The following is a 144,179-nucleotide window of genomic DNA, read 5'->3' on the forward strand; positions in this document are numbered from 1 at the left end:
GAAGACCCAGTAGGGTCGAAACACATTTGGTCTTATGTGCTGTTACTTCTGTATAGTTTTTATGAAGTTTTTATTCTGTTTTTAATTGTGCAGTATAATAAATAATCAACAAGTTTTACATTATTTTATTGTACAGCTCATTGGCAGAGGGCGACATGTTTTGGCAGATTTAACTGCCTTTTAAATGTTGTGCCTTGTTTTTAAGATTCTGTTAATGGAATCGTATGTTTTGTTTCTTTGTGACCTGTTGTTGGGGAATGATGCAGTCTCAAGAGCAATGATGATGTTAAATTGTAAAATACAGTGTACTAATGTCATTGTCAACTGCCTTACACATCTCCTCCTCTTTCGACAGGCTTTTGGTTGAGGCCAGACCGAATACCAGGTTAGTAAGAGCGGGTCCACCCCCATTCTTGTGAAATCTGGACACACACACACACTCCCCGGGCCACTCATCACCCCTTGATTTCCATCTGCTTAGATACACAACTAGAAATAGATGAGCTGAGAAGTAAAGTCCTATAAAAGTTAGTTACTGTAGCCATCTATGTTAATTTTTATTTTTCTGTTGTATTCTGCATTTGTGATTGTCAGTAAACAGGTATAGTTCACCATCTTACGGGCTTTTAGTATTTTTATTATCATGCTTGTAAACCGCCACGAGCCAGCTGGCCTGGGAGTGGCGGTATAAAAATCTAATAAATCAATAACAATGTTTATTACAACTTGGCATCATAGTCAGCTTTCGGTAAACATTCCAAAGAGACAGTTTAGCATCATGATTAGAGTGTTTGCGTTATGTCCAGCAAGGCCCAGGTTCGAATCCTCATTGTTCCATGAAGCTCCCTTCTTGGTCTGCTTATTCGCTTTCAGCATTAGCGGTTGTGGGGAGCCACCTATACTGCCCTCTGCTTTGTGGAGAAAAAGCAGGATAGAAATAAAATGCATTCCAGTCATCTGCATTGCAGAAACGCCCCCCTCCCCACTGCTCAAAGTGACCATCCCATAAAACTGGTCACTGAGCAGGGCTCTAGTATTACATCGATGGGTTCAGAGGTGGAGATGGACACTGGTAGTGATTTGAGCTCTTTATTAAGACCCCAACATAGTACAAGCAGAACTGAGAACTGAATCGAATAACCATCCCAAACACCCCAAAATATATAAATAAGCCACACAATAGATCTTCTCACCAGTGCACGCTATTGGTCAGTTTCACTGTGAACTGACTGGATGCAGCAGATGGGATCTAGCTGAGCATTGGTCATGCTGCCAAGGATCTTGCCTTGGACCCCAAGCTCGGTCCTCGGTGGGGCTACAAACACAACATCTAGCATGAACAAATCCCCAGCAATGGACACATTAGCTTTAATCATTAAAAAGGGTTTGTTTGTTTTAGCATAACAGAAAATGAACTTTGATGCGATTTCTCCCATTTGCTCTGACCTTGCTGCAAAGTCACCCATGTGTTTAGATGGGATGTTGCTTACAACCAGAAAAGAAGATGAGGACATATCTTATTTAAGCAGCATAAATGACACTGCCACCTGCTATTTCAGGGATTTCGGGAGTTTTTACGTAGCCAGTGAATGTATGGAGTAGTATCATGCCAGTATCTTGCCTTTCACACATTCAGCCGAAGGGTGAGCATGGAGCCTTACATGTCTCGAGTTTCATGCACAATATTAGTTGAACACACGGAGCTTGGAGATGAATGTTGCTCACACAACCCTCTGCCCCTCCTCCTTGTGCACAATTTTTGACTGGGTGAGACCAGAATCACAACCAGTCTACAGACTGTGAAGACCAAGTCCCCTGGAGGAAATGACAGCTTCAGAGGGTTGCAGTGCTCCCCAACCCCTGGTCCGGGGAACGGTGCCAGTCCATAGATCAGTTGGTACCCGGCTGCGGCTCGTTCTCCTCCCTGGCTGCTGCCTCAGGGGCTGCCCTGCCGCTCTGCTGCCGGCTCATCTTTGATGCTTTTCAGTGGCCTCTATGGCTGGGGCTCCCCCTCAGCATGGCACTGCGCAGCTGCTGCTGGCAAGAGCCCCCCAGTGGACGGCGGGAAGTCAGGGGTGCTGGCAAGAAAGCAAGTGGAGCAGGGACTCAGGCAGCGATAATGTCCTTTGGCAAAATACTACCTCCCCCCCAGGCCTCAGTAAAATTGTCAAGCATTGACCGGTCCCCGGTGATAAAAAGGTTGGGGACCACTGCTGTATAGAACTAAAGTTCTGCTGAGTCCCCCTCCTTCTTATCCCTGAATGTCAAGCTTCAGCTGGTAGCCCTAAAACACACAGTGTTCCTGGACTCACTTTCTCACCTGACTAAAGCTGCCACACTCCCTACAGTCGAGGCTCACTTCTTTTCCTCCTTGGCTACAGAGACATTACAAGGTGTGACACTCCTTTTCACGCCACAGATGCTGGCAGGATGACAAGGAACAATGAAGATATACTGCATCTTTGCAGAGGTGTTGAGCTTGCCCAGGCTGTCTGGGTGGAGTGCCCAGCAGTTAAGCATGTTTCTCTTGCTCACTGTTTTTCCAACTGGCCTCCAAGCGCTTGGAAGATTTACCCAACATGTCCAAATGGAGGGAGGGAACTCTCTCTCCTCCAGCTTGTGCATCTTACCAGTTGTTCAACTATCCCAACACTCGACACTTGCCCTGAAGAGTTGCATAACTGGGTATGTTTCCAGTCACAGCCTTCTGTGATTTCATTCCACAGATAATGTTTTGAAGGCTGGCCAGCTTTACAGTATAATAAAGAGCCAACTGTATGTCCTTAATCATTTGGATGTAATTATGTGTTGCAAAAACGATGGCGCTTAATAGCTTTAAACTGCCTTACATATATTGCTTCTGTGGCGTCAAGAACTTTATGCATGTACTACCTTTCCTTTGTGTTATGCAGTAATACAGACATACAGCCAAATTACTATTTGCGTGCGTACAGAATTGCGGCAATTCAAAACTAAAGTTAGAAACAAAAACACCGCTAAACTATTATTGTAGCCTGCTCTTCCCGACAGGCACAGGATAGGTAACAACAATAATTCATGCAATTAATATTACATCGATAAATAGTTGGGAATGCTTAAATTACATTAAATTATATTAATTATATTGTCTGTTCCTCTTAATATTTCTGGTAAGGCCTTGGAGGAGAAGCGTGTCTCATGTCTTAAGTACCACTGAGGGCTTAACACCCATTCAGGGCAGCTGGCCCGCCCCTGAGTGCCTTCTCCTCCAACCGGCTTGCCTATCTGTCCAGCGGCCAGCCTATCGCCTTCCGTCCCCCACCCCTGACCACTCCCTCCTCCTCCCACTCCCCTTCAAGGCTCAGACGCTGCAGATCCCTGCTACGTGAGATCTGCCCCTGCCGGTTAGTTCCAAAACAGCTGCCTCTGCAGAGTTCTTCCACCCAATCAAGTGCCCGCTGTATTCCTATTATACTAGCAACAAAGCCCATTGTGTATGATAAAACGAGCGCTAGACCCCCCCTGCCCTGGGACAGGCCTCGGCGATGTTTTGCGGGGGGGGACATTGGTGGGGACCTGTCCCCTCCTGCCGCCACCCACAAAATGCCTGTCAAAGCCTGCAGAGGCCTCGGCAGGCGTTTGGCAGGGCAGGGCGGGAAGCAGCAGCAGGGAAACATCCCCTCCCTCTGTAATGGTAGTGATATGTTATGGAATGTTGAGTTCAACTCCCTGATCTTGGGATGAGATAGTTGGCAGCACAGCAATTCACTGGCAGGAATGTTCCACACTTGTATGGAGACAGATGGGGCCGGCAGCAAATGGTGGGGTGGGAACCTTTGATCGCTGACATAGTTTTATTTCTCTTATGTTTTTGTGAACTACAACTGAATTTGAGGGGACTGGTTGGCTGTTTTGGCAAAGAATTATCATATGGCTGTATTTGGCTGTATGACACAGTTTAATGTTTGCTTTATATTCCCACTGTCATGATAGTCTGAGGGAGAGCGCTTGCACTCGAAAGCTCACGCCTTGAATAAATCATTGTTGTTCTTAAAGGTGCTCCTGGACGCTGATTTTATTGTCCTTTAAAACTCAGCCATTGATTGGATTCAGATTGGATTCCACCTTTCTCTCTCTGGCCATCTCAGATATGGTGTGCGTCAGGGTCACTGTCTCCAGAAAGCTTGATTGTGTCACAGCTTCCCACAATCTGCAAACATGGACAGAGTGCAGAGGCTCTCAAGAGATAGGATTCTGGATCCTATAAACAGAGAGCAACATTTCCATAGAGTTAATATATGGCCATTTCAATCCTGCCTGGGCCAACCTTTCAGTTCTTGTATTTGGTGGAGATATAACTGAAAACTCCACCACTCCATCATTCACTTCCTGGTCTCTTTCAGCCTGCTTTCTCTTGGGACAAGTCCGTTTTCCTACCCTGTCCCTTGCCTCCCCAACCAGAACCTCTCCTTTTAATTTTCTCATTCATTTCGCTTCATTCCTCTGCACATTTACCAAGTCACCCATTTATTTTATGATAGAACAACCCATGCAAGAGTTGTGGACATTAAGCTCAGAGTGTGGGAAAGGGGGGGGGATGAAAAAAGAAGGTGATTTTTACAACATTCTAATTATTTTCAGACCGTCTCTGTCTCTCTGACACTCACATAATTCTCACACGGGATTTTCAAGAAAAAAAATGAATTCTCTAATTTATAGCTTTCTTACCCTTTAAGATAAACGCTTTTTGCGCACAGAAAGAAAGACATCTTCTCAGATACCTTCAGCAATACTGCAGTAATTTCAAAAGGAAAACTCCAATCAAAAACCTGGCCAGTTCATAAAGACAATAATTGATCAATTAATTTCTTAATTTTATAAATAGCTGAACATTCACTCATCAGCTTTTCCCAGTTGTTGGCAGTATACCCTTATTTGCCATTTTGCAAATGTTACCAGTTCCAAGCTTGATCACACAAGAATTTCAGTCTCCTTTTAGAAACCCCATTCCAAAGGGATTTCTCTTTGATGTCATTACTTTACCCTGTTACCCATTACTTGACTCTGGTATTGCTTTCGTCTACGCAGCGAGGATGCCCGGGTAACTCATGTACTCAACAAGACTCACGAGCACTCTTACTTTATTGTGAAGCAATCCAGACCACAGCAAAGAAAAGACAATTTTTCTTGGATGCTTTAGGATGCTTTGGGTGATCCTGCGTTGAGCAGGGGGTTGGACTAGATGGCCTGTATGGCCCCTTCCAACTCTGTGATTCTATGATTCTATGAAATGTGAAGTCTTAGGGGCTGCAGCTCATGAATATGGATCAGAGACAGGGAGGGCAAAATCACGCACATGAATCCACAGCCTGAGCACTCATTCTTGACAGCGCTGTCCTTAACAGTCCCCTGAACAGAGCAAATACTTGCTTTATACTTACTCTGAATGCCTCAGAAAGTTTGACTATACCATTTAGTCTAGCGCCCCACTTGGCTCTCTAGAACCCCAACTTGGCTCTCTCTATAAGCCCCACTTAGCTCTGCCTCCCCCTGAATGCAAATGGACTCACCACTGGAGAGAGGAATTCACTGCTCCTTGAAAGTTTTCCCAGTGGCAACATTGCCTTTGGATCAGGAAGGAGTCGGTCCAGAACCTCAAAACCACAGCTGCAGACAAAAAGGATGTCTGGGCACCTTCAGCAGTGCACGGGAGTCAAGACCAATTCCTCCCTGAAGAGGCAAGCCCCGTTGGGCGCCAAATCTGATAGCCAAATGGCAAAATCAGGGTTCTTTGCCCATCCCAATGAATCACACTAATTTTTTACTGCAGAAGAAATATAGACACAGAGGGGTTCCGAAATCTGTGCGAAGCACAATGCAATTACATGAAATTAAATAATTTCCCATTGGAAGCAGGGAGAGGTGATCCCTTACAGAAGGGGTAGTCAACCTGTGGTCCTCCAGATGTTCATGAACTACAATTCCCATGAGCCCCTGCCAGATGGGAATTGTGGTCCATGAACATCTGGAGGACCACAGGTTGACTACCCCTGCTCTAAGGCATGTGCATGATGTGATGTGAACTGCTCAGGATGCTGACCGCTCCACTCGGTAGGGGGGAGGGAATTACCCCCGCCAATAAGCCAATAACCTGGGGTTTCCACCCCCCTCAGACATCCCACGGGACCACCCTGCAGCTCCCAAGCCAGCCCCCTGAATAGTTGCTAACAGGTTCTGAAAAACTGCTTCCATTATCTCCCCCTCACGCCCAGCTGTTTACATAAACGGTAGTGACGCACTCTTCTTCCATTTCCCTAACCTTGAGGAAGACTCTCAGCTATAAAATAAACTTTGGTCTTATGAGACAGCTTATCAAAAACTGCATTCCAGAGAGGAACAGGCTGTTATCTCTGCCTGGTCAGAACCAAAGGACAGGATGTAGAGTTATATAATCTCGAATAACTATAGGATGAATCACAAGGTTGCAACCATTTTCTTTGCCACCAGTCCACCAGTCATCTAGTCCAATGCCCTGCACCAATGCACTATATATCAATATTCACTGTGCCAAGATATGCCCAAATGTTTACGCTGGCTAGATATAATATGCAACCATCTGCATTTATAACATGGATTTTTTATATTAAAAAAAATAATTGGTTCAACATAGGCTGAGATAATATCCTGCGTATAATTGACTCAGATTCTAAGCCTTACACTGCTTGAGATCAAAGGTGTAATGAAGATCGTGAATTGTTTGTGTAAATAATTGTTTTTTGTGTAGATAATTACCTCAATTACAGTGTACGCTTTCCGCTTCTGTATGGCTTGCAAGTCGTAATAAAGACTGACTCACACCTTTCTGTTCTCTCAGGCCAGGCTGCTTGCCTTCTGGCAGCTATCTATGTGCTGAAACTGCAGAGGATTCTAAGAAGGGTGGGGAGTGGAGCCCTGGCAATGATGGTTCCTTTATTTCTATCCCACACCTCAAGACAGTTTACAGCTTACCCAAAGTCTAGTCCGTCTTACGCTGATTCCGCACAGCAGCCACCAAACCAGGCTACCGCCAGTGCACAGCTGCGGAGCTTTATGCTCCACAGCTTTCTGCGTCTCCACAGGGGACGCATTTCAGTAGGACACCTGGAGCCTCGCTGAAATGTGTCCCTCCAGGAAACACAGCAGCAGATAGGTTCTGCCACACAGGGCGGGGCAAAGGAGGGGTTATTATATAACCTGCAAAATAAAACAAAATGCCCTAGTCCACCCTGCAGTGCAGTGAAGTGCCATGAAGACAACCAAGGCATCTTTTGCCCCCTCTGGGCCACCAAAGATGGGGAGGAGCCAGACATGGAAGGCCCAGCTCTTCCCTGTCCAGGCCTACCACTGGAGAGGCTCTGTTGGCCCTTACAGCAGGTTAAGGGAACGCAGATGGGCACAAATCACATTTTTAAAGATCAGTTTATGGCTGAGCCACAAACCAATACAAACCAGGAGGTTGGTTCACAAACTGAATTGGTTTATATCGGTTAACAACCTCAACTCATCACAGGGTGGCTAGGGACTGCTGTCTGCCTTTGTTGTAGAGCAGTGGTCCCCAACTTTTTTATCACTGGGGACCACTCAACACTTGACAATTTTACTGAGGCCCACTGCCCTAACGCTCTCTGACTCTGGTCGCTATGGTAATGTTTAAACATCCCTTCAAAATAAGATACAGACACGCCACAACAATGAACATAAGGAATATTTTATTTTCATGGAAATTTTAACTCATGACAATGACAAATCAATGGGAACCCTGAGCTTGTTTCTCTGCAACAAGATAGTCCCATGTGTGCTTGCCGGATTGTGGATGAAGTAAAGGGCGGGGGGGGGGGAGAAGGCATCCTTCGTGGCCCACCTCCAGTTAGTCGACAGACCACATGTGGTCTGCGGTCCACAGGTTGGGGATTGCTATTGTAGAGCATCAACATGAGCTTTTGTGTGTATCTGAAGAAGTTTGCATGCACACAAAAGCTTAAATACTTTCCAGGTTTGACTTAAGGACAAAAGAAAATGGCCTTCAAACTCATACATACTGAGGGAACCAACCTGTTGACCTGAACAACTGCTCATACAGCTGAATGACTGCACAAGCCCTATATATGTAGTAGTGAAGATTTGGACTCTACTTGCACCATTGGAGAATGAGCCTGCAAAGCTTGTACTTATACTCGTACAAATGCAGGACTCACTGCAGATATTTGGCAGATGTCCAGGGCAAGGCCAATGGGTATCATACCTCTTTTCTCAGCACTCATATGGTATATGCAAGTACGGATGCCTGTGGAGGGTTACTGGTTGCAACGCGCACATTTATTCTTTGTTTACATTTATTTTTATTTTTATACTTTCTTACCTCCAAGGAGTGCCTGAAGCTCTTCTAGAATTATGATGGATTCCAGGATGCAGAGATCAATTTCCCTGGAGAATATGGCAGTTTCAGAGCTTAGAATCATAGAGTTGGAAGGTAACTCCTGGGTCATCTAGTCCAACTCCCTGCATTATGTAGGACACTCACAGCCCTATCGCTTATCCACCGTAACCTGATTCTATGGCAACAAATCCCTGCTGAGCTCCTTCCCTTCCCCAAATTCCACCCTTCCCAGACTCCACCTCCAAATTTCCATAAATTCCATGTCCAAAGTGGGCAACCCTATGATTTTCTCCCTAACTGTACTTATAGAGAGAGCCAGCTTGGTTTAGTGGTTAGGAGTGCGGACTTCTAATCTGGCGGGCCAGGTTGATTCCATGCTCCCCACAGCACTGATAAAGGTGTTCTAACTGAGCAGTAATATCAGGGCTCTCTCAGCCCCACTCACCTCACACGGAATCTGTTGTGGGGAGAGGAAAGGGAATGTGAATGTAAGTCACTTTGAGACTCCTTCGGGTAGAGAAAAGCAGCATTGTTCTCCCCTTAACTCCCACAACAATATCCCCACAAGGTAAGTTAGGCTGAGGCAATGTAATGGGTTTAGTGGTTAAGAGCTACGGCTTCTAATCTGGGGGGTTGATTCCCCACTCCTCCACATACACCCAGCTAGGTGACTTTGGGCTTGTCACAGTCCTACTATAAGCCATTCTTTCACAGAGCAGTTTCTCTCAGAACTCTCTCAGATCTACCTGCCTTATAGGGTATCTCTTGTGGGGAGAGGAAGGGAAGGTGATTGTAAACTGTTTGCGACTATTTCAGGCAGTGAAAAGTGGGATATAAAACCCAACTTTTCTTCAAAGTCACCTGCCAAGCTCCCATGGGGATTCAAAGCCAGTTATTCTGGTCTTAGCCCAACACACCTCAGCAGCTGCAGATTTAAGCTTTAGCAGCCTTTGATGACATACCCAGGGCTATACTTTCATATGAAACAACAGAAGCGCTAGAATTCCTTCTAAAATGAACTAAGAGATTATGAAGAATCCCAACGATGTCATAATTGAAATCCCTCTAGGGATTTCCTCAACAGCATATTAAGATAACAAACTATATTTTTGCATTAATGTGCTGAGTTGTCACTGAAGAAAGATGATGTGGCTGGTTTTTCATATGCCCACCTAAAGGATGTGCTGTATTTTAAACCCTTGGAAGATACGGGAACATCCAGCTCACCATATGGGTATTCTCCACTGGAGGTGTGATTTGGAGACTGTTCCGTCATTCTTTTTTCCTGACCTTAAACTATTCCACAGATCCACAATTTGTCCGTAGGACTACTTAGAAACATGGAGTTGGAAGGGGACACACAGGGCATCTAGTCCAACCCCGTGCTCAACGCAGGATCAGCCCAAAGCAACCTAAAGCATCCAAGAAAAGTGTGTATCCAAAAGTGTGTATCCTTTGCTTGAAGACTGCCAATGAGGGGGAGCTCACCACCTCCTTAGGCAGCCTATTCCACTGCTGAACTACTCTGTGGAATTTTTTTTCCTGATATCTAGCCTATATCGTTGTACTTGTAGTTTAAACCCATTACTGCATGTCCTTTCCTCTGCAGCCAACAGGAACAGCATCCTGCCCTCCTCCAAGTGACAACCTTTCAATTACTTAAAGAGGGCTATCATGTCCCCTCTCAACCTCCTTTTCTCCAGGCTGAACATTCCAAAGTCCCTCAACCTATCTTCATAGGGCTTGGTCCCTTGTAAGTTTCCTGCTGTAAGTTTCCTGCTGGAAAATGGTGCAGAGAATCTTAAACCTGTTCTCTCTACATCCCAGTCTGAATTAGGCCACCACACATGTAAGAATAGACTTCTCAGCATTAAACTCTAGGTGCTTGTTTGGTCAAAAATCAGGCACAGCTACTGTTGTAAGGGTCAGTACATGTGTCATGTGACTCAGTAGCATGTGTCATGAGTGGTCAGAGTAAAGAAAACAGCCTGAAAGATTTTGGGTTTATGATTTTATTTTGGCTTAATTGGAAATGTTGTAAACAATTATAGTAAGTCACCCTGAACCATGACAATACGGGGGATATAAATGTTTTAATTAATAAATAAATACAAATCCTAGGCATGTTTATAAAAACAACTCCAATCACATTTCATGGAACTATTTCATAAGTAAGTATGCACAGGGTTGCATCCCAGGAACCAATATACACATGGGGATGGGAGATCCATAAATGAATCCCCCATTACACCTCTCAACAAAGTGGTCGTCCCCTTACACCAGTTACTGGATTTAAAATCCACACCCCATTCGCTCACCATGCCTCTTGTGGGGTATCTAACTGAAGAGATATCCATTATGTTTCATAACCTTTGAAATTCAGAAGTCACTCAGTTAGTGTCTTGTACGATCAAATCTTTAACATACATTGGTAGCTCCTGTGAAGATTTAAAAAACATAAAGGAGTGGTAGTAGGAGACGAAGGAAGGAATGAAGGGAGGGAGGAAGGAAGGAAGGAAGGAAGGAAGGAAGGAAGGAAGGAAGGAAGGAAGGAAGGAAGGAAGGAAGGAAGGAAGGAAGGAAGGAAGGAAGGAAGGAAGGAAGGAAGGAAGGAAGGAAGGAAGGAGTTGCTCAGAATTTTGGGGGGTCCGGTGTGATGTTAGGAGCCCTGCCACTGTTAAGAAGGGGGTCCCTGTGCCAAAGGGCCCCACTCCAGCCAGAGTATCTAAACTCCACTTATCAAACTGGAAACAAAGGTTTGCACACCAAGTTCTCCTATATCATATTAAAGGCATTTAATATGGGAGCATGTCAAGAAAGCCAGCTCAAAGTCTGTACAAGCAATTTCCTCTTTTATACATCTTCTCCCATGACTGCACCTCTCACCCCTCCTCCGATTGTCTGAGAGACAGGAGTTTATAGACTGTGCATCCGCCTAAAGGGTTAATGCTTTCATGAAGAAAATAACACAAAGGTTTAGTACAATCAAGTAAATGTGGCTGTAGTAAGCATTTAGCTTCCCTGTCCAGTCTTGCTGACATTAGAACTGTCTCAGAGACAAGGGCCCATTCCGCACACATAGGATAATGCACTTTCAATGTGCTTTGGCAGCTGGATTTTCCTGTGTGGAACAGGAAAATCTACTTCTAACATGCATTGAAAGTGCATTATCTATTGTGTGAAGAATAGGCCAAGGTTAAATTGAACTGTTGACCCACCTTCCGAAAATACATACGAACTCTTAAAACTCCTGCTTTTAAGAAACATCTCTATGTGTTTCCCTGCTTGCAGTTTTGAGTCATTTCTAGCATATTTAACTACAGAAAAAAATCTAGCATCTAACTTTTTTTCTTATGCTCTAATAGCCATTAAGCAATGTTGCATGATGGGTGCAGCAAAATAATAATAATAATAATTTTAAAAGCTTCTATTGCTTACTTGTAAAAGAGACCCTGAGAAGTCACCTTATTATTACCACATGCAAAGTTAATTTTTTATAATTTTCATCATCACTACTCCCTGCAATGAACCATGTCTATGTATGCACAGCTGGGGGGGGGGGGGCAGGACCTGTGAGAATTCTTGTATACATGTTATACATGTACCACCCAGGCAAGTTCAATCCCATCAGATCGCAGAAGCTAAACACGGTTGGCCCTGGTTAGCACTTGGAAGGGCCACCTCCCAGGAATACCTGAGTTGTGACACTTCAGTCGTCTCTCAGGACTTCCTAGCAATATTACACATGTGCCATACAACAGTAATAACGACACCTAGAAGACACATGTGGCTCCTCCTTGTTCTAGGAGCAGAAGTTTCTTCCACTCAATCCTTCAGCAAGTATGGACTGGTTTGACGCCTTTCCATTATTGCTGTTGTAAAGAAGTAGGCTCTCCCAGTCTCCCAAGGATATATTTTTCAATCAGCAATTTAACGTGTTCCAATCAGCACACATATCAATGCCTTAAAGCAGTGGTCCCCAACCTTTTTATTACGGACCGGTACTGGTCCTCAAACCGGGGGTTGGGGACCACTGCCTTAAAGTTTTAAGCAGTCACTTATGACCAAACAAACTCGTTTCTATCATCTTGCCCACAACAGTTGTGATTGGGGTGGGGTGAGGGGAGCAGAGGCCAGAGTATCCTTCTGAAGTCCCTGAGAAGTTGAGAATTATTTATTTATTTTTCTCATTTTTGTGTCTCATTCTCCCAATGGCTCAGGGCAGCCAACAACATATCCATACAATAAAATAGATATTAAAAAATTAAAATGTTAAAATCCAGATTTCCATTTTAAAAACAAGGTGCTTGCCATCTTCTCTCCAATGGGAGAAGGGGGATCAAAATGTTTGACAAATGGGGTGCAGATGTGTTGCCTACCTCCTAAGTCCAGTCTATTGATGTTATTCTGTGGGCCTCAGCCACAGGCCTGGTGGGATCCTGATCCCAACCAGAAAAAAGTCAAAGTCAGTCCCATAGAGATTTTCATAAATCCTACACTTTTTAAAAGTCCATGGAATGCCCATGGAATGACCCACAAAAAGTTATCTGAATTAGTTCTACATTAGCATGAATTCTGTATCAAAAAGCGAAATTACATTAATGTCCATAGCTTCCACTGTAACTAATTCCATCTGGAGCTTCCTGATGCCACCAAGCTGCAAAAATACCCAAGGCAGAGATTGGCATGGTCTTATCTATGAACACTGAATATCAAACCCACTACATTTATTGTTGTTGTTAGGTGCGAAGTCGTGTCTGACCAATCGCAACCCCATGGACAATGATCCTCCAGGCCTTCCTGTCCTCCACCATCCCCCATTTAAGTTTGCACCTACTGCTTCAATGACTCCATCCAGACGCCTCATTCTCTGTCGTCCCCTTCTTCTTTTGCCCTCAATCGCTCCCAGCATTAGGCTCTTCTCCAGGGAGTCCTTCCTTCTCATGAGGTGGCCAAAGTATTTGAGTTTCATCTTCAGGATCTGGCCTTCTAAGGAGCAGACAGGGCTGATCTGCTCGACCCACTACATGGAGACCAACAAAGTAACTATGAAAGCTATAAACTGTCTTGCACTGATTCAGATACAGATGGTTTTGGAAAACCATTTGTTTGATGTGGGGGGTGAGGTTGTGTGTGCCATTAGAAAGTGGCAGGGTCAGGGTAGTCTCTTTTTACTGGAATCATTTCCAAAAGATAATTCTAGAGGGACGCAAAGACGAGCAGCCCATGTTGTCCAGAATTTAGTTACAGACAGTGACCACCCAACTGCTCTCGCTGGCCAACAAACACTACAGCAGTGTGAGCCTTCCTCTGGGGCTGCCTCTGAGCCCTCTCAGGACTCTCTGAGTTATGCAGGGCTTGCAAAACGGAGCTCTTCTGCCAGGCATTTGGTTGAGGCCGGGTAGGAACCGAGGGTATGTGATGAGCCCCCCCTCAACCTCCAGCTCCTGGGTGTGGTGTTAGACTGTGTCGGGAGCCTTATGCCATTCTTATCTGCCAGACATAACTCCATCAGCACCAAGACTAATGCTCCGGAATGTGGGGAGTGTTTTCTCTTAGATCATATGAGATACTGCCATTTGATGTGTTATTAAGGACTGGTTTAAGGGGTTATTAATTATATGTTTTTATTGGGTGTTACAGTGTCTATCTTTTGTGAACAGCTGTGAGCCAGCTTGCCGGGAACAGTGGTATAAAAATGTAAATATAAAATGGGTGGGTGGGTGGATGGACGGATGAATGGGCAGACGGACAACAGATAGATCGATCCTCAGGCAGTATATTTCACAGGTTAATTACTCACGGGGAAAAGAGGTACTTTATTTCGCTGGGTCCCCTTCAGCTCAGTATCATAGAAGAGGGAGAATTTCTCTCGATCCATTGTTTCCACTCCCTACATAATTTTGAAACTCCTATTCCCCTCCCCAAGTCACTCTTTAATACAGTGGACCGGCGGCAGCAGGGAGGGCGATTGCCCGGCTGCGCATGTGCCACGCATGTGCATTTTTGGCCACACATGGCGCATACACATTTTCGGCCGTGCATGCGCATTGCGCACACGCGACCCTGCTTCCCTCTCCCCCCCCCCTCCCACAGTAAGAAACTTGCCAGGCTGCAAGCTTAAGGCCTGGGAAGTTTCTTACTGTGGGGGGGGGAGCCGCGGCCCGGTGCCAGGGCCTTTGCGGCCTGACACCGGGCCGCAGCCCAGTGGTTGGAGACCACCACTATAATACACTGAGATTTCCCAGACTCTTCATCTTTTTCTCTAAAGAAAACTGTTTTAACTCTTTCGTCATTTTGGTTGCCGACTTCCACCTGCTGGTTGTGACATCTGTCACCACATTGATCACCAGGGTTGATCTGGCTGACAAGGAATGTGTCCACTTTATCACCATGCATCCCTCCCTAAACTACACTCCACGAAAGAAAACCATCCCAAGGAAAGGACTGTCCCCTGCACTTTTCCTAGCTCTGCCATGTGGATCAATATTCTTTTATAAATATGGCACCCAAAACTGTACACAGTATTCCAAGTGGGACCACACTATAGAACTGGACAAGGCCCCCTTTTTGAAACCAAAAGAGCCACAGCGAACACAAATCACCCATCTGAAAGGGCCGTGCAAGTCCTGATAGGCTACATGTGGATCCATGATTTCACTGAAGTATTTGTAGAATGGCAGTGCCACAGAACGGTGTTTTTGTGCTCGGGTATGTAGGCCTGGCTGCGATATGTGATTTGAGGTTGAGTTTTGGAGGGACCGCACATAAATAACATGAGGATCTTTGACAGATCCATACTTTAGATTCATGTTTTTGTGCCATGAGTCAATCCAGACATAACTTATGTGGTGCGATTTGTGGCCACAGATGTGATGAGTGATTGATTACATGAGGAGGGGAGGGAAGCCACCTCAGAGACATATAATGTCATAGAATCCACCCTCCAAAGCAAACGTTAACTCCAGGAGAACTGATCTCGGTCTTTTGGCCACCAGCAGGCGGGAACTGGGGGGGGGGGGACTGGGGGGGACAGGACATAGGGTTGCCAGTCTCAGGTTGGGAGACTCCTGGAGATTTGGGGTGGAGCCTGGGAACCCCGGTAGGGAACAACGTCACTGAGTCCACTCTCCAAAACATCCATTTTCTCCAGGGGAGCCGATCTCAGTAGTCTGGAGATGAGCTCAAATGAGTAGCCGTGTTGGTCTGAAGTAGCACAATAAAATCAGAGTCCAGGATCACCTTTAAGACCAACAAAGATTGATTCAAGGCGTGAGCTTTTGAATGGTCTGAGGAAGAGTGCTTGCACTAGAAGGCTCACGCCTCGAGTAAATCTTTGTTGGTCTTAAAGGTGCTACTGGACTCTGATTTTATTGGTGACTAGATATTAAGCCCGCTGTACCCGAAATTCAGCGGGCACTAGCGGGGTGGGTGAGTGGATGGGCAGAAGAAAGAAAGAAAGAAAGAAAGAAAGAAAGAAAGAAAGAAAGAAAGAAAGAAAGAAAGAAAGAAAGAAAGAAAGAAAGAAAGAAAGAATCATAGAGTTGGAAGGGGCCATACTGGCCATCTAGTCCAACCCCCTGCTCAACGCAGGATCAGCCCTAAGCATCCTAAAGCATCCAAGAAAAGTGTGTATCCAACCTTTTCTTGAAGACTGCCAGTGAGGGGGAGCTCACCACCTCCTTAGGCAGCCTATTCCACTGCTGATCTACTCTGACTGTGAAAATCTTTTTCCTGATATCTAGCCTATATCGTTGTACTTGAAGTTTAAACCCATTAATGCGTGTCGGGGGAGAAGGGGAGATGGCAAAGCGGTGGTGGTGAGGTGCTGGCCACGGGGGAAGGCGAGGGGGAGGCGAAGGGCCCCTTGTGCAGGCCAAGCCCCCCCCCCCCCCACATCCTCCAAGGGTCGCATGGCAGGGTAGGGCGGACCGAGCCCTCCTACACAGCGTTTTATTTATACCGCTCCCGTGGGGCGGTGTAAAGATGAACTGTAATTCGCGGGGGGGGGGTCCCCACCATGGGTCCCACCTGGAGGTTAGCATCTCTCTGGCGATCAGTCGTAATTCCCGGAGAGTCCCAGGTCCCACCTGATGGCTGGCACGCCCGCGCACCCAGAAGCGCTGCGGAGCCTTGGGCTCGCCCAGCCAGTTCTCCGCCCGAACCCCCGCGACGGTATCCCAAAGCGACGCGGGCCTCGGAGAGGGGCCGCGCTCCCAGCCGAGCCCCGCGAACCCCAGGCTCGGCACGACGGGGTCTCCAGCTAGCAGCCGCGCAGAAGCAGCCGTGCGCCCTCACCCACACACACCCCACACCCTCCGGTCGGCATTCCGCGGCGGAGCACGCCTCGTAGACTCCCTGGGCGCCGGCGGGCCTTTCACTGCCCGGGAAGCAGCCGGGGCCGGTCCGGATCGGAAGCATGGCGCCAGCGCCGTAGAGGTGGGCGAAGGGCTGGCGAGGGGCTTCCTGCGGGAGGGAGGCGGCTTTATGCACCGCCTTCTCCGCCTGGCGTTTCGGCCCCCTCCCGGGTGGAGATTTCCGGTGCTGCCCAAACGGCTGCGCGGCTGCTGTTTCCTCTGCCTGCAAAGATGCTGCAGTGGGACGATGTGTCCCGTTCCCCCCGGCCAGGCGTGCTGGCAGCTTAGCAGAGAGAGATGCGCGCTTCCAGAGCCGGAGGCCAATGCATGTCGCTGGGGATCTTTCGCGTTGCTATCCTAAGCAGAGTTACGCCCTTCCGGACGCACTGCAAGGAGGAACTGTTGAGGGTTGCATTTTTCCTTTACCGTGCATGCGCCTTGTGTGCTTTTTAAGACAGGGGGTTTTGTTTGGGGGCTTTTTTTCTTCTTTGTTTGGGGGCTTTTTTTCTTCTTCTTCTTCTTTTAATCCAGAAGCTTATTCTTTGAAACCTAACTTCCTCGGACTTGTCATCTTTTCCCGGGTTCCTTCCCCCGTGGAAGAGATGGGCACCAGCCCTTAACCTAACAGGGTACTCTTCTTCCATGGCCAGCAGCGGAGGAAGGAATAATCTCTTGTCTCCATTTGTTATCCTTCTTTTTTTCCCCCTCCCCTCCCAAAATTGCTGCACCAGGCTACAGTGGTTCCATGCGCCCAGGCAACCACCCCTAACAAAGCAGGCAGCCCGTTTTGCGGAGGATGCAGCGGCAGCTCCGTTTGTAGCCGGTCGCCTAGCTCAGAGGAGAAGCAGGAGGAGAGGAAGAAGAAAAAGAGGGCAGAAGCAGCAGCAGCAGAATTCTCTTTCCGAAAACAGTGGCCCAAGACAGGGAGCACAACTGATGTTAATCTCCAGACTGCTTGCCTACCAGGCTACTTGCCTACCTGTCAGTGACTAGGATCAGGTTGGTGGTGGCAGATTAGAGATTACAGAGACAAGGAGAGTGGGTGGGGCCTGCTGGCTATGACTCTACTCAGTACTGGCACTCCACTCAGTTCTCACAGGCCTGTCTGCAGGGAGGAGGTGAGCTAGCGAAGAAAGCTCAAGCATCATTTCCCTTCTATGTGTAATACTCTGAAGGAGCTTTGAGGTGAGGGTCCATCTCCTTTCTTGAGCAGCTGTAAAAACAAAATTATATGTCTACTTTACTTTTAAAAAATGTAAACTAATAAGGGGAGCTTCCAGAATACAGGAAATGGGGCTAGGGGTTCAGAGCATTCTTCCTTTTTTTGCCTTTTGCCTTCCTTTTTTTGCAAAAACTCAAGATGATGTTTTGCCTCTTGAACAGGCATTGATCTGGCATGCATCTCTGAAACCAGGGCACAGCAAAGGCATGTGTAAAAGACACAAGGAAGAACTGGAAGTCGGGAAATTAAATATAGAGGAAAGGATTGTTCCATTTCTGACCACCGGCAGAGTATGTTAAAACAATGGGAATTATTTCCTGGGGGATATGAGATTAGCTGTGTATGATGGACCCGCAGTAATGGGTTTAAAACTATGTGTAGAATTATATCGGCTAGATATTAGGGAAAAACTTTCGGTCAGAATAGTTCAGCAGTGGAATTGGTTGCCTGAGGAGGTGGTGATTTCCCCCTCACTGGCAGTCTTCAAGCAGCAGCTGGACAGATACTTACCCTGGATGCTTGAGGCTGATCCTGCATTGAGCAGCGGGTTCAACTAGATGGCCTGAATGGCCCCTTCCATCTCTATGATTCTATGATCTCATTTGGAAAATAATTATGAGCTCTGTTTTTTGTTTGTAACATGGTTTTCTTTTCTATTTTATAATTCCGAACATGTTTCCTTGGCTTCAGTCTTGTAGGAATTTTGCCCTTAGGTTTCTTTTGACTGACAAGTTAGAATGTGTATTTAATTTTTGTCCTCGGGGTGCACAAAAACTGAGTTATCATAACTGTAGAAAGCAATGGTCCAAAATATTCCGGGTTTTTTTTGTAAAGTGTTCTGAAAGGGAGGAACATCATCCATCCATCTGAAGCTCTGAAAACACATATTCCTTCAAGATAATGATGAGTATTGCAACATTGGGAAGGCAGACTTATTTTGGGATGTTCATTCTGTAGCTCTTTAAGGCCCTCTGTGGTTCAGGATCGGGCCTTGTTTGCATTGTGTGTAGTGCACACAGATCAAGGCTGATTGTGGTGGGCAAACAACAGGGGTTTTTCCTATGAAAAGTATAGAATAATTCAGATGTTAGCTGTGCTGAATAAATGATGACTAGGCAGAATGTTACAGGACAGGTTCTACAGTATAATGTATAACTAGGTAGTAAAGCTTTGGCTGTGTTTTAAGATGCTTGTATAGGCTACAGAAAGTCAACCTCAATGTAGCTGTTTTATTGCAAAGGAATTTCAGAAACGGATGGGAAATTGCTGAATGACGAACTGAAGTTTCCTTTTAAAAATAAATCTCAGTTTGGCTGCCTGAAAACAAGCTAGTAGCCCTGAATTAGAAAGAGCAATCGATTTACCTTATAAATGGAGCTTATATATTTTTTAAAAATTAAACTGCCTGGTTTTCAGGAAAGTACTCCTTTTTAAATCACCCTGCACTTTGCCATTGTTACCTGAATAGAAAATATTCTGAGTTATTGGTATGCTAACACCCAAATAACCTTTCAGATTTATGTGTGCATGCAATAATAAAGGCTTGTTTGTTTGTTTGTTTGTTTAGCTAGCTGAACTGGACAAGGAAGAGCATCTTACAAGAATAAGGACTGGTTGATTGATTTAAATTGTACTTTCCTCTCAGGGCTAGAGCTGTAAAAATATCATAGTTAGAAATGGTGGATTGGAAGAATCATCATGATGCTATTCACAGTTCAGTAAGTGCTGTAGTTCTCGTGAAATATAGGCAGAATTGCCAGCATGATGGGCATGGGTCTAAGGAACAAGTGGTTGGCTTCACATTGAAGTTATTCAGTCTACTCTCCAAAGATGGCCAAGAGGCCTCCAGTTTCTGTCTTGAAAGTTGGGGGGAGGTTGTGGCAAAGTGTTGAGATTTTGTCTGCAGTGACAAATACCAGTGTGATATAATGCTTAGTGTATTGAAGTAGGACTGGGGGGGGGGCACACTTCAAAGGGAGGAATATTTTGGCAGGGAAAACCACAAGAACAATACCACAGCATTTGGGCAGGAAACATCCCAGCAAGCGGGAAAAAGTCAACAGGTGGGAACTTAAAGAGGAAGAGGAAAGCAAAAAAAAAGGGGGAGGATATGCAACCCTTGACCCTAACCCACCCACTTCCCACCTACCCCCCAGTGATTATACAACCCAATTAACTTAATCCTCCCCCCTTCCCTCTACCCCCATCTCAAAGTGATCACCCTGTACCCAACTTCGCAAAGAGGAAGAGGAAAAAAGAGGGAGGAAAGGAGGAGAAGAAGGCTCTCACCCCAAACTACTTCCCCCTCCCCCAAGGATTATACAACCCTTGATTTAACCCACCCTCCCCCCTACACCCCAGGGACTATACAATTAACTTAACCCACCCCGTCCTCCAACCCTCATCTCCTAGTTATCACCCTGTATCCAACTGCACAAAGGGGAAGAGGGGAAAAAGAGGGGGAAAGGAACAGGCTCTCATCCAAAACTACTACCTCCCCAGTGATTATAAAACCCTTACTCCACTCTCCCCCTACCCCGTACTTACCTCCCAGTGACTATACAACCCAGTGACTTAACTCCCCCCCTCCCCCTCATCTTGAAGTGATCACCCTCTACCCAACTGCACAAAGGGGGAAAAAAGAGGCAGGAAAAAAGAGAGGAGAAGAAGGCTTTCACCCAAAACTAATCCCCCCCCCAGTGATGATACAACTCTTTAACTTAACCCACCCTTCCTCCCACCTACCCCCCCAGCGATTATACAACCCAAATTACCCAGGGAGATTTGTGACTGAACAAGCATTTGAAGCTCACCTTTAATCAAAGTCCAACCCTTTGGCATCTCCGCCACACTGCATCATAGAAACAGAATGTTTTAAAGCTTTACTTCACAATAATAGGTACCTAATGGGGAGGGGTGTAATTACAATGAGGATCAAACCTATTGATGATTAACTTTCATTGCCGTTGTTACTTGAGTAAGATCAGAAGAAAATTTGATAGAAGAAATAGAAGTTTTTTGGAAGGGTTACATGCCCAGCCATTGTTGCCAATCTCAGCTGAATCCAAATAAAGCTCTCCTACTTAAGAGCAATGCCTTACCAGTATGATTGTAATGTTATTTAGCATCTTCATAGCACTTTCTGTTTTCAAAGTTACTTGCCGTAATCCTCAGAGTGAGCCTAGAAGACAGGCTAATATGAGTATCCTGTAATCAAGCACTATTATTATAGGATAGATTCAAGTGGGTAGTTGTGTTGGTCTGATGTAGCACAACATAACAAAATCAGAGCCCAGTGATCTGAAAGGTCCCAGTGGACTCTGATTTTGTTTTGTTGTATTATTATAGGAATGAGACAGAAAGTCTGAAATGGTTGCAGAGGATAGACTTGAACCAGTGATCTCCCAAATCTTTCTATTAGCCAGGATGCTGCACCGCTCACGAAACTATACCAATCACTAAATTAAACACACCGCACCTTTTGTGACTGCCAAGGTGCTGCTGTAATTACTCATAAACACACGAAACTATCGTTTACTGAATCAGATCTGCAAGCCATCAAAGTCGGTATGGTTTGCTAACTTACCAGATATTTTAACTGGAGATTCCAGGGACTGAACCTGGGACCTTCTGCATGCCAAGCAGTATCATAATGCTTTCCCTGGGATGAACTAAACTAGCAAAGGAATAAGCCAGCTTTGAAGCTTCACAGGAATTTAGATTAGCCTTGATGTTTTGGTTTTTTAAAACATTGGGTGGAGGTTACTGTTAAGTGGCAGGTTAGAAGCTTTGTGCATATGCAATCAAGATACATCTGAAAACATTTATATCCCAGAAGCTTAAGTCTGTGATTACACTTTCCCCCTGTTGCTCCATGCAAAGCTATGTACGGCAGAATTTATATTAAATTTCAAAAGGACTCTTTCTTCTATCATCAGCTTTCAGATGTTGGCACAAATTCTAGATGGGGACTCACTGATCAAACCCTTAATGTCTACATTTAGGCCCATTATAGACGGCCGCCGAAACGGCGATCTCGGGTCACATGGAAAATGCATAGGGGGAAGAAGCGAAGCAAACCACTTATGCACGGGACGGGACGCAACGGTGGCAAAACCCAGAGTAACCAATTATGCACGCGGCGACCCCGGCACTGCTTCTGGTTGCGCCCCGGTCACCCGGAAGCTGCACTTTCTTCCGCGTTTCGCTAACGCGGCTTTTTCGGCGGCATGCACTGAATCTGTGGCCGATTGCAGCTAGCACCGTGCGTTATCAGTGATTTAAGTCGCCGCCATTCCACCCCGAATGTGCACTATTCCCCCCGTGCATAATGGGCCTTAGGGATGCCACTTAACTGTTGGTAGCAGGAGAAGCCCACTGTTTGCGTTCTCCCCACTGCCCTTGCTCTTCCCAGGGCTGGAAATGATTTCCAGCAGTGTGTGATGTCACATCTGCCCCCAAAATCTGAATGTGACATTAGCACATTGGGGCACACTCTGACTCTTCCAGAAAACTCCATGGCAAAAGCCATGAAGTTTTCCAGAATAATCAGAGTGTTTCCTCACAATCTAACCTCACCTCCAGGTTTCCATCACCAGATGTCATTTCTGCCCCTCAGTCCACCCCTGAGAGATCCCAGAGATGCTAGCCAACTGCAAGCAATCCCTGACTACATTGTGAGAAGCTCCAGCCAAAAAGCCCAGGCAATGGCTATTTTGAAGTATGTAAATTCAAGAGCTCATTTCTGCTCTATCTCAATCAAACCTTTTTCATCAAGCCTGCAAAACAGAGGTATTGAATAATAACCGGCTGAGGCATTGGCACCCATAATTGGCTCTTCCGGGATTTTTTTCTTCATATAGATACATCTTGGGACTGCTGCGAGAGCCTCTCCATACAGCCAGTTCAGGTCAGGTCAGGAGGACAATGGTGGGGTAGTCAAACTGCGGCCCTCCAGATGTCCATGGACTACAATTCCCAGGAGCCCCCTGCCAGCATTTGCTGGCAGGGGCCTCCTGGGAATTGTATTCCATGGACATCTGGAGGGCCGCAGTTTGACTACCCCTGGTGTAGGATGTAAGGGTACTGGTCAAAGTCTCAAACTGGATTGAGATCTAACAAAGCAGCTGCTATTTGCAGAGAAGGGAAAATGCATTTTCCTGGGAGCAAGCCCCACTGCATGGACCTGCATGTTCACCTGCCAGATGCCCCCCCTCTCTCTCCCCCTCCCCCAAACTGAATTGCACATATGAATCAGGAAGGGTCTACTGGTCCCAGCCTGGTGGAACATTCTTATCTGTTGTGATCAGGGCCCTGCAAGACCACAGTGCTTGTAAAACTGTGTTTTTCTATCGGTCTACAATTGAGGTACATCTGATTTCCGCTGGCCTCCCTCCCTGATTCCATCAAGTGAACATGTCTCCTCTCTCTTCAGACAGGGTGCAGACCCGGGCAGACAGAGTTGTATTTTTGTAAAGCTATATTTTGCATTTTATATTCTTAGAATCTATATAATTCAAAGTTAAGATTTTATTTGTAAATTTTAGGAAATGTTGTATATTTTTATTAGTTGCAGCCCGCCCTGAGCCCTTGGGGAGGGAAGGGCTAAAAGTATGATAATCATGACTGATGATAATAATATCCTTCCTCTTTGGAAGGATATTAAGAGTACAAAGAATTGCTTGCAGATGATGCAGTCAGTTTGATTTAATATGGTAATGCTAATTGCGTACCGTTTTATGCTGTGCAGTTTTGTTGCTGGATTACCTTCTGGCCTCTGCCCTGCAGGGCACTGACTGAGTGACAGGATCCCATTACATAGCTTTGTTACTCCCTGTGATGTTAATCCTCCATACAAACAAGGTCCCAGTGTCGATTGTCTTTAATTTGGCAGGTGTTTGGGTTTTGGTGTGTTCTTTTTGGCCATAACTGCAGATTAGAGAACATAAAATGCTTTGCTGAAACTCAGGGGATTATGCACAAAGGCTTTAAAGAGCAGGAAGGTAAAACTAATAAGAACTGCAGACCCCTCGGGAGTAGAGGTGAAGTGAACCCGGCGGGACATTACTGAAGAGACAAGGACAAGCTATGATCCAGGTAAATGGCAGGAATCAGTGGCAGAATAATCTATAAGAAGAAGAAGAAGAAGAGTTGGTTCTTATATGCCGCTTTTCCCTACCCAAAGGAGGCTCAAAGCGGCTTACAGTCGCCTTCCCATTCCTCTCTATATGGAGAAAGCTTGTTTCCACGTACGCATATATAACACAGCCATATTGAAATGCCTTGATGAGCATGCTGCAGGTAAAGATGTGCACTGATGAAATCAGAGATGCTCCCCAATCGCCTTTGAGTGGGTCGTTTCCTCATGGACAAAACACTGAGTTTCTTGTCCTGCTCTAGTCTAGTTGTGAAGAGGCTGGTGACTGCGGGCGGGGGAAACAGTTGCAACCAAAATGGTGCTAATGAAGAAGAAGAAAAGGAGTTGGTTCTTATATGCCGCTTTTTTCTTCCCGAAGGAGTCTCAAAGCGGCTTACAATTGCCTTCCCTTTCTTCTCCCCAGAATGGATATTCTGTGAGGTGGTTGAGGCTGGGAGAAACCTGATATTACTGCTTGGTCAGAACAGCTTTATTAATGCCGTGGTGAGCCCAAGGTCACCCAGCTGGCTGCATGTGGGGAGTGCAGAACTGAACCCAGCTCGCCAGATTAGAAATCCGCATTCCTAACCACTAAACCAAACCGGCTTTGGGCAAAACCTTCAAAAATGTGTATCTTCCGTTCCACACAGCACGCAAAACTGCCTTGACTGTGATTTTTCCAAGGAGATCATTCCAGACCGGGTTTTGAAACAAAGAAAATGGAAAATTAGAGAGGGAGTGATGGTTTTGTATATCCCACCTTTCACTACCTGCAGGAGCCACAAAAAGGCTTACAAACACCTTTCCCTTCCTCTCTCCACAACAGACACCCTTTGTGGTAGGTGGGGCTGAGAGAGCTCTAAGAAACTACTATATGAGAACAGTCCTAAGAGAACTATGGTTAGTCCAAGATCACCCAGGAGACAGCATAGTTTGAGTGTTCAAAAAACCCACCTTCAGTTAACATGAAACAGGACCAAACTCTCTTCATTGGAAGCAGCCTTCATGGAAATGACTTAAATTTTGATTATTCATCATCTATGCTCTTGCTTATCTAGCTTAGAGTACTGGCTCAATTTCTTTTAAAAGCAGCATTGAGGCAATGTATCCGAAGCATCCCTTCCTTGAAGCAAACTTCCTTGAAACTCTTGCTGCTGTGCCAATTTACAAATCCCTTGGGGATTTAAAAAATATCTGTGCCCTGATCTTTCTAGCCCTGGCTAATCTGATGTCATCAGATTTCAGAAGTAAGCAGGGTTAGTATTTCAAAGGGGAGATCACCATGAAATACCAGGGTTGCTCCACAGAGGCAGACAATAAGTCCGCTGCAAGATGTATATAGCAATTGGGGTAAATTCTGAATGTTCTCAAAACGATACGAATTCCAAGCAAAGGGGAAGGCCTAGAGCATTAAGCATAGAGGGAGCGTTCCTGCAATTGAAAAGCCTAAGTTGCATTCCTTCCAGCTGAATTCCAGATCAGGTTCAAGGTATTATTATTATTATTATTATTATTATTATTATTATTATTATTATTATTATTATTATTATTATTATTATTATTATTTCATTTTTAGACTGCCCTTCTCCAAATAGGTCTCAGGGCGGTTTACAACATAAATAGTTAAAACACAATAAAATCCCCATAAAAACCCCAATTAACATCAACAAAAGTTACATATAACATATAAGCGGCGGTTGATACTTACCTTTAAGGCCATTCATCTTCTGGGCCTGGCGTACCTGAGGAAACACCTCTCTGCCTATGTTCCCTTGCAGAGTGCCCCGCACTGCAAATACCAACCAGTTGGTAGTCCCTGGCCTCAAGGAAGTAGGCCTAGCCTCAATCAGGGCCAGGACATTTCCAGTCCATTTTATTTTTTAACGACTGATTTACACCAGCGTTTATTGAGTTTACAAAAAAGGATAAAGAACAAGAAAAGTTATACGGATTACAAAAGTATTAGTTGCTTTGCTATACCGCTAATACAGTTCGAACTATCTAGCTAGATACCGTGTAAGATAGCCCCAATGTTCTTCGAATTCTACAGGTTGATTGAGCTGGTAAATTTTGCCATTTTAGCCAAATCCCTTAGTCCAGGGGTCGTTAACTCCCAGGCCGCAGCCCGGCCACAAAAGCCTCGGCACCAGGTGACCAGTGGCCGCACCACCCTCTCCCCCCGCAGCGAGAAGCTCACCGGGCCTCTTCGGTGACCAATTCGCTTGTGGCCCGGCCAGCTTCTCACTGCGGGGGGTGGAAGAGGGAGACGCGGCCGCCGGTAGGTCTGCGCATGCACACTTGTGCAGAGCTGCCGTGCATGCGCAGCACCTGGTTTGTCTCCCCACCACCACCCCTACAGGTGGTCCCCAGCCTTACAAAGGTTGGGGGCCGCTGCCTTAGTCTTTCAATCCAGTCTGTGATTTTTGGAATATCTTCTTGTTTCCATCGTCTTGTGGCTACCATCCTCACAGCCGTGATCACACAGAAGAAGAAATCTCCTGCTTTTTGCGGCAGATTGCCTGGGATTACACTCAATAGCGTAAATTCAGGACATAATGGAGATTTAACATTTAACATTTCCTCTAAAATAGTATGAATCTTTACCCAAAATTTATTGCTGACATTTCGTGCGTTTAACCGTTTTATTCCGCATTAATTCCTATTCCTCCATTGAGATAGTTCGGCCCAATAAGTGAATCATCCTATGAAACCCCCTGAACAAGCTGGGTTTGGCAAGAATGGATTCTTTTCCCCTTACGGAGCCAAGAAGAGGTGATGGGTCTGTGTGAGCAGAAGCCATCTGTTCTTATCACTGTAGACTGAATGAACTAATCTAAGTGATGATATGGCTCAAGCAAAACGGGAAAATCAGGTTTCGGTTCAAAACAAGGGGAAGCAGCTTTTCAGGTTTCACTTCTCTCCTGCTCAAAGAGAGAGAGAAAATAACCCATGGGAAGAATGTTAAGAATATTAGCAATTTGGGCAAGGAAATGCATTTTCTCCCATACTGATTTAGTACAGTCGTGGTCTTCCACTAGATTTCTGATAAAGGTAGTTTCCCCTCCTCCCTCTGCCACGGAGTTGAACTGCTGATGCCCCATGATCGCTAAATGCTGTCTGCCTTTGCTCACTCCCTCACTTCTCCCTGTCAGACAACTTTACTGGCTGGAAGAATCTGGTGTTTTCTGGACAGGGGGGAATGTACAGAATGAGAGTCGGGATATGTAGCAAGAGCAATGGAAGAGGAAGAGTTATGAAAAGTCCCCCTTTCTACTTCCTGTGTGTATGAAGCTTGTTCCCAACATAGCCATGCTGGGAGCAAGCTAAGAAGCAAACACAGACACACACATGGAGGAAACTATGAGGCAAAATTTATTCTTAGTAATTCGAATCACAGGGCAGGCAGCAGATTTAGAGCCAAATCTAACACATCTTTCCAAATATTTTGTCCCACAAGTGAAAGGCAGCAAAACCAGATGAGTGTCCATTCAGGAGCACCATTAGAGCATGGGTTAAATCTACCCAGTGTGTGATGTATATATGTTGGTATAGCATTCAGTGACCCTTCAAGGAATAGACTATGACTGTTCACGCATGGCGGTGGCAACGCTGGGCCGCCACCAGTTCCTCACGGAGGGGCACCATGCCCCACCTCGTCCTGTGTACACATGGGATTTTATTTATTTATTAAATTTATATACCACCCTCCCCAGAGGCTCAGGGAGCCCCAGCGCACACAGTCTGCCTCATTCTTGTGTGTGTACATGTACAACTTTGGGATTGGAATGGCCTGCTGCCCCTCCCAGGGGCAGCAACATCATTGGGGAGGGGTGCAGGAGTCCCACTGCAGGATGGTGGGATAGCAGCAAGCTAATATCCTGCCATTGTTGGGATGTAGAAATGCTCTGTTTGGCTTTGCAGCACCACAAAGCTGAGCGGGGCATTTAGTGTCCTGCAGGGATACCGTAGGCATGGAAGAGGCTTCAGTAACTACTAAATATATGTTGGAAAGGAACATTTCTGACAACTAGAAGCAAGATAGGTAGGTTCACTGCTTATTCTCCACGCCCAAGAGAGTACTATACTATGCCTGGTTTAATCCTCTGGTACCAGGTGGCTCAGACTTTACTGGCAAGGATCCTGCAAGGGATGTAACTACTTCAAAGAATCCTTGCAATAGCCAACCATTCCTTCTACATACACGTTATATGTTGTCGTGGTTTGGCATGGTTTTTGTTACACAATCTGCCATGTTAATTTTGTGTAACTAACAGTGCACTTCTAAGAATGTTTTTTTTTTCTTGGAAGCCCCATAGAATAGATTCTGACTAGACCTTCTCTCTAAAAGCCCTAAGACTCCATTTGGGTTAAGTTCAGTTTTAGTATGAAGAAACTAGAGAGAACTGCCCTTAGAAAATATTAGTTTCATTAAAAAATTTATTGGGGTTCTAGGTGGAAATTGTGTTGATATACTTTAATCTGCCTTCTGTCCCTGAGGAAAGGAATGCAGATAACGAAATAATTGTTCAAGAAGAGTTGGTTTTTATATCCTGCTTTTCACTACCCAAAAGAGTCTCAAAGCGGCTTATAATCGCCTTCCGTTCCTCTCCCCACAACAGATACACTGTGAGGGAGGTGAGGCTGAGGGAGCCCTGAGAGAGACTGCTCTGTGAAAACAGCTCTAATAGGACTGTGACTAGCCCATGGTCACCTATCTGGCTGCATGCAGAGGAGTGGGGAATCTAACCTGATTTGCTAGATTAGAAGCCACTGCTCTTAAACACTACACCAAGCTGACTCTCCCTCCAAATTGGCTCTCCCAGTTGAGATCTGAATAAAAGTTGCCTTAAACTGAAGTAAGCCATTGGCCCATCAAGATCCATATCATCTACCCAGGTTTCAAGCAGAAGACCTATTGCCTGGTCCTTTTCATGGGAGGTGCCGGGGATTGAACTTGGGACATTCTATGTGCCAAGCAGGTACTGTTTTCTTAAGATAGGCCTGCGATCATACACAAACTGGTTAAATGAGAAAGTGTAAACAGGGCTGTGGTTCCTTGCATTTTGATTCGGTGTTAGTGTGCTTTCGCAAATGGTTCTAGAAGCCCAACAGCTGTAAAAAAAAAATTTAATTCGTGTTCCTAAATAATGTATGCTGAATTACATTATTCCACCATGTTTTTACAACTTGGTATGTTTCCAAATTTAAAAAGTCCCTGGGCAGAAAAAGCTGCCTGTCAGGTCATTAAATGCAGTGAGATGTGTCAAGAGCCTCCAGAGGAAATCTGTAAGTGGTGGCTGATTCAGCACTTAGGGTTCTTTGAGTCCAAATCCAAAGACTGCTGTGCCCAAATCTTCCAAGATTGTTTCTGCGTAGCATTCAGTGACCTGCATAAAAGTCCTCTTGAAATGTACAACACCATTGAAACCATCTTTTCCACTGGGGAAAATAGGGGGGCCCCCCCAAAAAAATGCTTTCCTGAGGAACAAAGGACCTGCATGTGCAAAAGCCCCAGAGAAGTCAGATTGGCTGCAACATTTTTAATGGTGAGAGAGGGCCCCTTTCATCCTCACCACAACAGATCCAGCTGTGAATTTTGGCACACACATGAAGCTGCCTTATCCTGAATCTGATGTTTGGTCCAGCAAGGTCGGTATCACTAACTCACACTGGTAGCAGCTCTCCTCCCTCCTGAGACTCAAGTCATATCACCTGCTAGCCAATCCCATTTTTAAAACAATGCTGGAAATACCAAAGATTGGACCAGGGACCTTCTGCATGCCAAGCAGAGCCACAACCCCTCCCAGCTAGTGAATCCAACCCAGGAAACGCTCCATCTACAGACACCATTTCTCTAAACCAGGAGTGAGCAAACTGTGGCTCTCCAGATGTCCATGGACCACAATTCCCATGAGGAGCTCATGGGAATTGTAGTCCATGGACCTCTGGAGGGCCACAGTTTGCCCACCCCTGCTCTAAACAGTGTTCGTTTGGAATAGCAAGTGCTTCCAGGCAGCTATGTTAGAATCATAGAATCATAGAGTTGGAAGGGGCCATCCAGGCCATCTAGTCCAACCCCCTGCTCAACGCAGGACTAGCCCTAAGCATCCAAGAAAAGTGTGTATCCAACCTTTGCTTGAAGACTGACAGTGAGGGGGAGCTCACCACCTCCTTAGGCAGCCTATTCCACTGCTGAACTACTCTGACTGTGAAAAACTTTTTCCTGATATCTAGTCTATATCGTTGTACTTGAAGTTTAAACCCATTACTGCGTGTCCTCTCCTCTGCAGCCAGCAGAAACAGCATCCTGCCCTGTTCCAATGGGAGGTCTCTCCATCTTGGGTAGGGCCAGAAGTCTCCATTGCTCATTTTATCTTCCCCTTGATTACCTTGGCTTGCCCTGTTTCATATAATATGCTGATAAACCTCAGCCTGGACAATCCACCTTAGCAAATAAAATATGAACTCACTGAGATTGCAGCCCTGCTTTCATTGAGGGGCACAACTCATACAACCTGGGTTTAAGTGTGCCATGGAGCATGACACAAACTCTCCACAGACACTCCAGGGCTTGTCTCTCTTCTGTCAACTTTCTGAGATATAATGTGTAACTTTTCCTGCCTTCAGGTTTGGCTAACTGCCCCAGACAGCCCGGAGCCTGATTACTTTGGCTGAGGTTACCTTGATATTGTGTTACTTGGTACAATACATTTATTTCTTTGGAAGAATCCCCCTCCTCTGCTACTTTTCATAGAGACTCAAAACAGGTTGCAATAAATAAGGAATTTCTGAGGTAAACTGATAGCTCAAAGACTCAGGCTGCTTTGTCTTCATTATATTCCTTCTTTTTCTTCAGGCGCAACTGCATGTGATGGTGCCTTTGAGTCCAACGTGGGGAACAAGCTGCCATTTTAAGGCTGGGAGTGGTTCTTTTTTTAAAAGGGGGGCTGATGGGTGAGCTTCCCCCAGCTGAAGAGGGTTGAAAATGGCACTGGGGAAGACAGTAATTTCAACAGCAGTAGAGGAGAAGAAATGAAAACGCCTCCATCACCTCTAACTGTTCTCTCATCATCTGGCCAGTGTGGGGTAGTGGTTAAGAACAGCAAACTCTAATCTGGAGAACTGGGTCTGATTTCCCACTCCTTCACATGAAGCCTGCTGGGTGATCTTGGGCCAGTCACAGTTCTCCCAGAACAGAAAATTCCAAGTCTTAAACTAGAAGAAGAGTGGGTTTTTATACCCCTCTTTTCACTTCCTGAAGGAGTCTCAAAGCGGCTTCCCATTGTCTTCCCTTCCCACAAGAGACACCCTGTGAGGTAGGTGGGGCTGGGAGATTTCTGAAAGAACTGCTCAGTAAGAACAGCTCGAACAGGACCCAGCTGGCTGCACATGGAGGAGCAGGGTATCAAACCCAGCACACCAGATTAGAGGCTACCACTCTTAACCACAACACTAAACTGATGAGTCATTTCCATGACACCATCACATTAAGTCGAGCCACACAGGATTTCTCTACCAGCCTTGTTTTATTTGAATTGACATGGATTCTATGAGTTCTTACAGTTTTTTTTATTATTCTATCCAGGGCTGGCCTCAATATACCCAAAGTTGGGGCAATTGGCAGGACCAGGGGCTTCTGCCAGGGCTCGCTACTGTAACCCCCCTGACTTGCTAGCACTCCATGCTCCCAGATACTTTCCTTGTTAGTACTATTGGGAAAGGGGCTACAAGCAAGAAGCTATGAGCATTGATGGTGGGAGGGCTCACAGGCAGGCATGGGAGGGAGGGACACAAAGTGAAGTAGGAGGCACGTGGATGGATGTAAAAGGAGGTATATAAAGAGGATCTGGGATGAGCAGAGAAGGGGAGGTCGACCCGGGTGGTTCTCTGTCCAGGGCCCCCCAAAACCTGGAACCAGCCCTGCTCCCGGACTTCCGAAAAGAAACTTAAGAGCTTTCTCCATTTTATCCTCATGACATCCTTTAAGGTAGTTCAGTTTTGTTCAGGGCTCCCAGGAGCAAGAACAAGTCAACTGACAACTGCTTTGTTTCCAGATGGAATGCTCTTTGATTCCTTCAATTTGAATGAGCACGCATACCAAGGAATATTCAGATCAAGTTTTTTTTTAATCTACCATATTTAGATGAAGTTTTTAAAAACTTTCATAGTCATCTATTCTGTAACCACTATGTTCTATAACAACTATGTTTAAAGCAAAAGACAAAAAAGAGAAGGGGGGAAAGACCATAAAGAATGCCTACTGCTTGTTATCTGACAGTGATTCTCTTTCTTCTATTACAATTAAGATTTCCCAGAGCTCCTCTGACCCAGCAATGGACCTCAAGCGAGTGAAGGATTACATCTTTTGGCTATATTATCAGTATCTTCTGCTCTCCTGCAGTTATGTCCTTGAGCCCTGGGAACAATATATGTTCCACATGATCATAATCACAGTGGTAGCCATGATGGTGTACACGGCTTACGTCTTCATCCCCATCCACGTCCGCCTGGCTTTTGAGTTCTTCTCACAGTTATTTGGAAGCCAACCAGAAAGCACTGTTTCACTCATCAGCTGAACCTACCAGCACCAAAGTAACTTTTGCATCCCGTCGGGAAAAATTGCAGTCTTCCTCATCTTGGTCTCCTTCATGTCTGAGAAGCCAGTCTGAAAGATACATGTGTGTTTGTATGTCCACAAATGCCACGTCCACTTAACCAAAAGGGGCTGTCGTTGGTCTGCCTACAGGCTGGCTTGTTCTCTTTGAAATGCAGCAACACTTTCTATCCTGAAAAAGGAATACAACCCTTCTGGACTGAGTTGCTTTGCTAAATCCATGGGGATTGCATTCCGTGTATGGCAGGTCTCCGATCTAACGCCTTCAAAATCTGTTTCCCTTATCCTGTTTCTTTACCCTTAAGTTTGCATGAGTCTTGTGCAATTATTTTGCATCCGTCTTTCGCAGGGCAATCCTAAGTAATGTTATACCGATTAAGTCAATGGGCTACAAAGAATGAAACTCTGCCTAGCACTGTGAATACGCATGTTCATTTTTAGCAGCATCCGAATTTTTGACTGTTTTTGTGAAGGTATAAACAGAACCTGGTCACAATTTCTACATTTTAAACATTCCTTGTAAAAATGCAGTGTTACGCTTTTCAACTTTTTTTTTTTACTTTGCACCAAGCAGAAGGAAATAAAAATTAGAAATAACATGGTGGCAAGCTTATAGCTAAACATCTATAAAAAGATTTCTAAATATCTAAAAATATGTGCGTGCATAAGGTCATAAGGTCCTCTGTTCACTGGATTATTGGAGGTGGGCATTTATATATCTACTGCAAGCTTTCTCAACCAGGGTTTTGTGAAACCCTGGGGTTTCTTGATGGCCCTGGAAAGATTTCCTGAATAGGTGGGAGTTAAATAATGTTTAATACATTTTTAACTGTGTTAAACATTTATCGGGTGACATGATCACACATGGTCATGTTGATCTACCCCCCCCCTCCGAAAATGGCCAATGATTGGCCACGAGGGGGTGGAGAGGGGACGAGCCCTGAGTATACAGCTATGCTTCCTAACCATATTCCGCACAATCAGGGCATTTCTGGGGTTTCTTGAAACCTGAAGAATATTTCATGGGCTTCTCAGTGGTAAAAATGCTGGGGAAGGCTGAAACTAGCATTTTAATATAAGCCTTCTAACAACAGTGAGGACCTGGAGGACATATACGTGGATTATCAGCTAGTCTTCAGGAGACAGCCAAATCCTCCATATTCAATTAATATTCTAATACGGAATTGGTGTCAGGGGTTTCTCCGTCCCCTCAAAATCAAATAACTAGGCAGGCTTGGGGTGTCTAAGACACACAAGCAATTAGACTGTTTATTTAGTCCTTTACTAAAAACACACAGTGGTGTCCAGGAGATCCTAAACATGATTTTTTGGCTGAATAAGTCACAGCTTAACATCCACAGTAGCCAACAAGTATCAAATGCAGAGCCATAACTTGATTCTTTGGCAAAACAAGGCCATGTGGTTCCGTATTCTGTTCATTACTTGCTTCGTTCTTGTGATATTTTATTTGTTCCTGAATATTTGTTACCTGCATCATTCTTGTTTCATGTAAACTGCCCTGAGCCTTTGGGGAGGGCAGTATATAAATACAGTAATAATAACAATGTGTTTTTCTCAGTTCTTATTGTAAGATTACTATCCTGGAAATATCTTCTTGAATACTCTGGACTTAAATTCCATGTCTGGGTGCAGGAATGGAAAATATATAGGGTTTGGCATGTTCATTTATGACAGTGTGATTTTTATGGAGAGGCTGGATATGTGCGTGGATTGGGGAGGGTGGGAAGCAATTGCAATAATAGGTTTCCTCCCCACACACCTCAAAAATCTCTTGTATTTTTAAAGGAATGTTCAGAACTATACTTGATGTTTACAGTGTGTTTTTAGAGTGGTGTTAACTTTACTTAATGCCAAAAATGCTATCAATCTGTACCAGGTGAGGGCAAATAAAGCTATACGCTTGGTTCTGTTATAATACTGTAGAAGTAATATCCTAATCATTGCAGAGGCTCTATGTGCATTTATATGGAGGATTCACTGCTTTCGGCTTTGTTCAACAAATCAAAGGCAATTTCTTGCTAAATTGATGCACTTGATTGCTTTTTTATTTTTAAGGAAGCGCCAATGCAAACTTTTATCTAAAGGAAATGTGAATGCCAAAGAGCAAGACTGCTTGCACACATGGTTGATATACTTCTCACAGCTCATACAACTACCAGTGGACGCCCTTGTAAAGCAGGGGTAGTCAACCTATGGTCCTCCAGATGTCCATGGACTACAATTCCCATGAGCCCCTGCCAGCATTTGTAGTCCATGGACATCTGGAGGTCCACAGGTTGACTACCCCTGTTGTAAAGAATCAAGTGTAAATACCTCTCAGTGTTCTCATAATTACATGCTATATGAAGGCATTCTCTGTTTCTATGCAGGTTGCACAAGTCTCTGTGTTTTTTATTATTATTGTAAAGCGAACGTTGCAGTTTCTGTCATAAGCTAAGACATGTCTTGAAGATTTAGAAGATCTGAACATGTATGCTGTTCTGCAGAAACCAAAATAAATTCTGATTACTTAAAACGAGTCTGCGTATGATTTTCCAGGGTCTGCAGTTCCTTGGTCCACATGCAAAGTGTAAAGGAGGTGAAACTAGGGTTGTCACCTCTGGGTTGGGAAATACCTGGAGAGTTTGGGGATGGAGCCAGGAGTGGACAGGATCTGGGGTGGGGAGGAACTTCAATGAAGTATAATGCTATGGAGTCCACCTTCCAAAGCATCCTTTTTCTTTAGGGAAACTCATCTTGGTGTTCGCATTGAGCTCTCTTTCTGTCTTCTGGAGTGTTTGCTACTCCACCCAATTTGGCATCATCTGCAAATTTAATGAGGAGTCCCTCCACCTCCTCATCCAGATCACTGATAAAAATGTCAAAAAGCTCCGGACCCAGTACTGAGCCCTGTGGCACACCGCACATTACTCACTGCTTGTTGACTAGCAGTTGAATGACTCAACCAGTTTGACTGGGAAACCTTGCATTTGCAGTGATATGAGAGCCCTGTGTGATTGTTTGACTTGCTAATGCTCATTTCCATAAACAAACATCAAACAGTATGCTGGTGTTTGCTTGTATAGTACATGCTGCTATGACATGATACTGCTCAGCTCTGTAAAGCAGATTTATTTCCAGAAAGCTTCTGCTTTGAAATGCTATTGCAGTGTGTGCTTCAAAGGAAGGAAGGAAGGAAGGAAGGAAGGAAGGAAGGAAGGAAGGAAGGACGGACGGACGGAAGGACGGAAGGACGGAAGGACGGAAGGACGGAAGGACGGAAGGACGGAAGGAAGAAAGAAAGAAAGAAAGAAAGAAAAGGACGGAAGGAAGAAGAAAGAAAGAAAGAAAGAAAGAAAGAAAGAAAGAAAGAAAGAAAGAAAGAAAGAAAGAAAGAAAGAAAGAAAGAAAGAAAGAAAGAAAGAAAGAAAGAAAGAAAGAAAGAAAGAAAGAAAGAAGTAGTAATAGCAGTTTCCTTAACTGGGTCATCACTGTGCCTGGTATCACTTGGCATCACTCAGCATTCGGCTCACTGAAGATCGTCCTTCCCTTGGCCCAGCCAGGTCAGATCTGTAAAACCAAAACTCTGATTTCAGCACAATATAGGTCAGAAGCTGACTGGCACAGTGGCCCAAGTCAAAGCCCAGAGCCAACTAATCCAACCCACTGCAGAATGCAGGAAAGTCACAACTACCTGCCCACCCACAGTGACCCCAATTCCATGTCCAGATGATGCCCCCCTCCAAAAAAAACAATCCTTGGGCAGTCTGGTTTGGAGGAAAATCACCTTCTGATCCCAAGACTATGACAAACCATTAACAAGCACCCTTTGGGTGCGATCTGTCAACCAGTTATCAATCCACATACCAATAAGAGGATACATACCACATTTTACTAACTTGTCAACAAGAATATTGTGGAACCTCATCAAAAGCTTTACTGAAATCCCCAGGCTAGCCTATCTCATCAGATGTCAAAAACTAAACAGGTATAAAACCGTGGATTCCTCAATGTGGACTCAGAAGAAAAAAGGAAATCACGAGGCACAATGATATTGTAGTCTTCTCTATGTTTATAGGTGAAAAGGTTATAACATAAAGTCTAAATGGTCAAACATCTGATCAAACATAAAGAGTCAACCAAAACGGGATCCTAAGTGACCCGCTTAAGGTTACGTGACCCGCTTTCTGTTTTATCTTTGTCAGTGGTGACTGTTCCCATGACCCTGTCAGAATTCCTACAGGCTGAAAAGGGCTGGGGAGCCCAGCCTATGTAATTCATCTATATATTTATATTCATTTTCAATTATTCCTCCTCATTCTTTCCCAAAGTAGCTGACTTTGATCTGCCATCTTCCATGTTATCCTCACAACCACATTGTGACATAGGCTAGGCTGTGACCTTGGCCCAAGGTCACCCAGCAAGCTTCCATGGCAAAGTTGGGATTCAAACAGGGACCTCCCAGATCCTAGCCTGATGTTCTTTACCACTACACCACCCTGACTCGCCAAACATATAGAAATGTTATGGTAGTTATCTCATTGGACATTTGGCAACAACCTGTGACTAAATATTTGTCAAATGCAGCTGTTACCTTGTTGTATTTAGTTTATGAACCTGAAGCCTGATAAAATGGATTGTTCGCTTTTACCCTGTATTTCCACCTATTTAAACACATTACCTCTGGCACTGGATCCCTCCCTGAGACATTCCAACCTCTCCTTTCCTACAAATATCTTGATTTAGATTTCCTCAGGCAACCTGATTAACGGAGAAAGAAGTGGAAGTTGTGTGTATGTGTTTTAAAGTTTGTAATTTAAATATTTTAACCAGCTTCATAAAAGCAAACAGACCAAATGACCATCACAGCCTGGTATTACGAAGTGGTGAATAAATGTTTGGCTTTATCTAGAACCGTGATGTGATGTTCCCAGATGAGAGAATTTCATGCAAAACTAGTTCCTGGAATATAGTTCTTCTTCAGACGTAGTCTCCATGGTGCTGTTTCACAAAACCAGGATGAATTAAGGAATTGAAGAAAACCATAAAGGGGACAGTGCTACAACCCCCCCCCCCCAAAAAAAACCCCATCAAACCTAGACCATAAGTAGTTGGACCCAAATGATTAGGTGTCCACAAAATGATGATGATAATGATGCCATCCATTCAGTCATGTCCGACCCTCAGCAATTCTATAGGAAAGTCTTCGCCATGCACCCCTGTCTCCAATTACTTCTTTTAGTTGATTCACGGTCATCCCTGTATTGGCTTTGATCATGTCAAGCTAGCGGATCCTTTGGCGACCACATTTCCTTTTGGCGCTGACCATGCAGAGCATTAATCGAGTTTGATCGCATGATGTGTCCAAAGTAAGTGAGCTTTAGCCATAATATCTTGCCTTCTAATGACATAGTTGGTTTGCTCCCCTCTATAACTATCTTGTTGGTAACTTTGGCTGTCCATGGTATTCACAGCATTCGTCTCCAACAACATAATTCGAAAGCATCTATTCTCCTCCTGTCTTCCTTCTTCAGAGTACAGCTTTCACATCCATAGGTTGTTATGGGGAAGACAATGGTGTTGATTAGCCGGCACTTTGTATTAAGGCTGATATCCTTCCTCTTCCATATTCGGTTCATGCCTAACATTGCATTCCGGCCCAGAATTATTTGCCATTTGATTTCACGGCTGCATCCACCACTTTGATTGATCATAGAGCCAAGATGAGATCATCAGTACATTCAATGTTCTCATTGTCAATCGTGACTTTGGTGCTACTGCCAGTAGTTGTCATGATCTTGGCCCACAAAATATAAATGATCAAATTATATTAACACTAGGAACAAAGCCCGTTGCATTCAGGAATACAATGGGCACTAGAGTGGAGGGTGGGGGTGGAAGATCTCTGTCTTAGAAGGTTTGGGGTTGCTGTGTCTTGTTGTGAAGCCATCCCCTGAAAAAATGAAAGAAGGCAACGTCTTTGTCTCCTTTCCATAGGAATTACAAAATTTTTCTTTTCTAAGCTGGTTTTTAATATGTAATTATGGCAAGGAGATATTTTACATTAGGTGTTTCGAACTGAGCTGCCATGTTTTATTGGCAATGTTGATATCATACTGGTATAGTTCTGGAACGAATGTAGTTAAGTTGTAGCTAAATGTGGGCTGTTTGTAGATGGAATATGCTGCCTTGGGGTGGTGGTGGAGTTTCCTTAGTTGGAAGGTTTTAGCAGGAGACTGGATACGCATGTCAGGTGTGTGTGTTTTTTAAGTCCCTTAGAATAGCGATCCCCAACCTGTGGGCCGTGGACCACATGTGGGCCGCAGACTAACTGCAGGTGGGCCGCAGAGGATGCCTTCCCCCTCCCCAGCCCTTTATTTCATCCACGATCCGGCAGAGCTCCGCGCCTGCACTCACTTGCTTGGCAATGGCTGCCTCCCTTCCCGGCACCAGCAAGCTAGCCTGGCTGAGCAGAAGCCCCGCCTCGGCTTCCCTGCCCACCTGGAGTCCCAGCAATTAAGGAGCGCTCGTTTGCTTGCCGGCTGCATCCCTTCCCGGCCCCAGCAAGCTAGCCTGGCTGAGCATAAGTGCTGCCTCGGCTTCCCCGCCCACCTGGAGTCCCAGCAATTAAGGAGCGCTCGTTTGCTTGCCGGCTGCCTCGCTTCCCGGCCCCAGCAAGCTAGCCTGGCTGAGCAGAAGCCCCGCCTCGGCTTCCCCGCCCGCCTGGAGTCCCAGCAATTAAGGAGCGCTCATTTGCTTGCCGGCTGCCTCGCTTCCCAGCCCCAGCAAGCTAGCCTGGCTGAGCAGAAGCCCCGCCTCGGCTTCCCCGCCCGCCTGGAGTCCCAGCAATTAAGGAGCGCTCATTTGCTTGCCGGCTGCCTCGCTTCCCAGCCCCAGCAAGCTAGCCTGGCTGAGCAGAAGCCCCGCCTCGGCTTCCCCGCCCGCCTGGAGTCCCAGCAATTAAGGAGCGCTCATTTGCTTGCCGGCTGCCTCGCTTCCCAGCCCCAGCAAGCTAGCCTGGCTGAGCAGAAGCCCCGCCTCGGCTTCCCCGCCCGCCTGGAGTCCCAGCAATTAAGGAGCGCTCATTTGCTTGCCGGCTGCCTCGCTTCCCAGCCCCAGCAAGCTAGCCTGGCTGAGCAGAAGCCCCGCCTCGGCTTCCCCGCCCGCCTGGAGTCCCAGCAATTAAGGAGCGCTCATTTGCTTGCCGGCTGCCTTGCTTCCCGGCCCCAGCAAGCTAGCCTGGCTGAGCAGAAGCCCCGCCTCGGCTTCCCCGCCCGCCTGGAGTCCCAGCAATTAAGGAGCGCTCATTTGCTTGCCGGCTGCCTCGCTTCCCGGCCCCAGCAAGCTAGCCTGGCTGAGCAGAAGCCCCGCCTCGGCTTCCCCGCCCACCTGGAGTCCCAGCAATTAAGGAGCGCTCGTTTGCTTGCCGGCTGCCTTGCTTCCCGGCCCTAGCAAGCTAGCCTGGCTGAGGAGAAGCCCTGAACTCAAAGGCAATTGGAACTGGGTGAGGATGTGCCTGAAAAGCATGTTCGTTCCTTGTTGACTATAATCCTTGTTGTACCTTTGGCATTTTCAAGAGATCATCAACAGCAGAAGCAATACCATTACAGCCTTTGCATTTCACTTTGGGAAACAGCAATGACCATACCATCACACATCGACACATTGTGGTTTATGGAGACAAAATCAAAGATGCTTAGTACATTGAGCTGCTACATGTACCACATTAGCTGCTACATGTACCACTGGGGTGGTTTATCCTGGCTTTAAATGCAAGCCTTTGGGGTCAGATGAATAGTTTGCTTTTGAGATTTTTCTGTGCCTTTCATCATGCATAGACTCTGATGTGCATTTACAAAATGTAGGAAAATGACACGATAATAAAGGGGCTTTATTGTTGTTGTATGGGATTGGATCCAGACCAAAGTTTTCCATCAGCATAATGAAACGTCCCCGCTTCATCTTCACATTGCAGCCCACCTCCACAAAATGATGGTGGATCAGGGAAATTGGTAGAGATTGCCAATTTAGGGCCAAACAAGGTTTTACAGCATCCACAGGTCTGACCCATGGATACTGAAGCCATTCTAGAGGTTTATTCAGCCATTCCAATATGTCACAAGGCTGGATCCTGATCAAGCCCATGGTGCATTTCCCCTCTCCATGCACCATTTCACATGCTGAAAGAGCCCCACCCCCAGCAGTTTCAGATACTTCGTTAGTCCTAAAGGTTCCACTGGATTCAAACTTTCTTGTGTTGTTTCAGGCCAACACAGCTGTAGATATAGTGAGACATCACAATCAAGCAAAATGAGTAAGAAGCAGATGTCTTTGCAAGGTTGAGAGTAGAGGAGTAAACTACCCCACACACACACTGGGCCTCAGTAAAAGGCGTTGAGTGGTCCCCGGCGTTGAGTGGTCCCCGGTGATAAAAAGGTTGGGGACCCCTGCCTTAGAAGTTGGAGGGGGCTGGGCTGGATGGTCCTTTATGGCAGTGGTCCTCAACCTTTTTATCACCAGGGACCGGTCAATGCTTGACAATTTTACTGAGGCCCAGGAGGGGGGTAGTCTTTTGCCAAGGGACGCCGCCGCCTGAGCCCCTGCTCCACTTGCTCTCCTGGCAGCACCCCTGACTTCCTCCACCTGCTGGGGGGCGCTGCCAGCAGCAGCGGCGCTATGCCCCAGTCATGCCGTCCGCTGGAAAGCACCAAAGGTAAGCCGGCGGCAGAGTGGCAGGGCAGCCCCTGAGGCAGGAGCCAGGGAGGAGAACGAGGAGGAGCCAGGGCCTGTTACCAACTTATCTACGGATCAGTACTGGTCCCCGAACCAGGGGTTGGGGACCATTGCTTTATGGTATCTTCCAGTTGTGTATGATTATGATAGTTTTAACTGTTAGATTTCGTTTTAATTGGGTTTGTATCCATTTTTCGGTTTTTCGGCTGCCCAGAACCTAAGCAAGATACAAATCCTTTAACAAATAAATAAGTCTCTGCTCCCATTTGAAATTTGTACTGAACTCCCTGGTAGATGGAAAAGAGGACTTTGGCTCCTGCACTACTAACCAGGGAGCAGAGGGACAGAGAGAACCCTCAACCCATTGTCCCTTACTAGTAAGGAAACATGCTGGTAGATCTTGCTGATGGCTCTCCAGATCCTAGAACTGGTGCCTGTTTTGGTCCCCAAACTTGTGGAGCTTGATAGAATTTTGAGAGGGGAAGGTGAGTGCCACTCCAAAACCAGCTTCTATGGCAGGCGGACCCAAGCTGAAAATGGCTTCCGCAGGAGGCAGAGCTGCATGGAATACCCCCCTCCTCATACATCCTGAAAAGAAGGAAGACCTGAAGCAGGAACATAACCACGTGCTAAGGGAAGCCCATGGGCATGCCAGTGCTCTCTCCAGCAGAAAGCCATTTCAACTGAATGAGAGCAACCAATGACAAGTCCTGCCTTACAATGCTCATTGGGCACTAAGGGAGGCACTGGAAGGTGCCATGGTGCCCATGGGTACCTTTTGGGGAACCCTAATCAAGAGAAGTGGCTGTAAACCATTTTTCCAGCTGCAGGCACTCCAGCTTCCGTAAGCTCCATTTTATAAAGTTTTCAGCCGGCTGCTGGAACTACAACCAAATCATTCCCCACCCTTCCCCAGGGTTTCTTTGTTCATATTTAAAATGACAAGAGGAAGCAGCATCAATGCGCTGAGTGCACAGGGGAAATTGCAGGTTCAGAGGAGCGGTGGTTAAAAATAAATCTGTAATGGGAGCATAGTATTGAATCAAATCAGTTGCCTCACTTGACTTCACAATAGACCCTGGCTCATACAAATGATGGGTTTTGCTCTTCTTCCCTTCAAGCATGGTGAAGGCCTATTATTTGAGTTTTCTTTCCCCGTGCATCAAAAAGATCAAGAGGAGGAGGCCAAAAAGCAATGCACGGTACTCACAACGGAGCAAATGCTTCAAATGGTAATGACAGAATATATTAACACCAGTGGCCGGGGTACAAAGTTGATTCGACTGAGACAGGTTCTGTAGGCAATGCAGGTTTGTGGCAAACGCAGCATCCTACATTTGGCATTCTTCTGCATTCTTGGGGGCATTGGCAGACGAGAATAACCCTGTTGGATGAAGAGGCCAACTGTACCCACTGGCAAGCTCAGAGGCCACAGAGGCCAAGTGGTATCCTGGTGCCCGATGATGCTATCCCTCCCCCCTCCCCAGTTTTGCTTTCACTGCTCCATCAGATGGCAGAAGGAACCAAGAATGCAGGGGCAGGCGGCTGCTCTTGTGGGGAAGCCTGGCACAGGTTGGAAAAGAACCAGGTCTGGCCAACTAAGAGGAAGGAAAGGAGATCATATGCTATGTTGAGACTCCTTTGGGTAGTGACTAGCGGGATATAAAAACCCACTGTAAGAGATCCCAAACATAGTACTTATGTCTCGTATGAGCCCCACCAATGTGTTTCCTGGTGCCCACTTGCTTCTTCCCCAAAGCAACAATCCAATCCTACCAGTCCTCTGGTCCACTGGCCTAGGAGATATTTCAGAATAACACAGAAGCCACCACATTTGTGCCTGCAGGGAGCAATCGGTTCAGAAAACAGCTTCTTCTAACATACTGGGCATCATTGATTAACAAAAGTACAAGGATCACTTTTAGGCTAGCATTGAGACTGGGTCACATCACGACGTGAGTTTGCCCAGTGATGTCTACTTTTTTAGCATGGAGAGATCCCATGTATGGTTTTAGTTTAGACACCTTTGTCATGTTATTTGGATATCTTCTGATTAGTTAGGCTATGCCACTGAGTAAAAAGGGAAGCCTTAGTTGCAAACTTTAGCCATGAAGGATGCATGGATAGGGATAGGCATGACCCAAGACACAAACCAAATTTCCTCATGAAAATACCCTGGTTTGTGCTGTCCAACTCTTTTATGAACTTTTGTCTGGTTCAGTTCAGAGTTCAGATGGCAGACATTTTAGACTGACATCAGACAGGTATGAGAACCCTGCTGGCAGCCTAAAATGGCTGTAGGCCATTACAACATACAGGTTCACTTCACCCCAGGTCCAAAGAGAAGGGAAGGGATCTGGTGAGCTGAAATTGTTGCTGATCCCAGGCAAGCCCCCCACGCAGTCCAGTTTAAACTGAGCTGCAAAGGGAGCCAGGCCCAGCCTAGGCAGTGGTAAGCTATCAGCTCCTGCACTCTGGCCAGTTCCCAGTATGACCCCCCCTTACAGACCCCAAGCTCGCCCTCCAGGGGATCATCCATTTGGGAGGGTCTGTTGGGTTTCCATAAGGCTGCTGGGGTTCAGCTGTTTGGTGGGGTCTGCTGAACTGTATAACAGACAACAATGTGGTAAGAACATTAAAGAAGGCACTAGAAGACTGTATAATTTATTTTATTTCTTTAGATTTAGATTTATCCACTGCCATGCCTGAACAAAGTCCGGCTCGAGGCGGTTTACAATAAAAGAATAACCCCCCCCCCCATAAAACAGGAACAACAATATCCTCGATGGCGGGTAAAACAATCTATATCCCTCCCTCTCCCTATAACACCAAAACATACAATAAAGCAAGATTACAAATATGCAGAACAGTTCAATAGAGTCATGCAATATGGAAAACGAGCATTGCGGTGAAAACTGGTTAAAACTACACAGGCAATACCTACAGCCTTCTCTCTTTTGAAATGCCCTCCAAAATAAATCTGGTCTGCACCATAAGAAAGCTGAGTTTTGGTTTTTGTTGTTATGGGGTGAGCTGCAAAATACCTGAGCCAACAAACAAAAACTCTCAGGAGAACCTATGTAATCAATAAAGTTACCACCAGTCCTTGGTTCTGTCTTTATTGTCAGAGCATTGTTTATGTCTTCTCCTCAACCTGCAGAGCTGGTCCTGTGCCAGGGGTAGTCAAACTGCAGCCCTCCAGATGTCCATGGACTATAATTCCCAGGAGCCCCTGCCAGCATTCACCTGGAGGGCCGCAGTTTGACTACCTGTGTGCCAATCTGCTTCCATTAGTTCAGCATGCTGTTCCCGACATCTGCTGGTAGCCTTTAGAACTGCAGTTTCACTCAATGTGCCAAATGCAACGTGCACTACGATGTTCACCAAGAACCAGTACACAGTACATAAAACTTGGTCTGGCTGCAAAATACCTGTGGCTCGCTCCCCACCACAAATGCATCTCCCCACTTTCAGAAACACACATCACAGTGCTACAATTGGCTAAGTAGTTCCCTGGAAAATATTTAGTGCTTTTTAGAGATGTTCTTTACTACAGCAAACACCAAGGGAGCATGACACAGGCATATCATTTAATGCTGCATTTTATGCATTGACCAACAACAGCAGTCAAGAAAGAGTATTTTACATCATTGGTGTAGCAGGTGGACAAATGGGGGACAAATGTGTTATGCAACATCACAACTTCAGTCCTGGCTTAAAACCTGGAAGTGACATTGCTGCATTGTGCAGTGTTCTACAACTCCACAGAGTTTTGAGGAAATTCTAGAATGTCCAACAACAAAGTAATCCTTACTTGTATTCAAATGCAAAAATAATGTATCGTGAATCAATGGTGACATTTCTGTGTGCCAGTTAGGAGTGTTACTTCAATATTTTCATTCATTCATTCATTCGGATTTTTTACTGCCCTTCCGTATGGTATATCCAAGCAAAATAAAAAATTAGCCCCCCAAAAACATTCAGCATTTTTCAGGATGGCTGGATAGGCAAATTTAAAGAGGATTTTAAAAGATTGTAGTCCCTTTAAATGCCTTTTGAGCTTCATTGCTGCTTTCAGGTGTTTAAAAAGATAGCAAGCCCCTTACACACCTTCAGAGTTCGCAAGGCATTTGTTATAGTACCTTGTTCAGTTTTGGAACCCACTGTTATGACTGTTCTTATGATTATGATGTATATCCTCAAAGTTTTGTGTAAACCACCCTAAGTCTCATGGGAGGGTGGTACAGAAACCAATAATAAATAAATAGGGACCCTTCTACTGAAAGCAATAGACGATGGGGGCACTTCTTTGGAAGCCCACACAATTGAACCCCCCAGTTCAATCATTTTGAAACTACGGGTGGGGGGAGGTAGGAAAGGGACCAGCAGCCATGCTGCAAATCTGGTGCCTCTATCTCAAAAAACAGGGGCCCCAGAGTCCCAGATACCCCAAGATTGATTCTTCATTATACCCTTTGGAGACCGTTGACTATCATGGTCCCCCGGGTATAATGCAGCCACAAGAAACTGGGATTTCCAAATATCTACTGACTCCAAATACCATACCAGTATTGGGGCTCGATATAACCAACCCCCCCCCAAATACTATTTATTTCATACCACTACCGCCAATACAGCCTCTTGTGGTGCAGAGTGGTAAGGCAGCGACATGCTGTCTGAAGCTGTCTGTCCATGAGGTTGGGAGTTCAATCCCAGCAGCCGACTCAAGGTTGACTCAGCCTTCCATCCTTCCGAGGTCGGTAAAATGAGTACCCAGCTTGCTGGGGGGTAAACGGTAATGACTGGGGAAGGCATTGGCAAACCACCCCGTATTGCGTCTGCCATGAAAACGCTGGAGGGGGTCACCCCAAGGGTCAGGCATGACCCGGTGCTTGCACAGGGGATACCTTTACCTTTACCATCAATACATTAGAGGCCTCTTTATCCACTCCAAAAAAGACCTCCCACTAATTTTGCATATTTGTCAATTCCTTCTTTTCCAAACTTAAAAAAAAATTCAGTGATGCTGCTTCAAGATTTCAAGAGTAGCGCTAAAATTATTAAGGTTCTACTATCTTCTTCTCTTTGATATAGTCAAGATTAAGGTTACAATCATATACATGTTTACTTGAGAATAAATCCAGAGAGGTTCACTTCCAATTCAACATATGCCACCTCGGGATGCCAACAGCAAAAATTCTGTGTATGCCAACTTTCTGTGCTGGTCTATGAAAAGAACATCTAAACTTCTGGTAGCTGGTTAATAGGGTGTGGTTGGTTGCATTCAACTATCTCTGGCATTTTATCCTAGGCATTGTAATAATTTTATTTGTTTTGTACATTTTATCTCTTGCCAGGAACTTTTATTGAGGATGTATTATTGAGATAACTAATTACTTTCTTTATAGATTATTTAGAAGACAGCACCACTAGATGAAGGCTTGGTGTATTTAGGAAATATTTTATAGTGTTTCACCATTATGCAATTTGGACTCAGCCCAGTCTGCTTGGCTTGGCTCTACTGTGTGTGTGTTTTTTTTTTAATGACTGAATTTGAATCAATATACTTGAGTAGTTTTATAGTAATTATGGGGTTTACTTTTATTTATCTGCTACAAGCAGGTCTTCTATACATTATGTATTAAGCTTTTGGTATAGGGAGGGAGGGGGGAAAGTCCCCCTTGTCAGGTAAACAGAGTTAAAGGAAAGTCAGGTTACCATATTTTGAAAAGTAAACAAGAGGGCATATTTTCTAACTGACTACCTCGAACAAGTGATCACTATGATAAATCTAGTGTTGAACTCTTGAGATTAGAGACCTGTTCTAATCTCAAACTGTAAGAAAAGCTTGGAGCTCTCTAATTATGGCCAAAGTACCAATTCACAGGTATTTTGGCATCAGCTAGGCTTTCTTTTGCCATTAAGTATGAATAATAAAAACAGTTGGTATCCTATTGCTGTACTGGAAGCTACAAATCATGAAGCAGTTCTTCTAAACTGGAAAGCAGGCTTATTTTATAACATTTTATAACTGTTTATATTACATTTTTGCCCTTGAGTTAGCTGACTATGTACTGTTAAAATCAGAGTCCAGGAGCACCTTTAAGACCAACAAAGATTTATTCAAGGTGTGAGCTTTCAAGTGCAAGCACCCTTCGTCAGCAGCACCCGTCGTCAGTAATAAAATGTGTCACCTCATTTTAGAACTCAATGAAATGCTCGTCGTTTCAATACACATTCCTTATTTAGATGCAGCTCTACAAATTCCTCCTGAAGGTGACTTCAGATGCTAAATGGCATGATAGCCGATGACATTCTCCCCCCTGAAAAACTACAAGGCATTTCAAGTAAGGGCACTGTCCCCCAAGTACTCTTCCCTACAGTGGGATCCAAGTAAAAACGGAAACATTTCAATAATATTAGTTCTTTATTCAGGTGGGTTTTAAGTCCAGTGGCACCTTTAAGACCAACAAAGCTTTATTCAAAAGCTTATATGCTCTCCTGTATCTGAGGAAGGGTACGTGCCACACAAAAGCTTGCACCTTGAATACAACTTTGTTGGATTTAAAGGCGCCACTGGCCTCAAACTCTAATTGCATTAGTTATACAATACAAATTATTATTACTATTATATACTATTATTACTATTATATACTATTATACACTAGAAGGATAAGGGAACAGCATAAGCCACTTTGGATCTTGTTGGGGAGAGAAGCAAGGCATGGCATTTGTTATGAATGTAATTTTGGATACAGTGGGGCAGGTGGATGTCCTGTTGCTTTATCTGCCACAGCAACAACTCATTTGGCAGGGGGCAGAACTGCTCATTGGGTAAGCAGAGCAAGTGGGCACACTTCTAGTCTAGACTAGAATAAAGAACTGACTCAGCCATTTTCTTCAGGGGAGCTGATCTCAGTTACCTGTTATTTAAGTCCAGGCCCTACCTGGGCATTAGGAAACCTAAGGTCCCAAGAGAGGAGGGCCCTGTGAACGACTTGTACTCGTCCCCATCTTAAACCAGTCCTTCAGCAATGTTAGTTGCTGGCCAGGGCTCATTTGTCCCTTGCCCCTCCAAAATAGGAAGGCTGCCTGTAGCTGCGCCTATCGCACCCAGAGCAATGCATGAGATCAATTCTGAAGTCTCAATCCCAGAAAATTATGAAGCCATCATCCAAAATAAGACGCCTCTGAACATGTGCAAAGGACAGCTCTAGCATCACCAAATGCTATTCATCGCATGGAAGCCCCACAGCCCCCACCCCCCGTGTCAAGGCGTAATGGAATGAAAGTATAGAAACAAATCCGGTTCCCAGTTGACCTTGAGGGGCAAGGCAAGGGACGCAAATAAAAATGACCCAGAGCACCTTTATGATATGAAGAATGAGAAGTTTTCACACATTCCCTAAGGGAAAAAACACGGTGGGGAGAGTGACCGTTTTAGATAGATAGATGCATGCAGAGCACTTCTTCCCCGCAAACGACGGCCCCCAAATGAAAACCGAGTGCGATCGCTGTGCAGCACAACCAGCTTTCCCGTCTCGTCTCTATGGTATTAATCCGTCATTCCATCGCGATCCTTGGCGACGCGACGTGAGGTGGGAGTCTCGCGAGAGTTGGGGCTGGCTGCTTCGTGGTCGGGAGGCGAGGGTTCAGCCTCGCGGAGGCTGGTTTGTGAAGTCAGGAGACGGAAGACGAGAGGGCGCGCGAGCCAGCGAAACGAGGTAGCCAATAGGTGACTTTGGAATGCGCGCGCGACCGGGAGGGGACAGGAGGGGAGGTCGTCGTTTAAGGGGCTCGCGCCGTGGCTTCGCTTGCCGGGCCAACGGCCACGTTCGGTCTCGAGGCGGACGGAACACTGGCCACGCCTCCTCTTCCGCACTCCTTTTACTGTATGAGGGCCAGCCCTTGAAGCATGCTTTCACGTGTGAGCTTCAGCCCACATACGTGGCTTTTAATGGGGGTGCTCTAGAGCAGCGGTCGTCAAACTGCGGCTTTCGCTGACAGGGGCTCATGGGAATTGTAGTCCATAGGCATATGGAGGGCCGCAGTTTGACGACCCCTACTCTAGAGATTTCCAAAATCGTTCCCAGGATTTAGAAACCTTGCAGACCGGGCCTTCCTGGCGTGATGGCATCCCAAATATAAAACAGCATACAATTTAGTTCTGTGTAGAATATGTAGATGTAATTAGGCTTTTTGAGAGAGATGAATTATATGCTGCGCAATACATTATATGTGCTGCAGACTCTATGCTTCAGAAATTTACTTTGGTGTGTTCCTCTCTCCTGTGTGCAGGTTGCTGATCCTTACCTTGAGGTGCTGCATGGGCGTAGTTCTGTCCCTTGTGAAGCATCCTTGAGAATTCTGTAGGGTAGCGATCCCCAACCTGTGGGACGCGGACCACATGTGGTCCGTCGACTAATTGGAGGTGGGCCACGAAGGATGCCTTCTCCCCCCCCCCCTGGCCCTTTACTTCATCCCCCCCCCCCCCCCCCGGCCTTTTACAACACACTTTGGGTGTCATTGTCTCCCATCACTCCCAGATGGAACTATCTCGTTGCAGAGAAACAAGCTCAGGGTTCCCATTGATTTGTCATTGTCATGAGTTAAAATTTCCATGAAAATAAAATGTTCCCTATGTTAATTGTTGTGGCGCGTCTGTATCTTATTTTGAAGGGATGTTTAAACATTACCATAGCGATCAGAGAGCGTTAGGGCAGTGGTTGAGAGTAGAGGAGTAAACTACCCCCCCACACACACACCAGGCCTCAGTAAAATTGTCAAGCATTGAGTGGTCCCCGGTGATAAAAAGGTTGGGGACCACTGCTGAAGGGGAGATCCTTCTGTCTTTTCTCTCCTGTGAAGCTGACATGGAGGTTTTGCCTCTCTTTTGATATCAGCCCCGAATCTGGTATACCGATATACAATACATCCTTTGTTGTTCATTCCCAGCTGAATCACTGACATGACATAAAATGAACACTTTTGTCCAAGTTTGACCCCCTCCTCTGCACTATCCAGTGCCTGTCTGAAACCAGATTTTTAGTAGCACTGTTGTGCCTACTTCTCCCTTGATGCGCAGGGGTAGTCAAACTGTGGCCCTCCAGATGTCCATGGACTACAATTCTACTAATCCTCATTTTCTTTTACACCAATGAGTGCAGTAAGCCTTTTGTTATTCCAATACATTACTTTCCTTAGTTCTAGTCCCAATAGTAAGTCTTCAGTCCTCATATCTTTGGCTGTGTCTCCCCCACTGTGCCCCTTAGTAAATCCCAAACTCTTTAGCCCCTGTCAGCCATTTCTGTGTTGTTCACCTCTTGTGCGCTCAGTATGCTATTGCATGCCATTGCAAATGTTTTGCTCCTTAACAGTGTATTTCTATTTCTGCAAAAGGATGTTAGAATGTAAGTAAATTCACCTTTTATAGATTCTAGTGGATAGCCGTGTTGGTTTGAAATAGTACAACATTTGAGTCCAGTGGCACCCTTAAAACCACAAAAGATTTATTCAAGGCATGAGCTTTTGTGTGCACTTCATATAGTGATAAATCTCTCTTACTCTTCACTGTTTAATTAAATTCTGCCTCTATGCTTGCTCCCTTCCTCCCCTCCCACTTCAGAGTAGAACTAACAATTTACCCACTTCCCATGTGGAAAGGGAACGTGGCTTGATGCTAGAGTGACTGATATGCATGTTTAGTCTCTGGCCTTACCTGCTAAAAGAGATCAGGCAGTAGATGATGTAAAAAGACCTCTGTTTGTGTCCTTAGAAAGCCACTGACAGTCATAGCAGACAAAACAGTCCTTGAAAGAACAGTCGTTTGACTCAGTATGAAGTAACTGTGTGTATATATTATTGTCCAGTATGTCCATTGAAATCTTCATCTCTTGGTTTCAGTTGTAATCTAATGTATGTAAAATCTTTGTTGTCCAGGTGTCTCCCTGTGCATCTGTGTCTCAAGAGCCACAAGTAGGAGAGGAGATGGAATATATGAAGGGGCCTATAAACTTCAGCCAGGGAAACATGTGAGTGTCACTGTCTACAAGATCCAAACTCTCACCTGGTACACCTGCCTGCCACCTCTGAGTGTTCTCATTGAGCGCTCAGAGAGTTCATATGGACAAACCCATTGGACAATAGATCTGTCAGGGATATGGCAGTGGATTGAAGCGTCAATATGCACTGTGAACTGGTTGTTGTACAACAGCAGGGAATGAAAGTCCATTCATTAGATGGGCAAGTAGAGGTATTCACTTAATGATTTATGAACGCTTTGTAACATTCTGGAATAAATCCATCAGGGCCTGGCGCATTATTCATCTTTAATTTTTTAATCTTTTATACTACTTGTTCTTGAAAGGGTATCTCTAATTCCCCCTTCCCCCCAGTCCATAGATATAATCAGTATGCTGATTTTTTTTTGGCAGGGGGATCTTAGATGTCTGGTTCACTTGGATTGCCTGAAGTATATAGAGCCTCATCATAAACCTTAAATGATGCACAATATTTTCCTCTAAGATCTTAAAGATCTTCATAGATTCTGAAGGGGGCACCCTAGAAAACATCTGAAAAAATCACTGCAATTCAACCACTATTCTAATAGTTGAACAAGTTCTTAATAGAACAAATCACACACAATCCAGTAATAACTCAGTGAGGTGGATGGACAACAGTTCCTACCCATGGGTTTCTTATATCTATACAAAGCTAGACTAAACATTCAGTTATTTGAGCAGACTTTAGATTAAAAGTATCAAGGGGGCAATAAATCATTAACCAAATAACCATTCAGTAATACACATAGGCTGTAATGACTGTAGAGAAGAACCTTTGGTTCTTCACCTCTCCTCATAGAGGATGGAAGGGTTCACTCAGTGTTGACAAAGCAAGGATCCAAGTATTCAGGGCATCTCTGAGGCAGGGGTCATGGCCATTCCCCTCCCTTTCCTAGCAAATCCTCATCTCAGGCAGTTTAACTTAAGAGCTGAAGATCATCATCTGTGAAGGCAAGGGGAAATGGGGCTTGTTTTAACGGTAGCTTTGTTTTCTGTATTCCAGCCTGTGCTGCCAATGTGGCACTGCAATCCGACCAAACCCAGCTAACATGTGCGTGGCATGTTTACGGACCCAGGTGGACATCACTGAAGGGATCCCAAAGCAGGTCATTGTTCATTTCTGCAAGCAGTGTGAAAGGTACCAATTGTTTTTTTTCAGCATCTCTGTTTTTATTATTTATTTATTTGATTGATTCAATTTGTTCACCACAGCTCTCAGACTAGCCAATTTAAAGTGTTTTTATATGAGGCACTAATATTGAGGGGGGGGGATTGTTTATATCACGTTTGTTTTTACCACTTACTGCCTTAATTTGAGATCTGCAAAGATATGTTTGATTGGAGACCAAGCTCTTCATGCAAAGCACAAGGAGAGGCAGTGGATATTGCTTCTGCTAAAAAGTTTAGTCAGGAGCCTACCCTATAAGGTAAAGGTATCCCCTGTGCAAGCACCGGGTCATGTCTGAACCTTGGGGTGATGCCCTCTAGCGTTTTCATGGCAGACTAGCGTTTTCATTGCCAGTGCCTTCCCCAGTCATTACCGTTTACCCCCCAGCATTTTACCGACCTCAGAAGGATGGAAGGCTGAGTCAACCTTGAGCCAGCTGTTGGGATCGAACTCCCAGCCTCATGGACAGACAGGTTCAGACAGCATGTCTGCTGCTGTACCACTCTGCACCACAAGAGGCTCTTCCTGCCCTATATAATGTGTCAGCTATTGAATTGTTTCAAAATTTAGGAGTTTATTGTTATTAATTAAGTTTGGAGTATTCCTTAAGAGCTGGTTTGTTTTTCTGAGGACCCTGTTGCCGGTTTGCATGTTATGCCAAAGTTCCTCTGTGGCTGTACACACGTAGATTCTCAGTCTTTTCTTTTGACTTGAAGGTACCAAGATATAGATATGGGCATCCAATGATTGTTCCCCAATATAAGGGCCATAGTAATATATTTTCATGGCAGCTTCAAATGTTATTTGTTTCCTTATTTCAGGTATCTTCAGCCTCCAGGGACTTGGGTGCAGTGCGCCTTGGAGTCAAGAGAACTTCTGTCATTATGCCTTAAGAAAATCAAAGCTTCCCTCAGCAAGGTTAGTGTTGATATTCTGAATCCTTTGATAAAACAACGAAGTCTACTATGTTTTGATTAGTTTTATATGAAACTTTTGGCTTTGTATGTGATGAGAGGTAACAGAAGCCAAAATTCATGGGACGGTTATATGATGATAGGGAAAGTGTTGTCAATCTGCAGCAGGCTTGTGGTGACCCCTCAAAGAGTTCTTCAGCAAGACAGTAACAGAAATGGGTTGACAATGCCTGCCTCTCCATCACACCTCTGGACTTCCTTCCTGGCCACTCATCCAAATTCTACACAGGGCTGACCTTGCTTATCTTACAAGATCAGGCTAGCCTAGGCCAGTGGTCCCCAACCATTTTATCACTGGGGACCGGTCAACGCTTGACAATTTTACTGAGGATCGGGGGGGGGGGTAGTCTTTTGCCGAGGGACGTCGCCGCCGCCACCTGAGCCCCTGCTCCACTTGCTTTCCCGCTGGCACCCCTGACTACCCGACGCCCGCTGGGGGGCACTGCCAGCAGCAGCTGCACAGTGCCATGCCGAGGGCGAGCCCCAGCCATGGTGGCCGCTGGAGAGCACCAAAGGTGAGCCAGCGGCAGAGTGGCAGGGCAGCCCCCAAGGCAGCAGCCAGGGAGGAGGACGAGGAGGAGCTGCGGCCCAGTACCGACCAATCCACGGACCGGGACCGGTTCCTGGCCCGGGGGTTGGGGACTGCTGGCCTAGGCCATCCAGGCTACAGAAAGTTATATGGAGACTGTTAAAATTTCCTTCTTTCAGCAACCACTTGCAAGTGTGATATTTTAAAAACACAATCGACACCATCCATATAGTTTGTCTCCACACTGATCCCAAGATTTTGAGTGCAAAAATGTGTGGTCCGTTTTGCATGGTGAGCCGGTAAGCTCATACTGGCTTGCAGCTTGAATGTACACTTTTTCTGCGTTAGGCATAAGACCTTTCAAAAGGTTCACAAAAATAAAAGCAGCAGTTTGTCCCAAGCCACCCACCTAAATAAAAATTCTAGCTGTTCTGCTGTGGACCAGCTCAGCTGTCTCTGAAACCCAATGAATGCTATGTATCTTTACATTTTCATACTTCCTGTTGAAGTTACTTGAGCATGGATGCTCAAGACATTAGATCACAGCTGTTTCTTTTGCTAGTTTTAAGTTTGAGAAAGGAGAATAAGCACGCTTACTATTTTCAGGTACGGTTAATCGAAGCAGGATTTGTATGGACTGAACCACACTCCAAAAGACTTAAAGTAAAGTTGACTGTACAAAAAGAGGTGAGTGAACTTGAAAGGGGTTTTTGTAAAACTGTATTTTTAGCAGAAAAATTATTTCAGGCATAGCCAATCTGTTGCAGAAAAATAAAACAGAAGTCCATTGGCACCTTAAAGGTGAACAGAGTGGGAAAATGCAGGCATATGTTGTTACCAAGCTGTGCTAAGTTTGCCCAAGAAAAGCAAATATAAAAACATTTAAAACACACCAAAAGCAGCTCTATGCAAATGGCAAAAGCAGAAGATGTGTCAAAAACATATCCTTCCAAAGGAATGAAACTGTCATCAAGCTAAAAGTTGGCAAAGTGGATGGATATCTCTAAGGAGACACAAATTGAATGTCTTTAGAGAAACACAGAGTATCACTACTAAGCAGGCCCTATTTCCAATATGTTAAAGGGAGTAAATGGTCCAGGCAGTGTGTACCCTGCAGTATGTAAACAGTTTTGAGGTGGTAATGGTGGTGGTAAGAAGATAAACCAGAAAAAGTTACTCCCTGGAAGCAGCTTAATAAGAAAAACTTACTGTCACACTTTTTTTCCTTTCCTAGGTAATGAACGGTGCAGTTCTTCAACAAGTCTTTGTGATAGAGTATATTGTTCACTCTCAAATGTGTGATGACTGCCATCGAGTTGAAGCCAAGGACTTTTGGAAAGCAGTGGTTCAAGTCAGACAGAAGGTATAGTTGTAAGACTGACCTATCAAAGTAGGATATTTGCGTGTTGAGCTATAGGTAGTATGAGCCAAGTGCTTACAAAAGTTTGCTGTTAAAAGGCAAATTGTGCTTGGTAAAGGTGGTCCAGAACTTCACTGCTCCTGTTTGGCTTGTTGTTGTTGTTGTAAAGTCATGTCCAACCCATCACGACCCCATGGACAATGACCCTCCAGGCCTTCCTGCCCTCTACCATTCCCCGGAGTCCATTTAAGCTTGCACCGACTCTGCTTCAGTGACTCCATCCAGCCGCCTCATTCTCTGTCGTCCCCTTCTTCTTTTGTCCTCACTTGCTCCCAGCATTAGGCTGTTCTCCAGGGAGTCCTTCCTTTTCTTGAAATGGCCAAAGTATTTGAGTTTCATCTTCAGGATCTGGCCTTCTACAGAGCAGTCAGGGCTGTTTGGCTAGATTAAGATTAATAGCTGTGTTAGTCTGTTTAGCACTAGAAAATGTCAAGAATCCAGTAGCACCTTAAAGACCTGAATTGTATAATGGTTATTTTGTTCTCATTTTAAATTAGCTAACTTCAGGGCATGTCCAGATATTTTCCTCAGCATCCTTATGAGTTACTGTTTCTTCCCCGTATTCCAGGAAAAAATCTGTAATCCCAAGCATATCCAGTAGAGAATAAGTATTATTGAGCTCAGTGGAACTTGCTTCTCCCTAGGCAGGCTTGTGTTGTTTTTTTAAAGGTACATATATCTGCTTTAGGGACCTTGGGCTGCTTTGGCGTTTTGGTCAAAGTTGGCTGCTGCATTGATCAGCTGTATTTCTAGATGTCTTTGAAGGCCTCTGTAGAAACATAAAATCACTGTGAGATACAAGACATTTGTTGTCCTGAATTTTAGACTCTGCACAAAAAGACTTTCTACTACTTGGAGCAGTTGATTTTGAAACATAAGTTTCATCAGAACACGCTTCGGATCAAGGAGATCCATGGTAAGTGTGGCTTTTTCCTGGTCTTTATGTAATGCCATAGGTATTAATTGGAATGGCAGCAACGTTTGTCCTGGTAAACACTGAGGCAATATGCCAAGCTTTGGATGTGATGCTTTGGTATAACTTATATTCCATTATTGATTGATTTAGAGTCTGCCTTGTTCACATGGATTTAAAGTGGATTATGTGTAATGAGTCAGTACAGTCAACCAAATGGGATGTTCTGTAACTATTGCATTAGGATATTAGAAGATTGTTACCACTGGAAAGAGTGGGAGTGTAGTATAAGTATTAACATGACCCATGAAGCACTACAGAAATTACATAATAGGATCCTACTGATATAATAGGATCCTTCTATATCAGCAGAAAAGACCACAAGTCTTGATCATTTATCCAATTAAGTTCGTGAAACCATTTTTTTACTATGCAGGTAAATAGACCGCACAGCACAAAATGGTCTCATAAACTTACTCGGCCTAGAAGCTTTCTTGACCTCTCCTGGCAGGCCATTCCACAAGGTGTGAGCCCCATTGGAGAAAGTACATAGACAGGCAAAGCCCCTGTTGACAAGAGCAAAGTTGTCATAATAGGGCAGAAAGAGAGAGACAGTCCCATAAATAAAAAGGGCCGAAACCATGATAGCCATGTGATATATGTGATAGCCTTGTGCAGATTTAAAATACGGATAATTTAAATGTTCTCTCTATGCAACATACTACAAAAACAGCATACTACATAGTACTGTTGTCCTGCTGCTTTATGAAGCTATACACGAACTGAATGTTGTCAGAGCCTCCACAGGCATGCAGCATCAAACATTCCTGCGTAATGCACCACAGACAAAGAAAAACACATTTTAACTGAAATGGGGTTATGCTTTTCGTGTCAGGGATAAAATGCCTTTCTTAAAGATTGTAAACAAAAGCAGAGAACACTCGTGAGGAACAGGATATGTTGCTATGAAAGGGGGAAATAATCTTGGAAATTGTTTGAAAAATGAGTTTCCCATTGCCTATTAGTTCCTTTGACAAAACATCTTTTCCTCGAAGCAAAAGAGCTGGTCCCACCTTTCCTCTGCCTTATTAGATTTAAAAGCACTTCACATGAATCCCAATGGCATTTGTAGGGAATGTCCATACAGTAAGTTTTACCTTTGCTTATAGGAGGATGGATTAAGCCTCTTGTGGCGCAGAGTGGTAAGGCAGCAGAAATGTTGTGTGAAAGCTCTGCTCATGAGGCTGGGAGTTCAATCCCAGCAGGTGGCTCAAGGTTAGCCTTCCATCCTTCCGAGGTCAGTAAAATGAGTACCCAGCTTGCTGGGGGGTAAACGGTAATGACTGGGGAAGGCACTGGCAAACCACCCCGTATTGAGTCTGCCATGAAAACGCTGGAGGGCGACACCCCAAGGGTCAGACCTGACTCGGTGCTTGCACATGGGATACCTTTACCTTTTTATAGGAGGATGCATGACTTGCAGCCACTCAACATTTTGTGATTGGCCACACTATCCTGTGGCAAACAATTCTCAGAATTCAAGATTGGGAGCTTCTGCTGCATATTGCAAGGAAATACCATACATTTTCATTCTATGTATTTTCAGATGGCCTGGATTTCTACTATGCTTCAAAACAGCATGCTCAGAAGATGGTGGACTTTCTTCAGTGTACAGTTCCTTGTAGGTAAGAATATAAGGAATATGTTTTGCATATCTTTTTCCTTAATGTATTCTTAGTCCCTTTTAAAACCAGTGGGATACAAATAGCATAGCTGACCTTCAAACCTTTACGAGTTTGTCCCGTTTCAGTTCAGACCAGTTTCTGGTGTATTACAAACCAACTCTGTCAATCTCTTTCCCCGGTGATATAGAAATAAGGTCATTTGTATTAAATTGGTCACTTGTATGTGCCTGATTAGCATCCCAAAAGTCACTCCTTACTTAGAAATGTATATAGTCTTCTCCTTCCCCCACTCTGGAAAGAAGATAATTCTTTTTTCTTAGACCCAGAAAATTGCTATCAGAAAAGCACTTGAGATGTGTACTAGAAGTAGAGATATCTGAAACAATAGCAACTCCTCCTAAAGCAGGGAATTTCTCTAGACAGCTGCAATGCCTGAGTTCTGCTGGTGGGGACCGCTACCCTTTTGCTCCAGGATGTTAGCCATTAACCCTTTCTGGGCCTCACTCTTCCCTTTCAGGTCATCCCTTCCATACAGAGCTTTGTTTTTATGGTGTAATCGCCACTTGAGTTTATTAATCTGCATTCCCATGACTGAATTTGGGTGTTTTTTGTTTTGTTCTTAATTACTAGGTCTAAATCATCCCAGCGTTTGATCTCTCATGATATTCATAGCAATACTTACAACTACAAAAGCACTTTCTCAGTGGAGATTGTTCCCATATGCAAGGTACGTCATGGCTTTCTGTTTCAAAATAATAATATAGTTTGGGGACTGCCTCTTAAACGAATTGTTGACTTATATGTTACTAGTTCTACTTCCACAGCTTTTAGAAGCATAAATAATAAAATGTGGCTACAGAGGGCTTATTTATTTATTGCATTTATATACTGCCTTCCCCTTGCAGCTCAGGGCGGTTTACAGAGAAGATGAAAACCATATGACAGATACAACATTTCAATAACTGCATCAATCTTATATAATAAATTATAATGTGCAGGCCCTCTGATTGGCCCTTGAGGGGAGGGCCCTTGCCCTGAGGGCCAATCAGAGGGCTGACGCACTGTGGAGGCTGCACCTGCCTCCTAGCTGCTACTGGCATTGGGAAAGCTGCCCATCTCTGCCATGGACAGGTCTGAGCTGCTGCTGCCTGCTCCCTGCCAATGCTGTCTTGCCAGTGCAGGGAGAAATGCCTACCCTCCCCCCGCCAACTGGCTGGTGGGGGCCAGTTGGCACCTCCTAGGCTTCTTTTAAGGCAGCCTGGATAAGCCAGCACCCCTTCCCCTCTGCCAGTGCTCGCTATGCAAATACAGGGAGAGCAGCATGCAGGACGTGACGCCGAACCCTGCTTTGCAGTCAGCCTTGCCAAACGCTCTGACACGGCGCCCTCTGCACCCCTCTCCTCGTGCTCCCACAGGGACCACTGGTGGAGGGGAGCCAATCCTTACTTCTGGCTTGCTTTTATAATGGGCTTTCCCCCTGGTTAACTATAACAACAGTAACAATAACTTCATTATCAACTGGACTGTTAACATATTGATTATAACCCTGCAGATTATTTGATGTGGGATTGCCCCATGATGGCTAAATGGCCATATCTGAATGTAAAGGATTTCTGGGGTTCCAGTGAGGTAAAGGTAAAGGTATCCCCTGTGCAAGCACTGGGTCATGTCTGACCCTTGGAGTGACGCCTCTAGCGTTTTCATGGCAGACTCAATACGGGGTGGTTTGCCAGTGCCTTCCCCAGTCATTACCGTTTACCCCCCAGCAAGCTGGGTACTCATTTTACCGACCTCGGAAGGATGGAAGGCTGAGTCAACCTTGAGCCGGCTGCTGGGATTGAACTCCCAACCTCATGGGCAGAGCTTTCAGACTGCATGTCTGCTGCCTTACCACTCTGCGCCACAAGAGGCTCTCTGGTGTTCCAGTAGGTGTTGTCAATTCAATTGATTTCAACCAGATGCTTGGTGGAAGACCTCCATTTTGCAGGCCCTGCAGAACTGTGCCAGTTCTGACAGGGCCCAGATGCAGTAGCATGCAGTGATGGTATTCAAAGCATTAAAAAAATCTCTAAATGAAAACTTATTAAGAAGAATCAGAATTGGTTTTATACCCCCCCCCTTCAGAACTCTAAGGAGTCTCAAAGCAGTTTCCACTTTTTCAGGCCCCAAGTCTAGTCTTAAATTCCAGTCTTAAAACCTGTAGCCACTGCCTTGAAACATTTTCAGAGTTTATCATTTGGACAGGAGAAAGTGCAGTTTCAGCCTTCTTTAATCAGTAAAATCTCGAACGGCTTTTCTTTCTTTGTGTGTGTTGTTTTTTATAATGTTTCTAAATCTTTCAAGCCAGAGAGGTAAGGGAATCATAAAGTGCTGCTATGTTATAAATAATGGGTCATTGTTTCCTAGCCAGGAACAAAAATTAAAGAATAAATCCTGCTAACAGGAATTTATAGAAGCATTTTCTAAAATGTTCTCCTTGTGCAGGACAACGTTGTATGTCTGTCTCCAAAACTGGCTCAAAGTCTTGGGAATATGAACCAAGTCTGCATTTGCATCCGGGTAACCAGCACGGTTCACATCATTGATCCTAGTACTCTACAGAGTAAGTGATTTCTGGATTCCTCCCTCCCCTTTAAACTATTCACTGAATACTGTTAAGTATTCCATTCATGTTGCCTTAAAATAATGAACAATGTAGGGTTTTTCCCTTATGTCTAATGGTTGATGTTTGCAACATGAATGTACTTCCTGATAGCAGACAGCAAGCTAAGCCATGTTATCGTGAAATGTATGTATGAATGTTTTTGCCTCCAAATCCTGTTTTTTAAAAGAGTTGGTGTTAAGTTTCAGTATTTTATTTACTTTGTTCATATATGCCCTACTTTTCTTCTCAATGGAGAGCCATAGTGGTTTACAGCGGGGGACATCAACCCCGGTCCACTACTCGGTACCAGGCCACAAAGGCCACGGTACCAGGCTGCCGGCAGCCATGCCTGCCTCCCCCCCCCCCCCCCACAGCAAGAAGGAAGGGAAGAGGCAGACACAGCTGCCGGCAGTTGCTGCGCGTGCACGTTTGCGCCCCATGGTGGCAAAAATGCGCATGTGCGGCCACTGCACATGCGCGTTTGCACGCAGCCGCCGTGCGTGTGCGTGGCACCCGGGCCGTCGGCTCTCCCCTCACCCCCAGGGCGGTCCCTGACCTCAAAAAGGTTGGGGACCGCTGGTTTACGGTATTCTCTTTTTTTTTTCATTTGATCCTCCTGCTAACCCTGTGAGGTATGTTAGACTGAGACCATTTCCGCATTTGAGATGTACCTTGTCTTAGCCTCATTTTGCATTTCCATTGGGTGTTGCAAGTCGATACTAGACTTTCCACATTTGGGCTTCCCTCCCCCTGTTTCCCAGGCTGCAGTTCACCATATGTTTTCTGCATCTGATTTGGAAGGAGTCAGGCTCCCCTCATGCTTTGCTCCTTTCCCCTTTTTGAAACAGATTACTTTTTTGCAAAATGGTGCCTGCTTGCACCTTTACTTTTCATTGTGCCCCTTAATTCCACCATTCTGTGTTCTCCCTCAGACATACTGATTGCCTCCCCCTCCCCCAAATATACTGGAAGTGATTTTTAAAAAGAAAACCTTTGCTTATCACATTGCAATACTGCTGCTACGTAACAAGCAAGACTTATTGCTCTTTTTTATGGTTAGAGACAGCATTGTAACATAATGACGTCTTGCAAATGCCGTGCCTTTAATCCATAGTGCTTTCCTTGCTGTTTCTCAGTTGCTGAAATTGATGGAAGCACCTATTGGCGTCATCCTTTCAACAGCTTGTTCCAGCCAAAGCAGTTAGAGGAATTTATTGTAATGGATATCAGCAGAGTCCATAACCAAAAGCATAATGCAGGTGCAGGAATGAAATCCAGCAAAGTAAGAGCTACTTCTTTATTTTCCTTTTAGAAGTTTGGGCAAATCTTTCTTCCCGTCTTGCAGCTTGTTTCTATAGCATGTCATGTGAATGTAGATGCAGATCAGCAAAAGGAAGGGATCTGAAAAGAAGCTCCATCACTAGAAACTTCTAGTTCTTACTGGCCACTGAGCTGTCAGAACAAAAAGGTTTCTTAGTGCTAGGGAAAAAAAAACAGTAAAGATAACTAGGTTCTTATCACAGTATGATTAAATCCAAAAGTCACTTGGTATCAGTCATAATTAGGCCAAAATGTACCCAAAAATACCTGAGGGGGGAGGTGTATTTTGGCATTCCAAAACGTTTTGGGATTATTCAAGGGGGGGGAATCCCAGATGTTTCTCTGATATTTCTGGTTTTTGAAAATAACCGAGAGGCAGAGAAGCTGCTCCCCACCTATAATTTTGCCCGCCCCTTTCTTTTTGCTCTACAATTTAAATCAGGACCTTCTGTGAGCAAAGCAGATGCTCTGCTACTGTCCAGAACCTGGGAACTGTTGACATACAAAATACACACTTTGCCAATAAGCACTGGCTTATATCAGTCAGTTGTTGCTCTACATTCTTAGAATGAGTTTAAATGCAGTTCATTTGAGCTGAACTTTTCCAGTTGTGTACCATCATTAAGAAGGTCCTGCCACTTACCCATATAGTGTTTAAATGGATAAACCCAAAAACATGATCTCCTCTAATTGTATCTGCATTACTGAAAGCTCTATTGAAAGATCTGTGTTCCTAAGCATTTTAATGGGACTGTTATTCAGGAGTAGCTGAGCTGTTGCTGCTCTTGGAAAACATTCCTGTATACAGAATAAAATGGTGCAGAATGATACCACCTTTGGTAAAACATTGCCATATTTGGCTAAGGGAAGCAGTCTAGAGTGAAGGTAAAAAAAACTGCAGGAGATTAACTCACATTCTGAGCCAAGAACAGCTGAATTCTGTGCCCTGTATAAATTGCATAGATTTGATGACCTCGTGTACTGATCACTGGCTAGCCACGGTATGGAAACATGATCCTAAACCTTGCTAAATAGGCAGCGGCAGACAAAACATCCTGCAGTATTATGGAATGACTAGCTTCAAAGCCTGTTCCTAAGAACAGGCCTTAAAAAGGTCCTCTCCCCTGGCCCCTGGCCAGGCAGCTTACGGTGGCCTTGGGCTGCAGCTCGCAGCCAGATCAAGTGGGGCAGGTGGGGGCTGGGCAGCTTGTTGGCAGAGCTCCTTAGCAGTCAGCTAGTCAGCTCCTTAGCAGTCCTTAACGAGCAGTCAGCAGGCCCAGCCTTAGCAGGCTAAGAGGCCCTCGTTAGGAGGCCCTCCACCACGATCCTTTGCCCAGGGCCTCTCCCCTTACCTGCTGCTGGCTCCAGGCACTGAGGCGTCTGAGAGCAAAGAGGCTAGAGTCCACGGATGGAGGACGGGAGCTGCAGGGTCAGGGCCAATCAGGGCAAAGCTGGCTGTACCCTGATTGGCCATATTCCAACTTGGACAGCTGGACACGTTGGTGGAATGATCATTGAGCTGCCTTATTTGACCCAAAAAAGCATGTTTCTAAAGCTTCTCTAAATGTAACTTGTAAAAAATGCAACAGTTTGAAGAAAGGGAAGATTAAAATTAAAAACAAACCTTGAAAGCAGTTTTGGTTTAGATCATAACTTATCTGTCACCTTAAAAAAACAACAATCAGTATACGCTTTTCCTTCTGTCTCCCTTAAGCATATACTTGCAGAAGCCTGGGTGCAGAAGACATCGGAGCTGAATACAGATCAGCAATATTTCTGTCGCACTCATCTGGGGCATCTTTTAAATCCTGGCGACCTTGTTTTGGGGTTTGTACTGTTTTGTGTTAACTTTCAGTTGATGTTAAAGTAATATTTGTGTGCCTCTTTTGATAATTGTCTCAATTTAGGCCCATGTCACCAATAGAATGGGTTTTCTCAAAGACAGGAACTATGAAAATCTGAGAATTATAAGAGGCCAACTTAGGGAGTCACTCTGACTTGGATGGGCCAGACTAGCCCAGTCTGGACAGATCTTGGAAGCTAAGCAGAGTTGGCCCTCTTAAATATTTGGATGGAAGCCCACCAAGGAATTCCTGGTCAGTGTGCTGAGGAAGATAATGGCAAACAACCTCTGAACGTCTCTTTCCTTGAAAACGCCATAGGGTTGCCAAAAGTCAGCTGGGACTTATCCACACCAGGGTGGATCAAAGTCAGCAGTTTTTTTTTTAAATATCAAAAATATTTTTTTTAATATTTAGATTTGTTTTTAATTTACATTGGAGTTTTTAAATAGAATGCTTTTTGAAGAAAAATCTTTAAAGATTTGGATACATTATAGTCCAAAGATTATTCATCATGAAATTATTTAATAATTATGTAGCTTGAGGCTGTATATTCATGCAGTGTTTGTTTATTTGGGTGGGGACGGGTTTGAAGTGAATTCCATTAATCCATTCATGTCATGTTTATATAACTAAAACTAACCTGAATGATTATTGTGCTAACTTAAACTGTCATCTGGGTTGTAAATATTAAGGCCTTCAAAAATGAGCCTTTACATGGAAGAACATGTTTTAAATAGAGTCTTATTAACTAGTGATTTAAATTGTGGCACACAAACCCATGAGGTCACAGGGTAGAAGGACTATCGTCCTCTGAATTATTGGACAGTGGAGGGGAAGGGGTAGATTGCTAGTGATAATATTAAGTTAAAAGGGAGAAGAGAAATGTAAGTTGTTCTTGCCGCTATGAGCTATAAAGTGAAAGAATGATTAAGTTTCATCTGCCGTTTCCCTGACAAAAATATTGAGAAATCTGGAGTGTTGAACTTTGCTCAAAGGGCAACTTAAGACAGACTCTGTATTTATCAGGGATGTTTGGCGATACATTTCTTTTAAGACAGAGCTTCATAAATCAACTTGCCAGTGGCAAACTCTTCTCCCCGTTTCCACCCCCAATTGTGTCAATGGCGGAAAATCTGGGTTATGTCAGGATATTGAGTGATGACTCCAGTGTTCAAATGCTATACCAATGACCTGGAGTAGGTTGCACTGAATCAGTTTCTAATTCCAGCACATTCTTCCTCTTCATTCCTGGGATTTTCCAATGTCATGGCTCAGCCCATGTTGCATTTATGACCGTTTATGCACTGGGAACTTCACTGCCCTAGCTCCCATGCAGGAGCACAGATAGGGGGTGGATGTTGCGCACTAGGCCAAACGCTCCCCCATGGGTGCAGGAAGAGGTCGGGCAACCTGCCATGACAAAAATTCAAGCTTGCAGCTCAGCATGAAACCTCCAGTGCATAAACGATCTATGTGATTCCCCAAGTTTCAAATCCCTTTGGCACTCAGTCTTTAAAAGGAGGTGCTAACTTAGTCAAAAATGAGAGAGGGACCCTAATATCTAAAGGTCTTGGCTGTGGGTTGAGGTGAATTCTAATTCTCAATAATTCCAGTATTTAATAACAAATTCTGGACAGTGTTTAACCCCACGGCCGAACAGGGGCCCAGGATTCTTATTTCTTGACACTTGCATTATGCTTGTAATCCTTGAGCCAGCTTGGTTTCATTTCTGTACCATCCTCCCAAAGCCAGGAACAAAACGCTCTTCATTATAGCTTTATTTTAGAGTTTACTTGGCTGATTGCGGCAAAATCTCTGCTCTTTATATCTTTGTTCTAGATTTGACTTGGTCAATTGCAACTTAAATGATGAATTTGCAAATAAGATGAATCCGCAGACAGTTCCTGATGTGGTAAGGGTCTGGCATCAATCTTGTTGACTGGGCAGCCTTTTTACTTTGTTCTTTGTTTTTCTGTCTGTCCCTCCCAGTTTTTTAAATGTATATTTATTTGATTTCTATACCGCCCTTCCATATGGCTCAAGGCGGTTTACATACAACATGGGGGATACATGGAACGAATTAATACATAACATAAACAAATACAACAACAACAACATTGGATAACTTCTAACCCATAGGGATCTGAGGGACTGACTAAAATCCTTCTTTTGTGGATGACTAAACCTTGATGGTCCAGATAGGGTCTTGTTGCTTAGTCTATTGCAGTGGTGTTTTTAGAATTAAATATTAAATGGAATGCACCATCATTTCTTTCCCCTTGAAGTTGTGTTTTTAATTAGTACTTTGCAGTATTCTGACAAAGTTAGTTTCCAGCTCAGGGTCAAGGGAGGTCCACATAGATCAAGTTACAGTAGTCTAGCCTGGTGACTGTCATGTGGATCACCGTGGTTAGGGGTTCTGGGGTCAGGTAGGGCACTAGCAGCTTAGCTTGGATTCAGAGTGTAAGAGATGTTCTGCAAGAAGTGTTTCTAGCCTGGTGTCATTTCCCTTCCATTCCTAGGTATTAATCAAGAAGAGCTATGATCGCACAAAGCGCCAGCGTCGCAGGAACTGGAAACTGAAGGAGCTGGAGAGAGACAGAGAAGGCATGGATACAGACGATGAAAGGTTCATGCTTTGTTATCCTGCCTTATCAGCCTAATATATTAGAATTGTTCATGACCAAATAAGGTTGCAGAGGTCAAGGGGCCTTGTTGAAATTTTTCCACACACTCTTCAGGATATTACTGGAATTATCATTGGTGGTATAACAGTAGATATCCAGTGGATACATCTTTTTTAAATGTTGAAAACATGCATGTCATGGCATAGTCTCCCTTTTTATTAACCAAGTGTGATAGCACAGACTTCACAAAATTGAGTGGGTGGGGCACAAGATGATACTGCAACGTTGGGACCCCCCCCCCCCCCAAAAAAAAGAAACCTTCCTGAATTTATAAACTTGAAAAATGATGAGTGTGTTCTTGATTTGTGGAGCTCTTGGGTCTTGGTGAACAGGTTAATTCCCTGAGACTAGGGTTGCCCAACCTGGAGACAGAGAGGTGTATGTGGACCAGACGCTTAAGGATCTGCCAGAACCCTCCTGCTCTTCTGCTGTTGTGAAGAAGGCAGAACTCAAGGCAGGAGAGCGTCAGGATGAGTAGAGTGAAAATAATCCCTTATATTGGATTTCTTCCTAGCATGATGAACTATATCTCTCATGACAAATATACCCCTCTGGGGTATACCTGGTGGGGAGAGGTTGGCTACTGGGAGATATGATAATTAGGAATATAGAGAGCAGAAATTGTGACAGGCATTTTGACCACATGGTGACTTGTTTACCAATCCAAATTATTGAGGATGGTGAAAACAAGGGTGAATTAGGAAGGAGCTCTCTGAGTGGGGGAGTGGGCAAATAAGGTTCAGTAAGGTGACTCATATTGGAGCAAAACCCCCATAATTTTAAATATACAGAGTCCAAACTGGCCTAGACTGACTGGCTGAGACTGTAGTGGAAAACTGGATGAAAATGTTGACCTGTTATGCAGCAGTATTGAAAAAGCCAAACCCCATGCTAAGAATTATTAGGAAAGGGATTGGAAATAAAATAGCCTGTATCATCATGCTGTATAAAGCTATAATGCAACCTTATTTGGAATCTTGTTTACAGTTTTGCTCACCATATCTCAAATCAATAACTGGAATACACTACAGAGGGTAACCAAGATTATGGGGGGGCACCTTTCTCTAAGGAATGGCTGAAGAGTCTGGGACTTCTCAGTCTAGAAAAAAATATGGTTAAAGGGAGACATGGTAGAAATTTATAAAATCATGTATTAGATGGAGAAAGAATATGGAGGGAGTTTTGGCCCCTCTATCATAATACTAGAACTCAAGGTTGCCCAATGAAATTGTTGGTAAGTAGATTCAGAACAGACAAGAGGAAATATATCTTAGCTTAACTAATAAGTAAACTGTACACTTCATTGTTAGCAGTGGTGGTGGTGACCAAGAGAATCAATAGCATTTTAAGGAAGGTTCATGGGGACAGAGAAGTTCATCAGTGGCTACTAGTCATGGTGATGGAAGTGAACCTCCATATTCAGAAGTAGCAGGTGCCTGATAACCAATACTAGGAGCCAAGACCTGTTCTTTCAGGGCAACTGGTTTGCCACTTTGTGAAACAAGATGATGAACCCCTGGACTGATCTAGCAGGCTTTTCATATTTCCTTAATCACATGGTGATTTATATTCTGAAACACTATGGTTCCAAGTCTGATTCTGTGGGTACCAAAGTCTTATTTGGCTTTGAACTCATTTGAAAAATTAGTGTAGGAAGTTAAAGCTTTTAGTTTGGTTCCACTAAACTCACATTTCTAGTTTCCCTTGAGGATTTGGGGTGTCGTCCTGTCAGCAGGGATTTACTCTGTCTTGACAAAGGAAGATGGACAGGGGTTGAAGTGCCAAGATAGCTTCTCTTGTGAAAGAAATCCTAAGGCAAATTGGTAGATAAGAACTCATCTGGATTACATCTTGAGAAATCTTAAAACTATATTAAATACACATTTTATTGCACAGTGCTAAAGAAGGTCAGTTAAAAGCACACTGAAAATATGCAAAAACACTTTGAGTAACACATACAGTGCCAAAAATATGCCGTAGATACCAGAACAACCTGACGTGTTCTAGTCCAATTGGACCTTCTTCAGTTATACGTAAATAGAATATCCATATAAAAAAAACAAAAACTTTTTAGAGCCAGGGCAATTAGACATAGGCATACTCAAACCACCGGCTCTAGTTCAATCCAAATTTTTAAGATCACAAATTTTTAACACTCCTGGAGTCACACCTAATGTGATATTGAGACAGGAGGCTGGATTATGTATGGTAGAAACATGTGCTTTACTTTTGGATAAGAGTTCATCTAAATCCTTAATCCTCTTTATGTTGGCTGCTGTTCCTTACCCTCAGTGGTCCCTCAGAGCCGTAGATAAATTAAGATCAATAGGGCTAAACCCAGAACAGCTCTTAGAAGGAGGGATAAATAAAGCGAAAAGCTTGGTACACCAGAGATTAACAGTCATTGAACTACAAAAGGAATATGCTGCCCTACATGCCTTTTTACAAGAGACTGAGATCTGAGCCAGATGTGGCTCCAGCAACATACCTTGCTACCATCACAAATTCAAATCACAGATGGGCATTTTCAAGAGCTAGATTTGATGCCCTCCCTTCTGCTGTGCTTTATGGCAGATTCCTTGAGACATTATTTCTACTCTGATGAGGTAGTGGAAATAATTTCCCATATTTTATTACACTGTGCTTTATATGAGGATTGAGAGAAAACAGTTAATTATGCCTTTCCTTGCGGGCTTTAATCCTTTTTGAACTTCTCTTGACTTATGCTGAGGATTTACTTTTGAAACATGCACTGGCGCATAAGTGCAATTTGGTTTTGCGCGCAGTATCAAAATTTTGCCACATTGTGATTTGTAAACGGAAATCACTTTTAAATAACATGAACAGCTAATGTGTGCTAGCTAGTGATGTATCTTATGATTTAGTTTTTATGCGTACATTACATTGGGTCTTTCACCTTTGGTTTTTACAATTATGATACAGTTTATGCATATGTTGTTGTGCTTGGAGAGGTATCATTGGAGAGGCATTATTCCAGAATTTTAATTTGCTGAGGTTCTTCCCTTTCTTTCCTATGTTATGCTAGAATCTGCTTGATTAATGACCGTATCAATAAAATGTAATTACATAGGTCTGTATGCCAATGAGGTGCCACTAAATATCTTGGGCCTATATTGTGGATGTAAAGAATTCACAACCACCAGATTGATTTTTCAAAAAGACGCCATTCTGTAAGCCTCTTGTGGAACTGAAGTGAACTCATCTATGTGTGGCTGTGTGCATAGCACAGACCTTACCCCTTTGATCAAATTGGATTGAAACATGTCAGGTCGTTTTGGTATCCGTGACATATTTTTTGACACTATGTTTTATTCAAAGTATTTTTGCATATCTTCTACTGTGATTTTAATGTATTGATTTAATTGACCATGTTTAGCACTGTGCAATGAAATGTATATTTATTTGTTATAATAATATTTTTTAGTTTTCTTGCATTGTGATCAGCCAGTTTTGATGGTTTTTCCTGTTGTCTGTATGTGTACATATCTGCTTTGTACCTTGTTTTGCATGAGGTCATCTCAGTGCTTATGTGTTATCCCGTTATCTATGGTAAATTGGGCAGTATAATCATTGTATTATGCTTTCTAAACAGGATACACTTGTCAGGTAGTAATTGAATTCATAGATGTGTTGAGAAGTGTAGGCGAGGGCTACACTTTGAACCACTTGGTCTTAATTGGGAGAATGTTTGGGTTATGGTTAAGGTTGCTAGGCCTCTCCTAATGCGCTTGACTTTTGCAATAATGAATAAGATCCCACAGAGTTTGATTGGTTTAGTTAGAGCTGTTTAACCATGTTCTAATCCTGAATTTTTGAAACTGATTATCAGTATAATCCTAAACAGAGTTACACCCTTCTAAATCCCATTGAAGTCAAGGGAATTGGAAAGACGTAATGCTGCTGAGATATGCATGTCCTCTGAAATTTTCAATAGGAGCCTGAATATTGGTTTATGTGATAGATGGAGGCCCAAAGATATTTTGGTATAAAGGCCTAAAATTTCCATTATTCTCTTTCTATATATAGATGCCCTTATTCCCAATCTGATTATTTTATAGGCATTATCAGGATTTCCTGGAAGATCTTGAAGAAGATGAGGCCATTAGAAAAAATGTCAACATTTTTAAAAGTAAGTTTCCCCTCTGTAATAGCTTGGGCTCTTTTCTGTATATTTTAATACACTCTGTGTATGCAAAATTGGTAATAACTGACTGAAGAAGATGCTCGTATAACCTATTTTCTGGCCCTTGTTGGTAAATTCCCTTAAACCAATTTTGGGAGAAGGTGCAAAAAAACACACTAGGCATCTGTTTGTAACAAATGTGATGTTTGCTTTCTTTGTAGATGAGACATCAGACCAAGTTTGTGCTTTAATGAATCATTGATCACTAATTCACATTTCTTTAAGAGAACCTTGTTGTGACTAAGCCAAAATAGATTAAAGGGTTGAGAAAAAAATCCAGTTAGTTTGCATTTAATTATTTATAAATAAAAAAATTAATAAATAAGCTATGAGGCCTCTTGTGGCGCAAGGTGGTAGGGCAGCTGACATGCAGTCTGAAAGCTCTGCCCATGGGGCTGAGAGTTCAATCCCAGCAGCCGGCTCAAGGTTGACTCAGCCTTCCATGCTTCCGAGGTCGGTAAAATGAGTACCCAGCTTGCTGGGGGGTAAACGGTAATGACTGGAGAAGGCACTGGCAAACCACCCTGTATTGAGTCTGCCAAGAAAACGCTAGAGGACATCACCCCAAGGGTCAGACATGACTTGGTGCTTGCACAGGGGATACCTTTACCTTATATGTGCTATAGTGGTGAAAGAGTATCCTTTATAGCCATGTGTTTTAAATACCTCTAATATAAATTAATGTGCAAGTTTCTCAATATGATATACAAGATTATTATAGTTGTTATTGTTGTTGTTATCAATTATTATATTGGATTGATTTCCCACCGCTCCTGGCAAACCATCTCGCGGCGGGTTGCACAATAAAACCCCACAATAAAAAACACTATAATATCTCCTTTAAAACTATATACGGCAGCAATATTATCTCCCACAGCCACTGTAGGCTGTCTCTCAGTGCGCAATAAGGGCTGCAGTACCAGTGGTCCACCAGCAGGGATGATCTGGCCTGGAATACAAACAAGAGATACATCATTTGATTATGTTCTTATTGAGGGAAGCTCATTGTGGAGGTTTCAACATGGTCTTTTGGTTCTGTAGATCCAGTCGTTCCAGTGGAGAGCGATACAGACGACGAGGGTATTCCCCGGATTAGCCTCGCAGAGATGTTGGAGGATCTCCAGATATCTCAAGATGCTACTGGTGGAGAGGGTGCTGATATGTTAACAGAATGAGCTAGTAGGTTTTGTTAATGTGAACATTGTTTTCCCTTAAGAAGCGTCCCTGCAAACATCTGTCGCAAGCATTCATACAGACGTGAACGTGAAAATAATTAGTTGCAGGGAAATACCATTAATGAATAATAAACTTCTGGAATAAGTGATCGATCTGAAAGCATTTGTGTCATTTTTCACCTCAGAGATGAAGCACTTTTATGTTGCAGTATGCCCTGGTGATACCAGTCTTTTACCAATATGTCCCATACATTTTTATCCTGTTTTTTGCAAAGAGTCCAAATCAGTGTATAGTGCCTCTATAGTAAGAATGAGCTTGAAAGCAGGTTAGCTTGAGAGGAAGTGACTGACCTGATGTCACCCAATGGGCATTCTTGCTGTTTTGTATTTTGTACTGGTCGCTGACCGAAATAATTGTATTTGATCCATCTGAGCAGGAATTTGAATCGGAATCTGCATCCTAACTATTTGGGACAGTATTTTCAAGGCTACCCCCTTATTAGATCAAGAAATAAGAGAGGGTTATTATGTACAAGGTTGCAGGATCATAGTGAACACTCTTGTGAAAACCCAGCCAAGTGTGTGTGGTTGAAGAGGGTCTACTAATAATTTTTCACGGGCCCTAGACTCAGCACTTCACGCAGGATCTGTATGCCTGCCTTCACAGTGTATCAAGAAGTATATGAAGAGATGAGATTCTTGCTGGACCAGACCAGTGGTCCACTTAGTCCAACATCCTGTCTCAAACAGTAGCCGACCAGTTCTTCTAGAGCAGTGGTCCCCAACCCCCGGTCCGGGGACCGGTACTGGTCCGTAGATCAGTCAGTACCGGGCCACGGCTCCTCCTCGTCCTCCTCCCCAGCTGCTGCCTCAGGGGCCGCTCTGCCACTCTGCTGCCGGCTCGCCTTTGGTGCTCTCCGGTATTTCCACTGTATTTTGGTGATTCCTGAATATATCTAGGATTTGCTTTCCCAAATCTCAGATATCTTTGGGAGGCTGAAATACACTGAAGAGGTATTTTTGGGTATATTTTTGACTTTGGTAGATCTGAATGCACACCCTGGTCATCACTACAACTTAGAAATGTGTTGTATATATCCTAGAAAAACCTTGAGTTAACGGAACAATTTTATACTTCTTATCACAGACTTTCTTTGCTTTAAGAGCAGAATATGCCTTAAAAACAAAGTTGTGCTGGTGCTTGGGATTTTTTTTTTTTTGCAAGACAGCAAGGTTGGTACAAAGGTTGGTTATGCTGGAAATAAATATGGATTGTATATTATAAGCATATAAAATTCTACACCAAGCAGAATTCAATGGCTGAATAACTTGTTCAATCGTGTTCAGTTCTTGTATTGCCTCCTTCTGTATAATTATTGAAATTTGGAATATTGTAATAGTTAAATTACCATCTCAAAATTCACTTCAGCCATGAATTCACAATATGCCTGAGGCAAGCCAAAAATGAGTTGGTTTAGTTGCTGCAGCTTTCTTCCTAGCTAGAAGAAGAGTTGGTTCTTATATGCCGCTTTTCTCTACCAGGAGAGAGTTGGGATCCATATGCAATTGTTCTTATTTCTTAGTTTTTATCCATTCATAATTGATTTTATATCTGTAATTTTATGTTTTCTACTGGTTGGTTTATGACCGTAAATAAAAATTGATTGAGTAGTCTCAAAGCTCACAATCATCCTTCCCTGTCCTCTCCCAACAAAAGACACCCTGTGAGGGAGGTGAGGCTGAGAGAGCCCTGATATTACTGCTGGATCAGAACAGCTTTATCAGTGCTGTGGGGAGTCCAAGGTCACCCAGCCGGCTGCATGTTTGGGGAGCAGAGAATTAAACCTGGCTCGCCAGATTAGAAGTCGACGTTCCTAACCACTATACCAAGCTGGCACTCTAATCAAATCGGTATGTCAAACCTTTTTTTTAAAGAAAAAATCTAATTTTAAATGCCTAGTTACATGGCTGCAATGAAGAGCCATGCCACTGTGGTAAAAGATACTTGCTTGATGACTCATTAAAAAAATATCTGTTCTGTCTTGATGAACCAGCTTTCATGAATTTACTGCATTCTTTGCTTGGTTCACTGGAAAATATTCCCTCCTCCTTTCATGCATTGCTGGAAATAATAGAAAAGAGCAAGAGTCCAATAATCCTTAATGATGTAACAAAATTTGTTGCAGCTTTTATGAGCTACTGCTCATTTCTTCATATTCTGTCACAAATGTTGTTAATCTTTAAGATGCCACTGAACTCTTGCTGCTATCGACTACCATAGCTACCCAACTTGATCTCTAGTTTATTATTTGGTTAGGAACAACTTGGGCAATGCATCAAATATGCTAGTATATTAGGCAATTAAATTTCATAATCATGAATGCTAATGTATTGGGCTACCACGGTTATAAAATATGATTTAAATCCTGTGTGAGTGAATGTAGCATGGAAGAATGAAGAGCTACCTGCATCTCAAGTTCTCTACCTTTCCAGCCCCAGCTCAGCCAATGCTTAATATATCATCTGATACTATCATCATTTATCTTATGAGCCTCTTGTGGCGCAGAGTGGTAAGGCAGCCGTCTGAAAGCTATGCCCATGAGGTTGGGAGTTCAATCCCAGTAGCCGGCTCAAGGTTGACTCAGCCTTCCATCCTTCCGAGGTCGGTAAAATGAGTACCCAGCTTGCTGCTGGGGGGGTAAAACGGTAATGACTGGGGAAGGCACTGGCAAACCACCCCGCATTGAGTCTGCCATGAAAACGCTAGAGGGCGTCACCCCAAGGGTCAGACATGACTCGGTGCTTGCACAGGGGATACCTTTACCTTTACATCATCCCCTTCTCATTTGCTTCCTACACTTCTAAGTTATTGAAATGGCGTGCTATGGAGCTATCATGGATAGCAACCAAACTGAACTTTCCCCTCAATTTCCATATCTTATCCTAGTTGAGCTATTTGCCTGTTCCTGTCAGGGTCCCATACTTTGGTTTTCTGATGGCTGTTAATTTCCCTCCTTCCTTCATTGGGTTCTCAAGTCACTTCGTTGCTCTGTTCTCTGAAGTGTTATCTCTATCCGTTCCTATGTTTGTCTGAAGGACAAATGGCCTCACTAGGTCATGGGCACCTGGGTGCAAAAACTCTGCTCTGGTTTTGTTTTGAAGACAAGAGACTGGATTCTGTGGGAAAGATTTTTGGTGCACAATTTGTATGTGAAAGGGGGGTAGGGTCTTGTCTATATGAACCCTGTGTTTGACTTAGTACTGCTGGCGCCCGTGCCTCCCCCCCCCCCCATGGCGCAGCAAGTGCTGAGCTGCGGGGGAGAGATGCGGGTGCTGGCACGCCGGCAGGCACAAACGCACAGGTGTGGCAGCTCCATGCCTGCATGTTTGCACCTGCCGGCATGCCAGTGCCCATGCCACCCTGTCCCCGGGCCTCCCTCTCCCCCTCGCCTTGGTCCCTGTCCCAAAAAAGGTTGGGGACCACTGTGAAGATTCAAATACAGAATCTCCAAATGAATTGGACTGCCACAGGCAATAGTAGACAACAAAATCAGTGGTATAGCTCAGTTTCTTGCATCTTCAAATGTTTTTAGTTTTGTTTGCTCCAAGTGACATGTTAACCTCAGAACAGCATGCATGTCTGTCTGATATACTGCGCAGAATCAAAACCTGATGTGAACGAAGTGTTCATATGGAAGACCTAGTGCTCAAAAAAATCAAACACCTGTATGTTGACCATTCGAGAAGGATGGGGGCAATTGTCGTTATCATGACCAAAGAATTCACCTAAGCTAGAAGACTAGTGGAGGCCAGTAGATCAAAAGGTTTTCTGGGAAATGGACTCAGGTCTGTAGTTGGCCATGAATTCTGCAGGAAACATAATACTAGATTTTTTATGATGCCTTCTAAGTGCCCTTCAAAAGCTGAGCCATGAGGTGGCCCTCTAAGACCCCTGTGTTTGTATTAACAAAGTATGGAAATGCTACCTTGGGTCTTTGATAAATTGCCAGTTCCATGGAGCAGGCCTGTAGTAGGTGTCCCCAACTTTGCTGCTGCTTTTTGAATTTTGATAAAGTGAAGTATATACCACCACAAAATGTCTTTTTGGGGGTGTGGGAGAGGAAGAGAAATGATCAAACAGAAGGTTCCAAGCCAAGAGTCCTTCTGTGATGGAGGCAGCTGCTTCTGAATAGGCACTTCCTTAAATTAGATGGTGATGCCTTCTGATTTTTCTCTTGTTCTTAAGGAGAGAGAGGAAAGCAGGAATTAATTACTTGCTTTGGGGGACACCAAAGTGCTCTGTTTTTCTGTTCTGTTAACAACTCTTAAGTGAGAAGCAGGCACCAGGAGACACACTGACAAATTGATAAACTTCTAAATATCACTGCCAGGTAGCAACATCAGGGGAAGGCCTCAGTCTCTCTGTTCTATTGTTGGCCCTCCAAAGTAACTGGTTGGCTATTGTGTGAGACTGAACATGCAAGACCAGGTGGGCTGCTGGCCTAATCCAGCAGGGCTCATCTTATGTTATAATGGTATCCTCAAGCACCACATTTGGGCACTATAGTTGAACCTGCTCAGGGACTTGAAAAAGGAATTGGTTCTTATATGCTGCTTTCCTCTACCAGAAGGAGTCTCAAAGCGGCTTACAATCACCTTCACTTTCCTCTCCCCACAACAGACACCCTCAGAGGTGGGTGAGGCTGAGAGAGCCCTGATATTACAGCTGAGTCAGAACAGCTTTTATCAGTGCCGTGGTGAGCCCAAGGTCACCCAGCTGGCAGCATGTGGGGGAGGAGCGGGAAATCAAAGCCGGCTCGCCAGGTTAGAAGTTGGTGCTCCTAACCACTAAACCAAGCTGACTCAATATTTTTTCTATCTGACAAGTCTTTTCACCTTTAATAGCTGCATGACAACCAGAAATTTAGCAGGTTTTTCAAGCACAAATAGTAATAGGAAAGACGAGTGTTGAATTTTTCCCCGCCATTCATCCACCAAGGGCACTGTTGCCTTTTGGGGGGAGGGGGGTGTTTCCAACTGTACTTATTAAACTGTCATTTGTCATAATTGTTTTTTCAATAAAATCTGAGGCCTGATTTAAATCTCTCACAGATACTGAAAGATTCAGGCAGAAAGGCAGTGGTGAACAGTGACATAGGTACAACAACTATACTTCTTGTTACCTTGGCTGTTTTTCTTAATGTGGTAGCCACAACACGTTTGTGAAAAGCTCTTGGTTAGATGTATACAATGTACTGAGTAGTTTAAGCCTCAATGCTTATTTACTCATAATACTTGAAGAGATTATTGTCATTCCTCCCTCCTAGCCTTCATTTCCTGTTAGTTTCTTGTTTGTTTATCTTTTTGCTAAGCCTATAGTTCGCAGATGGAAAACTGACAAAATGTAGGGTGTGTGGCATACAGATGGCCTAGGGTGCATCCCATTTCCCAAAATGAGGCTGCAGTTGCCAGATTCTGAGAGCTGGAAGGCACATGTACATGCATGCAAATCCATACCCTGGCATCAGCTTTGGTTGTGGTTAACCCTATGAACCATCAAAACGGAGGGAATTAACTTGCTTGTCAAAGCCAAACATTGGTGAGTTCATAGCAGCCATATTTAGTAATTCTGGCCCATCCATTTTCTCACATGCCATGAATGCCTTTGGAACACGCCCTTGGTATGAGACATATTGAGTCACTAAATCTATGATGCCATAATTTGTGTGACCACACTGCAGTCCTATCCTGACCAGAGTACCTGAATATAGGACTGAATGGCTAACCTTCCTTATTCTGACCATGTTAAATAGATGATGGAGAAACAAGAGGTGATACAAAATGGGATGCACTGGTTATAAACAATGTTTATGCAAAATTCCACCTGCAAGGGCAAAGTGATATACCAATCTTGATGTAGATCTGGAGACTAAGGATGACTCCTCTAAATTGTATGAGGGAATGGGACATAATCATAATTAAATGAGTAAACTAACTGAAAGCTCATTTCCATCGAGAATGTGAGCGGATAATCTTGAACAATGATAATAATTTTTGAAAGTTCCTCTAATGAGGCTTACTACCAACTAGATGGGGTTAAGTTTGACAAAATTAAATCCCTGGGAGGGAAAGGGACAGCAAGAATCACTTAAAAGTGTACTAATAGCTTCTGGACTCTGATTTTATTGTGCTACTTCAGACCAACACGGCTACTCATTTGAACAATATCATCATGTTCAGTAAAGCAAAAAGTCTGTTTTCCAGATGAGATGCATGCTTGCTTATGGACTGAGAAACCACTGAGCATGAAGAATGTGCAGTCTTAAGTCATTTTCATGCTTATCCAGTCAGCATGCACACTAAGAACTCAAGTCTAATTCACAAAAGCTTAAACTGGAACAACATGCCACAGGATTTATGTTTGTTTTCTCGTGAACAAAGGAGAATTGCTAAGTGATTTAATTAAAACACTTGCCCCTAATTTAATAAACTAATGTCATGCATGAGGGGGGAAATGCGGCTGTCAGCAAAATGATCTGCAAGTAATCCAGTAAACGGTATTGACTGGCCACACATCCCTGCCAAAACAAAATAGCCGGGGACCAAGAGATGGAGGAATACCCATTGTGATCAACACAACTACTAACAACAGAATTTCTGCCAAACGTCTTGGAGTTAGTTGCTGGGTGGGCTATGCAGTCTCCCAGATTATTAAGTCTGGGAGACTTTGACATTCTGGCCTAGTGAAATGCACTCCTGGGGAAGTTCAGAGCTCTGTGGGACCTTAATCACTTCCCCAGGGCCTGTTAGATGGAGCTATCTGGTAGCATAACGGCATTTCTGATGGCCAGAGATGGCAGGTTCTGTCCATCTTCCTCCCTGCTACTGCAGACTGGCAGACCTCACAGGGAAGAAGGCCCAGCCTTCCCTTCTTCCTGATGAGCAGAGTTAAACATGCAAACGAGCAATCCTTTTAGTCATAAGTAATCTAGTCTCAACTATGCTGCACCTTGCAATTAACCTCAATAGGGAGATCTATATTTAGTGCTTCTCCATATACTCCAAGCGCTTCATATACATCTCATGAGTAACCTATGTCAATATACCTCATTAAGCAAGCTGGTATTCACCGCTATATCACCAGCTTATGTAATGGTTTGCTTAGGGCCCTCGAGTCAATTTCCAACTAATATGAGACTTCAAACAGGAAAATGCCAGCTCATAGCATAACCCAAGGTCTCTCAGCTGACAAATCTGCACCCTGAGTTCATGACTTCTCCGCTCTGGCCAAAATGGGTTTTGATGCAACTGCTCCCTCAATAAAGGTAAAGGTATCCCCTGTGCAAGCACCGAGTCATGTCTGACCCTTGGGGTGACGCCCTCTAGCGTTTTCATGGCAGACTCAATACGGGGTGGTTTGCCAGTGCCTTCCCCAGTCATTACCGTTTACCCCCCAGCAAGCTGGGTACTCATTTTACCGACCTCGGAAGGATGGAAGGCTGAGTCAACCTTGAGCCGGCTGCTGGGATTGAACTCCCAGCCTTATGGGCAAAGCTTTCAGACGGCTGCCTTACCACTCTGCGCCACAAGAGGCTCCCTCAATAGCAAGGGGTTATTCTGAAACCATGTCCTAAACCCGCTCCTGCCACAAGTTGTGAACTTAGACTGGCACAGCAAGCATTACACGTGGCAAACACAAGGACTTAAATTATAAGCAATTCACATACTGGACTACCCACTGCTGAGTCAAGTCCATGTCGTCAATAATTGTAGCCTCAAGAAAAGAAAAGGCTAGCGCACACAAACATATCCTGCTGAGGACTGCCATAGCTAGAAAAAAAGAACGGGGGGCTATTTGAACGAGAAGGCAAGAAGTGGGCAGCATACAGAAACAGGAAGAAACAACTGAGAAGTCAAAAAATACCGCCTTATAATTTCCTGCTGGTTTCCTCCTGGCTCCACATCTCCCTTTTGAAATTCATGCATTAAAGCAGGGGTAGTCAAACTGCGGCCCTCCAGATGTCCATGGACTACAATTCCCAGGAGCCCCTGCCAGCGAATGCTGGCAGGGGCTCCTGGGAATTGTAGTCCATGGACATCTGGAGGACCGCAGTTTGACTACCCCTGCATTAAAGGATGTTACCCAATCTAGATGTTACAACAACTTTCAGCTGCCTCTCTGCATGGAAGTCCTACAAGGCACAGTGATTTATCATACCCAGACATGCTGGCTCTTGGCTTGAGGCTGAAGTCCCTTGTTGCAGAGTTTTCTTCTACAGTGGTCTCCCCAATTTCTCTTTACAGGTCAAGATCATCCCTAGCACAATGCAAACACTTGAATTATTTCAATAGGATAGGTTTAAACACTTCTTTATTCTCCCAACACAAATAAATGGGATTTCAGAGAGCTTAACTCTGACAGGATCAAAGGCAGACCATTAAATTTAGTTCGGCTTTCCTGTTTATCTATCTATCTATCTATCTATCCATCTATCCATCTATCCATCTATCCATCTATCCATCCATCCATCCATCCATCCATCCATCCATCATCTATCTATCTATCTATGATTTCTATAAAGTCCTTCCATACAGCTCTCATGTTAATTTGGTGATGGTTAGAATTTCTACCCATAACATTTCTGCTAGTAAAAATTCAAAATAAAACCATGGAAGACTAGGGACTTTCTGCTTCCTTCCTGCCTCCAGGACTCACTGTTGCAAAAAACAAATTTCAATGGGCAATTGAAGGCAATGTATATAAATGGGCAATATATAAATACAATAAAGTATAAAGAGAGAAATAGGCTCAGATTTTTAAATAACTTTATTTACACAAACACATCAAAATTACATAGAGAACTCCCAGGACCATCATGGCAAACACGGACAACTGTGATCTCAGGCTACTTGACTAGGAACTTCAGGAAGAACCTAAAAGCCAGACGTAAATGGACTGGAATGAACACATAAGCTGTGAAGACCAGCATAGTAATAATAGTGGCAGCAACAGCGTGTATCACTATTTGTTCCCAGGGCTCCAGGTCAGCACAACAGGAGACCAGCAGGAACTGAAAATAAAACCAGTAGCAAGAATCCTTTATATGCTTCACCGTTTTCATCGCCATTGCTCGTTGCTTCTGGAAGTTTGTCCTACATGATCAATAAAAATGTGAAAGAAAGAAAGTTTAAACCAAACTGAGAATAGAGAGACGATGGCTCTTGTCCATTTCCCTCCCCCAGAGGCAAGATTTCCCTTCCATTTTGCTTTCCCTTCTGTGACTGAGCCACCCGAGTTATCTGTTTTCTCCTTTCCTGGAGAATTTGGCTATCCTACCCTGTCACAGTAAAATTTCCTGGCTGTTTGTTTAGCCCAGGAATCTGAGGGAAGGAATGGGAGCACCCTTTAATTTATACAACTTAAATGGCATTTGGGAAGTTTTTATATTCCAAATCAACAAAAATTTTTATTCAACATGGAAAGGAATGTTCTGGGGAAATCAGGGGTAAAGTTCCTGCAGTAACTCAATATAAATCCAGAAACTGCAACTAGTCCAGAATGCGGCTGCCAGGGTCCTCACAGCAACACCTCGGAGGTCCCAGATCCGGCCCATCCTCCAGCAGCTGCGCTGGCTCCTGGCAGAATTCCAGATCAGGCTTAAGGTGTTGGTTATCACCTTTAAGGCCATATGCGGTCTGGGCCCAGTATACCTGAGGGACCGCCTCTCCACCTACAATCCTCAAAGAGCCTTGCGCTCTACTACCTCCTGGTGGTCCCTGGCCCCAAGGAAGCCCACTTGACCTCAACCAGGGCCAGAGCTTTCTCCATTCTGGCCCCCCCTGGTGGAACAAGCTCCCAGAGGAGATCAGGGCCCTGACAGAACCTAAACAGTTCCACAGGGCCTGCAAAAGGGAGCTCCTCTGCCAGGCATTTGGTTGAGGTTGACCAAACCACAGCTTCCAGTTGGTCCTCAAGCTCCCCCCCCCTACGACCAACACTAATTGGTTACCCACTGGGTCCAGTAGGAATTGAGCTGAGGCTCTCACAATTTCTATTTTATAATGTTATTATGATCTTGTTAAGTTATTATTGTTATAATATTATTACTGTTACTGTTACCTGTTACCATATGTTAATTGTATCCTTTCCTGTTTTCTGTAATCTGCCCTGAGCCCTCGGGGAGGGTGGTATATAAATATAATAATAAAATAAATACATAAATAAATAAAATCAGGTAAAATCAGGACATGCACAGACTTTAATTCTTATACTTCAAGCTAATGAGAGTTTAAGTTATGTAGAGTTACCTAAAATCTTTATGCTGAGAGGCTTTTATTGTAGTGTTTCCCCAAACACTCTAGTATACTTTCCTTGAGTATTCTCTCTTTTGGTTTCCAGAAGTCTGGTACACGCATTTCAATACCCAAACCCCTTCTCTTGAAACACCAGTACTTGTATTGAGTACTCTACAGTTTCTAACCACACCAGACCAGGGATCTCTTCAGTTTTCAGAACTAACTCCTGTTTCTTTGGCCCAAATGGGAGTCCCCATCTAACTACCTATTCATCCTTGCCAACCTTCCTCATGTTCTCCTGTCTGTGTTAAACTGCTCTCAGCCAGGGCTGAATTCTGAAACTGTCAGTACTCAATTCTTCTCAGCTAGGGCTGAATTTAGACTGCAATTGGCCTGAGTACCTCCGCTTAGCTGATGCTAACCAATCACTCAAAGCTTTCTGGCTCTATGAAGAATTAACTCTTCACTGGTTTTTATCTGTTTACACAACACTTCTAAGCTGTTAAAAGTGTAGTCCATCACAGGGGTTTTTTAAAAGTTACTTCCATTAAATATACAGTGAGCACAATTAATCAGAAACAGCCACTACATAAACAAAACAGATCTGAACTGAAGCCAAGATTTACAAGGTTTACAGCATTCTTCAAACTGATAATCTGACATAGCAAAGATTCTCTGGATAATTCCTGTTAATGGGAACAAATTAATTCCCATAAGCTACACAGATGCCTTTGGATCCTCCAGTACTTTGCCAAATAAAAATATATGCCAATTCTAGGAGGGTGATCTAAGGCCTGTTCAAAAACACATAAATACTATTATGCTCAGTCAGATACACTCCCACCAACAAAATAGACTTTGAACACTTGAACAGAAAGAGAAAATGGATAAGAATTTATGGGACAAGTCATCTTAAGGCAGGCTTTCCATTCCTCAAGTCAGCACAGCTTAGATATGTAGGTTAGTATGACACCAATGATTCCTTGGTGAGTATGGGTTACCACCCAGTCAGGTCCGTCCGCCCCCCCCCCCCCTTTCAATTCCTCTTCTAAATACAGTTCCTGTTCCTTATGGATTTTGTCCATGTAGGTCTCATCATCTGCAACATAGTGTTTTTTCATTGCTCTTTCACCAGCTGAAAAACTGGTTGAACTCAACCCTAAGTTTTTAGTTAAGTGTGAAATTGTAATGAAAACCAACAAACGAAGGGCACAGCCAATAATAGTGTACTTTCCCTCTCTGCAGGTAAAATAAATACAAGACCTTCATATGCCTACAAAGCTAACTTGTTCATGCCTCAGGCTTAATATCAGGGCTCTCTCAACCTCACCTACCTCACAGGGTGTGGGGAGAGGAAAAGGAAGGCAATTGTAAGCCTCTTTGAGACACCTTCTGGTAAAGTGGCATAGAAGAACCATTTCTTCTTCTAAAGACTATGCTGTCTAGTTTATTTGTACCTTTATAGCCAAAGGCCAGTTAATGACTGAGGTGTTGAAAGCTCACATATATGGAAATCTACAGGAGATTTCTGAAGGATATATAAATAGCTATTTCAGGATTCTGTATTACCTTATCATAAGTCAAACAAGCTACATTCAAGAACCAAGAGTTTTATTCAAGAGTCCCTGACAATATTTCAGCCATCATGTGGAACCAAGACAGATCGGGTCACCATAGTTGACACAATCTATATATGAGAAAAGTGATGAAAGCTGTTCTGAGCCCAGTTAAATCAGATGGCTATTTTTGGATTCAATTTCAATTCAGCTACTCAGGGATGGTCTCATGTTGGCAAAAAAAAAAAAGGTTTTGTTCCATAAAGATAAGGGGAACAGAGTGACTCTGAAACTGTCACAGTTGGGTCATCCAAGTGGCACCTTTCAATACTAGACAATCAGGGCTATAAAATGTCACTCAAAATGTTACCATCCCCATTACTTCCTGAATTTCTAGTTGTGTGCTAACACATCACAGTAGAAGTGCAGATGCTGTGTGAATAGTTGTATTAAAAGTGTATTGTGTGCAATACGCTCTTTGTAGACCCACCCATAGCAAGCCTGAGGGACACGTGTGCTGTAAAATATATGGTAGGATGCATGGTAAGATGGGTATTTATATATCAGCCTTGGGCTGTGGATCCAGTTCATTGGTAGGGGTGTTTTCCTTAGGTGCAAGGAGCCTTCCCACAAGAGGATGTCAGATAAAAGTGCCTGTACTAGCAGAATGGATCTGTAGGATCCATCTTTAAATATTTCCTGGTACATTTAAGCAAAGACGCAAAAGGTTCATCAAACAGGAGAAGCTGTGCATTTATATCTACAAACCAAATTAATTTGCATGTGTTCATGTCCCATGTTCTTTGCACAAGCCAACTTCAAATTAGTAACTCATTCTTTATTACCTGTATCCAGTTATGAGTTCGTGAAGATTAGTCATTCTCACCACTCCTAGGAAATAATGAAAAAGCAATTGTACAAGAACTGGAAATGTTTCAATACAGTACAACTGTCTGGATTTGGAAGAAAGAGTGCTAAGGAAGTTTATACGAGCTAGAAAGTAAGGATAGTTTTATAAATCTTTACCAGCAAGGACAAACCAGAACCAATAATCCTTTTTTTATATGGTAAAATGTCAATATATAGTACCATTCGACATAACAGCAAGTCCCCCTTCCCGCATACTTATGGTGTATTATGAATACTACTCAGCTGGGAAGTAGGACAATAAAGTTGTATGAATAAAAAGGAAATGTTCACACACCTCATAAACACCAGTCATTTTACAAAGACTTCTAAATAGTCATCTGAACTCAATGAGAATCTCTCCCAGCAATCAAGTACAGATGTTGGTTTCTTTTCCATACAACTCAGGGTGGCATTAATGGTCTTCCTGCCTCATTTTTCCTGACAAAAAACCCCGTGAAATAAATTATGCTGAGAGAAGACAACTAGTTTACACCAGGAGTCTCCATTGTGTGCTGTGGGCACCACAGTTCCCCTCAACACCTTTCCTGATGCCTGCCAAAGGTTTTTAACAGAGTTCCTGATTGGCTGTGCATATTAAAATAATAATTTTTTGATGGCAGCTGCCACTAATAGGATTGATTTTATTCTCTCTCACATTCCTCTTTCCCAGTGTATTTTCCAAACTATTCCGCTTATCCCTTGCCTTTGGGCTTCCTATGTGTTGTGGGTTAATGGGTGTGGATCACATGGTTGCCATTTTGAGCCTGGCTCCTCCTGCTGTGGCAGCCACCTTGGGGTGGTTTGCCCCCCATTCTGTGTCAGAATTCCAGAGACGCCACAGGCTCAAAATCAGGGGTAGTCAAACTGCGTTCGCTGGCAGGGACTCCTGGGAATTGTAGTCCACGGACATCTGGAGGGCCGCAGTTTGACTACCCCTGCTCAAAATGTTGGACACCCCTGGTGTACATGTTAGATTTCAAGTACAGATCCAGGTCTTTTTCTCATCTCTGTTGCAAATGGGAGTTAAATATTGGTATTTTTCTGCGTTCTGACAAACTAGAGTTGCCAGACTCCATGCTGGGCCTGAGATCTCCTGGAGAACATGGCTGCTATGCAGGGGCCGGGGGAGACTCTATGGCAGGGGTAGTCAAACTGCGGCCCTCCAGATGTCCATGGACTACAGTTCCCAGGAGCCCCTGCCAGCGAATGCTGGCAGGGGCTCCTGGGAATTGTAGTCCATGGACATCTGGAGGGTCGCAGTTTGACTACCCCTGCTCTATGGCATTATACTGTCCAGAGGTACTGCCCTCTTCGTAAACTGCGTCATCTCCAAGATCCACCCCGAATTTTCAAGAATCTTGTAACCTGGAGTTGGCAGCATCTTCGCAAAACAAACTTATGGAGTAGGATAGAAGTCTGCTGTCAGATAGGGGAGGCCAATAAATCGAATAAATAAAATGAAGGGTAGTAGTGCAGGGGTAAACGGCAAAAGATGAAATATAAACTCTAGCTTGAAGAGGAGGAAGAAAATAGATAATTAGAAGATTAGCGAGAGACACACACACATGGAGTAACGGCTTGTCATTCTAATTCTATTGGAGTCAAAGGAATTAGAAGGGTGTAACGGCTTAGGACTGCACAATTAGTGTTTAAATTTAGCTTCATTTTTGACCTGTATTCTTAGCTGTAAAAATCCTGGCGTGTAATTTAGCTTACACACACACACACACCTGTATATCAAACATCATTTGCCAAAAGGAGGATGTAACCCAAGTGACATGTGATGGAAAACACCCATATTTCTGATTGCAGTATTTAAAAATCCACAATAAATCCTCTTTAAGCCTGTTGCTTTTTTGGCAGTATACACCCCTGCATTCCCAAGATCAGGCCTTTTAACCTGGCTGTGAACGAACCCCTTCCTGAACTTGCATCACTACTTAAAATAACCTTGGAAAACTATGTCTAAATATCTTTTACATTTTTTTTCCAGCCAAGGGCAAGCGTGAGAACAAGATAGATTATGAGAAGGGAAAGGAAAATTCAGTGCTGACGAGTTTATCCTGTATTCATTTCCAGTGCCTAACATCTGAAAATCACACAACTTTCCCACAATGACCCTGAACATGTGCAAAGTGCCTTCCCCCATGCACGCGCATTCCGCATTATACAAACCTGAAAGTCTTCTCTGGTCAGGAAAGGTAAAACTTTTGGGTAGGCCTCAATCTTTTGATTGTGGCAGAAAGGGGGGCGGGGTCTGGCACACCTCAGACAATGGTAAAACAAAACTGGCTTGAACTAGATCTAAAATGGATGCCTGGATCAGGAGGCTGCTGACCAATCGTGGAGTCATTCAGAGTCACATGTCTCTTCCACCAGCAACCTCTTGGGCTCTGCCAGGTTTCTGCAGAGTTCCAAGATTGAGAAGTTTACCCCAGTGTAGGGAAACTTTCTGAGAACAGAGAGGGGTGTAATTCCTTTTTTAAAAGAGAGAGAAAGAGCAATGTTGCTTAGGAAATGGTGAGCAGTCAGCAGCAAGCCAGCCTTGCCCATTTCCAGATAGCGGTATTCCCTGCGCTGGAATGTATGCAGTGACCCCAACATGAATTATGAGATGGTACGACACTTTATTGACATTATACATGTCCCTCTCAAAAAACATATACCCGAGTTGCCAGCCTCCAAGTGGGACCCAATGATCTCACAGAATTACACAATTCATCGGCAGACTACAGAGATCAGCAGCAGGCCTGGGTAAAATGGCTGCTTTGCTGTGTGGACTCTGGCCTCATGCCTCACAAAACCTGCACAATTTTCTTTTAGCTTTGCAGGCTGCAAAAAAGCCAGGAGTTTCACCAAACCTCCAACAAAGCTCTATGCATGGCTGTAAATGTGTAGGTTTTTTGAAAGGTAAATTAATAAGTTAGTCTCAATTATATATATAATTCTCAGGCTAATAAATAAAATAAAATCATCTCTCAGGCTAATTTACATCACCGTGTTATTGTGAGGATAAAATGGAATAGCCTAGACATAATATTCATGGTGATATACTTTATAATTTAGATGCATTCTGCCCTGAGCCCCCCGGGAGGATGGTATATAAATAGATAGATAGATAGATAGATAGATAGATAGATAGATAGATAGATAGATAGATAGATAGATAGATAGATAGATAGATAGATAGATAGATAGATAGATAGATAGACAGATAGACAGATAGACAGATAGACAGATAGACAGACAGACAGACAGGCAGATAGACAGACAGACAGATAGACAGACAGACAGATAGACAGATAGACAGATAGATAATAGGGAACTGGTAGCTTGTAGACATATAACCTCAGATCCAGAACATGACCTAGAGACAGTTGTACACGATATTTTAGTTGCTTTTCACATTGAAGTTGATTACTGGTACAAGAAATGTCTCACTGAAAGAAATGGTTTGATTCCCCACTCCTCCACATGTAGCTAGCTGGGTGACCTTGGGCTAGTCACAGTTCTTTTAATACTGTTCTCGCAGAGCAGTTCTCTCAGGGCTCTCTCAGCCCCACCTATCTCACAGGGTGGCTCTTGTAGGCAGAGGAAAAGAACGGAGTGTGTAAGGTGCTTTGACATTCCTTTGGATAGTGAAAAGCAAGGAATGAAAGACCAGCTCTTCTTCTTCAAAACGTTGGATACATAAATATTGCACCATTCCGAGCTCCTTGGGTAAACGTGCTTGCAACAGACAAATAAGCACATAAATGAACAAGCACATCTTTGCTCCGGAACATTGGTTGCATCATCACACTATCCATTGTGTTGCATTGCAACATGTTGCCTAGAACGATTAGTACAACTAATGATCCACATTGAATGTTTCCCAGACCTAATATAACACAAATTCTTCTGATATTTACAATTGATGGAAGTAGTATGGAACACATCTTTGTTACAATGGAAATGGAGAAAACTACTAATCTCAGTACAATCCCAAATATATTGAAACAGCCGCTAACAAGCTTCCTTCCTTAATGATAATTTAGACACAGATTGCCTAAACAGCCTTTATATTTGGCAGTTACTGATGGGCGCAGTCCAAGCTTCCACCACCTACATGGATTCTGTTCATTACTAACAGGGGGTGGAGGAGACACATATTAACATTTCCAGAACAGCAAGAAAATCACTATATCAACAGTTCACAGAACATCAGCCAGTATTCCTTAACAGATCTGTGACTTGCATGTTAAACGAATGGACAAACAGAAACCTATTGTAAAAATTATGTCAAATACAATACATCTGCCTGCGTCCCTTTTTGTTTGGTGGTTTGTTTTTAAGTGAAAGCAAGCTGGCAAGATAGTCCTATGTACATTCAAATGTCAGATCCACAGGACAAAGTTTATTCCGGTAATCCAGTCTTAAACATTTTTTATTTAACCATCACAAAGACTGCAAAAAGCACTGTGTATGCCTGGCATTATGAAAGAAGTTTCAAGCATGCAATAGCACATTCATTCATTCATTCATTCATTCATTCATTCATTCATTCATTCTTGGAATTTCTATACTGTCCTCCCATAAGGTTCAGGGCGGTTTACATAAAACGTTGTGAATATAGATCAAAATCTAGTGACAGTTAGATAACAGTGGTTCCAAAATTGAACATAACAGATAGTAACAAACTACAATAACAGATTCACTGTGTGACAACAACCCTCAACTTTTAACATCGAGGGGGGTGTTTGGAGGAGCAACAGATGTTGTTGAGTCAGCCGGCCTCAACCAAATGCCTGGTGGAAGAGCTCCCTTTTACATGCCCTTTGGAATTGTGGTAGTTCAGGAAGGGCCCTGATCTCTTTGGGGAGCTCATTCCACCTGATGGGGAACAGGACCAAGAAGGCTCTGGCCCTGGTTGAGGTCCGGCGTGCTTCTTTGGGGCCAGGGATCGCCAGCCAGTTGGCGGTGGCAGAGCGTAGGGCTCTTTGGGGGGTATAGGCAGGGAGATGGTCTCTCGGGTACACTGGGCCCAGACCGTGTATGGCCTTGAAGATGATTACCAAAATCTTAAGCCTATCCAGAATTGAACTGGGAGCTAGCAGAGTTGTTGAAGTGCAGGCTGGATGTGGGATCTCCACAGTGTATTTGTGAGGATCCTGCCCACAGCATTTTGGACCAATTGCAGTTTCTGGATCAAGGTTAAGGGAAGGCCTGAATAGAGTGAGTTGCGGAAGTCTAGTCTAGAGGGGACCATCGCATGGATCTCCATGGCTAGGTATTCTGGGGCCAAGTAGGGCGCTAGTAGTGCACATTTGTGTGCACATTAATGTGTAAGGTGCTTGCACATGAACAAAGAGGCTGTTCAATTTCACATTGTCCAAATGGAGTGCCTATCCAAATCCCATGCCCTTTGGCAGCTTCTTCACAGTGGCCATCATTTGCAAACACAAGTAAGTCAGAGTAGCATTGATGCATGTGTGGTTTTTAAATGACACATGGAGAGACTTTCCTTTATCTCTTGGAATACTTATATGCTCCATTAGTCATTACTAATTGGACTGTGAGCAAATTCAAAGGTGTTGGTCCTTAGAACAGCTACACCCAATGTGCCATCTTCTAATGTCTGCTTGCTTCTCTGTTGTTTTGCTTCCTAATGCCTTCCACATTTTCCTCATTCTTTTTTAAGACCCCTCCTTTTTCCTCCTTCTCCTTTTTCCTCCTTCATTCATTCATTTTCCTTAGTTTTCTACTCTTTGTCTTTCACATTCTTTCCCTCTCTTTTATCCGTGCCTTTCTCTCTCTCTCTCTCTCTCTCTTAAGTGTATCTGTCCTTAATCCCTACCCTGGTGCTAGTTCCCAGATAGGTCTGAGGTGTACTACAGGTAGAGATGCCAACCTCCAGGTGGGACCTGAGGATACCCCCAAAATAGCAGCTCATCTACAGAGATCAGTCTCCCTGCAGAAAATGGATGCTTTGGCTGGTGGACTCTGGTGTTCTATCCCAGTGGTCCCCAACCCCCAGTCCGGGGACTGGGACCGGTCCGTGGATCAGTCAGTAGCGGGCCGCAGCTCCTTCTCGTTCTCCTCCCCGTCTGCTGATTCAGGGGCTGCCCTGCCACTCTGCTGCTGGCTCACCTTTGGTGCTCTCCAGAGGCCGCCATGGATGGGGCTTCCCCTCGGCATGGCAGTGCACAGCTGTTGCTGGCAGTGCCCCCCAGTGGGCGGCAGGAAGTCAGGGGTGCCGGCGGGAAAGCAAGTGGAGCAGGGGCTCAGGCGGCAACAGCGATGTCCCTCGGCAAAAGACTACCCCCCCCCGGGCCTCAGTAAAATTGTCAAGTGTTGACCGGTCCCCAGTGATTAAAAGGTTGGAGACCACTGTTCTACCCCACTAAGGTCCCAACCTCCCCAAGTGCATCTCCCAAATCTTCAGAAGTACCCCACTGGGTACCACCAGCAGAAAGGAAGGGAGAAAGAACTGATCTCCCTATCCTGGCCCCCACCTGGTGGGAACGAGCTCCCTGAGGAAATCAGAGTCCTGCCTGAACTCCCACAGTTCCGCAGGGCCTGCAAAAGGGAGCTCCTCCACCAGGAATTTGCTTGAGGCCGACTGACTCGGAACATCTGCTGGTCCCCTCCTGGGGGGACCCTGCCATGACCGAACAATTTGATCTCCCCAGCGTTGTTGTTATTCATGTTGTGTTGTAATTGTTACTGTTAGATTGTAATGTTCTACTGAAACTTATATAATGTTATATAGATTGTTATAATATTCCATGTAAATTTATGTAATGTTCCATGTAAACCACCCAGAGCCGCAAAGAACAGGCGGTCTAAAAATCCAAGTAAATAAATAAATGAAATAAATAAATATCAGAAGGGAATGCAAGCATGACAGGAGTCTCAAAGTATGAGGAAAGGAGGGTAATGGCAAATTTATACCCCACCACTCTAAGGAATAGGCTGCCTAAGGAGGTGGTGAGCTCCCCCTCACTGGCAGTCTTCAAGCAAAGTGTCAGGATTGTAGAATCTCTGTCATAAATTAGCCTGAGTTCCTCCATGTCAGTTATACTGCTTAATTGAACCTGGCGCCTGCTAGCCCCGGCCTTGTAGTTTGTAGCAATAAAATAGAATAGTGATGTTATTCTAACCTTATCTTGTTATGGGCACACAGGGTTGTTGTCAATTCTCTCAAGGATGGGAGTTTGGAATCCTGTTGTTGTTTCACATATGTCTTTTCTCACTAACCCCCCTCCTTGGGAACTGTCAAGTTTTGGGCGGGAGAAATGTATTGATAAGCTGAGGCAAATCTGGCTTCGAGTCAGATTTGACTTTCAGTCCAATGCGTATAGTGCTAATCAATAAAACTATTTTCTTTTGAATAAGTTTTGTTGTGAGTTTCCTGTGCGTCTGACATCAAGTCAAATCTCACAACTCCTTTCACCTGCAAAATGCAGGGCGAGGGACATACTTTTTCTGAGCAGGGAGAGGGCCTGGATTGGGACCTCTCCCAGGGCGACGGCGCGAGTGCCGGCCCGCACAGCTCGGGCATGATGCGGGCAATCTCGGGGACAACCCCGGGGCCCGAGGAATTTTTAGAACGACACGTCACCCAGCGCAGGCGATTGTCTAAATACGACCGCCCTACTGGGGATGAGAGGTGGCCGGAGCACCTGGGACTGCCTAGCTACGCGCTGGAGCCTGTGGGTGAGACACAGGACTTGCAGTACAAGCTGGACAGGGTGACTAACTGGCTGCAGGATCTTTCGGGTCGGTTGGATCCGGAGGAGAAGCGCCGAACGCAACGCCTGCTGAAGGAAGTGCTTGGTGGTGGTGCGCACGATACCAGCCTGCGACGAGTGAGTGGTGGGCTTGCACTGCGGGAGCACGGCATGGCGGACACGCAAGCGGCAGCGGATGCTGAGGCGTTGGCCAGGGCCAGGGCGCAGCTGGAAATCGAGGCGGAGGCAGAGGCTCGAGCGAGAGCGCAACGAGAACAAGAAGGCGAGGGCGAGGAGCGAGAGGACGAAGGCGGCGCGGGCGGCGATGGAGCCGGAGGAGACGGCGCGGACGGAGGCGAGGACGCAGCGGCGGCGGCAGCAGCGGCGGCGGCGGCGGACGTTGCGGGAGCCGAGGCGGCGGCGGCAGCAGCGGCGCGCGAAGCGGCGCGAGCGGCAGCGCGAGCAGCGGAGGCAGCCCGGGCGGCGGAACGAGCAAGAGTGGCGGCGGGGAGAGGACGAGGCATCGGCCGCGGTGCAAGACCCCCAGCACCGGCCCCGGCACCGGCGGATTGGGGCCCGGGGCGCCTACCAGCCCACCTCCGGGGTGTGGAGATGCGGAGCACCTATAAATTCAAGGCTAAGTTTTCCGGAGACCCCTCCGATTTTCCTACGTTTCTGGTGCACCTCCAGGCCTACATGATGGAAATGGGGTTCACTTTCCAGGACGACGCTGAGAAAGTACGTTTCGTGGGCCAAGCCCTAGAAGGCAAAGCAGCCAAGTGGTTTGTGGACTTGTACCGCTATCACCCCCAAGCCATTCGTGACTACAACCATTTCATGAGAGCCCTGCGCCAGATGTACGTGGAACCGTTCGAGCGAGAGACCGCGGAGAAGAAACTCAGGGCTCACCGGCAAGGGAAGTTGTCAGTGGTCGAGTACGCCAGGGAGTTTAAAGAGCTGGCTTCCTCGGTGCCGGACTGGACGGAGCCCCAACGCGTGCTGTCGTTTGTGGGGGGCATCAATCCTACTCTGGCAGACAAATGCCTCCTCCTGGAAGACCCGCTTACAGTTGAAGGGTGGGTCCAATTGGCTGGGGAGATGGAAAATCGATTGGAGCGAGCTTCGATGGTGCAAGTCCTGGCAGGCAAAACCGTGGCGAAAACTTCCACCCCGGCGAAAACCAAGCCCCGAGCCAAGTTGGAGCCGTCTGAGCGCACCCGGCGCATGGAAAAAGGGCTGTGCTTGGGTTGTGGCCAAGCGGGGCACTTTCTCGCAAATTGCCCCACAAAAGCAACAGCGACCCCGAGGGCCGTGAGCAGCGCCCCACCGAAAGCCCAGCCCGCCAAGAAAACCACTCCCAAGAAAGGTGCCAAGTCTCTCCTGGTGCCAGTGGCTGCCGTGCCAGCAGTGGACGACTCGGAGGAGGGAAGCGGGCTGGAGGACGAGGATCAAGCCGAGGAGCAGTCGGGAAACGAGGACGGTCTGCTGTAAAGGCGCCCCGCCAGCAGGCCGCCAACAGGGGCAAACGCGTGGTGAGTGATTCCCCCTTACTACTCCTACCTGCCAAGCTCTCCAACCCCAAGTCGGGGAAAACAGTGGGAGTCCGGTGTATCGTGGACTCAGGGTGCACCCAATCCCTAGTGAGCCCGGCACTGGCCGAGACTTTGGGGGTGGGAAAGGTGCCGCTGAGGGAACCCTTGCCCATCACCCAATTGGATGGGAAATGTGCTCCCGGAGGGGAGGCCACGGCGAAAACGCGCCCAATGGACTTGGACATAAAAAAACATTGGGAGCAAATCCAGCCTTTGGTAGCCCCTCATTCTGCCTTCCCTTGCGTGTTAGGGTTGGATTGGCTGAAGGAACATGACCCCCTAGTGAAGTGGAAAGAAGGGACTGTGGACTTTACCTCTCCCGCCTGCGAGCAGCACGCTCGACCGCGGGATTCCCCACGGACGGGGGTTGTGGCCGCTTTGGGATCGGGGGGGGCAGCGCTCCCTCCTGAGTATCGAGACTATGCTGATGTGTTCGCGGAGGTAGAGTGCAACCAACTGCCCCCCCACCGTAAAACTGACTGCGCCATTGAATTAAAGAAAGGGGAACCACTCCCCAAAGCCAAACTTTATTCCATGAGCCCCCGGGAAATGGCGGAGCTTAGGGAATTTTTGGACAAGAACTTGGCGAGGGGTTTTATTAGACCGGCCACATCTTCATTGGCGGCCCCGGTCCTTTTTGTAAAAAAGAAGGACGGTTCGCTACGTTTGTGTACTGACTACCGTGGGTTGAATGCGGTCTCCACCTGCAATGCCTACCCGCTCCCCCTGATAAAAGACTTGTTGGGCCACTTGGGGAAGGCACGAATTTTTACGAAATTGGATTTGAGGGAAGCCTATTACCGAGTTCGGATCAAGAAGGGGCACGAATATCTAACGGCTTTTAACACCCCCCTGGGGCAATTTGAGTACACCGTAATGCCGTTCGGCCTCGCCGGCGCTCCGGGCGTGTTCATGAATATGATTAATGAAATTATGCATGATTTATTGTACCAAGGGGTGTTGGTTTACATTGATGATATTCTTGTGTATTCTGAGAATGTTGAGAGTCATGCTGATCTGGTACGCGAAGTGCTCAACCGCTTGCGGAAGCACCAATTGTTTGCTAAACTGTCTAAATGTGAGTTCCACCGCGATGCGGTGGAGTTTCTGGGGTTCCGTGTCTCCCAAGCGGGGATTGAGATGGACCCTGGTAAGGTGCGTGACTTGCTGGCTTGGGAACCTCCCCGCACCAGGAGGCAACTGCAAAGCTTCCTAGGGTTCGCCAATTTTTACAGGACTTTCATCCCCAATTTTGCCAAAGTGGCGTTGCCCCTCACTGACTTGTTGAAAACCAAACAAGGGGGAAAAACGGCGAGCCGCCCGGGGACGCCCCTTCTGTGGACTCCCCCCTGTCAAAACGCATTCGACAAACTAAAGTTGTTGTTTACGTCCGAACCAGTACTGGCCCATGCTGACCCTTCTAAGCAATTTACTGTACAAGTAGACTCCTCGGACGTAGCAATGGGGGCCGTGATCCTCCAAGAGGGGGAGGACGGAAAGTTACACCCGCTGGCCTATCTGTCAAAGAAATTCTCGGGGGCAGAGCGAAATTGGGCAATTTGGGAAAAAGAGGCGGCTGCAGTAAAATTGGCCCTTTCCACCTGGAGACATTGGCTAGAAGGATCCGCGATCCCATTTGTTGTCTGGACGGATCATAAAAACCTTCAGGCACTTAAGCAGCCCCGATCGCTTTCCGCCAAGCAAATGAGATGGGCAGAGTTTTTCGCCCGTTTCAACTTCTCCCTAAAGCATCTGCCGGGTAAAATGAACTTTTTGGCAGATGCATTATCACGCCTGCCCCAGTACAACAGCAAACGAGACCCATTGGTGGACACCGTTTTCACCCCCGCCCAACTAGGGATGGCCGCCGTGACACGCAGCCACGTAAAGACTGATACGCCCATCCCAGGGGGCTGGGTCCAGAAGGAGATGTCACAAGATCCGGAGTTTGGCTCCCTCCGCCCTGATCTGACTGAGAAGGGGGGGCTCTTTTTTAAGGGCGAGAGACTCTTTGTTCCTGTTGCGGCCAGGGGAAAAGTTTTGAAACTTTGTCACGACGCAAAAACTGCTGGACACTTTGGTTTTGTGAAAACTCTGCACCTAGTCAGGAGACAATATTGGTGGCCGTCCCTGCGCAAAGATGTGGAGAAATATGTGCAGGGATGCCCTATTTGTATTGCCTCAAAACCGGTTGGAGGCAAGAAAAAGGGGCTATTGCAACCACAGCCCACCCCCTCTCGTCCATGGACAGATGTCACTATGGACTTTATTACGGACCTCCCTCCCAGCCATGGGAACACCGTTATATGGGTGGTAGTGGATGCTTTTTCCAAACAGGCTCACTTCATTCCCTGCACGGGAGTGCCTTCAGCACCAAAATTGGCTTCTCTTTTCATTGAACACGTGGTACGTCTGCACGGGATCCCGACACGTGTCCTGACGGATCGGGGCCCCCAGTTCGTTTCTAAGTTTTGGAGGGAACTCCTGAGACTGTTGGGGGTGGAGCAAGCCCTCACTTCGGGCTATCACCCTGAATCAAATGGCCAGACCGAAAGGGTAAACCAAATCCTGGAACAGTACTTACGTTGTTTCATCAATCACCAGCAGGACAATTGGGTCTCTTTATTACCGATGGCTGAATTTGCCTACAACAATGGGGTTCACGCCTCAACGGGGGTATCACCTTTCAAAGTAGTGTATGGGACTGATTTAGCAACAGCCCCCACCTGGGAGCTCAACTCCACTGAGGCTCCTGACATAAATAAATGGGCAGCCACCATCAGTACAGGTTGGCCAGAAATTGTAGCTAGCCTCAAGGAGGCAAAACAAGCCTATAAAGCTCAAGCGGATAAGAAAAGGGTACCTGCACCTGACTGGAAAGTGGGAGACCTGGCCTATTTGTCTACTAAGAACCTGAGGTGCCAGCAGAAATCAAAGAAACTTGGCCCTAAATACGTGGGGCCATTTAAAGTGATAAAACTGATTAATACTGTGACTGTTGAGCTAGCTTTACCAAAGACTTATAGGAATGTGCATCCGGTTTTTCATTCCAGCCTGCTGCGGAGAGCTCCGGTCCCTGACGAGTGGCACCCTCCTCCAGACCAGCCTGTGCCAATTTTCATCGATAAAGACACCCACTATGAAGTCAACCAAATTTTAGACTCTCGTTTGCACAAGGGTCGCCTTCAATATCTGGTTGATTGGAAAGATTTCCCCTCGGGGGACAAAGAGTGGGTGGAGGCAGGGAATGTGAAGGCACCCCGCCTTCTCCGGGCTTTCCATCGAGCATTTCCTGATTGTCCTCGCCCGGTAGATGCCGGCTAGATGGAGGAGTGAAGTTAGTTTTAATGCGGAGGGATGTCAGGATTGTAGAATCTCTGTCATAAATTAGCCTGAGTTCCTCCATGTCAGTTATACTGCTTAATTGAACCTGGCGCCTGCTAGCCCCGGCCTTGTAGTTTGTAGCAATAAAATAGAATAGTGATGTTATTCTAACCTTATCTTGTTATGGGCACACAGGGTTGTTGTCAATTCTCTCAAGGATGGGAGTTTGGAATCCTGTTGTTGTTTCACATATGTCTTTTCTCACTAACCCCCCTCCTTGGGAACTGTCAAGTTTTGGGCGGGAGAAATGTATTGATAAGCTGAGGCAAATCTGGCTTCGAGTCAGATTTGACTTTCAGTCCAATGCGTATAGTGCTAATCAATAAAACTATTTTCTTTTGAATAAGTTTTGTTGTGAGTTTCCTGTGCGTCTGACACAAAGGTTGGATACACACTTTTCTTGGGTGCTTTAGGATGCTTTGGGCTGATCCTGCGTTGAGCAGGGGGCTGGACTAGATGGCCTGTATGGCCCCTTCCAACTCTATGACTCTATGATTCTAAGCCCCCAAAACCCATCCTATCTTCCTAGCACTTTCCATAGCTAGAATATATTCACATACACCCCAAATAAGGCTTCCCACTAAAATTTATTTCAGCTGGCTGAATACCGGAATATTCAAGCTGACTGTTTCCTTGTTCCTGTCAGAGACTGAACATTTCAATTTTTCTCTCTGAATGTTTCATGTCATTGAAATGACTTTTAAAAAATGTATACATTTCCCCACAGGTAAGTTCAAAATATATTTGCAGTAAAGAAGAAGAAGAGTTGGTTCTTATATGCCGCTTTTCCCTACCCGAAGGAGGCTCAAAGCGGCTTACAGTCGCCTTCCCATTCCTCTCCCCACAACAGTCACCCTGTGGGGTGGGTGAGGCTGAGAGAGCCCTGATATCACTGCCCGGTCAGAACAGTTTTATCAGTGCCGTGGCGAGCCCAAGGTCACCCAGCTGGTTGCATGTGGGGGGTGCAGAATCGAACCCGGCATGCCAGATTAGAAGTCCGCACTCCTAACCACTACACCAAACTGGCTCTACACCAAAATACTAGATTCTCCCTACCCCTGTACTACCAGTGAAGTGTGTATGTGTTGAAGACCGTAGGTTTCCCCCCCCCCCTCCAAAACAGCTGATGGTTACCTTAGAAGGCAAGACTGTCTGCGGTTCTGTGAGTGGCCAGATGGGAACAGAAATACCTCAGCTATTGATGAAAGAGCATGTATAGTCCCTAGCCCTCTTTACTTTAAACAGCAATGGCCATTTTGTGTGAATACCTTTGAAAAGTGCAAATGTGTGCCTTCAAAAGATATAGGTTCTAACTGTGTGTGCTGAAGCTTGAAAATACACATGTTGCCCTATTTATACAAAATGGCACCCGCGGTCAGCATGAAGACAGTGTGTGGTGTGTTCTCCTTTATGTGCCACTTGAGTGTCAAAGCAATATCAACTGAAGAAGGATTCAGAGTCGCAGCACAGGCCATGGATGAGCATTCCATTTTTAAAAAATCATCATCTTTTTCTCTTCCAGCCGGTGGTATGATAAGTTTCTTGTGGTTCAACAGAACCTCGATAAGAGATCACATCTTCAATTTTAGTGTATTTAATATCACCATTTGGACGTAGATTGAGTCGTGGTTACATTAATCACATCAGAATTAGTGTGATCAATAGTTGGTCAGGGTCCTGTGTACCTCAAGGACCATCTGTTTGCCTATATTCCCCAAAAAGTAATATGTTTTACCTATTCCAACATCCTGGTGATCCCTGGCCCCAAAGAGGTCCACCTGGTTTTGACCAGAGCCTTATAATTTGTGGCCCCAACCTGGTAGAATGAGCTCCCCAATGAAATCAAGGCCCAATCAAAACTCAAACAATTCCGTAGGGCCCACAAAACAGACCTCCTCTGCCAGTGACAGGGACCCCCACAGCCCATTCTGCACTTCTTGGATAATGCGCTTTCAATGCACTTTAGAAGTAAATTTTCCTGTTCTGCACACAAATCCAGCCACAAAAGCACAGTGAAAGTGTATTATCCAATGTGTGCAGAATGGGTAGTCCTTTGCCAGCCAACCTTGACACTCAGTATGTCCCTAATTGTTGCTGTTATTCCCTTTCAAGTGTTATGATCCTCCCATATGTTGTGCTGTTATGACTGCTTATATGTTCCAAATTGTCTATGTAACATTCCCATTCCCCACTGGTTCTATGCACACTGCCCTGAGACATCACAGTGAGGGGCAGTATGTAAATTGCATGAATAAATAAATAACGTAACAAAAACAAATATGAGGTTTTATTGAGCCACAAGCAACTTATCACACCTTATTTGAGGGTATGAGTATCTTTGAGGGTCCACTGAACTATTGTGAATTGAAAAAGATCCATTTTGGGTCAGTATCTTTTACTTTCTTTTCTGATTCCTTTGAGAATTCTTCTATAAGCAATAAATTTCCTTTTTGAAAAACATGCAAGACAGTTTTGGTCTGTAAATAATTTTTTATTGAAAACATACCTACTAATTTTGCCCATTGCACAGTATATTTCTGTCTGAAGAAGAATCAGACGCAAAAGAATCAGACGTCCTGCCTAACTGTTCCAACCAGAGCACTTCCAGAGACTGCTTTAAAAATTACCACCAGCCATCATTACTCTTTGGAAACAACTGAAAAACCTTCAGCTTCAGCTAAGTCCCACTAGTCCCACTAGTCGAAGCATCTGGAGCTGTACTTTCCAAAGACAGGGACAATGCCCTGAAAGATCCAGTAGTCAGAAAAAATGAAATGGTTCACAAGAAATCCCATGAGGTATCTGATGGCATGGTGATAAAGGAAATTATTGCAATCTTCTAATTGGTCAGACAGTTATTAGAAATTGGCTATTGTTCTGCATATTGGTCTCTCCTGTTCTTGTCCCTTGGATCCTATCAGGCAAAGAAAGCTATATGTTCCTTTTTGGAATGCAGTTTCCCGATATGCCAGCTGAAGAAGCATTCTGAACAGGATCAGGCTAGTCATCACCTGGATATCAAGGCCAGAAAGCATGAGTATGCCACCGCAATGTGTACACCTGGGGGGGGGGGCTAGAATTGCTGCCATGCAGAAGGCCTGGAAACCCTGTCAGGAGCTTTTGGAAGGCTGGCTTAACAGCTATAGGCTGGAAAATGGAATGGGGGTGGAGACCCCAGGTTATTGGCCCATCCTGTAAGGGCATCATCATTCCCAGTCTCCAAGGAGAAGATATTTAACACTGTGTAATTATATTGTTGGTACACAGTTCCTTTGATCTGTGAATCCATTCTACCTGCTTCTATGTTATTCATTTATTGCAATAAATAAAAATACATAAAAGGTTCTCCAGCTGACATGTAGATAATTGGGCATTTTCACACCAGGCAACTAACCTTGAAAAGGACCCAATTAGGCCCAGGGCTATCATATCTTCCTTGTTAATTAGAGCATCTGTGGTACTCTTTAATTTTACACAGGTAATTGTGGTTATACAAATAATCTGCAGGACCCAGAATCCGACCCACTGGTATTAAAGATATTTCTATTGAAGATTAAAACGTGGCTTAATTTGCATCAGATGCATCTCAAGATACAATTGAGTTCTCTTCTAGAGCTTAGGTGCCAAATGGAGTAATGAGAAGGAATTTATGGCTGAAACATTGGAAGGTGGATCTACTATCCAACCTCTCCATTGATAAGTTTTTGAGGCATCTTTTCTTTTCTTTTTTTTTTGATGAAACAACCCTGGATAAGATAAGAAGGGGATGTACAGACACCCTTATTTTGATGATATTTTGATCAGAATTTACAACCTGAAGACAGTGGGACACAATACATTAGCTGCCATTCAGTTACTTCAATCCCATATATTCCTTATCAGTTTTCAAAAGAGTTACCTGAACCCCATGGGAGACCTAATTCATCTGAGCCTAATGTTCCTTTCCCAGGTGCTGGGCCTTCCCAGCCATGGGTGCATTTTCACTCTACAGTGAACGCTGATATCATATCAGAAGGACATTAGGAGGAGGTGACACAAGAATATAATTCTGATATCAATCCTGAAGTTTTTGAAATTGTGGAGGTTATCAAACAATCTGAATCAATGGGCATCAGAGAGACAAGTGGACCCTCTGAAGCCATTTCATCTGGACATTATTACATTTCTTCACCAAGATTGGAAGAAAGGTCTTTGACCTAATACCTAGAAGAGATAAGTGGCAGTATTTGCTAGAGTTCTGGGAAACAGAGGCCCGGTACATTTATCTGCAAACAAGTTCATTAAAAGTTACTTGAGGGGTACTGCTCAGCACCCCTAATTCATCATAGGTTTCCTATCTGGAGCCTGTCTAGGGTGTTGCATGTTTTGTGCAAGCCTCTGTTTGAACCTTTGAACTTGGTGGAATTGAGATTTCTATCTTGGGAAGTGGCCTTTCTTGTTACCGTTACATTGTTGATAAGAGTTTTTGAGCTGGGGGCTTTGCCGATAAGAAAAGAACTCTGTTCCTTTCACAAGGATATGGTTGTACCAATGCTACAAACCAGATATGAGCGCTCTCTCTCTCTCTCTCTCTCTCTCTCTCTCTCTCTCTCTCTCTCTCTCTCTCTCTCTCTCTCTCTCTCTCTCTCTCTCTCTCAAGAGATCAGAAAAGAGAGAGAGAGAGACTCACAGACACTCTTTTGTGTCACTTGGAACAGCAAACCTGGGCAGTAAGGTCACAAAGTTGACAATAGGCCATTGGTTTATGCTTTGTATCAGTAAGGCCTATGAGGTTCAATGTCTTAGACAACCTGTTAGAATCATAGCACATTCCATGAGAGTGGAGGTACTTCAGCTGCCTTCAAGATCAGAGTCCCTATTGAAAAAATCTGCAGAGCAGCTATTTGCTTATCTTTTCTGACATGCGTTAAACATTTTAGAGTTGATGAACAGAATTTGATTGAAGGTGCCTTCAGGAGAAATGTGTTGGACTACTTGGGGATAACTTATCCCACCTGATCTGAGCTTGGTTATGTCATTAGTTTAGATTGCATGACTGAAGGAGAAAGAATAACTGGTAATTATTGTCTAATTGCATTTTTAATAACAAAATGGGATGAAACATTGGACTTCCCTGAAAGTTTCTTCTCTTTAACAAGGCAAAGTCATCCACGTTTCCCACTACAATTATTGTTGACTTGCAGGAGGGCATTATGTGCTGGAATAATACGCGACACAAATGCTGGGATGAACAAGGCCACAGCTTTATTACCTCCCCACGGGAGGGTTGGCGCAGCATGGGAGAGGGAGCCTGACCTAGCAGTCAGCAGACTGCACCAACAACCCACGGAGTCCAGAGGAGCCCTGGGGACCTGCACCGTTCCCAGCCGGGAGAGCAGATCCCCTTGCCTACTGAAGTCCGCCACTAAGGGAAGCGACCTATGCGGGGGAGCCACCAGGCGTCGACCTGCTTTGACTGCCCCCAGGCCACCTGGCAAACGAGCCCCTGGCCTCCCAGCTGGGTAAGCCGCGCTCGTATACGTGCCGCCTCAGGAGAGGCCCCGAACCCCAGGGAGTCCGATCGCACACCGGTCTCCCTGCCAACAGGCTCCATCCCATGCAAACCCGCAGCTGTGACAATTATTAAACAAAACATCCACCTTATAACCCTGACGATTTTGTATACAACAACATAGGGTGGGTGGGAGGGAAGCAGCTCCCTCAGCGTTACGGGCGAAGAGAGCGAGACCCGTGCACGTGGCGACTTAAATAGCCGCCACAGGTCCCGCCCTGCCCTTTACGCTGTGCGTGCTGCATTCTGACAGCACACACACTAGAGGGCTTCTGTTTGGTCGCCTCTTCTTCTCAGCAAGCCCTCCGCTGCGTCAATGTTCAGCCAAGGTAAGTCTTGGCCGGGTTTTTGTGATGTAGTAGATAGGAACGACACAGAATTTGGATATGCTTGCTGTTTGTGTCGCTGCTATGTGTTTACTGTTTGTCATGTATTACATGAATCTTCGGGAGCTGGGTTATTCTGTCTGGGAGGACACCTTTGCTCTGTCCTGTAAGGGCATACAGAAATTTGCATAGTCCTATCCGGAGTGAGAGGAGGCATGACCTAACCAGTTTGGATGACTTCACCCCACTGAAGAGAAGATACCTTCAGGTAAGTCCAGTGTTTCATTGCTTTCTGTTATTAAAAATGTAATCTGGACCAGACGAATGGACAGACAAACTGAATACATTGATATCAACAGCGAAACTGACGAGCATTTTAAATGAAGAATCATCAGAAGAATTTCAGCAACGCTGGGAATCTCTACTAAAGTGTTAAGATTCATAAAGAATAATGTGATGTAACTTAAGGCGAGAATGTAAAGAGAAAAAATCATGAACCTCCCCTCTACCTTCCCCCATCCATATTTGATATTCTATCCCTGTGTCCTCTACTTTCTTTTCTATAAAAATAAAACAAATATATATTTAAAAAATGTAATCTGTAATTAAACATTAATTACCAGTTATTTAAGAAGAATTGCAAAATTGTTTCCATGATATAGGGGGAGGAAGTACTGCCATGTGTTTTACTAGATGGGCAAAAAAGATTTCTGGAGAATCATTCCGTGATTTCATGTAATGAATGAATGATATACTTGTTCCAGAACTTTACAAAGCAATCCTAAGGAAATCTGCTCAGAAACAAAGCTCTATTTTATTTAATGAGGCCTAATCCCCAGAAATGATTAAGGATTGCAGCCTTAGTACCCAGAATTTGTTGGTATTAGAGAAATACAATTTTAATAAGAACAGCTGTTTTACTAGGGTTACCTTTTTTTGTTTTTTTTTGTTTTTGTTTTTTGGTGTCCATCTTCTTTTGAGCTGTTTTTTAAAAAAAAAACGGAAAAATGTCTTCTTTTGGGGTTGGAAGGTTAGGAATATTCCTAGTTCGCTGAGCAGTTGTCACAGTTTCATAGTAGAGGTATTTAAATTGAGATTTGTCATAGTGATAATTTGTTTGAAGGAGTCAGTCAGGAAACATGTCCTCTTTTTCTTATCTTTTCACAATATGGTAACCCTAATTTTACTCTCAGAACATTTTTCTAGTAGAGACACAAAATGTTCCCGAGAGATCATCCTGCATTTACTTAATTTTTTATTTGCTAAAAATATTTATTAGCCACCTTTTTCCTTACATCAGTGGTCCCCAACCTTTTTCAGGCTGGAGACCTGGGAGGGAAAGGGAGGCCCGGGGACCAGGGGGGAGAGGGAGAGCGGTGCTCGCTGGCGGGTGCAAATGCACAGGTGTGGAGCTACCGCGCCTGCACGTTTGCACCTGCGCCTCCCCCCCACAGTGCGGCGCTTGCAGCCCCCCTGCAGTGTGGCATTTGGTGGCGGATGCAAATCTGCAGGCGCAGGCCTGCCATGCCTGCACGCTTGCACCTGCCCCCCCCCCCGCAGTGTGGCTAGGCTTGAGTGATTCGGCCGCCGAAGCAGCCAATCGCTCCTGGCCCAGTGAGGGCCGTGGGGGGGAGGGGGGAAGGTGCACCGCAAGGGCTCCATGGCCCGGTACTGGGTCCTGGACCAGGGGTTGTGGAATACTGCCTTTACATGACTCAAGACGGCTTACAAACACATTAAAATGCACTGAAAATAAAACCAACACTACTCAGGACTGATACTAAACTTAACCAAATATTACTCCTTAACAATGTTGCCACGTTCACTGTGACAGTTCTTTAGAATCATAGAATCAAAGAGTTGGAAGTGACCTCCTGGGTCATCTAGTCCAACCCCCTGTACTATGCAGGATGGGAAAGGAAGTATTTATGTAGAAGACTGGATATGGCCATTAGGGGTTCTTGGGAAACCCATGGGTAGCCAGGAGGAATTTGGGGTGGTCAGATTAAATGGGTCAATTTTGTCTCATTGCCACTTTGGGAATAGGGTTTCCAGAATTGGGATGGAAAATACCTGGAGATTTAGTGAGTGGAGCCTGGGGGAAATGGGATTTGGGGAGAGGAGGGGGCCAGATTGGTGTATAATGTCCTAGTGTCCACCTTCCAAAGCAGCCGTTTTCTCCAGGGGAACTAATCTCAGTTGTCTGTAGATCACTTGTAATTCCAGGAGATCTCTAACCCTATTTGGCACGCACATTCTTATGCTGATTTTACTCAAAAATCAGAAGTTTTTTTTTTCTATTTGATTAAAGGTCCTTATTCTTTAAAAAGAAAAGGTCAACAACCAAAGCCTGCTCTTAAACCATTTTTGTGGGGCAAATCAAAACTTCCTATAAAGCAGTTCACCCATAGGCCCCATCTTGGCTACAGTTTTGGTGTTGCTTGTTATAGCGCCAGCCAATCAATGAAGTATACAGCTGGCTTCTGCTACAGTCACAGAACCAATGTTCCCCGAGCTTATACCTGGAGAAAAAATGGCTCATTTGAACAGAATGTGGTGGATGTGCTTCCACAACAGCCCCATGACTCAAATTGTTCCCACTCATACCTCTGATTAAGGTTGCTAGGTATCCCCTGACAACCAGAGGGGGGTGGGTGGTTGGGTTTACAAATCCAGGTATGAAAACTCCTAGAGATTTGGGAATGGGGCCTGGGGAGAAGAGGGACCATAATGTGGTACATTGCCATAGGGCCCCCCGTTCAAAGCATCCCTTTTCTCCAGAGGAACTGATCTCTGTATTCTGGAGATAAACTTTCATTCCAAGAATCCCCATGTCCCCCCCCCCCCCCCCGTCAATAGTGTCCTGCTTTACCAATGTTAAAATCTGGTCACCTTGTATTAAATATTGCTCCTTTTGCCCATATACTCCTTTGCATCTGCCCTCTTACTCCTTCCCGCCCTCCTTCTGTATTTCTTTGCCTTCTGATCTCCTGCAGGTTTTTCTCACAATGTATAAAGATAAATTCCAATATATATTTTCATGTAACTTCATTCTGGAATTCTATCACCTTACGTAGCAAGTTCTTCCAAAATACATTTTTCCCAATATTAAAAAAGAAAGCCCTATCTGATCAATTTTTCAATCACCTTACTGCCCAAAGGAAGACAGACTGTCCAACTAAGTAGAAACACAAAACCAAAGAGAATGGGGAACAATACCATCAAGATTTCAAACACATTCGTTATTTGTTTACCAGATACTGGAGACAAATTTCGCCAGTCTATTACAAACAAATGTCTCTATAAATTTCTATTACAAACCTTCTCCCTATAGATTTCAGGGAGAAAAATGCATGATGCTACATGCATATTTCTTCTTAAAAAACAAAAGGAGAGAGGTCCCTTATCTTTTTCTCAAAATCCTTTTCAAAGAGCGAAATCTCTTACCTCTTGATAAATCTGGATAAGGGAACTCCTTTGGATGCTCTTCACTGCTGGACTGCTCAAAACTGAAGAAGGCTCAGTTATCATCAAGCATATTTTACAAGCTTCTTGGTGTAGCCATCTCACACACCTACTACACCACCCATTTAAGACCTATCTAAATGACAGCTTTGCAGAGAGCATTATCTGATGTGATTTTTCTCTTTCTCTCTCTCTCTCTCTCTCTTGTGAAACTATGACTGTAATCCTACATGAAGCTATTTGGCAATAAACTTCATTGAGCAAAGTGGGGCTTCTTCGATACAGGTGTACATAGGATTAAAGCCATAGTTTCAAAGTAAAAAAAAAAAAAAAGAAAGACTCTGATCCTCTATATTCTTTCATGAAAGAAAGTTCCACTGGAATAAATGGAATTACTTCCAAATAAAGGACCAAGGTATGACTATTCCATTGTAAAAAGCCACAGACAGGCAATCTGGCATTTTCATTTCCAATGAACTGTATATTAACAATCTCATGTTATTGCTATACCTTCTAGAATCTGACTTTTATTAAGGGTTGCCATCTTTTTAATGACTCCACTTTTAAAGCAGAAATTAATTTTTGAAAACAAATTATTATTAGATTTCTATACCGCCCTCCCATAGCGCTCAGGGCGGTTCACATGCAACATTGCAGGGGTGATACATGGAACAGTCTGTGGCACAGTCACAAAATAACACATCAGCAACAATTCAACAGTGAATGTAAATCAACAGAACTCCAATGGGTTTGGTCAGCAATAACAACTACAACCTAGACCAGTGGTTCTCAACCTTCCTAATGCCACGACCCTTTAATACAGTTCCTCATCTTGTGGTGACCCCTAACCATAAAATTCTGCAAGTATTCCTTCACAGAAATTAAACCGAAATTGACCAATGGCATGAAGATCCATTGTTTATGATTGTATATAAATTGTTTTTTTTTTGCCAGGGTTTCTCAGTTCAGTTCTGCCTCTTGTCCCACCATGCCGATCTCACTCTTTTCTGCTGCTCCAGACAGATGAACGCTCTGTCTTGATCTACCCCACAAGGCTGTTGTGTGGATGAAATGGAAGATGAGAGTGATGTTGGCCACTTTGGGACCCCCTTTGAGAGAAGGGTGGGGTACAAACCGAGAAATGGAAATCAATGATTCGGAAGAACAAAAATTGATTTCAGGGGCACCTTTAAGACCAACAAAGATTTATTCAAGGCATGAGGTTTCATGTGCAGGTACCCTCCCTTAGACAAAATTGATTTGGAGACATCAGTAAAGGGATACGGGCCACTTTGAGTCCCCCTTGGTGAGAAAAGTGGGGGGAGTGCCAGGGTTCAAGGGGTCCGCTCCTCTTCTTTGCTCCGCCACGGTGTTGGCAGACGGGAAGGCAGGCCGGAATAGCACTTGAGGCAGATAGTCGACGTCTCAGAATGGAGTCCACCGGGAAACCCGGGCTGAAACTCCCAGGTTCGTGATAGTTTCTTGCACTATCCCGAACCCCACCTCCTCACTGACACCGACCTCTCCCATTAAGTAGCTTTCCTCCCTCGCATCCCCCGCCCACCGAACCCTTAAAGGAGAAGCTCCGGCGTCTTGCATCCGTCGTTTCAATCTTGGGCGGCTCCTTGCCCGGCCAAGACCGCTCCTCACTCCTCCCCGGTCCTCCAAGCGCAAACACTGCTCCTCGTTGAGGACTCCCCCCGCCGAGGACTCCCCCAGACCCGACTCTGCAGGGTTGGATAAAGGTCCAGGTGATACGCCTCTCGTTGGTGAGTCCCCGGGTAGGAGCGGCGAAGTTGGAGAAACCCCGACAGGGAGAAGCCAAGAAAACCCATGATTTGGGGGAGGCTGGTGGCCGAGTGCGGGTGCCTGCAGGAAGAGCAGCAACAGTGGTGGTGTCCCCCCAGCCAAGCTGCTCACCCTGCCGCGACCCCTGTGAAAGGGTTGTTAGACACCCAAAGGGGTCCTGACCCCCAGGTTGAGAACCACTGACTTAGACAATCCCCCAAGGAGGTCAGGCTGGTTCAGGTCATGGAGGGGGCGTCTGAGGGGGGACCCATGGATGTTATTGGGCTGGTCGGACTCAAGCAAATGCCTGGTGGAGGAGCTCCTTTTTGCAGGCCCTGCGGAATTGTGGAAGTTCAGGCAAGGCCCTGATCTCTTTGGGGGCTCGTTCCATCAGGTGGGGGCTGGGACAGAGAAAGCTCTGGAACTTGTTGTGGACCGACATGTAAAGTGAAATGTTTTTCCTGACAGGAAAAAATTGCCAGAAACAAGCTGCTCTCATACTCATTCCAAGTATGTTGCCCTTTAGCAGTAGATTTTCCTGTTTCTCATGGGGAAATCCAGCTGCAAAAGCACATGGAAAGTGTATTATCCAATGTGTGCAAAATAAGCCTCACTTAGTCTGTTTTTAAAGCTAGAGGCGAAAGGGCAGTGAAAGTGCAATATCCAACATGTTAGCTGAATCAGCCTAACTTAACAACAAGCTGCCACCAGTAATTTTTTCTTTGCACTTATAACAGTGGGCACTCTGGCCATAGAAGTCTATATTTTATTAAACAGAAATGTTATCATTCTGTATAAAACCCAGGCCATTTCCACACATGCAAAATGTATCTGGACATCCTCCGAATGTTGGTGGCGTATTTAGCCCCCTCCATCCCGAAGCTCGGTAGGCAGCTCATGATTTCACCATTTTTAAATCACAATGCGGTAATCACAAGAAAGTGGATTTACCACTCTACAATGCGCCAGCCACCAGTGAACAACCAGTGATCAACCAGTGATCAACCAGTGAAAAGACCATACGGAATGGGAAATGTGCTTTAGTCTGGGCAACTTTCTCCCGCCCTCACACCTGCCCACACTTCTCCTCCATTTCTGCCGTCTTGCTACCCAAATGCATCCGTCCCTCCCTCCTCTCGTGGCACACCCCCATTCCTTCTTCTCCTCTCCCCCCCCTTGCTGGTCCATCTGCCTGCCGCTCAGAAAATGGCAGAAAAGCCTCTCTGTGCCCTAATGTAAGAAAATTAGCTTACTAAGGAGAAAGGTCCAGCCAATCCCTGCTGCACAAGTTTCCACATGCAAGGAGTTATGTATGTCGATATCAGTTTGGAAATTTTTTTAAAGCCTTGGACTCCTGCCCTCTTTCTCCCTGAGCAATACTGAATCATAGATGGTGCCTCCCAAACTGCCACCACCTCTCCCCCACACACACCCGCTCGCCAGCAGAAGACGCTTCCATGCAAGGCCTTTTCATTTGAGCTGCTACTGTCTTGATCCACTGATAAAGGGTTTTCTTTAAATTAAGATTCTTATTGTTTTCATGCACACAAGTTTACATACAATTTAGGCCACCCTCCTCTGTCTTCCTTAATGTATCCTATGTCCAGAGAAGGAAAGAGAGGGGTAGAGCAGGAGTGTAGCATATGGGAGTAAAGTGCAACATTATGGATTAAATTAAACAGAATAAAGGTGAGGAGAGATCATTGTTCAAATAGGTACAAGAATTCTTGCCAAATGGAGGTGAAGTTTCTGGGAGTTTGTCACCTGTTATATTCTACTCTCTTTTGTAAAAATGTCTAGCATATCAGCGACCCAGACATCTACAAAAAGAGATATGTGAGAATTCCAGTGTTGTGAAATGATTTGCTTAAGAACTAAAACTACACTTTGGATCCAAAATATGTAGTATTTCAGGAGTGTCCCCAGAGTTGATATACAGCCTAGGATTAGAATATGGGCCGTGAAGTCCAAATTAGCAGCGAATGTGAGAGTGGTCCTGGATATAATCTCCTGCCAGAAATTTTATCAGTTGACGTTAAATACCTCCATGCCATGAAAATCTTCAACTGCCCATTTCTAGAAGCTTCTTTTCAAGGAAATGAGTATTTTTCTCCAGGACTGTTGGCAACCCTGGCAATGGTGAATTGCAACCTACCACTTGGAAACCCTATGCCCCTGGCACCTGTTTACTCCACCCTTTCAAACCACTCTGGGCAGTGTACCTCTTGCTTCAAAGTGGGTAATGCCAGTAATCTCTAATATAAAAGTATTATCTTTAATATGAAAGGCCTATGGCACAGGGAAAGGAGGAGAAAAGGCTGCTGTCAATGTTCCGTCCCTTCTGAAACAGATTTGAGCGCTTTTGTTTAGGCCAATTTGTGAAGTCATTGTTGTTGTTAGATGCAAAGTCATGTCCGACCCATCGCGACCTCATAGACAATGATCCTCCAGGCCTTCCTGTCCTCTATCATTCCCCGGAGTCCATTTAAGTTTGCACCTACTGCTTCAGTGACTACATCCAGCCACCTCATTCTCTGTCATCCCCTTCTTCTTTTGCCCTCAATCACTCCTAGCATTAGGCTCTTCTCCAGGGAGTCCTTCCTTCTCATAAGGTGGCCAAAGTATTTGAGTTTCATCTTCAAGATCTGGCCTTCTAAGGAGCAGTCCGGGCTGATCTAGGACTGACTGGTTTGTTCGCCTTGAAGTCCAAGGGACTCACAAGAGTCTTCTCCAGCACCAGAGTTCAAAAGCCTCAATTCTTTGACGCTTGGCCTTCCTCATGGTCCAACTTTCACAGCCATACATTGCAACTGGGAAGACCATAGCCTTGACTAGACACACTTTAGTTGGCAGGGTGATGTCTTTGCTTTTTAGGATGCTGTCTAGATTTGCCATAGCTTTCCTCCCCAGGAGCAAGCGTCTTTTAATTTCTTTGCTGCAATCCCCATCTGCCGTGATCTTGGAGCCCAGGAAAATAAAATCTGTCATTACCTCCAAGGTAATAATAAACTCTGGCCCCTGATTGAGGTCAAGCGGGCTTCCTTGGGTCCAGGGACCACCAGGAGGTTGGATGTAGAATACCCAGCTCTTAAAACAAAAATAAACAACACGAAACCAGGAAAGTTAAACTTACAATTATTGAATGTTAGGAGGTGAAGCAGGAAGATAGGAAGGAAGGAAGGAAGGAAGGAAGGAAGGAAGGAAGGAAGGAAGGAAGGAAGGAAGGAAGGAAGGAAGGAAGGAAGGAAGGAAGGAAGGAAGGAAGGATCAAGATAAAGATCAATGAGGCAAAAATCATTCAAATACTTCTTACAAAAACATAAATTTAGGGTTACCATATAGACACTATCAAAATTGTTCTGAGTGGACTCTCTAGCCTTCAACTAAAATTCTATGGTTTAACCACAGAGTTTTGAAAGAACCCTATAGGAGCTTTATTGCACTGAGAATCTGACTGGGCTGGGTGCTCGTCTGGTTGCGGGGCTAAGGTTCTCACCTTATCATCTTTAAGGCCATATGCGGCCTCTACTTACACCCCACAAAGAACCTTACACTCCAGCACTTCCGAATTTCTGGTGATCCCTGGCCAACGGGAAGCTCACTTGACCTGAACCAGGGCCAGGGCTTCCTTCATCCTGGCCCCCACCTGGTGGAATGAGCTACTAGAGGAGAGCCCTGACAGAACTTGAACAGTCCCACAGGGCCTGCAAAAGGGAGCTCCTCTACCTAGCATTTGGTTGAGGTCGACCTGAACCACCACTTCCTGAGCCACCACTTCCCTGAACCACCACTGGGCCCTCCCCCTGAGCCTCCCTCCTATGGCACCCACTACAATTCCACCCAACCCACTGGGCTATCAATATGCATTAATTTAATGTTCTCCATATTTTTCTACAGTTCTATGTTGCTTGTTGCTATCACTTTATTACTGTTAAACTAAGCTATCTGTATTGTTTCTTTTTTATGTTAACCACCCTGAGCCTTTAGGGAGGGCGGTATATTATTATTATTATTATTATTATTATTATTATTATTATTATTATTATTATTATTATTATTATTATTATTATTATTATTATTATTATTATTATTATTATTATTATTATTATTTTCATCATCATTATCATCATCATTATCATTATCATTTAGATTTATTTCCCGCCACGCCCCATAGACTTGTGGCAGGTCACAATAGTCTTATCCCCATTAATATACCAATTAAAAGACTTTAAAAACAATCCCAACATGGCGGAAGTTCTTATTATTCCCACCCCTGCTATCAGAGCGGCAGGGAGGGTGGGGAGGAGATCTAACTTACTAGGTCCGGGGGGGGGGGAGAATGTTGGCACTCATTCGCTGACCCCGGCCTCAACCAAAAACCTGGCGGAAGAGCTCCGTCTTGCAGGCCCTGCGGAAAGCTGGTAAATCCCGCAGGGCCCTCCAGGGTCCCAGATCAAGGCCTTTCCCATCCCCTCCTGCCTGGTCCTTTAACTGGAGATGCCAGGGATTGAACATGTATGCATGTATATAAATACATGCACACACACACACACACATACATACATACCCCTTCCTGGTGACATCGGTGTGGTCCCAGAGCTGGTGTGAATCTAGCCATCTGTTGCCCCGTTGCAAGGGAACATGGGAAAATTAGTGTTCCCTTCTTTGCAGCAGGACTCAACCAGCTGCAATTCGCAGCAGGGCTGTTAGGAAGGGGGAAAGCTGGGCTGTCTCCAGTTGGGGCATTGCACTGACCCTCTCCACAAGAACCACTTCCAGCAGCTCCTCTCATGAAAAAAAAAAAAAGTTGCAGCCAATTCTCTTCTCACAACTCTCCCTCTCTTTGCAAGTTCTCTTCTCTTTTCTCACCAGCATCCATAACGTGGCTGTGGAGCTGTGGGGAGTTTTTGTTTAAAAAAAAACACCACACAATAATAACACATTACTATTATAACAAAATTACACTGCTTTATAAATAAAATGCTCCCTGCAGTTGTAGAAGGCAGAAGGGGGGGGGGGGCATTGAGGTTGTAGATGCTGGGCAAAATCCTCCTACTCACCAGCCTTGTAAAGGGGGAGGGCCCAGCATGGTGACATCATTTCCAGATTACACTGGAAATTGCAATTGTGCATTGGGGACACCAATTGTGCACCCCCATCCCAATTTCACTGGCCCTTTTCCTCCCATCACCAGCTGAGTAGTAGCATTGGTCAGAGTAGTAGCATTTAGTCAGAGTAGTTCAGCAGTGGAATAGGCTGCCTAAGTAGGTGGTGAGCTCCCCCTCACTGGCAGTTTTCAAGCAAAGATTGGATACACACTTTTCTTGGATGCTTTAGGACGCTTTGGGCTGATCCTGCGTTGAGCAGGGGGTTGGACTAGACGGCCTGTATGGCCCCTTCCAACTCTATGATTCTATGATTCTATGATTCTGTGATGGGGGGGGGGAGGAGATCTCCTGCCATCCGAGGGAATACAGCATCCTGGCTTGCATCTGATTTATTCTGGAGTCCATTCTGTTAGCTTCTAACATGTCATTTACTCTTGTTTTATTTAGTTGCTCCAGACTAATACAGCTACTAATCTGGCATTATAATCGTTCCAATATTCCCCAAAGAAAAAGGGGCTAGTGGCTTGAGATACCCACATCAACTGTACTTAATGAAGACTCAAAGGAATATTGCCCTGTCCTTTCATTCATTCCCAAAAGCACATCTTTCTTTGGCACCAATTTGCTACCTACCACCTGCTCTGGAAAACATATAATCTATCCTCATCTAATAATAGTGCTTGTTGGGACACAGCTTCCATTCCTTAGGCTGGGATGGAAAGTGGCTCCCAACACTATTCTGTCTCTGAAGGGAGACCCTGAAACGACAGGAATATTTTAAAGTTCTCCTCAGTCTTTCATTCTTTCACATACCTTCACCATTTCTTCAAAGAGCTCTCAGTGGCTTACATAAACGGCCATCTTGGGCAGATACTGAAGTATGCCCAATATAAACCTTTTCTAATAAATAAAACAAGTGATTCTATTTTTCTCTCTCTCCTGAAACAATGCTGTGGTATGGGTTAGCTGAAAAAGAATTACTGGCCCATGATCAACCACTGAAATTCTTTACACATGCACACAAATCTGACCACACACCCTCCAGTTTAATACCTTAACTACTGCATATCACCTGTGGATAGTTTACAAATTTCTTTCCCTCTTGTAGACTCAGCTGACCTGGCCACATACAGGACTACCTGTGAAGAGAACTGATAAGCTAACACACCTTATTGCTGATTAGGATCTGTGTAACACTATATTACACTAAATAAAATTAAGTAAGAACTTCACCAGCTACCTACTTGCTTCTGGGTTCAGTTAAAAGTTCTATTTCTTACTTATAAAGTCCTCCATGATCTGGAATCAGGATACCTAGAGGTCCACCCCTCCCTGTGCGAACCTTTGCTCCCAACAGGATCGGCTTCTTCCAGCAGAATTGTGCTGATGCTCTCACAAGAATGGAAAAGCTATGCTTTTTCAGAAGACTTTTAAAAGGTAATTTAATCTGTTCTTTTGTATGAAAACACCAGAAATATTATAGGTGTTTCAGTATTACTGTTCTGTTTGTTTTGAGGTTGCTATATTTGAGCGTACTTTCTTTGCAAGCTGCCCCACAAATGGAATAAGGTAAAGGTAAAGGTATCCCCTGTGCAAGCACCGAGTCATGTCTGACCCTTGGGGTGACGCCCTCTAGCGTTTTCATGGCAGACTCAATATGGGGTGGTTTGCCAGTGCCTTCCCCAGTCATTATTGTTTACCCCCCAGCAAGCTGGGTACTCATTTTACCGACCTCGGAAGGATGGAAGGCTGAGTCAACCTTGAGCCGGCTGCTGGGATCGAACTACCAGCCTCATGGTTGGAATAAATCGGTCCACAAAAGTTTGAATATACAGGGTGCAGGGATGGGGGTGACAAACTGCATTTTTATTGTATTTTTATTACTGAAATGGATTTTATTGTATGTGCCCCATACAGAGAGGGGCAGTATAGATAAATAATAATAATAGTAATAATAATAGTAATAATAATAATAATAGTATTAATAATAATAATAATACTGCACCTGCTCACAAGTATTCTTCTGCCACACTCTTGCTGGTCCTTCGGGGATGCAGTGAACACAGGGAAATATCCATTCTCTTGTCATTAGAATCCATGAACTGCCTTCTTGGATTATTATCCAGCAGTTCACTCAGCTAGTGCTCCGCACACAGACAAAATGCCATAAAGGATTTTAAAATTAAAATCACATCACAGTTCGGTTTTGGCTCTGCGAAGGCTGGAAACAAACTCCCAGTCTACTTAGGGGCAAAATACTATACACTGGGGCTCAGCAACTGGAAGCCCTGGGGCCAAATCCCAGTCCCCACGGAATAATAATTGGCCCCCAGAGAAAAGCAGGATACAAAGAGGGCATTTGTAGATCTTGGAAATGAAGCAGGGCCGATGCGTGGAAGGGAATCCGCCAAGGAAAACTCTGCAGAGGGAGGTAATGACAAACCACCTGCTTCTCACTTGCCTTGAAAGCCTCCTGCTGGGGACACCGTAGGTCAGTTGCGACCTGAAAGTATATATATATATATATATATAGTGACTTTGAGAAAGGACAGTCCATTTTGAATGTATGGAAATGGCCAATCCCTCCTTGTTGTATGCCCCTCACTAGCTGTTCATTAGAAGTCTAGACCTGCCGGTTGTAAGTATTCTTCCTCTTGATCTTTTCTATATATTGGCTAGCTTGTTCACTCAGTTCAATTGCCAGCATTCCAATGCTGATCTTCAGGGAGGTTTATGAGAGACGACCTGAGAGCCAGAGGTCCCCAATAATAGCCATTTGAACATCCAGTTGCTCAAGCAAAGTCCGCTGAACTACCATAAGTGGCAAACATCTTTCAAGTGAATGGCATCCCGTCATCTATGAAAATGAAATCAACAGGATGTTTCCAAAGGAAGCAGCTTGACAAATGCAGAGTAACAGCCCCAATGGACCATCTAGCAAAATATTTCGGGCAGTTTAATCACATATTTTAATCCTAAAACAATTTTTCTCGAGTGGAATGCTAATAACCTCCTTGACTAGCTTGAATTCCTTAAAAATTCATGCCCCCTGTAGGCTTAGAAAATGTGTCATTCCAGTCTACACACACTTAATAGTAACATCCTCAGATTAAAGCATAAGTGGAATAGCACATTCATTGTTCACCTTTTGACTTCTATCCACACCTCACTGGGGATTTCCTTCACGTAATAGGACGTAATTTCCTTCACGTAACAGTTCCAGAGGGCTGGCTGTGGATTGCAGTGTCTAATGCCGTATACAAAAGACAACAACTTTGTAATATGCTCTAATAGGCATAATAACCACCACCACAAGTGTTGCATTTAATTAGGATGCCCTCATCAACCATGAGCATGGACTGCAACCTTTAAAAAATTAATGGATAACCTGCACTGTTATTAAGGTTGCTTCCACATGGAGTTTTTCTGGGCCTTTTCACCCACCTAATTGTAGCAGTTTTGCTTTTTTGGAGAGGGAGTTGTTTTTGGCTTCTGCTTGACATTAATTATCTCCAGCTTTCTCCAGCTAATCTGTGTAGTTTCCCAAGCATGGCTGGTACGGATTTCCATACCTCCCCATCTAAATCTGAAACCATCTCCTTTCCATTCCCCCCTAAACACACTATTTCCCCAGTAACACCAGGCTTTTTGACTTTTTAAAACTGTTAGTAGTAGGGCTATCACTCTGACCTGAATGCCCCCCACTAGTCTGGTCTCCCCATAACCCAGAAGCTAAGTATGGTCTGTCCTGGTTAGCAGCTGGATGTAGTCCAGGATTGGTATACGGAGGTAGCCAATAGCAAACTACTTCTGTTCATCTCTTGCCTTGAAAACCATATGGGGTCGCCAAAGCCTGATTTGATGAGACTTTTCATCACTAGTAAGTATATTGCTAAAAGGTAAAGGTAAAGGTATCCCCTGTGCAAGCACTGGGTCATGTCTGACCCTTGGGGTGACGCCCTCTAGCGTTTTCATGGCAGACCAATAAGGGGTGGTTTGCCAGTGCCTTCCCCAGTCATTACCGTTTACCCCCCAGCAAGCTGGGTACTCATTTTACCGACCTCGGAAGGATGGAAGGCTGAGTCAACCTTGAGCCGGCTGCTGGGATTGAACTCCCAGCCTCATGGGCAGAGCTTCAGACTGCATGTCTGCTGCCTTACCACTCTGCGCCACAAGAGGCTCTTAAGTATATAGCTACAGCATCTATAGCTGTTTAACTACTACTGCTTATTTACAAAGCCCGCAAACAGGGGAGGGGAGAAAGCAGGCACAAGGAGATATCCCCACCTCAGAATCCCCACAGAGAAAATCCCCATATGGAGACTCTGTTGCAACGGGGAATGCCATTGTATGTAGGAAGACACCTGTATGCAGATGGTGTTTCGAGAAGGAAACAATATATAGGTTTTATATGTAATTAGTAAAGCCCTTCAGACTATGATGGAAGTGCTGGTGTGTTTGGTGTTAAATAACAAAATAAATATAGACGGTTTACGCACCGGAGGTGTCATGGTGGGCCGCAGGCTGACGTTTTAGGCGTGGCAGGTTGCCCCACCTCTTCCTGCACCCACATGGGGGAGCATTTGGCCTGGTGCACCTCATCCGCCCCTGATTTGTGCTCCTGCACAGGAGCTGGGGCAGTGAAGTTCCCAGTGCGTAAACAGTCATAGTGGACATTTCAGCCATTCAGTGGTCAAGAGCTGCAACTTCTAATCTGGCAAGCTGGGTTTGATTCCCCGCTCCTCCATACGCAGGTGGCTGGGTGACCTAGGGCTCAACACAGCCCTGATAGGGCTGTTCTGACCGAGCAGAAGCTCTCTCACTCTCACCTCCCTCACAGGGTATCTGTTGTGGGGAGAGGAAGGGAAGGCGATTGTAAGCCACTTTCGGGCAGTGAAAAGCAGGGTATAAAAACCAACTCTTCTTCTTTTTCTTCATATTCAGCTATTCAAGTAGAAATTCAACAGATCCGACTTTCCCCAGTCCAGGAATGCTGAGCAAAGGGTAAGGTTTCTTCTGTAGGTTTCTACCTTTAATGTAGCTATCAAAGAGATAAGGTAGAGTTACGAACTTTGTGCATCAGAACCCGAATTCCTATAACAGAATTCCTGACACACCCATTTGTCTGAGTAACAAGCTTTGTTAGCTAGTTCCTGGCCTGTTTTGCGGATCCCTCACTGCTAACTTTCGTGGCTAATCCAGTTCCCCTGCTGCCACCACAAGCCTCTTGTGAAACATGCCAGCCTGTCAGGTCCTTCTTGCATATTTTGGTTTAATTGGCAGTCCCACTAGTATATATTACGTCTGCTTCTGGTAACAGTCAGACTTGAAGAAATTCTAGGCATCCTCAGTGGAGAACTTCCCAGGGCTGCTGAAAGTCACTCCTCCCTGAACAAAGATGATATCTGGGCCCCCACATATGATCCTGACCCAAACGAGGTATTTGTAATAATACCGAAACCACATATCTGTAATAATAACAGGATCCACATGTCCACCTGTCTGTCTATTTCAGGCAGGCATAACCCATCAAAAAGTAAACCCAGGAATTTCAGATTTGGTCACCAACTTCAGGATGATTGTGACAGTTCCAGGGATACTCACACCTGCAATATGAAAGGAACCAGAATATCCTGGCCCAGGATATCTCCAGCCTCCCTTCCCCCTTGCTATTTGCAATGAAAGGATCTGAGTAACCCAGGTTCAAATCCCCACTCTGCCATGGAATCTGGCTGGATGATCTTGGGCCCGTCCATCTCTCAGACTAACCTACCTCACAGGGTTGTTGTGAGGGTAAAACGGAGACAAGAATGACAGAAGCTACTTTAGGTCCCCCTTGGGAAGAAAGGTGCGATAATAAATAAATGAATATTCTAACTTCCTTTCCTCATTTGTTACCACTAAAGCAGATTAACATTTTATTATTATGCATGGAAAGGTTGGATGGAGCATGTTTTTACTACGTTGATCATCTAATCCCCCCCCTATTTCTTCATAATATTAAAAAAAGTTTACCGTTACACTACTATTAAATACATTCTAAGTTGCTAAGCAGGATAGATGAAGGGCTGTGACTGAAAAATAAAGAGAAGGGAGAAAAATTAGCCGTAGTGATAGATGAACGGCAGATCACGAAAGCAAGGAGGAGGATAAAGTGTGGAAAAGAATTAGGGAAATGTAGGGAAAATGAAAGAGTTTTGGGAGGGGTGCTACCACACTCTAACAGGCTGGCTCCTTTGCAACATCTGGCTGCAGAGGAACAGCGTGAAACTAAAGAAAAACAGAAACCATAGAGGAGGGATGACCAAATTGTAGCTGTCCAGGGGATCATGGTAATTGTAGTCCCTGGACTTCTGGAGAGCCGCAGTTTGGCTATCTCTGCCATAGAGTATCTGAAGTATTTGAAGAAGCGATCAGTGACTCAAGAGACCTCATCTCCTGCCACAGATTTTGTTTGCCTTTTAGACTGCTACTGGACGCTTTCTCTTTTCTAATACTACAGGTAGACTAACACAGCTACCTGTCTTGTTCTATTCACAGAGAGACTCTGCCTTCCTGGATCCCTAGTGGCTCCAGTTAGACCTGCGTTGGGAATTTTTAAAAAATACAGTATGACCCTGCCTTCAGGGACCCTTCAGCTGATTTGGGCCTCCCGAATTCTGTCCCCACCCAGTCCCTCTCTCTCAGCAGCCCTGGGCATGCCCTCTTCTAAACCATGCCATCTGACTATTAAATTTACACCACCCACCATAGTGTTCCCAGTTCATATTTTCTTTGCAGAAGGGTGTTATGGCTTCCATGTACATCTGTGAAGTTTTTGACCGTAGTCTGGCTTGTTTCCTCTCTTAAGTATATATTTGAGTCCTAGGGATTTTCCGCACATGGGGCATTATTGCGTGAAGCCTTCTGTATGGCAAAGGGCGAGAAATAATCGTGACTCACCGGCAGTCCACACCTCTTGAGCTGTTTCTAGGCACTTTTCGTGCATCTTGCACTCCTCACTGGCTGCCGGAAATGCGAGAATAAAGGTCAAGGCGCTTTAGTCTTGTTGCACTTTGGCCTGTCTACCACTGTCACCAACCAATCCCCTCCAGGCATGGCTGACTGACATATGAAATTCTGGCGACCGCTGAATTTTTTTAAATAATAGACTTATTTGTTTAAAGGTCTTTCTACATATTCATAGAGGCACAGACAATCACAGCCAAGGTGCGAGTTCGCCTGTTAGTTGATCCAGGCAGTTCTCCATTTTTAAAAAGAACTTCCCGTCCCGGGAAGAGGGGAGAGGGAGGCGGGGGTGAGGGCAGGACATTGGAGATGGATGCAGAGCTTCTTCGCCTCCATACATTTCTTGTGCTGGTGGCCTGCTGGTTGTCCATCAGGTGATAGCGCTTTTTTTGGGTGGTGAATCCACTTTTTGGGATTTGCCAAATCATGCTTTAAAATGGCGGATGTTTGCAGGCCAGACGCGGGAGGTTGACGACGTTGTGCGGAGTGGCCGAAATATAGCGTCTTCAGATGGTAAGCACGACACTAAATTTCATGGCATGCAGGAAAGCTCTTACAGTTAGTTGACCATTTGTTTAGCCCTCTCACATTCATATCCCCTCACTAAGACCAAGCTACTTCTTAGGCCGACTAGTTGAGACGCTTTCAGGGTCTGAACCTGTGAACTTCCACCCCCAACGCAGTGGCAGAAAGCACAGACATTTTAGTAGTTGTAAGCCTCTATTTGCATGTTACATTGAAGGAATACGATCACTTTGGAAGTGTGTTTTAAGCTCCCCTCCCCTTTTTGCTTAAAATGAAAGAGGAGAGAATAATGTTGCAAGCCACTTTGGGTCCTCATGAGGGAGAAAAGCGTGGTATAAAGCTAAATAAATAAGAACACAAGAGAAGCCTTGTTGGATCAGGCTAATGGCCCATTCAGTCCAACACTCTATGTCACATAGTGACCAAAACCCAGGTATCATCAGAAGGTCCAACAGCAGGCCCCAAAGTTCTCCCTCTGTTGCCCTCCAAGCACCAAGGATGCAGAACTTCACTGCTCTACACATCGTGTTCCATCTATCCCTTGTGGCTAATAGCCACTGATTGACTTCTGCTCCATATTTTTATCCATATAAATTTGTAGAACATTGGCTTTGCTGCAGAAGAATTCCTGAATATCAATAAGAGGATACCACAATGTACAAGAGTCGAGATAATATTTCATGGCAGACAGTTCGGTCACTTTCTCTGTCTCTCTCTTTCTTTGGCCTGGAAAACTGCAGCTCTAGATCTCATACCACGCTTTCTTACACATACCCAGTGGTGAGAAAAATCAGGCAATCAAAAACTCTTTCCCCTGAATCTACTTCTTCCCTATTTGGTGATAATACTTGCAACTGAGTGCTTTTGAAGACCTGTATATGTCATCTACACTTAATTGCTCCAGGACACCCTAATGTCAGTATATGTGGAACTGATTCAAATGAGTAGCCGTGTTGGTCTGAAGTAGCACAATAAAATCAGAGTCCAGTAGGACCTTTAAGACCAACAAAGATTTATTCAAGGAGTGAGCTTCCGAGTGCAAGCACTCTTCATCTGACGAAGAGTGCTTGCATTCGAAAGCTCACACCTTGAATAAATCTTTGTTGGTCTTAAAGGTGCTATTGGACTCTGATTTTATATGTGGAACTGTTGAACATTGAAGGAATATACAACATTTGAAGAATAAAACAATGCATAGCAAATCATCATAAAAAAGAAATTGTAATTTAATTTTTTTTAATAACGTTGCCATCTGCCAGCCTGTTTGGCATTGTGAAACAAGGGCAACTAGATTGAAAGGAGTTTGTGTGGGGGTGAGTGGGGGATGAGGGGAAGAAGGCCCAATTTGATGTGTGATATAATTCAGAGTGTATTATGCTTGGCAGGAAACCTCAAAAAAATCTGCCCCCCCATGTTGTTTTTTTTTCCTGCACGTGGAGCTTGTTTTGCAATGGAAAAGCTATCACAGTATTTTGATTATGCATGGCATTCCCTCCTCATTGCAGCCACTGTCTTTTCAGTACAGTATTTAAAACTAGCTTTAAAATTGACTTTTCTTTTACAACGGTCATAAAAACGCCTGTTTTTGCATGCATAAACACTAGCATGCATTTTATCTCCTCCCATGCCAGTGCATACCAATGGGGGAAATGGACAGCGTCTAGTCCCTTGTCTACCAATGGGAGCTTGAGGTGCTCCTTATTCGGCGCAGAACCTCCCCCCTCTGCTATGACAACATTATAGCAGCAGAAATTAATCTATTCATTCCCTCAGAGGCATTTGCAAGCATTTCAATCCCTTCTCTACGAGGAACCACATACCAGTGAGGGGGAAAGGTTGTAGTGTTTTCAAAAGACTGTGTGCCCCCATGAACATTTCTTGTTGAGGTCTCTGTATCTATGAAGTACAATTCCCATAAGGCCCTGCTAGTAGCATGTGCCAGAGTGGCAGTTATGTGACATTGCAGCTGACCATGGCCTGCCAAAGAGTGTCTAGCACAGTGGAGGAATTGCCCCCCCCCACACACACACACACACACACTATTTCCCATCATAAGTCAGTCTGTCAAATGCATAATCCTTGCAGAAAAACACAACCATTAAAAAATGATGATTTAAAAGGGTCAATGTGTTGACTTTGGTAAAAACCTTTGCATGCATAATAGCCCAAGATTGCTAGTTGTCTTCAACCATACACCTGGTGGAAGAGCTCCATCTTGCAGACCCTGTGGAATTTAGGAATTCCTAAAATGAGAATTTTTGAAGTAACTTTGTTTAGATCTGAGATCCAGCCCTAGTATTTGAGCAACATTATACATTAGGCATAAGCAATATCACTCAGGTTTTTAGAACAGAGACTGTGCTTGTCTTAATCTGTATATATCACAAACCTGGAATCTTGCATGTAGCTAGGCTTTGAGGACCCACTGCAATCAGTGTTTTAAGCATGCAAGCTACATGTAGATTTAAACCCTCAGCGATATATCATTTATACATCCTGATCTTGAAAGGGAATTCTTCACACACAGGGTTGCCTTCTTGGGATTGAGAAATCCCTACTAGATTGAGAAATTCCTAGAGATTTGGGGATGGAGGCAGGGGTTTGGGGAGGGAAGGGACCTTAGAGCAGGGGTGGACAAACTGTGGCCCTCCAGATGTCCACGGACTACAATTCCCATGAGCCCCTGCCAGCGAATTTGTCCACCCCTGCCTTAGAGTATGGTGCTGGTGCCTAGCCTCCAAAACAACCACTTTCTCCAGGAGGGCTGATCTCCGTCCAGACAGATTGGCAGGCCCCACCTGGAGGCTTGCATCCCTATCGCACACAGCACTGATGCCAGTGTGCGTCACAATGCCCACCCAATCCTCATGAATGCATCTGATGATGAACACTTGAAGATGCCACATACTGGATCAGGTTTTGGGTTCGTTCAGGACTGTATTGTCTACTCAAACTAGCAGCAGTTCCCCAGGATTTCAGGCTGAAGTCTTTCATATCACCAAATGCCTGGTCTTTAAAAAAAAAAAAAACTTGGAGATGGCAGGGATTGAACCTGGGACCGGTTGCAGGTAAATCAGATGCTCTACCACTGAACCAGAGCCTCTTCTCTGCCTGCCTTTCTCCTGAGCATCTTGGGACCCAATGTACACTTAGAGCTGGACTGCGACTGGAGGACCACAAAGCACAAAGAGTTAATTTTCACATCCCAAGATAGCACTACAGGGAGGGGGAAAAAATCCTTTTCTTCTTTTTCCTTCTAATTTCCACCGTTTATTCACATTTCATAGTTTCTCAGATATTTTTACATTGCAAATCAAAATACAATTCTAGTTACAATATCTGTGTCGTAATACAGAATTCTGATAAGAAACAACTATCCCAAGAGAACTAAACAGTTCAAAAGCATGTTGGGGAAAACGAAAGTTGAGGTTTTTATAGGATCTCTCATCTCACCAGTTTGCTTAACCACGTAGAGACATTCTCTAGTGTGGAAAAATAGAATACAGACACCATGATTATTATTTCCTTTGGCCATGGAATAAAATGCTGTGCTTGATTCTGTAAATCCTGCTGTTTCGACAGTCATTTAAGCAGAGGGCTTTAGAAAAATAAGCAATATGCTGAAGAATAATTTAAAAAATAAGCTCTTGTATGTGTCATGTTTCTATGATGGTGGAAACAGGACTTTCCATCAAATAAAATATATGCTCCGAAAGTAGGTGGATCAGAAGAGGCATAACCACCCAAACAAAATACATTACTGTGATAAAAAAAAACAGGAGAATGCTGTGGAAGATCCACCATTCAAATGGGTCCATGAGGTAACTTAAGGTGATAATTTTGTATTGCCAGGAGAGCCAATGGAGAAACTTCTTCATGTGTTCAATATCCATCTTTGATGTTAAGAACGCAAGGATGCTGGACCTAGTGGGATGGGGAAAAAAGATTATTTACTGAATGTACAGGAAACTGTGGAAGGACATGCATAACAGCATGAGAACATATAGCTGTATCTCAAATATTTACCATGACCGTTTCCGCACTGGGAACTTCACTGCCCCAGCTCCCGTGAAGGAGCATAAATCGGGGGTGGATGAGGCACACTGGGCCAAATGCTCCCCCGTGTGGGTGCAGGTAGAGGTGGGGCAACCTGCCCCAACTCAAACTCCGGCCTGCTGCCCGGCATGAAACCTGCAGTGCGTAAATGGTCCATGTGAGTATTAAAGTCCCCTGCAACACCCACATACCATCACATTTTGTGACATTACCCCAATCTGTGTGCTCCTCTCCCCAAACCAACATGCATCTTTGTTAACCTCTCTTTGAGGTTCACAAAATGGTGAACCAATGCAACAGGACACAGCCATAGCCCTAAGGCTCATCAGCACCTCTTCAGTGGAAGAGAAAGATAAGACTGGGTGTGTGTTCTCGTTCTTTTTTTGCAGTGCTGCAGAGGATTTAATCTACATCCTTCCCTACACCATGGAACAATTATTCTTGAGTAGCATAAGGAATGCAATATACACTGCCCCTCTCCCTCCCCCCCAGGAACTTCCATTAGCCTTCTGAAGCCTCTAATTTAAGACTTTAAATTGCCAGCTTGTTGTAGTGATTAAGAGAGGCAGCCTCTAATCTGAAGAACCAGGTTTGATTCCTCATTCGTCCTCCCCATGCTGCATGACCTTGAGCCACTCCCCACTCTGTCAGAACTTTCTCAGCTTCACCTACCTCGCAGGTTGTCTGTTGCAGAGAGAAGAAGGGAAGCCTATTGTAAGCCCCTTTGAGACTCCTTTAGGTAGTAAAAGCGGGGTATAAAAACCGAGCTCTTCTCTTCTTCTCTTCTAAAACCAACAGCTCCACAAGAGCCTGTATACTGAACTTAAGAATATACTGAGGGCATGTGTGTATAAAAGCCCACATTCTCAGATCTGTAACCATCTAATTTCATGCCTGAGGCATGAATATAAAATTGCATCCCCTACACATAGGGCTTGTTTCAGGGAAAAGGTAAATGCTTCAATAACAAGAAACAAGAATTGCAACATGTGTTAGTCATGACATATGCAATTAATTCACACATAAGTGAGTCACCTGATATTTTTTGAAATACAAAATTAAACAATAACAGGTTTACAATTGCACTCTTTGTCCTTTCAATGCCTTTAACATTAAACAAAAACCAGTATGTTATCGTTTTTAAAGTCTACTAACCGCCAACAACCAAGAATGTTAACCCAAGCCAACTAGCACTGATGAATAAACTTAATAATAGAGTAGTTTCTATTTCACACTTTCTCTGATGACACAAAGCAACCAGTCACTATTCAACAAAGAAAAAAGAAAAGGAAGAAATGCTGGGAGCATAGAACCATGAACATACACAATACCACATGAAGTTTAAAATTTGCAACCCTTGGCAGCTTTGAGGCTTGTAGAAGAAAAATAGCAAATGAAGGGGCAAAAGAGAGAAAATTAACTCTGATTTATGTCTCCGTCCTTGTCCATTGCAGAAGAGCCTCTTGTGGCGCAGAGTGGTAAGGCAGCCGTCTGAAAGCTTTGCCCATGAGGCTGGGAGTTCAATCCCAGCAGCCGGCTCAAGGTTGACTCAGCCTTCCATCCTTCCGAGGTCGGTAAAATGAGTACCCAGCTTGCTGGGGGGTAAACGGTAATGACTGGGGAAGGCACTGGCAAACCACCCCGTATTGAGTCTGCCATGAAAACGCTGGAGGGCGTCACCCCAAGGGTCAGACATGACTCGGTGCTTGCACAGGGGTTACCTTTACCTTTACTTTTACCTTGTCCATTGCACACTAAGACCACTCAAGCCCAGTAAGTTTCTGAATAGATCACATCTAAATGAACGGAAGAGTCTTTGACCTCATTTCAGTAGGCTTTCATGCTGTCATTTTTGATGGTTTTAAGGAGGAATTGGTGTGGTCTCTGCCACCCCTTCGAGCCACCTCTAGCCACAACTAGCTCTCTAACCACTTGGTAATACTACCCAATTAGGCCACTCTCCTCCTCGTCATCATCAACAACAGCAACTTCCTCATGTTGTTAATGAAAAGATGGACATTGCAGTTCCATGCATGTTCACTTGAGAACAAAGCCAACTGAACTGCTGTAGGCGTTGAGCAGGGGGTTGGACTTGATGGCCTGTATGGCCCCTTCCAACTCTTTGATGCTATGATTCTATGATTCTCAATAAATAAGGACAGAAGTCAAAAAGAGGCCAGAGTAGAGAGAGCTCTTTCTTACTAGGCAATCCTATGCAGAATTACTGTAGTCTTAGCCCATTAACTCTAGTAGACTTGAAGCCTCGCTGCCTTTCCCCAGTAATATTCCATCCAAAGAAACAAGCTTCCTTAAAAAAAAAAAATTGCAAATCTTCAAAGGGTTTATTGCCCTTTGAAGTTGGGCTTCACGTTGGCCTGTAGAGATGGAGAATCCAAAAGTTTTCTTTGGATTGCCAAACCTGGGTTCAGAAGTTTAATGTGTACATAACCCTTCTGAAACTGAAGAACCAAATGAGTCCGTCCTGGCCCTCCTCCCTGGGGGACAGCTGCCTACCAAAAGTCCAGAGCGAGCCCAGGATAACAATGTGCAATGCTCTGGCGCAGTAACTAGAGTTGCCAACATGCTAGGAGATAACTGCCTTGTCCCTTGAATAAAGGTTCAACATGTAGAAATTTAGCAGCTGATGTTTTTATGACATGCAAGTACATTTTACTCAATGAATAACATCCCATTAGGTTTCTGTTGAAGTGATATGACAGTTTCCCCCCTCCAGGCCAGTTAGAAACCCCACTCTTACCTGTGTTTGGGTGCACTGTCTCTCTGCCCCCAGTAGGGGGAACAACATCTCGTCTTTTGATGCCTGTGTCCTGATCGAATCAAGACTATCGATATAGGGTCTAGGTAGAATAGCCGTACACGTAATGTACCTTGCTTTTTTCCTCTTGTTTGTGTCTCTTTGTTGTGCAGTGTCCTTCCTATGGCGTTCCCACCACCAAAGGCTGTGGGTTCTAACTGTGTATGTCATAAGGCCAGAGAGAGATAGCCTTATCTTATGTGCCCTGTCATCTGAATGTATGGCTGAGGTTTATCGAGTGCTTCGCTGTGAGAGCCTGCAGACTTAGTATTCCTAGATGTGCCTGGACTTGGGAGGAGGGAGAAAAGTGTGCAGGGGCACTGTGCTTTCTTTCACTAGCACAGACCTCTGCAACCCGGCAAAGATACACCGGGGTTTTCAGTGGCAGCGTGTTGTGCTACCCAGACTTGGATTGCCCAGGTTAGCCTGATCTCATCAGATCTCATAAGAACAGAAGAAGAGCCCTGCTGGATCAGACCAGGGGTCCATTTAATCCAGAATCCTGTCTCGTACAATGGTCAACCAGCTCTTCTGGTTAGCCAACAACAGGCCATAGAGGCTGAGGCCTTCTCCAAAGTTGCCTCCTGGCTCTGAAATTCAGAGGATTAATGCCTTTGAGTGTGGAGGTTCCCTTCAGTCACCATGGCTAGTGGCCAGTGGTGGACCTATCCTCCATGAATGTATCTAATCCCCTTGTAAAGCTGCTTATTGCTGTGGCCATCTCTCAGAAGCTAAGTAGGGTCAGCCCCAGTTGCTACTTGGATGAGAGATCCCCAAGGAAGTCCAGGGCACTACACAGAAGCAGGCAGTGGTAAAGCACCTAGGATCATCTCTTGTTTTGAAGACTCTATGGGACTGCCATGCATTGGCTGTGACTTGACTGTCCTTTCCACCACCAGAGCTACATCCACATCAGGGGGTGGGGGGTGCCAGGATATCCTTAAGTTGTGCTCCACCCATGTTATGACTCTGATTCTACCCAATTTCATGCTAGCAGGGGATTTCACCACCACAGTGCTGGAAAGCCTAATGCCCAGACCACTCCCTCCAAAAACACAGAACCCCCCTCCCCAAATATGTTACAGATGTGCTGCTTCTGAGACTTGGTGTATGAACATAGCAGTCAAGCCGCCATTACAGTAAAATTCCAGCAACTCAAAAAGGAACTTGTTGCATGTGATCCAAGTCATAGCCCATTGTATGGAAGATGTCTAATCAATAAAGACTAACAATAGCCTGATGTGGAAGAGGATCTGCCAGGTAATCTCCCTAATCATAAATCGTCAGGTCTTCCTACCAGCCCCATCACCCTGCCTTACCAGATCATCTTGTGAAACTGTCAACCCAGCTTTTATAATCTCCCTGATCATTTGGCTTACAGTCATTGTAATCTTCCCGCTTGGCGGTTAAATCCAAATTGCCCAACTAAATTCAAACTTTGTGCTTACGGTCCAGTCCCAGGGCAGAAAGGCAGAAGCACCCTGACAGCAGGACCTTCGGTGGTATAAAAGTAGCCCTCATTCCCCAGGGTTTTCACTAGCTGGATCCCCCACTTACTGCCCCTGAGACATTGCATAAGAGCCTTTGCAGGACTGAGTGAGCCTCAATCTCCTGCACCATTTTCCTTTTTCCTCTGCTTCCCAATTGCCAATTGGAAGCACCCAATAAGCAGTGTTGCGAGGGTGTCACTCATCTCCTTCCCCCAAATATTCCTCAACTCTCATTACCTTCTTAAAGAATTGGTAGGTGTTTGCTAGCCTTATTGGTTTCTTCACTGGAGTGCTGTTTGTGCATCTGTTTCTTGCTGTGTTTTTCTCACAAAGATTTACATTTTCTCTATTTTCCATATGATTTTGCTGGGATTTTCGGCATGACTCAGAATGGGAACCCAGTATACACCAAAAAATGTCCCTTACAAAAGATTTCCCCACAAGTACGTATGCTTGGATCTGACACCCAAGAAGAACCCTCCAAATTACTCCATAAATTAGCGATCCCAAACCTCTGGGCCGTGGACCACATGTGGTCCGTCAACTAATTGGAGGTGGGCTGCAAAGGTCACCCCCCCCCCGTCCCTTTACAACACACTTTGGATGTCATTGTCTCCCATCACTCCCAGATGGGACTATCTCGTTGCAGAGAAACAAGCTCACTCACAACACTTACAACTTCCATATTGAGCCCTGCACTGCAGTATTCAAAGGGCATATGTGTGTGCACACCCCAGGTGGAACACATGACTTTGTACAAAGGGATCAGGTGACAAATGTAAAGAACTTGACAGTTGCTCCACTTGGTGCTGAATGGCGCCCCCTCCGTTTATACACTACCTTCTCCATTGGATTAACTGGGATTAAGCTGTTTTTAGGTGTGTGGTTTGTGTTTACACTTTCATAGAGCCTTTTCATAGTGGGGCTAACTCCAGCATATATTGTTTTCATGTATTTTATATGCATAATATTATCAATTATTGTTATTGTGGTTTTTAGTATTTCACTCCAATACAGAACCAGTCCTTTAAGGATAGTGCCAAAATTCATTCCCCTGACTAATTCTTTCTCTGAAACCCAGACCTTTTCCGCATGCAGAGCTTACCTTTGATTTTCAGTGAAGTCGATTCAGCAGGGCTTAACTTCAAATCCTGTGCCTGCGCTCTGCACCTTTTTCCCCTCCAGTTTTCTCTTGGGACTCATGGAGTATGTTTTCTGCATACCAAATGAGGGAAACCAGATAGTGTTGCAGCACTGGGGAGGTTAGGAGTGGGGGGTTGATCTCTCTTTCTTGTTCAGTTTTGCACAGCGTGTGTTTTTTTTTGAAACTGTAAGTCGAGATTCTTCAAGCTGCATGTACTGTCCAGAATCATAGAATCATAGAATCACAGAGTTGGAAGGGGCCGTACAGGCCATCTAGTCCAACCCCCTGCTCAACGCAGGATCAGCCCAAAGCGTCCTAAAGCATCCAAGGAAAGTGTGTGTCCAACCTTTGCTTGAAGACTGCCAGTGAATCTTATCAATCTTAGCTGAACAGTAGTGGTAGGGATGTGAAGCTGCTCAGCTGCTCAGCTGCTACCAATGCCACCCTCCCTTCCCACTCAGTGGCCTCGGCCCAGCTGCAGAACTCAACCTCATCCAGTGGCTTCCAGTCCTCCTTGGGGAGGGATTCCATGGAGTTGCTTTACGAGTGTTTAGGTGCCCTTGCTACTGGGGCAAGTGGAGGAGGGCCTCTTGGAGCCTCAGCAGCCTGAGCCCAGACATGTCTCCTTGGGAATTAATCCCAGTTAATCCAGTGGAGGAGTGTATAAACGGAGGGAGCGCCATTCAGCACCAAGTGGAGCAACTGTCAAGTTCTTTACATTTACACTGAATACTGCAGTGCAGGGCTCAACATGGAAGTCCAGCTGTGAACCTGGGAGAGAACCCAGCTCGTTCTCCTGAAGGCTGCTGATTTTATGAGTAGACCCCCAAGAGCTTAGGGGAGGGAAATGGCTGCGAAGATGCCAGAGCCTCTGTCCTGAGGGCAGCATACAAGCATCTGATTGCAAGGGACGTTTGAAGTTCCCTTCCAAACACTTGCTGGGAAAGACCCCTGCCTCACCCCCTCCTGGAGGTCACTCTTCTAGCAATAAGCAATAAGCATTCTCAACAGAGGGCACGCATCTCTTTAAACGTCAAACAACACACGCACAGCATTTAAAGCTTTCCCTGTCTATGTTTTTCTTTCCTCTAGCGCTCCGAGTCTTACGAGGAATTCATATATCACTAGGCTCATTCCATTTCTAAAAAAAAAAAAACAACCCTGAAATTGACCAGATGGGAAAAGTGAACAAAAGGTTATTACAAGCATTTGGAGTGCCTCGAAATTCAGCCTGGCTCATAACAGTGACTTATATGCAGTCTCGCTGTGCACTAACACAGCAAGATTGAGCGTGGAAGGTGTTTTTAGGGTTGCCAGGTCTTGGCAGGAGTTGGAAGGGGCTCCCCAAGGAAAAGATAAAGGCCCAGGCCTCCTAGTCAGCATTGTACAGAAAGTGATGTCCTCACTCCAGCAACATCTGTGTGATGCCTTGGCAATTAGGCAGAAGGTCTAGGATAGAAGCCAATTTGACCGGAGAGTTTTTGGCCAAACACTAGAGCATTACCCGGATGCCACTGGCATGAGGGTGTGGCTTCCTTTTTCTTGTTAAGTCCTCCCTCCAGCCAGTTGCTTGGAGGCTGAGGGCAGGGCCTGCTGATGGGAACTTTCACCTCCACCAGGGTTCTGGCCATCCTAAGTATGTTCTACTACTCACGGAAGGACATATGTCTAAAGGAGGAATGTCAATTAGCTCCTTCTGTGGAACTTGGCCATGGAGCATATTTTCCCTTCTTGGCCCCATAAGATGGCCCGCTCCAGTTCCTGGCGATTAGGAAGTGGAGCACAGGAAAGTGGGGGTTGGGGATGGGAGAGACTTCAGCAGGGTATAATGCTATGAGGTCCATCCTCCAAAACAGCCATTCTCCCCAGAGAAATCCATCCCTGTAGCCTGTAAATCAGTAGCAATTCTGGGAGATAATCCAGTCCCCACCTGGAGGATGGAAGCCCTAAATAAAGTATTACAGTACGATACTTCAATGGACATAGAAGAGTGTAGCTCTGCTTAGAATTGCATGGTAGGAGAAATGTGGCTGACTTTCACTACGAAAGACGGTTTGGGGCATTATAGTGGAGACAGCATACAAGGGTGAAATGGATCTTCACTAACCATGTTTCTGAGCAGGACGGAAAGCAAGTCGTTATGAGCAAACACGGATTGCCACTGAGAAGACGGCCGAAACAATGTAGTCAGTCCCACCTTCTGCTTTGAGCACCCTGGGAGAGATACTACCAGTAAGAAACTTACCTTTCTTTCCTCCCTGCTTCTGAGTGATGTCAGAAAAGGGGATTTACATATCAGCCTCTTATTGAGATGTGTGGGGCTCACAAATGTCAGAGAGAAGGAACTGCATAATTCCCCACCCTGAGTTCAAGGGGGCTGGTCTGGCGATAGATGAATGACATCACTGGCAGTCTTCAAGCAAAGGTTGGATGCACACTTTTCTTGGATGCTTTAGGATGCTTAGGGCTGATCCTGCATTGAGCAGGGGGTTGGACTAGATGGCCTGTATGGCCCCTTCCAGCTCTATGATTCTATGATTCTATATGATATCTGCGTTTAACAATGTAAAAGGTAGACCTGTTGAAGAGGGGGCTGACTTGTTTACTGAAGCTTTCGAGACAAGGGCTAGGAGCAATGGGGAGCTTTTTAAATTAAAAAAAATGTTCTGTCTTCAGCTTTGTGTGCTCCTTGGAACGGAAAAGTATGATGTTGCTGAGATGTTTGAAGCCACCAGCAGATGTCACTACCAAGTCCCTTAATGTTGTTACAATTTAGAAGAATACCAAGTCACTTAGCTATACATTATGGGTAGTGGACATTCTGAAACAGAGAACTTTAGCTATATAAAAGCTTGTTTCATTTTATATCATTCTCTTTCATTGCTTTTATATGGTTGGTCCAATGATGGCAAAACTTTGAGATTCAGCCAGCTTTTCTGCTGGTCAAAAAGTGGGGAAGGATCCACTTGAACAACTAGCTAGTCTGTACTGGGGCTCATGGGACCTACATGGACAAAAGCCATCTGAAATGATGGCTGTGATAAGGAGGATAATCCGGTGAGGTAAACTTGCAAAGTTGACACGATCCATGTCTTTATCCTGAAGCTAGGTGCCCCAAGCCAATCCCTTTGCTTTGTCTTTGAAATGTCTTTATTGATACAGGAATGTTGAATTTCCTGTGTCTAACATGCTGGGGTTCTTTCGAACCTAATTAAGAGCTTAGTACACATTTTAATTTTTGCTCAAAGGAAAATCCCTTCTCAGTTTAGCCCACTAAGCAGATGGTTATCGCATTTCGAAACACATAATTTAGACAGACTGTTCCTAAAAAAAAATTAAAGAAAGTTGAGATCTAAGCAAAACTTGAAATAGGGTGATTTTTAGAAATGTTTGCGGATTTTTAGGTAAATACCCTTATAATTGCAGTCTTGCTCCAAGTTGGAGAAACAGCTGCTTCAGTCATGCTTGGAGAATACAGGACTACCTGTTTAAAAATATCTGAATCATCTTTCAGGTACTCTTGTTTTAAGCAGGTATGTTTGGCAGCTCATAATATTCATAGGAGTGACATATAATTTCCTGCTAATTATAGACTCTTGGATGGGCACGGTAGAGAGGGCTTGCAAGAGCTGGTGGCAGTAAAGGACTCTGCATGCCCCCAGAAGCTAGTCCTCCATCAAAGGGAGGAATGCAATTGCCCCCAACACACAACAACACTCCCCAAGTTTATTTTTTGTGAGGTAAGAAGGATTCCTCACCTCACAGCAATTCATTTGGGTGTGGCAGGGAACCTCTGAACACAATAGTGCCCTGTAACTTAAAATGATAGACTCATAAAGTTGGAAAGGGCCATATAGGCCATCTAGTCCAGCCCCCTGCTCAATGCAGGATCAGACTCAAGCACCCCTGTCCAGCTGCTGCTAAAATATCACCAGTGAAGGGGAGCTCACTACCTCTCCAGGCAGCTGATTTCATTGCTGAACTACTCTGACTGTTAATTCCCACCACTTCACCACCAATATCTACCAGTACTGTTCTACATGTAGTTTAATGCCATTACTGTGAGTCCTGTCCTCTGCTGCCAACAGGAATTGCTCCCTGCCCTCCTCCAAGGGACACTTTTCAAATACTTAAAGAGAGTACTCATGTCCCCTCTCAACCTCCAGGCTGAATATTCCCAAGTCTCTCAGCCTTGGGTTTGGGTTTGGATCATCCTTGTCGCTCTCGTCTGCACCCTCTCAGTTTAGTCCACATCCTTTTTGAAGTGAGGCCTCCAGAACCGCACACAAGACTCCAAGCACAGTCTCATCAATGCAGTACATGGCGGGGCTGCGATTTTGATGCGATACCTCTGTGTATAGGCTGTAGTCACCCTCTTTACTGCCGCATCACGCTATCTGCTCATATTTAGCTTACCGTCCACAAGTACCAAATATTGATAGTTAACAAACTTCAAAATGGTGACCCTGTACCATAACTTCGGCTTTGGATCAGGAAGTGACATGATGGCATCATTGATGCTGATTTTCTTACCTCTCATTTTGCTCCTGCTGATTCAGCTTGCTACTGGCTTGCCGGTGGCTATTCCAAGGCAGCTTACCAGGAAATTTCCTAGTACATATAAGAACTGATCCCTTTTGGGTGACAGCCAAGCAAAACTCATAATATGCAGCACAGGCCTTCAGAAATTGTGGTTTCTCAGCTAATTTGAGCCTCAGCAGTTATCATTTTATTGTGTTGTTATGTGTGTTTGTATATATTTAGTAGAATGGTTTGTTGTAATGCCCTTTTCTGCTCTTTTAAACCTCTCTCTCAGGTTATGGTTTAGACGTTGGTCAGGAGTCAGGACATCACACTCACTACCCTGCTTATCTCTTTTAAAATATTCGGAGAGCCATGACCATTTCATGCCTCAACATGTCCTCTGTCTCACTCACAGAGATATCCACAGACAAGGTAGCCCAGCTCTCTTTAAGAACAGTCCTCATTTACAAACAGCTGTTGGGTTTACAGTTCAAACACTGTTCCATTCACACAATGCCACCACTTACCTATGTCTGCCTTTTCCCTTAGCCACAGAACACATAGGGTTAAACAAAGCAAGAAGTGAACATGTATTTAGGGTTGGAACACAGCATTGAGGAAAGTAAGGAATAAGTAACAACCTTTTACTTCCATTGAACTTTTGAACCGAGGTTCTGTTCCGTCAACTAGAACCCCCTAAATCAGTGGTCCGCAACCTTTATTAGGCTGCAGACCGGTGGGGGAGAGGGCTATCTGGCTGCCATGCATGTGCGTTTGCGCCATGCGTGGCCGCAAACTTGCATGTGCGGACCTGCCTCGCATGTGCACGTGTGCGAAAGTGCCACGCATGTGCGCTTGCGGCCGTGCATGGTCAAACGCGCATGAGTGGACCTGCTGCGCATGCGCGTTTGCGCTGCCGGCCGCGCTTCCCGCTCCTCCCCTCCCACAAAAAGAAGTTTCCCGGGCCGCAAGCTCGAGGCCTGGGAAGTTTCTCACTGGGGACCACCCCCCTAAATCATTAGCTACAAACCACTTTTCTTACCAACTGTTTCCTAGCCCTCTCTTGCAACATTCCATCGCTCCATCTAGAGAGAGGCAGAACCTACCCTGTCTATTGCATCCATTTGATATGTACTTTATTTCAAAGGCTATTTTAGTGTTGAAATGTTTTGTCCGTTTCTGCACGAGGAATCTGCCCCTGGACAGCCTCTGGTCGCTAGCAGGTTTTAGAGACCCCCTCCACATGACATACCCTGCATCCCCAGGCTGTCCAGGGGCTGGCTTGCATTTTGCCCAGATTTGCCTTGGGATGATGGAAATCACAAACAGTGGATTTGCCAATTTTTATCTCATATCCCATTGGTGAGCAACCAGTGAGCAACCAGAGGCAAGCCTGTATGGAGGGGGGAAAGTACGATAGACCCTGCAGTGTTGTCGTGCCCTCACACCCACGTCCCTTTTCCATTTCCTGCTCCGAATATATTTTTTAAATGCCACAGTCCACGTTGAAGCACGACTGCAAAACGATGTTATCAAAGGTAACATAAAATCTTCTGCAAAGTGCCCACAGTCTTTTTGGGATCAAGCAGGCAAAACACAGCCCCATTTCTGTTCTCTGGAGGTGGAAAATGAACTGGGGGTGGGTAATCAAGCAACCTTCTCCTGATCATAAAGGGGTTGAAACACTTTGTTTTTAAGCCAACCACTTACAAAAATGTTTTTTGGGGGCTCTAGTTACCATGTTCAGCATCTCAGAAATCCACCTAGACATAAATAAAGTCCAAAAGAACACAAATCCCAAAAGGAGGGGATACTGTATTGTTCTGTCATTTTTATAGCAACACGGCAGTGTTGTTTTTTTTAACTAAAAATGCATCTGTGTTGTGGCATTATCACATAGCAACACAGAAGTGCCTTTTTTATTAAAAAAATAATTTTGGGGCTCGGGGATGGGGAAAACATTTCAGTCCACAAGATAACTGTTGTACTGTGATTGGTGGCTTGCTGTGACTGACAAGCCAAAGAGCAGGGATAGAAGTTGAGCTTGTTTTCCCTTGCGGCCTCATTGAGAGGCAATAAGCTGTGATGGGGCAGAAGTTAAATGCAGGAGGGGTCTCCTGTGAGGAGGGATGGAAACACGAGCTTTACCATCCCACATTTACAAGCAGGAGACCACTCGAGTTTTACCCCCCCCCCCCAGTCTGTAATCCGTCTTTATGTTTGCTGACTTGGGGACACTATGTGATTGGAAAGCCAGCACAGGGACTTTAAAAAATAAATTACATAAATTTTTGGCACAAACTGCTGTAATGTATCCAGATGGTACATTGGATGGCTTATCCAGGTGGTAAAGTAGCCCTGCATCTCCTAAGAAAGAAATTTTCTTCCTTTCTTGTTTGCATGTCCCATGCAAGCCCAAGCAGAATCTGGCACCAAAGCACCTTGCAAAATGTTTTGCATTTTCCCCCAGATACACCCAAACTCTGCCTGGAATTGAAAGAGTAGGCGGGAAAGAGTCTGGAAGGCATGACATGAGTGGTGATTGAGTTCTGCCCCTGCAGGCTGCTGACTCCTTGGCCTCTGGCAGTCTGCATTTTACTGCAATGCCTTCTTTAAAAGACTGTCATACTCTTTAAAGCTGTTTGAAATAAATTGGAAGGTGCCAGCCATATTCTCTTGAGTCCTGAGCAAAGGCAAAATTATGTTGACGCATTCACATGGACTTTTAAGTACTTCTGCAGTGATTTCAACCCTTACCGTTTGGCTTCGGGATCATTCAAATGCAACGTTTGAGCCCCAAGTGATGACTTCTAATTTGTACCCAGACACTCCCATCCTTCGATTGCTTACCAAGATTCTACCCTTCCGAAGATTTTTTTATCTTCCCTTAATTTGTCTGTGCTCAGATTCTACTGATTCTCTGCTAGATTGCACACAGATAGGTACGGATGGTCCAGAAACAGTGTGGTCAAGATGCAAATTGTCTGTTCCTAGTAGGGTTGGGCGCTTTGGCATCTGAAGCGGCCGTTCGCGCGGACGCAAAGGGCTGTTTTGGACGCCAAAACGCCCAACCCTAATTCCTAGCAATAATCCCACCATATCCGCTATTCATTACTGGATTTTCTTCAGTCATGTATGCTGTTCCACCTGTACCTGGGTATACCTAGATAACCTTCATAATTCTGTCTCCCAGTTTCTTCTCGCAAAACTAATATTTCACAACCTCAGCCTAGCCAGCTCTTTTCGTAACCAACAGTGTGAAATTTTGGGTTGTGTATAAATGCAAGGATGAATAAAAATGGTAAAGCTTTGCTTGTAAATTGAAGAGCGTTTCAGAGTGTAGCTAAGTTGGTCTCCAGTAAAACGGTTAGATTTGAGTCCATCAGTGCCTTAGAAACGAACAAAAAGTTTCAGCATATAAGCTTTCAAGAATCAAAGCTCCCTTCATCAGACACAGTGAAGCAGAAATGTAGACCTATGTCCTTTTAGCCTAGACAAAAGGTGTTGCAAAGAATGCTCATAGAGGATGCAAACGGGCAACATACATTGTACTCAACCAGTTTAGAGAAGATGAGAGATGAATTCTTTATATCTCTGTCACATTCTGGGCTTTCCCACATTCACATTTTACTCACTGTTAAGTTCTAGTTTTTTTTTTTTTTTTTGGAGGGGGGGGGAGCCTGTTTCACACATGTTTTGCTTTATTTCACATGTATCTCCCTTGCAGTTAAATCCTGCAGGGAGAGAAGCTGGAAATAAGCTGCTTGATATTAAATCAACCACTAGAGGGTGTAAAAGACTTATGAAAAAGGAGGGGAAAACCCTTCGGAAACGGGAACTTGGAGGCAAGTAAAATGAGAATGTAGCAAAGGTCTTTGACGGGGATTCACCGACTCAGATCTCCATTTCTGTTCTGCTGTGTCTCATGAAAGGAGTTTTGACTCTGAAAAGCTTATACCCTACAACTTTGTTGGTTTCTAAGTTACTGCTGGACTCAAAGCTAATATAAATTGAGAAAGAAACATGCATGGGAATTATCACTGGGAACAGCAGATATTGTTGGTATAGGAACAGCAATGATTTCTGCAGCATATATATGGCCAGGTCTACAGAAGACCTCTGCATGCACCCTAGTCCTTGGACGAGCATTAAAACTGCTCCTCGCTCTCTGCTTGCACTAGGGCAAAGTGGTTGCATCCCAGCTGTGTTTTCTACGTGCACAAAGCAGAGCGAACGCATTCTGAGACCCTTTCCAAAGCACATTCAAAAAACCCAGGTGACCCGCCTGTTGTACAGTCTCTTGCTCCATATGCCCGTTGCAGTTTCATTAAACACACTGAGTGTGATGTGTTGTGGCAGCAGCCCTCGTACTCCTGCTACAGCAAGCACAACTTCACCAAGTGCGGGTTTTTTTTCTTTCCCCAAGGCACTTTTAGATCCAAATGGAAAGGTGGAGACGATACATACCTACTCACTTTGGCAACCCTTGGGCAACTGAGCCTGGCTCACATGTGCAGGAGAACAAGCCAGATGATAGTTAGAAGATCAGGAGTGATTTCATGTAGGTATGTTCCTTGTTATGGAAAAATCACTGCTAACGGAAAATCAGCATGGCAAAGGTAGGAGAACGCTCATCTCCCTGCTGTGCTTTGTTTCTTTCTTTCATGACATTTGGAATGTGGCTTATTCTTCAGCATAGTTCCTCTGATAAAGCCAGCAATATTCCAATACGAACCAAGGAAGGAGAACAATGCTTTCCCTATCACTGACCTTTCTATTTTGATGGGCTCTAGTTTTTTGATGCCTTTGGCAGTCTTTCCTAGCTTTGATACCTGGGATTGTTAAAAAGCTCTGTATGCTAGTGATTGAACTTGGGACATAACCTACATATCTGTGTGCTTTAACTTAGCTTAGCCATGCACCTTGTAGCATATTTTGAAAACTTCCTTCATAGTTCTAAAAATGGATTAAGCCCTAGGCTGTTTATTTGGAATGTGGCATTTTAAGTATAATGGTAAACCTGGGGTCCTACTTGCATAGGGGTGCCAGTCCTGGGGATCCCATGGAATTATAGCTCATCTCCAGACTAAAGAGACACATTCCCCTTGAGAAAATGGCTGCTTTGGAGGGTGGACCTCATAGCATTTTACTCCTTTTGAGGTCCCACCCACTCCTGACTACACCTCAAAAGTCTCCAGGAATTTTCCAATACAGAGATGGGAACTCTATATTTTCAGGCTCTACAATGCTATGGCCAAGACAGGAAACTTTTTTTTTTATTTGCGCCTGCAAATAAGTGTCTCTTGAATAGCATTACATTTTTATTGTGTTTTGTTATTTAAACCAGGGGTAGTCAACCTGTGGTCCTCCAGATGTTCTTGGACTACAATTCCCATGAGCCCATGCCAGCATTTGCTGGCAGGGGCTCATGGGAATTGTAGTCCAAGAACATCTGGAGGACCACAGGTTGACTACCACATCTATCTTGTGCTTTCAGCCAAAGAGTCTGCTTGCAAAGTGCATGTTAAAATATTAAATAAAGAATACATAATCCATATGGGAGAGGCGCAGTTTAGATATATAATAATATTAATATTACTACTACTAATAATAATAATAGAAGAAGAACCAGAAAAAAAACACACTAAAAATAATAGCATTCATTAAAACAGTACAGGGGAGAAGGCTGGATACTGGATCAAGTAGATTTTATGTTCTCAGTCCAAGCATCATTGTAATTTTAATGTAAACTCGGAATTTTTATTTCTTTAGTTTTTTTTTATTTAAAAACCCATCTAAATCCAGCTTTTCAAAATCCACCTGTAGCAACCTCTTTGTCAATGCTTCTCTTAAATGATAAACACAATTAAAACTTACTTTAATTTGCAGGGTTTTTTAAAAGAAAAAATGAGCCCATGCCTCTTAATATGTACACATTCAAACGATCACTTGCCCCAAACACTCTCAAGGAAACATACCTCTCTTCCTAGATCTTAGGCTAGGCGAAGAATGCTCCTCAATGGGAATACGCCTATTCAGCCTCCTGTGACACACAGAAGAGGCTCTAACCTGGAACCTCACATTTAATGCTTTTTCAGGTGTCCCGCCCATCCTCAATATTTAACCACCTGTCATGTGTTGACAGTTAATTAATCAAGTTGCAAGGGGAGCTGCCATTTTGATAACAGGTTATCAAGTCTGAGGTCTCCCAACAGTTCAAGGAATTCATCCTCAGGCTGGATATGAAATAAACTGGAGAGGAAAATCGTTTACTGACGACACAGAGGGAGTTTGGAAGCTAGGTGTCACAACATTCATCCCTTTAAGTAGTGCCTTGCTAATTAAAACAAAGCCCGCTGCAAATAATAAATTCCAAATTTAAAAAAAAATTAATGGCTGTTAGCCAATGACGTGATATGCCTTCCAGGAAAATCTGGAAGTAATGACACATGTCTCTGCAAATTTGCCAAAACTCTGTGGTAGAATTATAAAGGTTTGTTGATTCCTAGAGAGGACTGATGTCAGTTCTAGGTGGCCCACCCATTCCATCCCCCCCCCCAATCTTCCACTGGTTACCAGGCTAGGCAACTCTAAGAGGGCCTAGCCTGCTGAGGAAATTTGAAATGGTGGTCTCAGGTTACTGAATAATTAACATATTGTGATCAACATTCTTTCTTCCTTCCTCCCCTTTCCTGCCTCCCTCCCTACCTTCCAGCTGATGCTCCCACAAAATCTATCGCGAAAATCGGTTTCTCACATATTTTTTTCATTTACGCAAGGAAGAAAAATTAAAGCAGTTTCAGATTACCTTCCATATTCACTGTGACCTTTCCCCTCACCTCACTGTTGCCACTGTTTCTCAGTGAGTTAACGGCAGACGTTCTGAATTTGTGGCACCTCTTATGCAAAAGGGCATTTATTTCAGCGATTTCTTGAATTTGTATCTGAACGTCCCCGTGTGTTACTCACTTCTTTTGAAAAAGGGTTGTGTGTCTGTGTCATCATGTACTTAGTCAGTAATGTACTTTTTCTGCACATGTGTTTAATGTTTTGTGCATGTGCAGGAGCACTGTTTTTAAAAGGCTGGATCTGTCATGGGGAACAGCATGATTGCTGCCATTTCATTCACCAGCAACCATCAAACTGGATTAACCCATTCTTAACAGTATTATCCAGTAACTATGCAGAATGTGAAATGTGTCATCATGTATTTCCTCGGTGATGGAACATCCTTTTTTGTCCATACACAGTAATTTTATAACATCATAATGTTGTAAAATAGCTGAATGGATCATGTGAAACAGCATGATTGCCGCCATGGCTTACTATAATCACACTGGATACACCAATTCATAACAGTGTTATTCAGATACTATGAAGCATGTGGAATGTGTCATTATGTACTTCCTCAGTGTACCTCCTCTTTTGTGCACATATGTAGTGATGACATGAGCCTCTTGTGGCACAGAGTGGTAAGGCAGCAGACATGCAGTCTGAAAGCTCTGCCCATGAGGCTGGGAGTTCAATCCCAGCAGCCGGCTCAAGGCTGTTTACAAATGAACATACTTGATATGAAAAAGGAGAGGCAGAGATTGGCCCCTCACTACATCTCTAGCTGCATCTCTAGCTCTGTTGGTCCATTTCCACATTTAAATCCCCCTTTTCCGGCGAAGACCTGATTTGCCCCCCTCCCCAGCTGCCCCACAGCAAGGGAATCCTTAGAAATCCGGTTCTCGCTTTTTAAAAGGGGAGCTAGCAGGGCATGAATTGGAGATAGTGATGAAGGAAGGGGCATGCCCAAATACTCAAAATAGCGGGCACCATGAAAACCCAAATGAAAGCACTATGGCTTCCCACCCCAATATGGAAAACAAATGGTGAATTGCAGCCTGGACAAAGGGGAGGAAAGCCCAAATGTGTAAATTAGAAATGGTACTGGGAGCAATCCCAAACCAACCCCCCCCCCAAGAAGTCATGATGAAAGGATGACTAGGTGACTCCTCAGTGCAGAAAGGGTCTGAGTGTCACATTTCCAAGAAGAAGTGGGAAATTGCCCTGCAAGTAGCATTCCAGAGACAGACAAGGAATGACAACAAGAAAGAGAATGTGCTGTCCTCACTATCCTATCTAATTGTCTTCTTGCTGCCTCCCTCAAGGTGTTCTTCTTTGTAAACAAGGCGTTGCCTTTTCCAACATGAACTGGAAACTCACAATTCCTACTGATTCTCCAGGGCACACTGTCTCAGAGATGGCCCAATGCCAAACCATTCTTGCACTTTGTGGTAAGAGCTCTTGTTGGAAAGAAACCAAAAAGCTATTGCCACATGCTTGTCCACTGGGACTGGCTTGCTCAGTTGGGTGGTGTTGCGTTGGAGGTGAGGGGTGACAAGATCCACAATCTAATAAAAATGTCATGGGTCATTCTAAAGTTTTCCAGCCTTTGTTCATAAGACCAAGCAAAATCAACAAATGGATCTCACCACTCAGTGTTGCAAGGGATGACCCAACATCAATGGTGCCTGCTGACCTCCTCAAAGGTTTCTGTTGGGAGTAAAGTTGCCTCCCGGAGAAACCTTTGCAGGCCCAATTTCTATGCACACCACTGTTCATATTTGAGAGTCTTAGTCTCTTGCGCATGCTTCTTTGGTAAGTCTTCTTCTTCTTCTGGTAAGTCATGCGTTCTTATGCTGCTTTCAAAAATAAGGACAATCAGCCTCCAGAACAAAATAGCAGCCATGCTTGTTGCTGTAGTGAACTGTTTTTTTTTAATTTTATTTATTTTTATTGTATATGAAGCGCTTACAGAAAGATGAAAAGAAAAAGAAACAGTTAGCAAAATAATTGTTGAT

At 44.6% G+C, this 144,179-nt stretch overlaps 2 protein-coding genes and 1 long non-coding RNA gene across 7 annotated transcripts; 2 read left to right on the top strand and 1 right to left on the bottom strand.

Annotated features, from left to right (window-relative positions):
• The first annotated feature begins 16,549 nt into the window (after nt 1-16,549).
• SPTSSB (serine palmitoyltransferase small subunit B) lies at nt 16,550-35,260 on the top strand. 4 transcript variants are annotated; one of them, XM_077348517.1, is made up of 2 exons: nt 16,550-16,834; nt 32,417-35,260. In XM_077348517.1, exon 2 carries the CDS (start codon nt 32,444-32,446, stop codon nt 32,684-32,686), a length of 243 nt encoding a protein of 80 aa, XP_077204632.1. In that variant the 5' UTR covers nt 16,550-16,834; nt 32,417-32,443; the 3' UTR covers nt 32,687-35,260. The 4 variants fall into 4 exon arrangements, with proteins under 4 accessions (XP_077204632.1, XP_077204631.1, XP_077204630.1 ...); XM_077348516.1 differs by lacking the exon at nt 16,550-16,834 and adding an exon at nt 16,972-17,751; XM_077348515.1 differs by lacking the exon at nt 16,550-16,834 and adding an exon at nt 17,790-17,937.
• A 13,801-nt stretch (nt 35,261-49,061) lies between these two features.
• On the top strand, nt 49,062-72,231 carry NMD3 (NMD3 ribosome export adaptor). 2 transcript variants are annotated; one of them, XM_077348519.1, is made up of 17 exons: nt 49,070-49,181; nt 49,756-49,888; nt 51,397-51,488; nt 52,522-52,656; nt 53,508-53,604; nt 54,796-54,876; nt 55,424-55,552; nt 56,435-56,525; nt 58,129-58,207; nt 58,838-58,934; nt 60,692-60,809; nt 61,988-62,133; nt 63,886-63,998; nt 65,855-65,927; nt 66,538-66,644; nt 70,782-70,852; nt 71,948-72,231. In XM_077348519.1, the coding sequence occupies exons 3-17, from the start codon at nt 51,445-51,447 to the stop codon at nt 72,079-72,081; spliced, it is 1,515 nt and encodes a 504-aa protein (XP_077204634.1). In that variant the 5' UTR covers nt 49,070-49,181; nt 49,756-49,888; nt 51,397-51,444; the 3' UTR covers nt 72,082-72,231. The 2 variants fall into 2 exon arrangements, with proteins under 2 accessions (XP_077204633.1, XP_077204634.1); XM_077348518.1 differs by lacking the exon at nt 49,756-49,888 and having other exon boundaries at nt 49,062-49,181.
• Nucleotides 72,232-81,157: 8,926 nt separating this feature from the next.
• On the bottom strand, nt 81,158-87,150 carry LOC143842586 (uncharacterized). Its single transcript, XR_013233198.1, has 3 exons — nt 87,018-87,150; nt 84,779-84,824; nt 81,158-81,234 (listed from the first exon to the last, which is right to left on the bottom strand). It is a non-coding gene; the product is annotated as an uncharacterized LOC143842586 (long non-coding RNA).
• Nucleotides 87,151-144,179: the final 57,029 nt, after the last annotated feature.

The sequence above is a fragment of the Paroedura picta genome, chromosome 8, assembly GCF_049243985.1.
Source record: "Paroedura picta isolate Pp20150507F chromosome 8, Ppicta_v3.0, whole genome shotgun sequence".
In the NCBI taxonomy this organism is placed as follows: Eukaryota; Metazoa; Chordata; class Lepidosauria; order Squamata; family Gekkonidae; genus Paroedura; species Paroedura picta.

Excerpts from the sequence above, each read along its gene's own strand:
- NMD3 (XM_077348518.1), top strand. The coding sequence starts at position 51,445 with ATGGAATATATGAAGGGGCCTATAAACTTCAGCCAGGGAAACAT. Across the intron at positions 52,657-53,507 it reads TTCTGCAAGCAGTGTGAAAG|GTATCTTCAGCCTCCAGGGA; the intron begins GTACCAATTGTT and ends TCCTTATTTCAG. Across the intron at positions 55,553-56,434 it reads TGGTTCAAGTCAGACAGAAG|ACTCTGCACAAAAAGACTTT; the intron begins GTATAGTTGTAA and ends CCTGAATTTTAG.